Source organism: Lampris incognitus, chromosome 19, assembly GCF_029633865.1.
Source record: "Lampris incognitus isolate fLamInc1 chromosome 19, fLamInc1.hap2, whole genome shotgun sequence".
NCBI classification, from domain to species: domain Eukaryota; kingdom Metazoa; phylum Chordata; class Actinopteri; order Lampriformes; family Lampridae; genus Lampris; species Lampris incognitus.
This window is the reverse complement of record NC_079229.1, coordinates 18,855,236-18,999,414: the sequence shown is the minus strand read 5'-3', so window position 1 is coordinate 18,999,414 and position 144,179 is coordinate 18,855,236. Positions and strand designations below refer to the sequence as shown.

Below are 144,179 nucleotides of genomic sequence, written 5' to 3'. Positions count from 1 at the left end.
CAGCCAGCAGACAAGGAGGCTAAAATGGGAGGTGACGGTACAAAAAGGGCCACGTTTTGGGAATCAAACCCATATGCACAAATTAAGTCAGTGTTGGCCAGGTCCCGAGTTATTCTCTTTGGGAATCCCCCCCCCTCCTCCTCCTCTCTCTCGCTCTCTCTCTCTCTCTGTGCCCTTGTACTCACACACAGTTTAAGTTTTCTGCTGGTTGCCAGGTTGGGCTGGGAAAGTTGCGAAGGAACAACCGAGTCATTGGAGGATTGACTAAGCAACATTTCATAACTGCGAGGCCTGTTATTTCCGTCAATGCTCAACCCACGAATGTCTTCAAGTCTCCACCTCTCCAGAGACACGCCAGGCTTTATAAATCTTTGGTTTTCTGCAGTCGTTGGAAAATGGTTATAATTGAAGTCCAGAGAGAGTTGGCATGGGGATGCTTTTAGGCCATTAAGTTAATTGGCCAGTTTATTATTTATTCATAACACTGTGTAGTGCTTTATGGCCTTTAAGAGTATTCATTATGATGTCTTGTATAAATCCAGGTATATTAAGTTATCTTATTTAATATGTGGACCTCTTTCAGTGTATTTGTTTTTACACAAGTTAAGTGCTGAAAGTTGTCAAAGTGTTCGCCCTTTTAAAAGCTTTATTCCGACCACTTAATGCTGAATTTGGCAAATAACTGTAATATTATTTTCCGGGCTCATTTTGCAGCGCAGATTTGTGTCACTGTGGCCGTCCTTTAGGTCCTGTTATTTTTTTCCTTTTGCCATCTTCTAGTAAATTAAACCATACAGAGGCCAAGGTGTTTTGTTTTTGGTTTCACCTTTCACTATCCCTGTTGGTACCGTGCCATCTCTGCAATTTGACACCGATCTGGCATTACTGAAATCTCACCTTGTGCATTTCTCAACTTTCACTCGTGTCTGAGGATACACACACTTATTTGTCTGGCTGATCCCGGGGGAGTGCCAGGCCAGCCGTACAAGCCGCCTTGTGTGTTTTGGTCATAGACCTCCATTCATTCTCAATTGACTGCTGATATTATTACAGAGGCTCAGCAGGATCGTGTTTCGACTGGCGAGTGTCGGGGTGTGTGTGTGTGTGTGTGTGCACGCGCGCACAGGGTGTGGAGTGTGTGTGTGCGTGTGTCTGCACAGGGTGTGGAGTGTGTGTGTGTGCGGGCCCAGTTAATGCCACTGATATCTGTGTGTGTGTGTGTGTGTGTATGTCTGCACAGGGTGTGGAGTGTGTGTGTGTGCAGGCGCAGTTAATGCCACTGATATCTGTGTGTGTGTGTGTGTGTGTGTGTGTGTGAGCGTGTGCAGAGTTATTAATGCAGCTGATATCTAATCTGTGTTTTCCTGCCCAGGGTTGACAAGGACAGGAGTGGAGTGATATCAGACACAGAGCTTCAGCAGGCCTTATCGAACGGTACGTACCTATCTTCCTCTCTCTGTATGCCTACCTCTCCTTTTCTTTCTCCATGTCTCTCTCTTTTCTGCTCTCTCACTCTCGCTCTAACACTCTCTTTTTTTCCTTTTTTTTTTTTTACTCTTTTGGTTGCTTTACCACTGACCTTGTCTACCATCTTTGTGTCTTCTTTTTCTGTTTTGGCCCTCTGTTCCTTCTCCCTATTGGTTTCTCTTCTCTCCCTCTTACACACACACTCTCTCTCTCTCTCTCTCTCTCTCTCTCTCTCTCTCTCTCTCTCTCTCTCTCTCTCTCTCTCTCTCTCTCTCTCTCTCATACTCCTTCTCTATTTCTTTCAGTAGCTTGATTACAAAATGGATTGGGTTTTTATTTTTGTCCCAGAATGGCAGAGAAAACCAGAAGGAGCGTAATCGTATTTTTGCCCCCGTAAGTCAAGTCGATGAAAAGTTGATTAAGGTAGCTTCAGAGAGAATGCTGCCTGCTGTCTGTGTGAAGCAGGATGTGGGATTCGTTGTCGCTGTCGTCCGGCAGCCAATTCAACACTGCGACGTCCAGTTACGTCTGGATCTAGCCCGGTTTACTTAAAGGGTATCGGTGGGGGTTGTGGGCATTGCAGTAGTGGGTAACAGCGTGAAATTCGACCGTCCCCTCGATGAGATAAGAAAGTTGAAATGCCGCATTGATTAATGGGACGCATTCTTTAGAGCGTGGTTTACCAACCCTATTCATTGCAGTACATTTGGAGTTTGTCTTCACATCAAAATGTGATTTGTTCCCCAATCAATTTCATGGACGAATTGCTCTCAGAAATTCAGGCTCCACTCAAAAGACTTTTGGGCAGATATCCAGAGACCCATTTTTCTGTACACTCGGAGGGTAACGAGAAGTGTTGAAAGCGGCAGCAAAAGAAGCTGTCAGTCTACCCTGTCGCTCTGGCTCAGCATACTGATTAGCCTGTGTGTATGCCTGAGAGAATAAGCCTTTTTGTTCATTTCAACGTGGCGTTTGTGCGTGTGCGTGTGTGTGTGTGTGTGTGTGTGTGTGTGTTTTTGTACATCATGGTACGCCTCTTTGCGCATGAATATGTGTGTGTGTGTGTGTGTGTGCACGTACTGTGTTGGTGTTGCTGGTGCAGCCTCCTCCAGTTCATTAGCCCTATCTGTGATGTGAACCGTGGCCAATGAAGCTGAGCACCAGCTGTGTGCTGTCCCGTGGTTTGCCGGCCAGCCAAAGCCACCAACCAACGCTGTTGTCTGAATGCTCTCTACCAACCCTCCCGCTGTGCTCTTGCAGACACAAGATGGCCAAAAAAGACGTGCACAACATCCAGGGCCGTGTGTTGGCAAGAATTTGGTTATATGACTCATGTCACGATACAAGTGTCATGATTCAGTATATTGTAATAAACACTGGTCAGCCAAAACATTAAAACCACCTGCCTAATTTTGGGTAGATCTTCCTCTTGCCGCCAAAACAGTTCTGACTTGTCAAGGCATGGACTCCATAAGACCTCTGAAGGTGTCCTCTGGTATCTGGCACCGAGACATAAGCAGCAGATTCTTTAAGTCCTGTAAGTTGCCAGGTGAAGCCTCCGTGGATTGGACTTGTTTTTCCAGCACATCCCAAAGATGCTCGATCGGATTGAGATCTGGAGAATTTGGAGGCCAAGGCAACATCTTGAACTTTATTCATGTTCCTCAAACCATTCCTGAACAATGTGTGCAGTATGGTTGGGTACATTATCCTGCTGAAAGAGGCCACTGCCATCAGGGAATACCATTGCTATGAAGGGGTGTACTTGGTCTGCAACAACATTTAGGTAGGTGGTATGTGTCTAACATCCACATTAACGCCAGGACCCAAGGTTTCCCAGCAGACCATTGCCCAGAGCATCACACTGCCTCCACTGGCTTGCCTTCTTCCCATAGTGCATCCTGGTGCCATCTCTTCCCCAAGTAAATGACACACACACACCCAGACATCCACATGAAGTAAAAGAGAATGTGATTCATCAGACCAGCCCGCCTTCTTCCATTGCTCCATGGTCCAGATCTGACGCTCCCGTGCCCATTGTAGGAGCTTTTGACAGTGGACACAGTGGTCATTATGGGCACTCTGACCGGTCTGTGGCTACACAGCCCAATATGCAGCAAGCCGTGGTGTCAGATGTCATAAAGCACCTCAATTTGCATCAAAGCAGGGTAATCGGATAGCTAGTGTGGCGCTAGCAGTGCCTGCTTCTGTGGGTTCTGTGCAGCCCTGTCCCAATACAGCACCCGCCTCCTGCTGTCCGGAGATGTAAACCGCATAAGGAAGTAATCTCTTCCTGTGTAATCCGAATCCATGCAGCGTTTTTGAAAATTGATACAATATTGTGAGAGACAATATCGCGATGCTCAAGTGTATTGAGATTTTGCTACACCCCTATCATCCATCAAGCCAGCGCCGTCCTTTTTGACCTCATCCCCCATCGTCATCCCTCACTACTTGTCTCAGCCTGTTTATTCGTCACCATTTTCCCTCTTATTCTGTTTGAAAACCTCTGGATTTATCTCTGTCTTCTCCTTCCCTATCTGGTTCCCTCTCGCTCTTTATCAGTCTGTGCCCTTTCCTGTCCTCCTCTCCTCTTCTCTCCTTCTCCAAGAGCATGAGTAGAGAGCACTGAAGACCTGGAGGTGGAGACTTGCTGTGTGTGTGTGGGTGCGTTGCATGCATGTGTGGAGGGCCCGGGCCCTACCTACTTTTGAATAGCCATCCATTATCCAAGCCACTTATCCCAATCGGGGTCACGGGATGCTGGAGCCTATCCCAGCAGTCGTTGGGCGGCAGGCAGGTAGACACCCTGGACAGGCTGCCAGTCCATCCCAGGGCCGACACATTCACACCTAGGGACAGTTTAGTGTGACCAGTTCACCTGACCTACATGTTTTTGGACTGTGGGAGGAAACCGGAGCACCCAGAGGAAACCCACGTAGACATGGGGAGAACTTGCAAGCTCCACACAGGATGACCCGGGATGAGCCCCAAGGTTGGACAACCCTGGGGTTCGGACCCAGGACCTTCTTGCTGTGAGGTGACAGTGCTAACCACTGTGCCACCGTGCCGCCCCTTTTGAACATCAAACATGTAAAAAAATTCAAATCCATCGGTAGCCACATATATCATACACTGCTCCCCTGTTTGCCCCCCCCCCACAGCTTATCAGAAAGAAAATAAATTCTGTTATCCAAAAATGTATTGGCTAACTGTGTTATGTGACGTTCACACACCAACGCTGCTCCCTTCATACAGGTAATGTTAAAATGATACTGATATCAAAATCTGAAAATTGCTATTGATAGGCTATGTTCCGAGTTGGAATTTGACCACGGAGAAATTCAGTGGCCAAAACAGCATGTCTGCAGCCACTCGAGAGAGAGATCTGTGATTGACTGTATATGGTGTCCAATGACAAATCGTGCCGGTGGATATGTAGAACCAGTCAATTTGCATATAGAGTGTGTCCGTAGCGAGACACTATAAAACCATGGAGAAGCCGTTCCTTCACCCCCTCCTGCTAGCTACTTGGCTCAAATTTGTGCTATTTTGCTGAGACTTTATTATCGATCTTGCTACGATATATTGCTGTCTATCTAGCTATCCATCTATCTATCTATCTATCTATCTATCTATCTATCTATCTATCTATCTATCTATCTATCTATCTATCTATCTATCTATCTATCTATCTATCTATCTATCTATCTATCTATCTATCTATCTATCTATCTATCTATCTATCTATCTATCTATCTATCTAACAGTTATTTGTATCACCGAATCCTCCTCCTCGAAACTGTAATCCTTGCAGAGGATCTCCCTCTCGCTCTCGCTATGCGACATTTTTTGTAAATAACAAGTGACGAGCGGTACCGAGCCCCACCCACCCAGGAAGACAGTAGCCAATAGCTTTGAATTCATACAACCACACCTATTTTCAGTTATGATTCAAACTCCCAATGTTAAAAAATGTGTTCAGAAAGGGCGTGTCAGTCTGTCTTTAAACTGCCCCATCATTCTTTGGTAATCTAGTTAGCTTTTACCGAATAATGAAACGCCGAAAAAGAACAGATTTTTTTTGGGGCAGTGCAACAAAAGTTGGAAAGGGGACTGCTGTCACTCCAGTCAACCATGAGGAGTCTTCCTGTGACAAAAGCTGTATTGCCAGAGGTGCACAAGCTGTTGAAGCTGATCTACACCACCCCTCTGTCAACAGCCAGTGCTGAGAGGTCTTTCTCATCCCTCTGTTATTTAAAAGCGTCTGAGATCAACAATGTCTCAAAAAAGACTAAATAGTTTGATGCTTGCCCCCCCCCCCGTGCCCCCCACACACTCACACACACACATACACATACACACACATTTTTTGGCAACAGTGGATGTTTTGGGGATTGCCAGGGACTTCATGCAGCACAACAACAGATGGAGACTGTTCATCAGCAATATTCAAAGAGCGGAGGAGAGTCTGACGTTTCTTTTTAAATTCGGTACGATAGGACTTATTCTTTAGTCTCTTAATAATATGTTAGTTGTAATATCGTAACGATTGTAAAAGTGGCTCGGAGGCAGGTTGGTTCAAAGTTGGGGAGCAGGGGTGTGTGTGTGTTTTGAAGTTGTTTACACTCTTCTTTCTCCCCAGATATTCTCTTTTCCACCTGTCTCTCCATTTTTTTTTGTCTCGTCATTGAGAGTAAGATCATTAACAGGGACTATTTTTGCAGATTGCCAGTTCTGTTTGACCTCTGTCCTTCTCTTCCCTTTCCTGCTGCTATTTTCATCTCCCCAGCACTGCAAACTTCCTTTCTAGCATGTTATTTATGCTAATCTGATACTACAATCACATTGCCCTAAAACAAATGGAAAATTAGTCCACGGGGGTGGTGATATTCATTCATACTTAGTTGTATTTGTACCGTACTGTTTCCTATACATCCATCCATGCATCCATTATCCAAGCCACTTATCCTGCTCTCAGGGTCGCGGGATGCTGGAGCCTATCCCAGCAGTCATTGGGCGGTAGGCGGGGAGACACCCTGGACAGGCAGCTGCCAGGCCATCGCAGGGCTCACACACACACATTCACACGTAGGGACAATTTAGTATGGCCGAGTCACCTGATACATGTCTTTGGACTGTGGGAGGAAACCGGAGCACCCAGCAGACAGCCACACAGACATGTGAAGAACATGCAAACTCCACACAGAGGACGACCCGGGACATCCCCCAAGGTTGGACAACCCTGGGGCTCGAACCCAGGACCTTCTTGCTGTGAGGTGACCGCGCTAACTAACCACTGCGCCACCATGCTGCCCATTTCCTATACAGTGTTGTCATTTTCAGCGTTTCCTTTTTTCAACCAAGTTATACGTATTTTACATAATAGTGGCGTTGACCTCCTGATGTCAGTGACACTTGTTTCCTGGAAATTCTTTGAATAAATGAGGTTGCATTAGGAACAATTGAAATGATATTCTCCCACCAGCAGATTTTAAAAAGGAAAAAAAAAATGAAGCGCAAGATTTTAGATTTAAACCGACACTATTTCTGATGTTTGACTCATGTTGTAGGACAGGACACAGCAGGCACCAAGCTGGTGTTGGTGCCTGCTGTGTCCTGTCCTCTCTCTCACCATGTCTGTTGGTCCCCTTTCACTTCCTCTCTCGCCCGTGCTCTCATTAATCTTCTTTTTTCTTCATTTGTCCTCCCACTCTGTCCCTTTCCCTCTCAGTTTGTCCGCTCGCCTATCTTCCTCATACCCTCCATTCTTTATTTTCATTATTTATCCTCCCTCGTCTCCCTCACCTTCCCGTCTCTCCGGTGTGACGACGCCCCGTTGCCGGATGAGAAACTGACTGGCTCGGTGCAGCAGGCTTTGTGTGTCCCTTTGCATGTGCCTTTCAGGTTCGCCGCTTTCCATAAATATGTAAGATTTTAATTATTTGTTTAGGCTGCCTCACTGTCGGCTGCCATCGTACTGCATAGTCGTCACCCCCCACCCCCGACCCCCTGCACACAGCCTTATGCTCTTGGAGTTATTCATTGCAGTGTGTAGGGGCAGTAATAGTCATTAGAATAGCTGAGAGGAAAAGAGCACATGCTTACTTTGCAGACTGCGAAGTTGGCTGAATGGCTGTGCACAAGGAGCTAGTCCAAACAACCCTTACCCCCACAGTGCTACATCCGCAGTGTTTTTATGGTAAAACAAATACACGGAAAAGGATTGAATGAGGCAATGGCCGTAAGCAGTGCTTCTTCTTTTTTTTTCATTTCCCCCCCCCCCTTTCTCCCCAATTGTATCCGGCCAATTACCCCACTCTTCCGAGCTGTCCCAGTTGCTGCTCCACCCCCTCTGCCGATCCACGGAGGGCTCCAGAGCAGACTACCGTATGTCTCCTCCGATACACGTGGAGTCGCCAGCTGCTTCTTTTCACCTGACAGTGAGTAGTTTCGCCAGGGAGACGTAGCGCATGGGAGGATCACACTATTCCCCCCAGTTCTCCCTCCCCCTCGAACAGGCGTCCCGACCGACCAGAGGAGGCGCTAGTGCAGTGACCAGGACACATACCCACATCCGGCTTCCCACCCACAGACACAGCTAATTGTGTCTGTAGGGATGCCCAACCAAGCTGGAGGTAACATTGGGATTCGAACCGGTGATCCCCGTGTTGGTAGGCGACGGAATAGACTGCCACGCCACCCTTGCATTGCTTCTTCTTTTTTTTTCTTTTTTTTTTGTTATAAATTTATTTCTGATTTTTCCCTTTTTCTCCCAATTTAGTGGCCAATCGATCCCTATTCTAGTTCAAACACCCACCCTCGTACTGCATGCGTTCGCCAACTGCATCTCTCCGGCCGGCAGTCTCGAAGGAGACGCCTCCCCACTTTCGTGACAAGGCGAATCCAGGCCGAACCACTGCCTTTTCCGACACACACAGACGCATTCATGTGACGAACACAAGCCGACTCTGCCCCCCTCCCGAAGACAGTGCTGCCAATTATTGCTGCTTCATCGAGTCTGGCCATAGTCGGATCTGACGAGACCGGGGCGCGAACCCTGGTCCCCAGTGGGCACCTGCATCGACACAAAGCCGATGCTTAGACCGCTACACCACCGCGGACGCATTGCTTCTTTTTAACGAGAGCACCGAGTCTTACTTTATCCTCTCGTGCTGCTCATTTTGTCAAATTTCAATCCTGCCCGTGTCTGAGGCCGACTAGAGGAGCGGTTATTTTCTGGGGCTGGCGTGCTTTTTGCTCCCCCTCGGTTAGACACAATCATTTTAAGTCAACGGTCTGTGCAAAGTGTAAGGGAGGAGGACTTGTCATGTCTTTGATTAAGTCAGTTCTCTGTGCATGGCCCACTGGTCTGCATCATAGGAGTCAATGTTGTGTTTGAGAATTCATTCATGCATCCTCCATCCATACCTGTTTAATCCAGTCCAGGATCTCAGGGGCTGGAGCCTATCCCAGACACCCTGGACAGGGGGTTAGTCCATCGCAGGACACTCACACTTATTCCCACACCGATTATACTTTTAGGCAATGTAGAGTCTCCAACTCACCTACTCAGCTTACATGCATGTCTTGGGACCGTGGGAAGACATAGGAGTTCCCAGAGGAAAGCTACATGAACCCTGGGAGAACATGCAAACTGCACATAGGAAGGCTGGGATTGGAAACAGGACCCTTTTGGCCTTGAAGCAACAGTGCTAACCACTAAGCCCCCATGTCATCCCTTTGATACATCATGGAACCCGACAGACATATTTTACAAGGTGTTGATGATTTGGCACATACCCAGTGTTACGAAGCTTTTCCTGCTCATGGAAGGAAGTCATGGCTGTAAATTACATTAGCGAAAAGCTTGTGAAACTTGAAAGATACGGTTTCAGCAGCATACCAGGGGTAGATTTAGAGTGATCATGATGATGTTGTGGACAATGATGATGATTTTTACCCGGCTCTCCTGCCTGAGTTTTATCAAGTCCATTTTATGGTTGGTTTGAAATGTCAAGGTCAAACCATTAGCTTGGTGCTGTGCGCGCGCATGCGTGTGTGTGTGTGTGTGTGTGTGTGTGTGTGTGTGTCTGTGTCTGTGTCTGTGTGTATACATACTGAAATGTGAGACTGCCTGATTGAGGTTTATGTTTGTGTTAGAAAGTGTGTGCATTCTATATGCTTGAAAGCTTGTTTATGACTTGGGTAATTGCAAGTGCAGCGTGTGTGTGAGTGTGTGTGTGTGTGCGCGTGCGTGCGTGTGTGCATTTCTTAAATGTGTGACTGAGTGTGTGTGACCACAGGGGTCTCACTGGGCTCCACCAGTGGGCTGGTGCTGGTACCGCAGTCAGTCACCCTGTTTTTCCACATGCCTGCCTCCCCCGTTCACCTCCTTGGCTCCATCATTCTTTCCTTTCCCCAGCCCTCCTTCTCTCCCTCTGCCTCACCACTGGCAGAGAGAGAGCCCAGTGTGTGCTGCACAGAGGGTGCCTTGTCCCATTTGGTCATCAGACACACACACACACACACACACACACACACACACACACACACACACACACACACACACACACACACACACACACACACACTGGCCACCTCGTTATGGGCAACCACAGTCTGCCTGACATACATTGATGACCTCACACCTAGCTGCTGGTGTGAAGAGGTGTGTGTGTGTGTGTGTGTGTGTGTGTGTGTGTGAAGGATAGAGAAAGTAGTGGAAAAGAAAGAAGCGGTGTAGAGGGGGTCGTTGTGGCTGGAGAGCTGGCTAACCATCCTCTCCTGTTTTCTCCACCTTCCTTTGGCTATTTTACTAACACCTTTGCTGCTGGACCTGTATTTATAAACCTCCTAGGATCCGACTTCTGATCTGGGATCACAAGAAATACCACAAACTGCTGCTGTTATGCAAAAATAGTAATGTTTTCAAATAACTATATCTGTTTGTCTATCTTTCAGTCTGTTTTTTTTTTTTTTTTAGGCCTATTAAGGCCTACCTAACATAGTTGGTGTAAAAGCTGATGTTGTCCTCTATGTCCAAAGCGAGGTCCATGACCTTGGGGAACATGTAACCCATTTGAGTGCCACTGCTTACTTTCAGAAGTGCATTAAAGGCTGACTTCAAGGAGAGCTGAGGTTTGCATCAAGCTTCAGGGGGGAAAATAATTCACATTATTCATAAATATGCTATGACTTGGTCTCACAAACACTCGTACGAAGCCTTGAGGAAGCGTAGGCCGGCGCATCAATTCCTAAACACTATGAATATAGATTCTGGCCCCGATCCATGACTCCGGTCACAGGCCCAGACAGCCACACCCATATCCCCGTATAACGCTGAAAAAATCTGGCCCTGGTGTCCCAAAAGGATTGCAGACCTCATCCAATACCCAAACTTATTTTTTTTATACCATTAGGCCTATGAGTTGAACAAACATTTGATTTGGAGTGTTTTTTCTCTGCTCAAGAAGAAAACTAATTCCTGCTCGTCTGGTACATTACTATCACCTCACTCCACATTTCAGAAAGTTACGTCTTCTAAATTGCAGCCTTGCCTTATGGTTGATGTGGTTTAAAATGTTCAAAGTGAGCAAAGAACAAATTCCTGGGTTCATCCATCCATTATCCAAACCGCTTATCCTGCTCTCAGGGTCGCGGGGATGCTGGAGCCTATCCCAGCAGTCACTGGGCGGCAGGCAGGGAGACACCCTGGACAGGCCGCCAGTCCATCACAGGTTAAGATAAAGACATGAAGGCTGTATTTCCCTAATATTGCAGTAAAATCATTTCGTTAGAACCTGCCTGGGTTCAGCTCAGTAGAAACATGGCTCATATTATGACAGAGAGGTGTTAAAGGGGTCTGCGGGGGCATTAGCAGAGGAGGAGCTCAGGTCAGTGACAACAGGCTGCCTGTACCTCCATCAAGTTACTGCTGCAAAACTACACCGCAGACCCCTCTACTTGATTCTGATTTTCCTCTGTATTGTGTCCCCCCCCCCCCTCCTTTTTTTCTGTCTCTCTTACGCGCAAATAAAGCTGAGTGGTGAGTCAGCAGGGTTTCCAAGTCTCCCTGTAAATCCTTGTGACTTTCAGAGCAGGTAATGCATCCTGTAAAGTCGAACCCGGCAAACTTAAATAATATCTGAGCTCAAAGCTCACAGAGATAAAAACAACAAAGTCACCGCTTTTTTTTTTCCAGGCCAGTTTTTTTTTTTAAAACTCTACCCTCAGCTGATTTGTTAATTAATTCCTGTTCTACTACTAGGATGCTGGAATATTCCTTTTTTTTTTTTTTTTTTTTTTGCTTCTTACATTGTGTCTTCAGTGTTGATGGCTTTAGTGAAAATGGCTCCACTAACCTTTAACCCCAAACTCAAATACAATTGTCCACACAGAACCTCACTAGTTTGAGAGACACAAAAGACCAAACACAATGGCAGGAAGCGTTGGGAAAGAAACCAGCATTTCAAATCTTCCATGAATTCCATTCATGTCTTAGCAGATAGAAAACAAAGATGGTGTCTGAAAGTTGTTGTACATTTAATTTGTACTTAAGTGACAGTAACATAATGACTGTCATAACAACACAGCTGTTGTGATAACATAATGACTGTTGTAACATGACTGTCATGATAACATAATGACTGTCAGCATAATGACGGTCGTAACATAATGACTGTCATAACAAATAACAACAGCTGTTGTGATAACATAATGACTGTCGTAACATAATGAACGTCGTAACATAATGACTGTCGTGATAACATAATGACTGTCATGATAACATAATTACTGTCATGATAACATAATTACTGTCATAACATAATGGCTGTCGTAACTTAATGGCTGTCACGATAACATAATGACCGTCATAACATAATGGCCGTCATAACATAATGACTTTCATGATAACATAATTACTGTCATAACATAATGGCTGTCTTAACTTAATGGCTGTCACGATAACATAATGACTGTCATGATAACATAATGACTGTCATAACTTAATGGCTGTCGTAACTTAATGGCTGTCACGATAACATAATGACTGTCATGATAACATAATGACTGTCGTAACTTAATGGCTGTCACGATAACATAATGACTGTCATGATAACATAATGACTGTCATAACATAATGGCTGTCGTAACTTAATGGCTGTCACGATAACATAATGACTGTCGTGATAACATAATGGCAGTTACCGTCTGCGTTTCCCCATTGCATTTATGTTTTTCACTTTTGGCTATTTTCAAATGATCCTCACTTCAGGATGGAGTCTGAACCCACCAGTGGAGCCAAATAGTCCATCACTGTTATGTTTTAACCAAACTAATATCCTTTCTTACAGGCACATGGACTCCTTTCAACCCGGTGACAGTCCGATCCATCATCTGTGAGTAGCTGCTGACTTCCACACTCCTTCACATTTAACTTGCCCTCTCCCAATTCCCACCAGCCGCTGTTTGTTTTTTCCGCTCCGTGGTAACGTATGCATATAACTTATTTAGCAATCGGGTTTATTTCAGACTCTGGTAGCTCCCCGTTAAGTGGAAACCGACTGCTCTCAATAAAAGGAAAAAGAACATTTGGTGTGAAATGGGAGCGCTTGTCTCAAAAGGCAGCTCTCGTTTTCTGTAGACTGTGAGACATATTGATCCATCTACAATCTAGAGACAGCTGCTTCGAACTGCTCCTGGTATGCTTTAAAGTGTTGTGGCTCGGCTGCTGCCTGTACGTTGAGTAAATTCACAAATTTAATGAGCCTACCAGTCTGTCTTTTTAGCATTTTGCATGACTGAATTCATTCCCCCTGTGGAACCACTTGGTGTGTCACATGTTTATAGGTTCACTTATGAAGCACCTCTAAATCCTGACAGGTTGTCAGCCATAACAATTTTCTTTTTCAAGCCACATCGAATCGTCAAATATATCTCCATGGGTCTTGTATGTACTTACGTGGTGTCTCGTGGCACTAGTCAAATAAATCCCTTGAATCCCATCACCTCCTCCTCTCAGTTTTCTGTACAGGGTAAATTCCATTGTTTGATGATCGGCTGCACTAAGCATATCTTCTGGTAACGCTCTGATAATTGGGAGATAATTGGATTGGACCACGGTGGGATGATCAGGCAGTTTCTCACCAATCGTAACAACCCAGTGTTATCAAGTGTAGTCAAGTGAGAGCAATCGCATGCTCCTCACTTCAATATACTGTTAGCCCTCTTAAAGCGGATATGCTATTTCACATCGGCTCTCATCCAGTAGGATTACACCCAAGTGCGTGATAAGTGCAGCACTTCTATCGTACAATCAAGTGTTGTGTGTTTGTGCGTGCGTGCATGTTTGTATGCTTGCCTGTGTGTGTCCAGGTGTTAAAGAGTAGGGCGAGTGAACAATATGAAAAGTCTCAACAGATACATGTCCTCGTATCTTGATCCCCCCCCCCCTTTTCCCCCCGATTGTATCCGGCAAATTACCCTACTCTTCCGGTCGCTGCTCCATCCCCTCTGTCAATCCCTGGAGGGCTGCAGACTACCACATGTCTCCTCTGATACACGTGGAATCGCCAGCCGCTTCTTTTCACCTGACAGTGAGGAGTTTCACCAGGGCAACGTAGTGCATGGGAGGATCACACTATCCCCCCCCCCCACCGACCAGAGGAGGCGCTAGTGCAGCAATCAGGACACATACCCACATGCGGCTTCCCACCCATAGATGCAGTCAATTGTGTCCGTAGGACGCCCGACCAAGCCGGATGTAACACGGGGATTCGATCCCGCGATCCTCGTGTTGGTAGGCAATGGAATAGACCGCCACACTACCCCGGACGCCCCTCATATCTTGATCTTAATCCCAGCCCTGTTTGTCTCCCTCTGTCGCAGCCATGTTCGACCGGGAGAACAAAGGGGGGGTGAACTTCAACGAGTTCGCCGGCGTGTGGAAGTATATCACAGACTGGCAGAACATCTTCAGGACCTACGACAGGGACAACTCTGGCTTCATCGACAAGAACGAGCTCAAACAGGCGCTGACTGGGTTCGGTGAGCAGCAAAGTATGCTTTGATATTTAAATCGGATCACAGTGGTGAAGGGGCTAATCTAAATGGATTCCTGGGACTGTCTTTTTCTCTGGGTCAGAGGTCAGGTGTATTATTTCCTGTAGTGTATCTCAATAGAGCAGCATGCCGCGAGTGTCCGCCGCTGTCGGTTGCAGTGAGAACCATTTCTGAATTTTTTTGATCTGCAACTTTTCTCCAGTGTGAATGACGGCATGCTGACTTAGGCTGTTGGAGAAATACCTTCAAGGCCTTGGTTGTAATTCAATAAATGGTTTAAACTAAAACAATTGAATGCTTCCATCTCTAAGCATGGCATGCAGCAGTTTTCATCCTATGGTCCCACTAGTTGGTTGGTGGTTATATTAAAGTAATCAGCGGCCACCATTTTACCAACTCTCTAAACAATAACTGATAAGCTGTTAAAATGACTGGTAGCCAACTGAACGCCCTAGTTTCAGCATTTCAACTTGCATTATGCTGTGTCGCACATTCCGACCCGGATATCTGGGAAAAGATTAAGGCAAATCTCTCCGAAACAATGGTTTCAAAGCAGGTATAAAAAGTCTGAAATGCGGATATGAATACGATTATTTCCCATTTTTGAGAAAGTAAGGAATGGTAAAAAAAACCTGGAAAAGTATGGCGTGTTTAACTTGAGCATATGATAGTATGGGGGTCACCTTTTATCCCTGTGGCAAAACATTTTATTAAAGTAGCTGCAGATGAAGAGTTATCTTCAGCTATTCACTGATATCACTGAGTTCATAGTCATGTCAGTCGTATCATACCAGCTGCTCTCGGCATACACCGGAGTGAAATCAGTAAAAATGTTGAGAAATTGATATGGCGGGTTGGTAGAATATTTTTAATGGAAAATGTGTAGAGGCCCACTGAGAAGTGAAGATATGCTGATGGTCTCTTTTCCCATCCAGGATATCGCCTGTCAGACCAGTTCTATGGCACGCTGATAGAGAAGTTTGACCGCCAGAGGAAGGGACAGGTGGCCTTTGATGACTTCATCCAGTGTTGTATTGTACTACAGGTTAGGGATGCACACGGACTCTACACACACTCAGGGTCTGTTTATTAATGTGGAAATCAGTGTGTCACCAAGGACCTTAATGTGAACTCCACACGAAACCCGATGCACTGATTTGGCAGTCATAGGATTTGCAAGCTAATTTTCCGATGAAGCAATCAATAAAACCATCATATAGGTATGATGATGTCCGCAATGTCGCATCCATCCTTTTATTTTCCCAATGTGAGCTGAATAGCAATATCACTGCCAATGTCACTCTATCAATAGCCCTGTCAATATCAGTATCAATATTGCTGCACTATCTGTCACCATCAATATCATTGTTCTTGGAAATACAGTAGGCTGACTTCCAAGATGGTTGCACTTGTCAAAATTTTGCACCTCGAGAAGCACCTCAGTTTCTTGTCTTTACAGGCTGTGGAAAAATGCTGTTTACCCCAAACATGCATCATTTAGTGTTGTTATTTTTTGCTCAACACTTTTTTGCCGATTTTAAAATCTCCCGTCCCTTCTTCCCACAGAGATTGACCGATGTATTCAGGCGATATGACACAGACCAGGACGGCTGGATCCAGGTGTCATATGAACAGTATCTATCCATGGTCTTCAATGTCGTATAGCGCACACGGACCAACACAGAATAGCACAACTGGACACAACTGTGCCAATGCCCCCGGCACCTCCCCAGATGTCCCCCATGGCGGACACTACAAGATTTTTAGACCAGATTTCTAGTCTCTGTTGGTTAGGCTGCCGTGCACAAATTTGTGAAATTGATATACTGAGTCCTGTGGGGTCCCTGGTTTTGTTTCTCCTTTGAGGTGTTCTCTGCTTGGGTTTCATGGTACCCAGTTGACAACACTTGCCCGAGTTAGCTAAGGGGGATGCTTGATTTGTTTAAAAAAAAAAAATCTTGTAGTGTTTATAAGACGACCAGTTGGAACAATGTCAACGTGGAGGGAAGTCTGGGTTGGGATGTATGTGGGATATCACAGACATTACCCTCTTGTCTGTCTTGTCAGTCTGTCTGTTGATGTCCATAGAGTTTGTTTGATGTCTTACTTAATGTTATTACAAAAAGACCTGAGTATCTGTGCTTGAGACAAACTTATGACATTGTGAATATCATTTGGGACACACTGCATGCTTTTCAGGGAAATTCAACCCCATGTTGAAGCATGCGTTCTCTTTTTCTCTTTTCTTTCCCAAGACCTGTTTTGCTCAAAGCCATGTTTACAAAAACTGTGAAAGCAGGCGAGGATCTGCTTTTGAGGTTCACTGACATGCCAGCTTACATGCCATATTTGTATAAACTTATTTTTAACCAGCCAATCTATAATTGTGGAAGCGCATAACTTTAGGTAGTGAGTAAGCATAAGCCTCAAGTTTGGCTTATTTTTTTTGTGCATGATGCCTTAAGAGCTGTAAAAACACAAAAGAGGAATCTCTTTTATTAAAAACAAACAAACAAAACATTTTAAAACCAAGGGTTTTTACTGTGATTATTTTCAGCCACAGAGGATCACGATGCATGTAAAGAAACAAAGAAAGCCAAATGGCTCAATGGTGCCCTCTGCTGAGTTTTCCGAGTACTACACCGGCGCAATGCACCAGTGAGGTACTGCAGAACCCTTTATTCGAGGATTTGTTTCTCAAGGGGCTGGAAAACGTGTCGCACATTCACGACACAGTTTTTTTCAGGAAATTGGTCACGTTTTAACGTTTACATTTTACCGATAGTACTCATTGTCTAATAATGTTGGAAGATTATATTTTTGAAACACGATTGATCACAGGCTGCATCTGGTGAGAATGTTTTAAAATTGGAAGAAGTCCCGGTCTTGGTCTGATGAGGGATGTGTTAAAATTGCTTGGAAGTTTGTTCGACATGTTAGGGAATCATATTTGGACGGCCAGGGCTAGTTCAGTGCAGAGAGAGAGAGGAAGGGGAAAAACTACTGCAATCCCGCAAGAGGCGATGTTTTACGTATAAATACAAGATGTTAAAGTTGACCAGTTCCCTGCGTGTCAAGTTGACTGATGTATTTATTTCTCTGTATAATATTTTGTAATTCTTGAAATGTGTTTAGAAAAAAAGAAAAAAGCAAGAGAGGCGGCAACCGTAAGGCAAAGGTGTGTGGGAGAGTCCCCTGCAGTAACAAGACTCGGACTGTAGATGGCAGCACATCTCTGTCGCTGAGGCACAGTAAAGAGTAGCCCCGTTTGGGACTAGCGCAAACCACTGGGTGGGTGCAATTCGAAATGAACTGGCAAGTTGCGGCACTTCTGACTCGGGTCGGGTATTTTCAGATCTCACCTTTATGTGGCTCGTTCAAGTCTAGCTTCAAATGTGTCAGTATGAACGCTTCTGTTCCTCCTCGTTTCCTTCGACTCCAATCTATGTAAGACCACCGAATACCTTCTCCCCCTTAGTCTTTTATTTTAAATTATTATTTCATCTTGTTTATTTTATAGTTTCTATTTATGAACCACGTGATAATGAACAAGCATGCTCAAGTGAAGGTTTTCCCGGTGTACGGTAAAGAGGCGTAGAAGAACAGTAGCGTCCATATTGACGGATGCGTTTGAAAGTAGACCTGGACAAGCCATCCGTCAGCCAAGCCACTTAGCCCAACCGGAGCCCACTTTGTTTTTTTTAATACTTTATCACACAGAAAAGTGTTCCACGGTTTCAAAAAGGGTTATTAGATTGGTGGTTTTCAGTTGGGGAAACATTTCACAACCCAAGTCAAAGATGCCGCAAAAGGCGCAAAATGAAATTGGAAATTGCCAACGAGTTTCCGAGGTCCTCGCAAACGGTAAAGTAAAGTGGGTTAATTGTGGGCAATGAAATGGATTTCAAAAATACATGTGCTGACAGCAGCTCGGCGAAGACGTCTGACGATTGTCTTCCACTGCGATGCTAAAGAGCCTAGCGGTTCCACGTCGAGCTCATGTGCTTGATTCTTGTAAACAATTTCCACCAACAAAATCCCTCTTCAGTCTCTGTCTCAGCTGCTACTTCAGTACTATTTGAATTATGCTTGATAATACCTCAACCTGCTCATATTTAACTCCCTCCCAGAGTGTGGCAGTCAGCAGCTTGTATTTTGTCCCACCATGATGATGATGATGATGATGATGTTGTCCCACCGGATATGGGGGCCCCGAAGACCTAAAATATCTTGTCAAGTTTTATTGTGAACTAAGTTAAGTATGTACATACAATTAATTTGATTTGTTGGATAACATAAAAAGCGTAAAGGAGATGATGTTATTTTAAAAAAGTAGAGTAAAGTAGTAGAGTATCTAAAACGAGAATATCTTAAGTATTTTGGGACATCAAAATGGTCAAGAGAATAAGGGACATTAGGAAATACCAAGTGTCTTTGTGTGCCATGTAAAAGTGGCAAGGCACGATAGCTGGCTTCATAACATTTTGTTTATTCTTCCTTCCTGCTTTTCACTGAGTATTGTTCATGAAAGTCTTTACTCCGATGTGAGCGAGGTAGAGCTGTGTCATAGCTTGTTTTTGTGCCGTTCTCATTTGGATGTCGCTCCTCTCTGGGATGCCTCTAGCTGCGGGTTGGGATTTGATTACTTGGGGTGACCCTAAACAATGTCAGGTCAGCTGCCTTCTGCAACCTCAAGCCACAGCAACACACACACACCCACAAACACACACACACACACACACTGACTGACTGAACAAGCCAGGGCCCTCACCTCAGCCCAACTGAATTCTAGCCAGACCACCGTCTGTCTGACTCTCTCTCTCTTTCTCCTATCACTTGCTTCTATCTCTTGCTCTGTCTCCCACTGTCAACAAGCCATTCACACAAGGCCACCTACATTCCATTTCCATCCCTCCTACTGCATGCGTAGCATTTAATGTTTTTGGGTTGGTTGCTTTCTAAGTGCTGTGGTCCATATCTGTTCCTGGTGTTCCATACCTCTGTGTCTCTTAACTCTCTCGCTCTGCTTCTGTCTTTGTGTCTCTGTTTCTTTCACTTTCTTTTTCTTTAATCCACTTTTTCTCACCCAGTCTCTGCACCCACTCTTGTCCCTTTTTTACAATCAGGATGTCTGCTAGTCACCCCATCCCTTCTGTCTGTCCATCTCTCTTCTTTTCTTGGTAGCAGCAGGCCAGACTATGGTCTCACTGTGAAGGGGGGTGTCAGTGATTACCACAGCCATAAACCATCCAGGGGTGCCAAATGCATTGAACCAAGAGATGTCAGGGCACCTCCTAGAGGAGCTGACAGCCTTCGATAGAGGCTCAGCCCTGAGTGTGGCTGTTCTCCATGCCAAAGTTGAGAGAATAAGAAATTTGGACATTAGCCATTCTATAAGATACCAGTAATCTCCCTGTCCACAACCATCGCTACCACGATGCTGCTTAGCCAGTATTGCTCAAATTTATGAATCTTTCATCTGTTTTACAGTACCTTGTCTGCCTTCCACTCCTTCCATTTTCTTTACCTCATTCCTTTGTCTCGTCTTCTGCCTCACCTCTCCTCCACCTCCTCCTCCTCATCATTTCTCCATTACTCCCTCTGTCAACTTAAGCCTTAGCTTTGAGTCAGGCACACAGAGCTGTGGCTTTCTACACACCTGCGAAGAGGCCTGCACTTTGTCAACCGCTTAGAATCAGAATCACACCGTGGCTCCTAATACCTCTAAAAATAATCACCTCACACACACACACACACACACATACACACAGATGCATGTCGAATGAACTCCTTCCCTCCGTGGAAATTATGTCTCCAACCTGGATCAACTAGCACTGCCTGTCTGCCTTGTAAAGTGCTCCCTGGCCCCTAGGAGACTTCGGTACAAGCTTACTTTGAATGCTCCAGCACTTCAGAGCTTGCCAAATGAAGGTTGGTGAGCGCCACTGGGTTTTGCCGTTGAACTGAAAACAGTGTGTTGTTTGAGGGTAATTAGCTCATGTTTAATGGGTTCGCATTGAGCAGCCCAAAGGGTTGTTCTGGCAAAGGAGGCTGTTCTGCAATTCCCGCCATGTCCATTATGTGCAGTTAATAGTCCCATTACACATTCATTTATGTAGATTCCCTCCTAGCATTGCTGTAGCGTGATGGCAGGCCTTGATGGTGATTAGCAATCCCTCTATGTTTCGAGATGACATGTAGGAGATTCCAGTTTGGAAAACGTTTTCTCCAAACATAAGGAAGCCATTTTGTTCAAATTAGCGCTAAACATGATCACTCTCCTTGCTCTCATTTTTCAGAGAGTTTGAATACATTTTTTCCCCCATCCTAAAATTAAAACTAATTGCCCCAAGTTTTGAATACGTTTGCACATATTTGGAGTGTTTTGGCATCATATTACTTGTAGGTTTCAGTGGTCAGGTAGAATCTGGATACCTACCAGCCTTGTGGTAAGCCATCTAGGTCACTACGGGGGCACGATTAACTAAAATGTTAATGCCACTTCTTATTAGATGAAATGCACATTTTTATGCACAAGATGAATGAGCATATTATTTTTCATTGTGGCGTTTGCATTTGTCCATTAGTTAAACATGTAAATGAAGGTACTTTCATTATTGTTGTGTAAAGTTGTTTCGATTTGCACCTGAAGAAATCCTTCCGAAAGCCAGAAACAGAACACCTCGTTTTTCTTTTGTGCAGCATCATAATGGGACTGTAATGGAGACTGTTGATATTTTGGCTTGTTGGCTTTCGTCTGAGCATACTTATGATATGGACTCGGTGACCACATGTGTGCTGCCTTTATAAGGATATGCACTCATCTCCAGGCTCAGAATTGATATTGTTTTGTCGAAATGAGTCTTTGGTGGCAAAACCTCAAACAACTGAACTATAATCAAAGTCAAGCTCCCATTCAGTTTAAGTACAGTATCTCCAGGCTTACTGCCATGACCTCAGTGATTAGAGTCGACGCTTCATTCTTTGGGATAGGGTTGTTCGTTCTTGCCATTGGTTATTTTGATTTTAATTGGAGCTTTGTTAACCATGCTGGCACAGATATGTAAAACCCAAAAGGGTGATGTCTCTTTCAATACCGCTATGAGGTAAGTGATGAAATCATCTCTTAATCTGTCTACAAAATATCTTGGTTATCCCCGAAACCCTTTTGTGAAGAAAGCATCTTTCCAAAGATGCTTTTCTTGATTCAGGAATGTTTGGTTTAGGGAGCAGTGTAGATCTGCTTCTCCCATAAACAGCATGACACACTGTTTTTATGGAATTGCTCTGCGTTGACCCATAGCTGTAATCAACGCTCCCAGTCTATGGGTGTTTCTGCTGCTTGCCCTCATTAGAATCATTTTCATTACACACACACACAGAGGGAAAGAGAGAGAGATTTTACGAGTCCCTGCCTCAGAGCCTGTGACATAGTGTTTGTAGGCCTCTTGGGTAATGTTGTAATTACCGCACGAATCCAATGGAAGGGGCTTTAGTTTGAGTGTGTTAGTCTTATATTAATGAGAACATTGTGCTCCCTGCGTATGTATGCATGTGTGTGTGTAAGGGTAAGTGCATATCTGTGCGCATAGTCATGTTGGTGTGCACGTGCATGTGCGTTTGTTCATGTGCTTTTACATTAGTGCACTTGTGTGTTTTGGATATGTGTCTATGTAGTGTCTATGTCTTGGGCCTTGGCTGTTTAAGGCAGAAGATCATTTGTGCGCCTGCCAGCCAGCCAGCCAATGAACCAGCCAGTCATCATACCAACCAGGCAGCGGTCTTCCTCATGCAAGCCACTATCCAAATTGTAGCCCTCGGACTCCAGCTCAACTTGTTGTTTTTTTCATCCTCATCATTTTCCCTTCCTCTCTGACTTTCCAGATGCCATACTTTGTAATTTTGTGGTCTCCTCCAGGAGGGAATTTCTGCGCTGGTTATGATCTGAAAGAGCGGGCCAATCACACAGCCTCCCTCAAATTGGAGCAAGATGTCACCAAGAGTCCCAGTCCAATGGTAAGTGCTGCTCAGACTGTGTGTGTTTGTATGTGTGTGTGTGTGTGTGTGTGTTTGCGTGCATGCATGTGCGAGCACATACATATTGCATCTTTGTGCATATGATTGAGTATGAGATCTATACTTTTAGTCTTATTAGGTCCAAATGTGCCCGGAAAAATATAAAACCTGAAAAAGTGTTCACTTGCAGACTTCATCAAAATGTTCTCGGGGTTGTGAAAATCGATGGTGAGGTGGAGAGGGATAAGGGTAGAGTTTGGGGTTAGGGATGGAGGGGAAGTCAGTGGAATGCCCTGACTAGTGAAGTGTGTGTGTGTGTGTGTGTGTGTGTGTGTGTGTGTGTGTGTGTGTGTGTGTGTGTGTGTGTGTGTGTGTGTGTGTGTGTCAGTCAGAGAAGGTAGTGCTTGTGCAGAAACATTGACACAGTTGCACAATATCAGTTGCCGCAAAGAATGGAGATATATATAGCACAGATAATGCACTGATAAAGTTTTAACAGTAACACTGAAACTTCCAGGGAGTGAAGTATTGTGTTGGAGTGGGTCTTAAGGAATGGATTTTGAATGAAACTGACCCTTGACAACCTCCGCACACTTATCAGTATACATAGAAGATACAGAATTATTTAATTATGTTGAAAAGTTTTATTTTCTAGCTTGGTGAAAGCTGGTATGTGGTTAATTTTACTCTACAACATTCCTTTGAAACATGAACCAGGAGACCTGCAGTTTTGGAATGCTTTAGTTGATCAACCTTATGTAATAAATAATAATATAATAAAAATGGAAAGCATGAAAACATATTTCTTATTCCTGTTCGATTTGACCCTGTGTTCCTCTTTGCTCTGGTAAGGGTTTTATTTTCTACCGTAAATCTTAAAAGTTTAGTTTACCCCCTCTGCCGATCCGGGGAGGGCTGCAGACTACCACATGCCTCCTCCGATACATATGGAGTCGCCAGCCGCTTCTTTTCACCTGACAGCGAGGAGTTTCGCCAGGGGGGCGTAGTTGTGTGGAAGGATCACGCTATTCCCCCCAGTTCCCCCTCCCCCCTGAACAGTTCCCCTGACTGACCAGAGGAGGTGCTAGTGCAGCGACCAGGACACGTACCCACATCCGGCTTCCCACCTGCAGACACGGCCAATCGTGTCTGTAGGGACGCCCGACCAAGCCGGAGGTAACACAGGTGTTCAAACCGCCGATGGAATAGACTGCCATGCCACCCGGACGCCGTACCATTTCCTCTTTTTTCCCCAACTACTGCTTCCGGTGTTACAACTAGACAAATCCCACTTGTGGAGTAAATTTTTTAGCAACTACAGCTGGCGTGAACACTGTTAGTACTTGTGCTTCTCCTACAATTACTAATGGAACTACTTATTGCCTCAATAACTAAAACTACTACTGCATTGTCATTTTCTAGTGCTGCTAATTTTACACACACACACACACACACACACACCACACGCGCACACGCTCAAAACAACACACACAGACTCTATGTCGTTCTCTGTCCTTCTCTTGCTTTGTATATTGTTGTTTTGTCTGTCTCATCTAATTATAACTGTCTGTGAAAGTTTGTTTTTTTTGTTGTTGTATCCAAACATACATCATCTTAGTGCCAGGAAGTCAACGCGGTAGCTATTTTTCAACTCTTGATACACTCAACTCTGTTATCACCCCAGCCTCCTCCTGTTTGTGTGTGAGGAGGGAGTCATAGAGCGATAACACGAGTGACCATGACCTTTTGGCATCATGGCCAGAGTCTGCTGGGCAGCCTTGATAAGTAGAAGAGGAAGCGACCAACAGCCCGCTTTCCACTGCGAGGTCAAACAGGGCTTCCACTGCATAAAATGTCAGTTTTAACAAGTCATTAATAAAACATTCAGTCATGGTTTCCAGTTTATTTGTTAAAATAAATGAAAATGTCATGACAGAGTGGGGAAGTTCCACTTTGATTGTGATTTTGGTGTTAAGTGTCATGCGGTTTCGCTTCACTGAAACAGTGCCGAACAAAGCAGGTCACTCCACCGCTCCTATTAAGAAAATAATGCCTCATGTAGATTCCTGAAAAAAAAATTGATTTGCATGGCAAGCAAGTTGATTTTTCTTATCCCATCCCCTATTTTTTCCTTGCTTTAAGAGAAATAGGGCTTTAAGACTCAATACTCGATAGATGACTTGTTAGGGCGGATATTTTTTGCAGCGTAGTTATTGTTGTCACTTGTTTCTATGTTACACAAGTTCCCTATAAACAGCATTTCCTGTCTTTTTTGGCATCATGTAACCAGCTGGGAGCTGGCCCACAGCTCTGCAGTTTCAAATCAACAAATAGTACTTTAGCTTTTCAGTCATGAGCATTTGAGCTAACTCAGGTTCTGGTAAATCCATATTGGTCTTACAATGTACAATAGGCTAATGTTGGAACATCATAGTGTCTCATATTGCTGGCACTGCCACTGCCATTCTTTGTAATGGCTTAAAATGCAGCTTATAAATACAACTGTTGCTCTATAATTTACTGGCAGTGGTAGATTTGGACTGTAAACATGTAGGGCTTATCATCGTGGGCCTGTAATTTAATAGCAGAGCATCCTGGCAGTGAGTATCTGACCGTGGCTGTCTCTAGGTGAATCTGTCTGTCTGCCTGTCTGTCAGTCAGTGTGTCTGTCTGTCCGCGTTTCCATCTTCCCAGACTTTATGATGGCAAGGGCAAATCCTCTGTGCCCGCCCACTATGTATTGCCAGGCGACATTCCCTATCATGTATATTTTTCTTTTAAATCGTAGATGTGGGGAATGGTGGTGAGAGCCTTACAGACGATGGGAGACGCTGGAAAAATAAATCACAGCATGTTGGCGTGGAGATGTTTGATTCCATGAGCACAACATATGATTATCAACATGTCCCTGGACTCAACTTCTTTCAGTAGGAAACGCTGTCTCAGCCTGTGTCCTGTGTGTCACGTTTGGGATGTAACTCATTTCATGTGCACCTAAAAAAAAAAAAAAAACTTCATAGGATCCAAAGCTGTTCAGGAGGTATAATGGACATTGCTGTGGTTTTGACACCCCAAGCAGTAATGCATTTCCTCCCAGTAACTACTTGCAAGCCTCTCCATTGCCACAAACCTCCATGACTTGTTTGTCAACACATTTGAGTCGTTTCCTTCAGTTTTAAGTTTAAACCACTGTGGGGGTTTTTTTTTAATCTGATACAATCAGAGTTTAGCCTGGTAATTATCATTTTGACTGCAGTTTTATCCACCATTTTTTACACCCTAGTAGCATGCAGTGTAAACAGCGTGTGCCCCCACCCGTAAGCCTGTATTTACTGTAGCTCAAAAGCTGGCTTAGTTCAACACTAAGACTGAGTCTAGTTTTTTTTGTTCTGGTGGGTCTCCACAAGAGAAGAACGCTAGCATGATCCTGCATGACGATGAGTGTGCATCCGAGGGGATAGACTTAATTTCTCCACAGGGTCCTTGGCCAGAGAACAAAACCAGAGAGAACAAAACCAGAGAGAGAGAGAGACTTTGTTAGGTTTTATTTTACCACCATTAAACAACTGAAACGTCTACTTCATTCTCTGGTGACATCAAAAGTAGAAGGGCTCAGTGGAGGGCACAGTTTATTTAAGGAACCCGTTTTGGGGTTTTTGTAGGTTTGCTGAATATTTTTATTTAATGGTTGAATTCTGTAACCGTTTTTAGGGTCGGGCACAGATGGGAATAGCCCGAGGGAATCCCTGGTGGCTTTGGAATCAAAAACCCTCAGTCCCACTGTTTCCTCTGTGATGTGGGCCAATGGCAACCACAAGGAACTGACGGCTTCCTGGCACATGACTGGCCGCCGAACCTGTGGCTTCCTGTCTGGGGCCCCTCCGTCCCACCTAGGAGGAAATGAAAAGGAGGAGACACTGACATCACGGGATTCTGTTATTCTTGTAAAACGACTGTTTCGGAGAAATTCTTTTTTTTCTTTCTTTTTTTAGCAACGCGAACAAGGAAAAAGAGAACCATCCACATTCCCTTTTTCTATTTTGTTTTTTTATAACCAAAGTAACATCGCGGTACATTCATACTAAGAATCCACGTTGTAAAAGGAAGCCGAAGTTAAAGGTACAGTCCTTCATTTAAATGTAATCGAAAAGTTAACTCCCACTTCCAAAATACAAAATACAGGATTGGAGCCTGTTATCACTGCCAAATTGATTGACAGTTTGCTTAACAGAGGGGCTAACAATAAAATTTTTAAAAAAAAATCAAATCCAAGTTTCTAAATGTTTTCAGATACTGTAAATGTTTGAATGCTTGTAAACATTGAAGTAAAACGGGTCCGTATTTTCAATTATGATTGGTTTAGAAAGACACAAATTGCTTATTTTCTATCTGTAAACTCAAACTCCTCAGTTCTGTAAGTAGAGGTGCCTCAGTTTTATATGGTCAGATAAACCATAGATTGGCCTTTAACTCATTCTGAAATGTTTCTTTCTTTTTTTTTTAATTGAGAAATATACAAGCAAAGTGTGTATGTTGGTTATGAATAGTTTTAGGTTTTCCTCGTGAAAACATTGCGGCCACCTACCTAAGCAGAGATTCTCGTTTTTTTCCTCGCCAAGACGAATGTTGATGCAGAATTCCTAGAGCACATGTGCTAGACCCCAAGAGCACATTCCTGCTATGTCCATGTCTCCTCCTTTTCTTCTCTACCCGGTTGAAGTCCTCTATCCCCACCTGGAAGTTGGCGAGATGAAAAGGGCCAAAGCACAAGCCACATGTTGCATGGAAGCTGCACCCCTGTCCAAAGATGACATAGCATCAGCCAAATCAAACAGCTGCTTGATGAGTTTGAATCGGGGGGGAAAGCATAGTCCAGTGATTACATCATCCCGATACAAAACCATCACTCTGGTTGAAGGGTAGGCTCTCTTTTGTGAAGTATCGATGGCTATAGAGGTTGAGTACAGAATCTGATAAGTCAGTGCAATAAATACTTAAATTGACATTAAAATGTGGACAGTTTGGATTAGTGTCATTCACTACTACGGCAGTTTAATTTTACCCTTAAAACCCCCTTTTTAAAAGAAGTGAGCTGGTCATGGGCCTGCATTTCATTATCATATTTCTTCAGTATTTAATTTTTTTCCAGTTGACAGATGCATGAGGCTTATCCAGATACTTGCGGGACAGTTTGTTACTGTTGCTGCGATGGCGTAAGAAAATTGCTAGGTCTCATCTTGTAATGTGCTGGCAACGGTGACAACATGACAAATGTGCCCTCTGGTTCGACCCATTCCACAATGCAAGAGCGTCCAAACTCAGCATGCTCTTGCCAGCTTGGAGATGCTGATTTGAGACCGCCACCTTTGCACACTTAAGTCAACTTTTTCAGCCTCTGTTTAAGGCTGCAGAACAGCTTGTAGGTCTCGGGAGTTGGCTGCTGTTTCACAGGCCATTAAACCATGCCTGTCACATTAAGTAAGGCCAACAATTTTATTTATTTAGGCTGAGAAAATTGTTGACTTTTTTAATCTACCATTGCTAATTCAGGACACCAAGATTAGAGTAACATCAGTTTATGTGTAAAGTAAGTTTTCCACCTACTAGGAACTGACTTCGTGGCTTGCTTATGTGGGACACTTGAGCATAACATGAAATTATAGAAGGTGATATATACATGTATAAGTTTAGATTTCCACATGTATAGAAATGGATGTGAATTTTAGGTCATGTCAAAAGGCTTGTGAAAGATAGTGGGGGCCACTGTACATGTGAATCACACAATTTTTAAAACTGTTTAAAACAATATCATAATAATGAGAATCACAATTGTTTTCCTACTTGTAAATCTGAGTGGTTGTTGAAGGACTTTCCTTGGAGAAAGTGATCCAATGATCCAAATGCAGGAGAATGAGGCAGGTTGAAGAAGACTTTGAAGAAGACATGTTTTTTTGTGGCTAACGTGCCAATATGGCAGATTAAGCTAAAAGAAGACCTTTATTAACAGGTAATACAATAGATTTGCTGTGGCGACCCCTAACGGGAGCAGCCGAAAGTAATAGTAGTAGACAATACGACATGGTGGCATGGCTCAGGAGGTAGAGCGGGTCGTCTAGTAATTGGAAGGTCGCTGGTTCGATCCCCGGCTCCTCCAGAGAGTGTGTCAAAGTGTCCTTGAGCAAGACACCGAACCCCTAACTGCTCCTGATGAGCAGGTTAGCTAGCACCTTGCATGGCAGCCTACACCATCAGTGTATGAATGTGTGTATGAATGGGTGAATGAATGGGTGAATGTGAGGCATGCACTGTAAAGCGCTTTGAGTGGTCGGTAGACTAGAAAAGCGCTATATAAATGCAGTCCATTGGCCATTTTAGATGGCTTAAAACCCCAAGGTTCAGTCAAATGTTTTGTGGTGACTTTAATTTTTAATGGATCTCTGGGATTTGGAGAGGTCAAACACCAAGGCAATTACCTTGGTGTCCATAGGTGTCAGTGAGCTAAACACAAATGATGCTGCTGGGAAAGCTTTTTGGACTTGTTTCAGACATTTCAAAAATAATTTTCTTTGTGAGAACTAACTTCTATTTTTTAAGAACCTCTTAAGTTGTAATCTGCTCACAGAGAGCTCACTCAAACCAATTTGATGGAAGGGCTCTGTGTGTGTGTGTGTGTGTGTGTGTGTGTGTGTGTGTGTGTGTGTGTGTGTGTGTGTGTGTGTGTGTGATATTGACCGAATGATGCCCAGTCTAATGCTATTGCCCTCTCTCCTCATCCTGAGTGAGTGAGCGAGAGAGAGAGCTTGTGAGAACCACACCCTGGTTCTCACAGTGGGTGATCTGGACCCAAAAATTATATGTGTGTGTGTGTGGCCAGAGATTGTCCCTATTCGGTTCCGGTCGTGATGAAGCCCTTGTGTGATTTTGGCTCACTCTATAGTATTTCTACACATCATCGGCTATTTTAATACCCAGTCTGCTATTTTCATACACACGCTGCTATTTTCAGGCTTGGTGGCCATGTATAACGGACAGAGGTGGAAAAAGTACAAAAATATTGTACTCAAGTAAAAGTACCAATACTTTGATGAAATATTACTCAAGTAGAAGTAAAAGTACTCATCTGAAAATGTACTCAAGTAAAAGTAAAAAGTAGTTCATTTGAAATGTACTTTAAGTAAAAGTTACTTAGTTACTTTCTTTGTGTGGGGTGTGAGGGTAGTAAAAATAGGACAAGGGGTCAGAAATCCATAACTATTTTGTTTTTAATTAAAGAACAAGTGTAACAAATGTAAGCGCAATAACAACAACTTCACAACAACTGAACTTCTTGTTCAGTTTAAGTAGCATCTTAAAGTTAGTTGAGCTCATCCATTTAGTGGTACAACATTAAACATGCTTACTCTCACGTTTTCTCTCTCTCACTCTCTCACACGCACACACTCTCTCTCTCTCTCCCTCTCACCCTCTCTCTCTCTCACACACACAGGTAAAAAGTACAAAGTAATGCCCACACGATGACGCTCATAAGTATTGCTACAAAGTCAAACTGACGTAAAGGAGCAGCAATATTCCAGAGGAGACATGCTTGTGTGTGTGTGTGTGTGTGTGTGTGTGTGTGTGTGTGTGTGTGTGTGTGTGTGTGTGTGTGTGTGTGTGTGTGTGTGTGTGTGTGTGTGATATTGACCGAATGATGCCCAGTCTAATGCTATTGCCCTCTCTCCTCATCCTGAGTGAGTGAGCGAGAGAGAGAGCTTGTGAGAACCACACCCTGGTTCTCACAGTGGGTGATCTGGACCCAAAAATTATATGTGTGTGTGTGTGGCCAGAGATTGTCCCTATTCGGTTCCGGTCGTGATGAAGCCCTTGTGTGATTTTGGCTCACTCTATAGTATTTCTACACATCATCGGCTATTTTAATACCCAGTCTGCTATTTTCATACACACGCTGCTATTTTCAGGCTTGGTGGCCATGTATAACGGACAGAGGTGGAAAAAGTACAAAAATATTGTACTCAAGTAAAAGTACCAATACTTTGATGAAATATTACTCAAGTAGAAGTAAAAGTACTCATCTGAAAATGTACTCAAGTAAAAGTAAAAAGTAGTTCATTTGAAATGTACTTTAAGTAAAAGTTACTTAGTTACTTTCTTTGTGTGGGGTGTGAGGGTAGTAAAAATAGGACAAGGGGTCAGAAATCCATAACTATTTTGTTTTTAATTAAAGAACAAGTGTAACAAATGTAAGCGCAATAACAACAACTTCACAACAACTGAACTTCTTGTTCAGTTTAAGTAGCATCTTAAAGTTAGTTGAGCTCATCCATTTAGTGGTACAACATTAAACATGCTTACTCTCACGTTTTCTCTCTCTCACTCTCTCACACGCACACACTCTCTCTCTCTCTCCCTCTCACCCTCTCTCTCTCTCACACACACAGGTAAAAAGTACAAAGTAATGCCCACACGATGACGCTCATAAGTATTGCTACAAAGTCAAACTGACGTAAAGGAGCAGCAATATTCCAGAGGAGACATGCTTGTGTGTGTGTGTGTGTGTGTGTGTGTGTGTGTGTGTGTGTGTGTGTGTGTGTGTGTGTGTGTGTGTGTGTGTGTGTGTGTGTTTGTTAACCGTCAGAGAATGAGAATGTGTTAATGCCATCTCCACAGCTGCAAGAGCGCTATAGAGGGCATGTGTGTGTAAGTGCGATAACAACAAAGAATACCTACACAAATGTAAGTGTAATTACAACAACATACATGTCAACACCAACAGCAACAGCTGTTATACTGCAAATCAAGGCCGCTAGTTTTGTGACACCCTGAATCACCTGTAACCTAGTCTACAAACTTCTTGTTCAGTTTAAGCAGCTGCTGATTTTCAAAGTTAATTGAGCTCATCCATTTAGTGGTAAAAAACATTAAACAGGCTTGTTCACGCCTACTTTCTCTCTGTCTCTCTCTCTCTCAGAGAGGTACAAACTACAAAGTAATGTCCACATGATGACGCTCACAAGTGTTACAAAATTAAAGGAACTAACATAAAAGAGCAGCAATATTCCAGAGAGGAATATTGCAAATCAAGGCCACTAGTTTTGTGACACCCTAAATCATCTATAACCTAGTCTACAAACTTCTTGTTCAGTTTAAGCAGCAGCTGATTTTGAAAGTTAGTTGAGCTCATCCTTGCTCGCTTTGCAGTGAACAGTAATCCAGCACAACTGAAAAGCCGCTCGCAGGCAGCTGAAGCAGGCAGGCCAGTGTTGAGTTTCAGAGAGAGTTTTTTTAAATTTGGAAAGGAGTTTAGCAGATCCATATCGTTTGGGATACAGGCTAGGTACCCTTCCATCTCCCCTGTACCTTCTGACCTTCTGGACTTCATTGAGGTGAAGAAATCATCTTCATCTGAGGAATGTTGTCCAACTTGCTCCACTTCCACCTCTGCCATCTGGTCAAGGTGTTGTCTGACATAAGCCAGACCTGTCGAGTGACAAACAACACATTTCTGACAATTAAGACTTGATTAATTTACCAAGAGTGCACCATAATGCATAATGCCTTATAGCACTGACCACATTGTATTGAGTATAAAACAAAGTAGATCTCCAATAAACTGTTGAAAAGCAGTTTATTGTAAGATGCAATCATACCTGTTTCTATGACATCCGGCCTCTCTGTCCAGGTGGTCTTGAACTTCGGTAGAAGTATTGCTGCCGCAATCAGTTCTGGGTCCATCATCATCTCACCAAAACGCTTTTGGACACCATCCTGAATGGCTTTGATGAGTGGTAGACACATCTTGGATGAGGTCTCCTGCCTTTTGAGTTTTGCTTGTAGCTGACATATCACTGGAAGAAGCCACCCTAAGTGTGTGTTGGTCTCTGACTGAAGTATGTTCAAGGCCTTTACCAGAGGTTTCATCACCGAGCAGTAATCAGTCAGGAAAGCAATTTCTGCTTGAGTCAGCCTGGCATAAATAGAATACAAAGAATTGACAGGAAATCAAGCAGGAAAAGTTAAGTTTCAAGTATGTAAACACACATTCACACTTTCATACTGTTGAAATGCAAATTAAAACTTACGTTTTCAATTTGAATTCTTCACAAATATTCCTGATTGCCTCCTCCCCTTTCTCTTGTATGATCCGTATGATTCTCTCCACAGCCAAGAATGTTGAATTCCACCGCGTTTGATTTGGTCGGATGAGCTGGAGTCGGCAATGATCTTCCACAACTTCTGCTGCCATGTATGAACGACCCGTCTTGTTCCACATGGCTTGACATTTCCCAAAGGCTGCACGTGATAGTCTCTTGTATGTGTCCATCTTCTTTTCTGCTATCTCAGCATCTGTTGTGGTAACTAAGTTGAGAAGATGGCATGCACACCTTTGGTGTGTAGGAAGTTGGTACTCCAGGCCATTATCTTGCTCCAGGATGCTGAATGTGTCCAGGTAGTTGGCTGTGGGCTCATCATCAATTGAATCTCTGTCCGACTCAGCATCTGATTCTGCATCCTCAGACTGGCTCTGTTCTCCGAAGACACTAAAAGCTTTAACGAAGTTTGAGCCACTATCTGTTGTGGTTCTCACCACTTTGCCCCTAATTCTATACTTAACCTCTTACATGCAAGCGCAGCTGATCTCCTCTCAAAGGTTTCTTCATCCACCCAATGACCCGTCACCCCAATAAAACTTTGCTGGTGTGCAGTCCAACAATCTGTAGTGGTGGCAATGTAGCTCACTTTACTGAGATGGGACATGACATTCTTCTTCATCTGAATGGCAGATGCCTCTAATCTTGTCCGGACAGTGGGCCTGGAAATGACCTTGCATTGTGGATTTAGCGTTGTCAAAAGTTCTTTGAACGCAGGTTGTTCAACCAAACTAAATGTATGAAGACCCTCACATATTAGCCTAATGATGATCTTGTCGATCTTGCCTTGTGGCACACGGCGGTTGCCTCCCACTGTCATGGCATCTTTTATATTTGTTTGCTTGCTTGGACTTGGTGGATTTGCTTGGTGGGTTCGCTTCCCTGGCTTTGCTCGGCTAAAAGCCAACTGTTTCGATGGATGTTTCCTCTGTGAAAAAACAGAAAAGGGTATTATCAGTAGAGGAATCAATGTGGTGCTTATTAAACACACTGAAATTAAAACTTTGATAAATAAAAGTTTTCTATTTCTTTAGTCATCACATTTTGTCTATTACATTGTATTAAGCACAATATGCCACAATCCAGAGGGCATTACAATGCTGCACCCTTCCCAACAAAATCAATGATTTGGATTTGAATGCTAAAATTGAGATTTCAAATCAACATCAAAAGCCAATGTGTTTCTATAGCCTACCAGTATTATGATACAGAGGAAGGAGACATATCAATGCATGTGTAATCATCATAGCTGCTTGCATGCACACAGAGCAACAATCGCCTACTAGTGATCTAATCCCTTGTCGTCGATATGAAGGAGTCAAAACAATCTTTTCTGGGTCTGCCTAGTAGGCGGGGAGCTACGAGGCCTTACCGTGCAGTCGTGCACCCTCCTTACAATCGAACGAAACCAACTTTTTTTGAAAGGTCTGACCATGCTGAACATGTTAACAAATGTTAACATTGAAAATTTTGGGTTGCACGTCATGTTTCAGGTACTCAATGCATTTCAATGTATTTCCCTCCATTGGCTCTCCACGAGCAAGGGGAAGGTGTGACATCTGTCACTGCATGTTTAATCACATCTAGAGGACACAAGCTTTTGGAAAATGTATGGTTTCAGTGGTATTATTGGCTTTCCATAATAGTAGAGACCAAAATTTAAAGTCTTTCTACTTGATTTGCCTTGTAAATCGAGTAGAAAGACTTTACATTTTGGCCTTTATTATTAAGAGAAAGCCAATAATACCACTGAAACCATACATTTATCACTAGATGTGATTAAACTTGCAAAGACAGATGTCACACTTTCCCCTTGCTCATGGAGAGTCATGTTCCTGTAATTGTAACGCATTTCCAGTGGAGGGAATTACATTGAAATGCATTGAGTACCTGAAACATGAAAAGCAACCCAAAATTTTAAATGTTAACATTTGTTAACATGTTCAGCATGGTCAGACGGTAAGGCCCCTTAGCTCCCCGCCTATTGTGGAGGAGCGCTGAGTGCCCTGTAATGTTGGTTAGGCAAAGTGCCTCACACTACAACCCTCTCTGTTAACACAGTTGATACATTTGATTTGACTGTAAATTCAAAGACACAATCACATTGAAACCCGTGGCAATTTCGACGGGGTAACACCGACTATTCATAGCAGCTAAATTTAACCAAGGCTAATTTCCCCGAGTCCACTCAAGACTACTGGCAACTAACAGCTAGCCTTTACACATTCAAGTACCAGGGGCTAGCTGTTATGCAAATTTAGCCAATGTCCTAAAGACTTAAACAGACTGCAAATATACATTACGCGTTTTGTATCTGTTTGAAGTACAATAAACATGCGGATTGTCGGCTGGAGCGAGTTCATTTGGTACTTAATGATGTGTCACGTTTGATTATGTTAGCATAGCAGCTAATTAGAATGTGCTGGCTAGCTGTGGGTTTCTTCTACTGTCAATGGTTGCAGGTGCTAGCACAAAAATGCCCACGAAATGGGGTGAGCCTGGGTTGGCTATATTAAATAAAACTACTAATGAGACAGCAGAAATACTTACCAACACATGCTTCTGCAGATTTGAAGTGGAGTTGTTGAAAGCAGACAGGTACTTCACTGCTGGGAGGCACATCTTGCACTGCATGATGATGCTGTTGCCTTTCCTACGCTTGAACAAAAAGAAATCTTCCAAATGTGGCCAAGGATTTTTTCTGCATCTAGTTCTACAGACTTCGATGTTTCTGCTTTAGCTTCATCTATTATTTCTAGGTCCGGGTCTTCTGGACCGCGACCGCTGGCCGTGCCTGCTTTGTCGACCTCCATTCTAGCACTAGAAACTAAAAACTTCGCGCCCCACTAACCTAGCTTGTCCGCGCGCGCCCTCTATGTTCACGCGCCAGTGCTAATCACATCATCATTTGTCACTGTTGGTTCTGGCCATTGGTTTACTGTCTATGGTTCTGGCGCGTATTTTTCCCCTGTAGGTTGAATTGTTATTTTTACTCAGTAACGGATAGGATTTATAAAGTAACTAAGTACAATACTTGAGTCAAAACGTACTCAAGTAAAATACAAAATACCGATTTTAAATTGTACTTAAAAAATACAAAATACACAAAAAAAGTATTCAATACAGTAACGTGAGTAAATGTATTTCGTTACTTTCCACCTCTGATAACGGAACTCCTAAAACTAAAGAACACATACTTGTATTTACTCAGTAGGCTGAAGGCATGAAATCAAGTTAATTGCGGTGGTCATCTTTGAACCTTCCCAATCCAGCTGAGCTACTTAACCAAGATTTCTCAGAAGGTATTTCCTCTTGAGCTTCTGATCGAAGGTCTACCCTCAGCTCTGAATCCGTTCAGTCCGGAGTTTTCTTTAGAAATCTCTAATCTGCATCGAACATAATCGCATTACCCTCATGGCAGTCCATCGTGGTGTTTTTTTTTTTTTTGCTTTCATGTGGTGGCGGGGGAATGACAGCACCACCACCAGCAGGCCAGCAACACTTCAGTCTGTCCTGTTTCACACTGAATTCACTAGCTTCCTGACTGTTCTGTGTGTGTGTGTGTGTGTGTGTGTGTGTGTGTGTGTGTGTGTGTGTGTGTGTGTGTGTGTGTGTGTGTGTCTAGTATGCTTGTGATTGGAAGTAGGGAAGGGTCTGGTACCATAATTAGGTACCAATAACAGTATCATTTACTTCCAATGTTGATTTTACAGATAAACATGCATGGTCACGTCAAATTTTCAAGTTTCTTTTATTACTACACGGCTAGGCTGGTGGAATTAATCTCAGTACAGATGGAATGTCTGTAACAATATACCACATACAACACCAGTGCAACATAAAGGATATATACATGCAAAAAGAAAAAAAAAGTACACGGAGTACAGAGCTCCACATACCATACATACAATACAGTTATCAGTGTTGTAGTCGAGTCACTAAACTTCGAGTCCGAGTCAAGTCTCGAGTCCCCAGTGTTCGAGTCCGAGTCCGAGTTCCCAAAGAAGAGTCCGAGTCAAGTCCCCATTACCTGAGTCCGAGTTATCAAGGTTGAGTCTGAGTCGAGTTCCAATACGGGCTCCAGTGTGCCACTCTGGCACCGTAAAAAAGCTGACATGCAAATAAAAAAGGTCGACATTAAACAATAATGACACAGCTGCGACCATTTCAAAGGGAGTTTATTTACTTTGTGACACAATAGCCAAACAAATGCACTCGCAAGCATGTGCACACACACCAGTGTTGCAGTCGAGTCACTAAACCACGACTCCAAGTCTGAGTCATCAGTGCTCAAGTCCAAGTCGAGTCACAAGTCCTGAAAATCAGGACTCGAGTCCGAGTCCTGGACTCGAGTACTACAACGCTGACAGGCCAACTTTTTTGTATTTCTCAACAGTACAGCTTTGGGGAAGAGGCTCCGGTTAAGGCGTCCTGTCCTGCCTCCTAGTGACCTGCACCTTCTGCCAGAGGGGAGACACTGAAAATGATGGTAAGCTGGATGGAGACGGTTATCCGTTATCTTGATTGCTCGTGAGATGATGTGTTGTGTGTATATGGATTCCAGTGTGGGGAGTTTGCCGCCCATGATCGTTGATGCTCTGGTGATCATTCTGTCCATTTTCTTTATTGTGCGATGTGTTTCTGTACTAGGCAGTAATTGATAGTGACAGGATACTCTGGGTTATTATGGCAGTTTAAAATTGGACCGGTAGACCTTACCTGACTCGCACACACACACACACGTACACGTACACACACACACACGTACACGTACACACACACACACACACACACACACACACACACACACACACACACACACACACACACACACACACAAAGGTTCCCTAGCATTGATGCATTTGGACAGTGATTAAACAGAGGCAGACCGATGACAAATTACACCAGCAGAATACAATTGTTAACAGACATAATCACTCATTTGTGCAGCTGATATAACAAACTCAAAGGGGCAGAGGAAAACATCTTAAACTACTGATTTCTGCAGATGACAATTTGAGCTGTCGTTCCATTGAAACGAGTGTGGTTTTATCATAAGCCATAGTGTGTCTACTTCCACAGTGTTTTCTGTATACACTGTTACCATGGTCAAGGTTTCATTGGCCAAGTTTGATTTTTTTTTTAAAAGACACAGTTCAGGATTCTCACATATTTGTCTGGGTTACATTGAACTTGGAGTCTCTTGACATCATCCAAAAAAGCACTTACAGTCCACTATTATCAGAAGAAGAAATTAAAACAATTTGTGTGGAATTTTTGTTGTTTTGTTGATGCTGTCAAAGTCAAATGTGACTGAAACCAGTTTCAATGAAAGAAAATGGTTATGCATTTATATTTTGTAAACCATGCAGCGTAAATTGCAAATTAATTTACTGGAAGTGATTTTTTTTCAAGAAGTTGCACCGTTTCAATTTGCTAACACGTGCCAGTCAATTTGACCTTCAATATTCCAATAACCAAACGTCTGTGGTAGTTTTATATGTTTTAACAGGACTTATGACTCATGATTCAGTATAAACCAAAAGGCATTTGGATGGGAAGCTGTCCTGTTAAGATACTCGGTGGTTAACAAAATATATCTGTCCTACTCACTTTTCCTATGTAAGAGGGAGACGATAAGCCCCGACAGCCCGAAGTCACAGGAAAAGGACCACCTCTTATATCTAACAGACTTTGCTGACACACTCAAAACTGAACTAAAACTGAACCTTAGTCTTGACAACAGGTTTATTTTACATTGAAGGAGAAGGAAGTATGAACAGTTTGTACTCCATAATGAAATGTCCACCATTTAAACAAAAGGTAGGACCTATTCTCACAACATGATGACTTGTAAATGGTAAGCCTGATGTAAAAAGGCAACTTATAATGAGAACTTAAGCCCTTGGTTGAATTATTATTCATCCTTTTACAGGTTTCTGTATCTTAGAAATATTGAATGATGAGCAACAGGTATTTAGATTGTTCTAGAAGGATATAAAATGGCTTGAAACCTACCTAGCATGTTTGATCATGCGACACATGTCTGAGCCATCATATTGCCGTTCATATAGGCGTTCCTTAACCCCACACGTGCTCTTTCAAGTTAAATGTGCACTCTGATTTAAAACAACTTCAAGGAGATGCTACGTATCCTTCAGGTGCCATTCATGTTGGACAAAGGACAGCTCCTTGTGTGTTCCTGCAAAGTAGGGGGTTTTGTGTGTGTGTGTGTGTGTGTGTGTGTGTGTGTGTGTGTGTGTTTGGGGTAGGGGTGCTGGAGACACGGGCTCAGGATAAGAGGGGAGATTCTTCCGGTAACTGATAGCAGCGGTGCCAACAGTAGCACCAAAGACAGACAGACAGACTGTTAGCTAACCTTGCCTCTTGTTCTTCCTGTCTTTTCCTTCCTCTGACTTTCTCTCTCTGTCTGTTAGTCTCTCTGTCTGTCTGTCTGTCTCCCTTCACACTATCTTTTATCTATTGCTTTCAGTCTCTTTCTCTGTCTTGTTCTGTGTGCCACTTGCCTGGTGTGGTCTCACTCTCTCTCTCTCTCTTTCTCTCTCGCTCCCTCTCTTCCCCCCCCCCCCTTTTCCATTCTATCCTCTTCCTCTCCTTTGCTGTAATCAACAGTGATAACGCTGGACAGGACCTAAAGAGACTGTCTGCACCACTATCTAATCTCTCCTGCGTCCCTGAGGAGCACTGGAGGATGGTGAGGTGTGTGTGTGTGTGTGTGTGTGTGTGTGTGTGTGTGTGTGTGTGTGTGTGTGTGTGTGCGTGCGTGCGTGCGTGCGTGCGTGCGTGCGTGCGTGCGTGCGTGCGTGCGTGCGTGCATATATGTGGTCATTTAGGGTGAAAGACTGTCCCATTGAGTAAAACGGTATCATTCTTTGTCAGTCATTGTCTCACTAAAAAGACTTTTGCTGATTTTTGTCATCATTTTGCTCTCACAAGGAATTTTATACATAGTTTATATTAAACTTCATCAGATCCGGGTGCTCAGCCATGAACACTCAGAATTGCCATTTCAATTTAACACACTACACAAGCAGGGAATGACAGAAATAATTGAGTAAAATCTAGTATTCACTGACAATACCCCCCCCCCCTCCGCTGTTGAATCACAGCCTTGTGTCTGTCATATTGCCATATGTGCTGACTGTCTGGACTCCTAGTAGGCCCCTGGATTGGTTGCAGATGTATTAACACCGGTATTCCATATATTCCAGTTTGATTTATTTGAAAGACATGGAGAAAGAGCGTTGCCTGCGGAGTATGAATAGAATCACAGTGTTTCCACAATGGAGCTCTGCGGAACTCCCCGCAGATGAAGAAAAAAGAAACTTTGCATGATGATTTGAGGTTATGAAAACATGTCTGACACATGTGCTCTCAATAACAGGCGGTCAAGTAGAATCAGGGACTTGGAGGAATTGGGGAGGTAGGACGGTGGCATGAAACCAGGGAGCGGAGAATCGGCAGGAGCTGATCCAGTTCCAGCTGTTGCTCTTTAGCAATTAGGACATGGGCCAGCAGCTTAGCGTCGCCCCCATTACGCTCTCTCCCTCTTTTGTCTGTTTTCCTCTTTTCGCTTGTCTGTCCTCTCTCATTCGCTCGCTCTCTGTCTCTGTGTTTCTCCTTCCTCTTTCTCTCTGGCGGACACAGCAATGTAGAAACGTGTCCAGGGAGGCTGAGGGTAAGCTTGGATATAGATTATTGTGTATCTTAAGTTTGCATACTGTTAGGTGATTTATGGTAAATGCGTATCAGGCTCTCATGTTGTTTTAAAACTTTGCTCCCCTGATACCAGTAGCCAACATAAATGCTGAGCGCATAAAATGTATTTCTTAAAGTGTTTGTTTGGCTGATTTCCCTCCGCTGGACTGACTGGCACTTTAAAATGTATTTGGTTAAAATTTATGTTCTTACAGCTGTTATTTAAGAGTGTTTGTGAAAAATTGAATCATCTTTATAACAGCCTTTTTATGAAATTTTTCAGAGTTCATTAAGATTGTTTTATGGGATTTTTACAGGATGTGCTGGTAAAAGCAATGGAGAAGCAATGTCTGAAATATAATATATAGACCTAATGAGGGCTGGGCAGTATTTCAATAGTGTTTAATCATCTGTCAGTGGTATTATATTGGGATGAAATTTGGATATTATCATATCTGTGTATCATATCGCTCACTGTGGTCAGTCATTAAAGATCCCATGGCACTTATCGCAAAGAGTAGGGGGTTCCCCGGTGTCCTGGCAAAATGCCCAAACCTGGCTGTCTCCATCTGACTACCTAATCATCCCCCCATGTAATTTGCTCAGTGATTCCTCCCTGTCCACCTCAAGCTGATGTGTGGTGAGCGTTCTGGCGCAAAATGGCTGCTGTGCATCACCCAGGTGGGTGCTACACATTGGTGGTGGCTGAAGTGAGTTACCCCCTTCAATGTGATGTGCTTTGCGTGTTTAAAAAAGCACTTTAAACATGTAATGATGATGATTATTATTGCATGTTCTCCCCATGTCTGCGTGGGTTTCCCCTGGGTGCTCCGGTTTCCTCCTCCCACAGTCCAAAGACATGTAGGTCAGATGAATCGGCCATACTAAATTGTCCCTAGGTGTGAATGTGTGTGTGTGTGTGTGTGTGTGTGTGTGTGTGTGTGTGTGTGTGTGTGTGTGTGTGTGTGTGTGTGTGTGTGTGTGTGTGTGTGTGTTGGCCCTGTGATGGTCTGGCAGCCTGTCCAGGGTGTCTCCCCGCCTGTTGCCCAATGACTGCTGGGATAGGCTCCAGCATCCCCGCGACCCTGAGAGCAGGATAAGCGGTTTGGATAATGGATGGATGGATGGATGGATGGATGGATGGATATATATATATATATGTGTGTGTGTGTGTGTGTGTATCTCCTCAAGATATATCCACAGGATACCCTTGGCTGTCCCTGACTGAACATCTCTTTACAGGTGTTCATAGCGACACACTTTTCCGTGGTTTGTCACCTGTTGATGATGATGACATTGATGATGAGGGAAACGGGTCAATAAGATTAATAAGGGCTCAGTCGGATAGGCTAGTTAACTTTATTTCTGATGTCCGAGTTGTTGTTGCTGTCATGGGGACACCATTTATACCCAATTTTCAGGAATTTTGATGTTTTCCCTCCACTGATGGTTTTATGTTCTTACGGTAAATGGGGTTGTGGGAGTTTTATGGCCTAACATTGTGTGATGTCAAAAATATGTGGTTGTTAATCTGGAAAATTTAGCCTTTTGGGAGATGCACGGTTTAACTGTGACAGATGATTAATGTCGATGAATGGTTTCCTTTTGTCCTGTGGTTGTTTCACACATTGCCAGACTATTCTCCTCACTTCATTCTTTTGAGCGCTGTAGCAGTGCAGGAGAAAGATCTGGCTGAAGGCGTTGTCAAGTGGGAATATGGGTGGGGATGGAAACACCAAGAGAAAAGTTCTGTTTTCTTTCAGAACATGGAGGTCAGTCTGTTGTTTAGAGGGAACTTCCGCCAACATTTGTCCTTTTTTTCCTTCCACATGGCATACATAGGTTGCAATGCAAGAACTAAGGTGGTTATGCCAAAAGAAAGAAAGCAATAAAATAAACTAATGAGAGCCCGGATGTTCAATATTGATGGAAAGGAAGCAGACTGACTCTTTAGTATCCCTGTGAAATATTGCTAATATCGGATGAACCATGTGGATGCCCACCAAATGACTGGTCTATTCTCCAGCCATAGTTTAATAAACTGTTGAAGGGTATAACGAGAAAGAACACTAGTCATACAATCCCCCCTTTTTTTCCTCCCAATTGTACCCGTCCAATTATCCCACTCTTCCCGAGCCGTCCCGGTCATTGCTCCACCCCCTCTGCCGATCCGGGGAGGGCTGCAGACTACCACATGCCTCCTCCGATACACGAGGAGTCGCCAGCCGCTTCTTTTCACCTGACAGTGAGGAGTTTCACCAGGGGGATGTAGTTGCGTGGGAGGATCATGCTATTGAACAGGCGCCCTGACCGACCAACCAGAGGAGGCACTAGTGCAGCGACTAGGACACACACCCACATCCGGCTTCCCTCCCGCAGACACTGCCAATTGTGTCTGTAGGGATGCCCGACCAAGCCAGAGGTAACACATTCGAACCGGCGATCCCTGTGTTGGTAGGCAACGGAATAGACCGCTACGCGGATACCCTTATTCATTCGATCCTAAATGAATCCTAAATTCATTCAAACAAATCTGTTTTCTGCCCCTGGCTTCAGTGCCACATCAACGCAATAACTATTAGCACCGTCGGCTCCTCATTCACACAGGCCGCAGCAGTCTGAGGATTAAGTTATGTGTGCATTTCAACATGGCATTTCCCGTGTTATATTAATGCATGAATGCCTCTGTATCCTTAAATCCCAAAAAGCCTTTCCATGTGCTCCCCGATCCCTTCCCTCCTCACACGTTAGGAGGAGATCAAGTTAATTCTTATAGGAAGTCCCTCTTCCCACTGCCACAGCCTGCCCAGGTCTAATTGGTCTCTATTAGTTTGATCACTCAGAATGAGTATAGATCTGAGGGAAATGAAGGGGCAAGGACACACACACACACACACACACACACACACACACACACACACACACACACACACACACACACACACACAAACGCATACACATCAAAAAACTCGCATGCGCAGAGGGCATCAAAGTCCGCCATCGTCAAGCCATGGCTTTTCATAGGACAGATCTGGATGTGGTCCAGCGCTTTCATGTGGCCAAGGGAACAAAGTAGCATGGCTTAAGCTCACAGACAGGCACAGCAGCGAGGATAAGGGAATGGCGAATGCCACTCACCGAGGAACTGACGCTGTGAAGTGGTCTATACCGATGTAAAAAAAGAACCGGATGGCGGAGGCTTATTTATGCTCAATCGCTTGACGTGTTCGGAAACCATCACTTGACAGCAACAAAAGTCTCAAGCGACATCTAGTATTTAAGGTTTAGCGCATAGTTTTGTCTGTAATTAAATGTAAATAACATAATAATCTCTATGAAATGCATAGTGCTGACTGTGGCCAGATGTCATTTTTTTGCATTTTGCATGCCAAGTCGGTCAATCAAATTGTGTGGAAAATCTATGAGGACGTCTACAACCTAACAAAATGCTGCACCTGTGAGACGATGACAAAAAGTGCCAGGTGACCTGTTTTTTTCTGTGAGAAAAAAAAATACCCTAGCTATCTGCAAAACTTTTGTGTGACCATGCATAAAGTTAACCTTATTTCACCAAGTGTGTGATTGTGCATACATGCACATACATACATAAATGCATACATGTGATTTACACCATTCCTGTTCATATTTCTACAAGTTGCATCTTTTTTTTAAAATTATTTTTCCCCCTTTTTCTCCCTAATTGTATCCAGCCAATCACCCCACTCTTTCAAGCCATCCTCATTGCTGCTCCACCCCCTCTGCTGATACGGGGAGGGCTGCAGACTACCACATACCTCCTCCAATACATGTGGAGTCGCCAGCCGCTTCTTTTCACCGGACAGTGAGAAGTTTCGCCAGGGGGATGTAGCGCGTGGGAGGATCACGCCATTCCCCCCAGTTCCCCCTCCCCCCCGAACAGGCGCCCCGACCGACCAGAGGAGGCACTAGTGCAGCAACCAGGACACATACTCACATCCAGCTGCCCACCCACATCATAATGGGATTTGAACGGCGATCCCTTCTTGGTAGGCAATGGAATAGACTGCTATGCTACCCGGACGCCCCTGCCTGATTTTTTTTTTATACGATACGATACAACTTTATTGTTCATTCATTTTGCATCCATTTTGCAACACACAAATTAAACATACAGCTACGCATATGACACTTATCATAGATGTACACAACACTACCAGCAGTTATGACAAACATACATATCACATTATATCCTCTGGATTCAGATCTCAGCTAGCAGCACACTGATTTTGGGTTAGCAACAGGATAGACTGATGTGTAAAAGACTTCTTCAGCCTGTTGTGTTTAAACTGAGGGACTCTTAAGTCGCTTGTGAGAGGGAAAGAGTTGGTAATTTCTGTCTAAAACATGCGAGGAGTCAGAAGAGATACTGTTAGCAAGTCTGAGCATGCTCTTGTCGTGAGTTACTTGAAAGGAGTGTGCCACGGGTTGACCAATAGTCTTCACACAGATTTGGATTTGATTATACAGTTAAGTTTCAAGTTTCACAGATAGGCTGCTGAGCCAGGCTGTACTGCAGTGCAGCATGACAATCTGAGTAACCGATTTAAAAAACAGAAAAATAATCTGGCTACTGGCTCCAGAAGATCTGAGTCTATCAAGAAAGTAAATGCGCTGCTCTATCTTACGAATAGATTCTATATGAGAAGTCCATGATAAGGTGGCATCTGTCATAACACCCGGGTATTTTTATGAAGAGACTTATTTAATTTCTATGTTGTGAATTGGAGGAGGGCCAAAATAATTTCCCCTGTCTTACTGTTGGTAATAAGATGATTTTTTTTATCACACCATTCAATCAACATTACACCGGTACAGGGCATCTGGGTAGCGTGGCAATCTATTCTGTTGCATACCAACACGGGGATTGCCCGTTTGAATCCCTGTGTTGCCTCTGGCTTAGTCGGGCGTCCCTACAGACACAATTGGCCGTGTCTGCGGCTGGGAAGCCGGATGTGGGTATGTGTCCTGGTCACTGCACTAGTTCCTCCTCTGGTCGGTTGGGGCGCCTGTTTGGGGGGTAGGGGAAACTGGGGGGGGTAGCGTGATCCTCCCACGCGCTACGTCCCCCTGGTGAAACTCCTCACTGTCAGGTGAAAAGAAGCGGCTGGCGACACCACATATATCAGAGGAGGCATGTGGTAGTCTGCAGCCCTCCCCGGATCGGCAGAGGGGGTGGAGCAGCGACCGGGATGGCTCAGAAGAGCAGGGTAATTGACCGAATACAACTGGGGAGAAAAAAGGGGAACCCCCCCCCCCAAAAAAAACAAAAAAACAAAAACATTACACTGGTACAGTCTGGGGTCATTGCTGTCAGTCAGCAGACTGTAAGGTGGCGCAATCTGCAGCATACAATGTGAACAACACAGGTGAGCTAGTACAGCCTTATGATATGTAGTGATTGTGTATGTCTATTTCCTCTATGTCAACACTAGACACTGTTTGCCCTCTGTGTGAAGGTCTTTGCGTGTATGTTTCCCCTGCATGTATGTATGTATGTATGTATGTATGTTTATGTATGTGTGTGTGTATGTATATATATGTATGTACGTATGCGTGTGTGTATGTGTGTATGTATGCATGCATGTGTGTGTTTCTTTGTGTAGGTACATGATTGGTCTCAATGCTGATGTCCTCTCTCAAAAGGTCAGCAAAAAAAGAAAGAAAAAGCTTCATGAAAAAAACTCACTGGAAAATCTGGGTAATTTGTTTTTTCATCCACTGAATACACATTTTCGTCATAATTACAGTGCACTATTTGTAGTGTCCCCTGTGTAACGGTTGTGAAACATTTCCTACACGTGAGAAACAATGCTCGCTGTCAGCTGCTGTTAAATAAAACGGGGAAAGTATTGAGACACAACGACCAAAGCTTATAATAATCAGCCAACTCAAACGGTTTTTACTAACTGGCAAATTGTTCAAAGTTGACAAGGATGTTATCGGACTGGTTAATTCTTTCTTGCAACTTTTGATCGCCATTAATCATTAACACGTTGAATACTCGCCTTTTAAAGTGCCAGCTGGTTTTGTTTTATGCAGTTAAAAATAAAAATCTTTGCAGTTGGAGGGAACGGCATGTTGATTCTGTTCGTTTCATGTTCTCTAATCCAGGCCGGCCAGGCTTTACACTGTTGCCCATCATAACCAATACTTTGGAGGGACATTATTCACATCTGGTTGTCAAGTAGCACCTGAATCTCAGTGTGTTTGGTCTGACCTGCTGTTGTAATTGTGTTTTATGGAGGACGGGCCGGTACTATTATGAGAATCCTAGACTTAACATCCCTGGGTACATGTAAATAACTATCTCGGTGCTGTCGAGAGCCACGTGTATACGGGTTTTCCATTCGAACCAACTGCTCCACTAGCTGATTTTCCTCTGCGGGTTTCTCTTCCTCTGGCTGATGGTGTGTTAAAACAGTGAAATCGGTTGGTGCAGTCGATCAGAAGGGATAAACAAGCCTCTCAATGGCACGCGGTTGATGACCGGTGCGCTTGTTGCTTCGCTTTAATTTTACTTGTGTGCGCACAGTGCACAAATGTACAACAGAAATAAAATGCCACGGTTAAACCCAGTTGGAGGCTGGGAAACTTCATCTAGTGTACATCCTAACGTTGGCAGTTTTCTCAGTATGACATTTGTTAAGATGAGTTTATGGTCTTAGTACTTTGTAAAAGTCCTCTATTGCATAACTGCACAAGACTCGCCACACGTTGACGTGTGGCTTTTTTTCTTCTTTTTTTTTTTAAATTAACGCATTACTGTTGAGTGTTTTAAAATATCCTGGATGCCGAAATGTGCTGGGCATCCTGGCGTGTACAAAGACCCTGGATGCTAAACTACTTCAAGATGTTTGATGTCCTTTCTAAGAGTAGAGAGGCATCAAACGCTGAATACCAGCAGCATCACACCATTGTTCCTTTGCCGTGGACAGGAAAAGCTGATAAATCTGATAAGGTGTGTGTGTGTGTGTGTGTGTGTGTGTGTGTGTGTGTGTGTGTGTGTGTGTGTGTGTGTGTGTGTGTGTGTCCATAACTGTATAATTAGTGTGGGAGATTCGGCATATCCAGTCTGCTCTGTGCTAGGTATAAGCGTTCCTTTGGCTTTGGAGCGCAACTCCCCTTCATTTGGTGTGTTGTCTGTCTAGCAGATTCAAGCTATGTGTGTGTGTGTGCTGTGTTGTGTGTCTGTGTGTGTTTGTGTGCATGAGAGAAAGATGTATAGAATTGTGGTACATTATTCAACAGTTCAGAATAATTCTAAGAGAGCGACTGAAACTGAAGTATAATGTGTGTGTGTGTGTGTGTGTGTGTGTGTGTGCGTGTGCGCGTGTGTGTCTGTGTGTGTGTGCGCGTGTGTGTTTGAGAGAGAGAGAAAGAGCTGCTCATTAGGTTGAGGAGGTGTCCTGTCTAGACAGTGTGATGACAGGACGCGAAGCTTCTGTTTAGTGTTTCCTCCTACTCCTGCCTGGAGTCCACCCAGCCAACACACATCACCTGCCTCTTGGGATGCGTACACACACATCACACACACACACACACACACACACACACACACACACACACACACACAAATGTGTGCGCCACATTCTTCTATCCTCTCGTATGCACACACGCATGATCGCTCACTCATTCATTCGAGCAGTCACAAAGCCAAGGTGGACTCGATGTGTCCCACATGCAGGAAGAGGCTGAAAATGTTTTGTTGCCGTGGCTTGTGTAAGTGTAATATGAAGCACACCCAAGCTCAGTGGGCTGTGAACAGCTGGAGAGACCGCTCCACATAGTCTGTCACCATGCATTGACTCACAGGAGTCAATAAAAATGACCCATTTCCGCTCGTGGTTCAGGACCAAATCTGATAATAGAAGGACTAGACAATAACGTCATTACCTCGGGGAGATTTATTATTTGTCGCATGAGTGTGGGGATGAGAGCTGTTTTTCATGGGTGTCTTTAAACTTTTTGCAATTTATATGGAACAAAACAGACTGACATATAGTTGAACCTGATGCCAAGAGGAGAGCTGTGATAGCTGCAAGAGTTTAGGAGTGAGGAATATGGCTAGGAACAAACTCTCATTAACGGTCATCTCCTGGGGATTTGACTCACCCTTGAAATCCTCAGGTCTAGCTCAGTCATTTGAGAATCAACTTGCTCGAAGTCAGACTGGACCTCTGACTATTGGTGAGTGGTTGATTGGGGATCCACACAAACACACACGCCTACATACAAATACACCACTTACATCTTCAAGCAGGTGAGGTAGACATTAATATGCTGCACTTTCACGGTGTATAAAGTAATGGATTTCTATGACTCAGGGGTGAGGTGTAATAAAGTTGATTTCATAGTTGTTTTTTTAGCCGTATGAGAGTCAACTAATCTAACCAGTCTGGAAGCCAGACATAGATAGTGTGGAGTCTCGTGTGTGTGTGTGTGTGTGTGTGTGTGTGTGTGTGTGTGTGTGTGTGTGTGTGTGTGTGTGTGTGTGTGTGTGTGTGTGTGTGTGTGTGTGTGTGTGTGTGTGTGTGTGTGTGTGTGTGTGATTAGCTGTAGCTTTGATGCTGCTTCTCACTCCTCACTTCCAGATAAGATGGGCTCCGGCAGCAGTAGCAGAGGGAGAGAGAGAGAGATATGGACACCCTTTGCCTTTATCGTCAGAGCCATCTCAAATTTGAGTTCAGGGAGACAAAACAAAGGTTAGGTTGAAAGTGAAGGAGGGAAGGGGGGGTGCTGCTTCTTCTATGACATTGAAAGAAGAATGAAATGGGTTTCATCACACCGACTGACATTGCAGTGGCTTTACCCCGTCGTTGATTAGGATTTTTTAATATGTTTGGGTTTTATAACTAGGCTGTTACACGTGGATCTATGAATGGGTTCCGTTGAGACCCTTAGATTTAAAGCTGAGCCAGGGAGAGTCGTAAGATGTTCACGAACGAGATGAAAACAGATTGTCCCCCAGGTCGACCACACTGGTCGCACTGTGGTCGCTTGCTGTTTTCCTTCCTACCGCCAGGGGTCGTGCGATAACTGGATAACGTTTCTCCAAATTAGCGCACGTTTACAAGAACCCCCCCCCCCGCCGCGCAATAATCTCTCTAATCTTTATGTAAAGAATAAGTCGTTGACGCATTTTCAAACATTTCATAACTCAGAATAACAACTCAGTCAGAGACTATGTCCACCACATACACATTTGAGGCATACATGAAGTGGGCTCTGTTTATTACAGGCTTAATACCCGTTATAGCGGAATCGTTCAAGTACCGCGTTTGTAAATGAGCTTTTTTTATTATGATTACTATCATTTGGAGAGAGCAGTCCTTAAACAGTACGGTCAAGAGAATATGACATCGACTTTATGATGATAGACTTGTCCCGATGGCCTGAAAAGCTCCACCTCTGCCTCATACGCGCACTCACTGGGCGGTGTAAGAGCCTACACAGACACACATGCACACACACACACGCACACACCCGTATTAGACTGCAACCTGTTAATGCCCGTTATTCAGACTGACGGCAGCAGGACGGGGACAGTCGATTAAACAAGTGGGGAAACTTCAACACCAAAGGGTCACTTTTTCTCTGCCTCTCTCTCTCTCTCTCTCTCTCTTTCTCTCTCCCCGCGCGTGAGAGTTGGAAAATGATATATTTCGGAAAGCAAATATGTCAGCTAAAGTAAAATGGCCTCTTTCAGGGGAGCTGTTATTCTTGTGCCAGTGAACTTGGCGTCAAACCTCGCCTCTTAACCGTGTCGGATTTAGCCTTCGCCGGAGCTTTTTTATGTCCGCGGTGCCATTTGAAGCGGGACAGCGCGCCGCCGAGTCACAGAGATGAGAGCAGGGCCAGTGATATTCTACCAGTTTCGTATTGGAAAGCACCTCCGATGGCTTGACACATCGCTCCTCGACTCTCAACTCGGACTGTGATAGTGTAAAAAACCGCGTGTGATCGGGGGCTGCGTTGCACTTTGCGCCCATTTAACGTTGGATCGAAGCGTCCAGCCAGAGACGCGCGCACACACACACACACACACACACACACGCGTGCGCGCACTCCGGAGAGCACAGCGGACACACACCATGACAAGCTGCTGGTTTGCCTTCGTTGGATTGTGGTGGAGCGCTTATTGCATGTTCCTCGTTGCAGGTAGCAATTATTTATTCGATGGAAACAACGAAGTGCACCAGAGTTTCATCCACCGGCGGCTGCGGACCCACGAGAAGAGAGAGATGCAGAAGGAGATCCTGTCCATTCTTGGACTGCCGCACAGACCGAGACCGCATCCGTCGCACGGAAAATACAACTCCGCTCCCCTTTTCATGCTGGACTTATACAATACCATATCGAACGAGGAGAAGAATGAGGTGGAAGGCATGCTGGACCAATATCAGTCCATGCTGACGACCCAGAGCCCTCATCTGGCCACGTATCAAGAGAATGCCTTTCTAAACGACGCCGATATGGTGATGAGCTTTGTCAACTTGGGTAAGCCCAATTTTGAATTACACATCGGTTGGTTAGGTGATTGTTTAAAAATGCTTTTATTTAGTTGAAAATACTTGTATTGAGGTATTTATTTGGTTGTTTGAATGAAGAGTCTATATCGGGGAAAAAAAACTTCTAAAGTTCAGACAAAATGTGAACAGGTGTTCGCGGCGCACCGTCTCGCGCTGCGGGCGCACCGTGCGTATCAATTTCCGTTAACTTACCATTAACCGTCCATTAAGTTACCATTAACCAGTTCCCGTGACTTACCTTTAACCATTTCCATTAACTTACCATTAACCATCCATTAACTTACCATTAACCATTTCCATTAACTCACCATTAACCATTAACTTACCATTAATCATTTCCATTAACTTACTATTAACCATTTCCCTTGACTTACTATTAACCATTTCCATGAACTTACCATTAACAGTTTCCCTTAACTTACCATTAACCATTTCCTTTAACTAACCATTAACCATGTCCATTAACATGCCATTCACTCTCGGCTATGGCTATACAAAGACGAAATCCCCCCCCCCCCCCCCCACCGTACTGTTCTCATGCGTTTTGTGCTGTAGATAGAGATCAGAGGTTAAAATAGCCAAAGACTAACTTATTGTTCCTTTCAATTTTAGGAGTGGCCCCCCTGGGCTCATTTCTAGGCTTGAAATGCATGTGGTCAGATTGTTGTTGTGCAATCTGGACCATGATTTATATGTTGGCGGTGGGGTGGGGTGGGTGGGGGAAACTCGTATCCTTACCAAACTATCAACCACTACCACTGGTATTTGTATATAAAGGGCTATTCCTGGCGTTGACCTCCTGGGCTCCCAGTTGTGGTTTCGTGCGTAAATTGCGTTGCGTTGTTTGTGTTATTCGGCCAGATTGTCTTTAATTAGAGCCGATGACGATAAAGAGGGAAACTTTAATCATAAAAGCCTGCAGCCCTCCCTTCCATTAGCAGCGCCATTGTTTGGAGTGAGATTGTAAACAGAGTGTGTAAAGATAAACAACGCCTCAGCCAGAGCCAGGCGCATCGGACAAGGCGGCTTAAAGCTAGATGGATAGTCATGCTTAAGGAGAACCAGGGACATTGCCATTATCTGGTCTGGGAAAAGTAGGAATATAACTTAACTCCTCACCCCTTTTCGTGTTTTAAATGTCATGGGAGAAGAATCGGAGTTGATGCGCCTTTTATAGGCCAGTTTCTGGGTGGCTGCTTGAAAACTACAGGGACCATCACATAATTTGTGTGTATTGATAATAAAGACCCTATAAGATGATGTGTTTTTAACCTGTGCCTCTATAAATTCATCTCTAACAGACACAGAATATACACAGCACACTATAAAGAGAAAAGAAATGAAATTTAATTTATTGTAGGAACTGTGTTGGTAATTTAAAGCAAATGCTCCTCTCCTTATGGGTCCTTTGAGCTTTCATGTTGCAACATGCGGTGATGAAAACCAGATATTCTGACAAAAGGAGGTCGTCGTTGAGCTCTCAAATAACCAATATTTTCTGTTGGCTTCTGTGTGGGGGTGTGATGGTGGTGGTGTTTGTGCGTCTGTGGTCTTGGTGTTCTTGAACTGCTTGAGTTTAGGCTCGTACTCCCGTGTTGTTGAACATCTGGCCATCCACTTTGATTAATCACGTCCTGTGCATCTTTTGACGATTCCCTCAGATTTCTTTGGTGTCCAGGGGATTAAGTTGCCATCTCTTCCAGTCGTGTGTGGAGTCCTAACTGCCCTGGAGGAGGGACAGCTTCCTCCCTGAATGTGATTGTAATTAATGTCGGGCAGGCCAAGGCTCTCCATCTGCTTTACAAATAAGACCCCTCACGACTACCGTGTGTCATCGCCATCCAATTAGTTTTTAATGCGTCCATTTGTCGATTGGAGCGCTTTGTGCGGAGTGACTTAGAAAGATACAGTAGAAAGAGGCCAGCAATGCTTCTGGGTGGTCTTGCTTGTTTCAAACCGGCCTAAAATCTGGATATCATGTGTGGCCGAACTGAAATTGCAAAATAAAACCAAGACAAATGAAAGCAAGAAAAGTCCAAACAATCACAAACAGTCTGTCTTAAAAGTTTTGGAAAATTGGTGGTCTCACCGACAGACGTGGATTACACTGAGCCCCACTTTGGACAAAGAGTTTTCATTGAAAGACATTTTATGGTCGCAGTCCAAGTTTTATCCATGTCTGTATACATTATGTGCAATCGACCCACGGTGAAAAAGCTGGAGGCAGCTCTATGAACACCAATGAAAAGTATATCTGTTCACGTCTGTTTTGAACCCACCTGTTTACACTCCCAAAACGTCTCTCTTAAGTCAGATGGTAAAACGGGGTGTTTTGTGCTACTTTTCGGCAGTGCAAGCCAGCCCGCATAGCAAAGAGAGCGATGACAGTGATTTAGGCTCAGGTCTAAACTGATGTCTTTCACAGCCAGCTGCTGCAGTAGCCCAGATAGAGAGCTCATTTTCAGAGGGTATTCTCCTGGGGGACGGATAGATTTAAGAGCCCCTGCGTTACATCCAGTCTCAAGTGTGCTTGCTGCGGACCAGATGCCTCTTTTCCCCCACTCAGCATGATTCATGTAGACCTCTTGTTCAGTCATCCGTTCTTTTTAGCTTTCATCACTGGTTCCGAATGACCCATTGACTCATCGGAGAGACAGAGAGACAGACAGAGAGACAGACAGAGAGAGAGAGAAGTTGGTGGAAAACTTTAAAATTGGGTGACCAGAAGCATATTTTCCAAGCCCCCTTTTCATCTTCATTCCTAGAATAGCGTGTTCATCACTGTTTGCCTTGTGGACGACCTGCTTTCCACTGAGGTCCAGAGTAGTGACATTGTGCGCCGTATGACTCAGCGTGGTGTGACACACTCCAGCGCCTGACTTGTCCCAACACATCACCCGGTGCTCTGTAACGGTGGTGGTCGATTCATCGGTCAACCGGAGCCTATGCTGCAGGGCCTGTTCTCACTCTTTTCATGTAGATTTTAAGAGATCTTATGTTTGAATAACGTTTTTTTCCCAGGTAATTCACAATCTAGCTGTTCACCTGGAGTTAACATGCCAACAAACAAGGATTTTTATAACATGGATATTTTAGACTGAAAGCAATCAGGAATGTGATTAAAGCGTGGCGTAAAGGAATGTGATTGGCAGCATGGTGGCACAGTGGTTAGCGCGGTCGCCTCACAGCAAGAAGGTCCTGGGTTCGAATCTCGGGGTTGTCCAACCTTGGGGGTCATCCCAGGTCGTCCTCTGTGTGGAGTTTCCATGTTCTCCCCGTGTCTGCGGTGGGTTTGCTCCGGTTCCCCCCACCATCAAAAAAGACATGCATGTTAGGGTTAGTACTGCTCTCTTTGTCCCTGACCGACGCATGGCAAGATGAACTGGAGTTGGTCCCTGGGTGCTGCACGGCGGCTTCCCACTGCTCCTAGCTACACAGCTAGGATGGGTTAAATGCAGAGCGTAATTTCCCTACGGGGATCAAAAAGTATATAAAAATTTAAAAAAAAATGTTTTAAAGTAGCGGAATGGTAATCCACAATTTGAAATGAGCAGAGGATATGTGACAAGAAATCCTAATACTCTGAATAAATGGTGAACAATGTATTGTTGAGTGAAAGACGGAAACACGGTCCAAGAATTGGCGAGACTGATGTTCACAGAGTGAACAAGGGCGGATGTATTGCTGAATCATCCTCAATAAAGCCACAGTGATAGAAATGTTAGTCAAATGTAGTCTTATTTGGCATTTGTTCCGGGTTTGGTTGACGTGACAGTGACTCCAGTGAGGCTGTTACTGTTTGGGTACAGTGACTCAGGGATGTACAGACGTGGCTTTGGTTTCAAGGTTCACAGAGCAGGAATGCCAAATGTTTTCCCGTGTCACCTGCGTTTAGCTGTGATGGGTTTGCTGTGCTGTATCCACACCAAGTCTGACAAACAGACAGGTGAAGCTCCCCCCCCTCCCCCCTCCTCCTTTAGCTTGGCTTGGCACAGTTTTCTCCCCAAACTTCCATCCCTTGTTTGCTCTCCCATCCTGTCCAGTTTGTTTGCTGGGTATTAGGAGAAGGAAGGACTCGTAATAATCCAGGAAAATCCACCCTTGGTTTCATGGCCCGGCTCGTTTTAACTTCACCCGCGGTTCCAAATGTCCCAATTTATTCTGTGGTGTTTCATGCCAATTTGTCTTTACCTGCCTTTTTATGTTTTGCTGTTGCTAGTGTAAAACGATAGATGAATATTTCTCAGATTCAGGGGCAGTCGATCTTTCTATAGTTTTGCAAGTTAGGCATCCCCCCTTTTTTTTGGGCTGTCTCCGTGACTGGCAGAATAAATCAAGTATACCTCAACAATTTCAAATTGTTTTCAGAAATGGATGCTGGTTTTGCACAAGTCTGTTGACACATCTACCCTTATCCCTTTTTTCTTTTCTCTCCCTTGACTCCCCTCCCATCTGCTTTTCTGCACACCCCATTGCATTGTTATAGCTGAGCTGTCACTGGCCCTCTTAGTTAAATCAATAGCCACCCGCGTAGGGCGCTAGCTTTCGACCAGCTTACCTCCCATACTTTAAAGGCAAACAAGGGAGGGGAGCCTTAAGAAGGGGGTATTTCAAAAGATTAGCTCGGTCTAGACAACCCTAGGCTTATTCTGAAATGTTGTGCCTTAAACAGAAAGCTTTTTTTCCCCTTCCTCGTCTTATGATGCCGGGCTGCATTTCTGAGTCCCTAAGCCCAGGTAAGCTACTTCCTTTGCACCAAAACGTGTCTCAAAGCCCCAGCATGATCAAATAATTTGTTTGGTGCGATCAAAGAGTTAATTGTTTGATGCATGAGGGAGCTTTGGAAAATCCTCACCGAACCCTCTTGAAATGCTTCCTGCAAACCCGCACAGAAAAGAAAGTCATCCATCACTCCACGCCGACTTTTGAGTGTACGCTAAACACTATTAGCTGGATATTGAATGAGGAATTCCGCATATGTGAAATGAAACGAGGGATCTTTACTTATATACATAAATCTGGCAGCGTATACCTTCCAACAATGGTTGGGAAGAGTTACCTTAGCAAACTATATAAACTCTGTTTGTTTTCATATGTTTAAAGAATCAAACATGTAGCTGGTGCTACAAGTTCCCTTGAACTTCCAGTGAAGTCCTGATATGGCCCAAGATATACAAATAATTCTGCCTATTAAGTTACAGCATTTTAAAGTGTTTCCTTTTTCTCCTGTTTGGATTGTATTGGTTGTCAAGCTCTTTGGCAAAACACACGGGCTGCCTCAGAGAAACAAACATGGTGAATGAGGGAAACATCTCTGCTTGACTGGATTATGTCTTTTCCATTCGGCCAATATTTCTGTGATAAAACATAAGGTGTTACAGGACAACTTCATTGCTAGTGAGGTTTTTGTTCTTTTTTTTTTACAAGTTTTGCCTCGATGTCCGCACTGGCTCATGGGGTATGCCTTTATTGTCCTCAGATATGCCTGAAAGAACACATTTTCTTTGAGTGTCAACATACACAAGGATGTTGGCTCACACACTAAAACTCAAGCGCAGATACACCAGGAAACATATAGAAATACTGTGTCACACAGTCACATACATGTATACATACACACACACACACACGTGCACACACACGTGCACACACTTGCAGGAACACATGCACACACACTTGCAGGAGCACATGCACACACACTTGCAGGAGCACACACACACTTGCAGGAACACACACACAGTTGGTTAACCTTGGGGTCAGCCGATAGCCATTTTTAAGAGAGCATTCCATTTGCACTTTAAATCGTCTCTGTCACGCACCCCGCTCTCAACCTACACACACAGACATACACACCACTCCTCCAATCCCTCCTCCCTTCACACAAGCTGATGATATCGTTTCCCTCTCACGCCATAACTCTCCGACTTGACAAGATGGCTGCCATGATTAGGGCCAAGTACAGAGATTATCATTCCTGCCACATTTTTTCCCTTCTCTCTCTCCCTAAGTCTCATCTCCCTCCTTGGACATTCCACCTCCACCCCCCCATCCCCATCCCCATCCCACCCCACTGCCTGTCATAGTGATAGTAATGTGGGATGGAGGAGTGTGAAGAGATAAGAACGTGAGGCACGGCACACTCCCGGCCGTTAACGATCTGTCGGGGAGAGCCGATAACCCCGATTGAACATATGATATGGGCCCACTGGTCCCATTTATCAACAGGTTCACAGGCATGCAGGAATTCGGTCTGTTTGTTCTACCCTGCCTTAAGAAAGACAGGAAGACAGGACGACAAACTTGACCCCCCCCCCCCACAGCCACCACCTCCATTTCTCATTTCTTTTCTGTCTCAGTGTTTCTCACTCCCTTTATTTATTTCTCCCACTGCCTCTTTTCCCTCTCAATCATTCCATCTTTCTTTTCAGTTCTCCATTCCTGTCTCTCACTCCTTCACACACTCTCTCTCTCTTTCTCATTTCTCTCCATACTGGCCAGAACACTGATAGTGATACCTGTGTTGCAGTTGTAGAGTTTTAGAAAGCATTTTGCAATTAAATGGAGGCGTTATCAGTCTCACGTGACACGATTCCTTTGACTAAGATGAGACTTAGACTCTTGCGGTACCTTCCCACTCACTGTGTCGTCATTGAGATTTCCGGCTACAGGTGGTTTACTTTGCCCAAGCATAAAGAAGCAGCAACACTGTGCTGCATGCGTTGTGTCTTCGCCGGAGGAGGTTTACAAACTGCAGAACAGACTTGTTATACCGTGAGTCGAAATCATCATTGCGATCTAATTTTTATTGTGTTTTCTCGAAACTGTTGCCCCACCTTAGAGAGGAATTGATCATTAAATCCTACTGCACAAGTGCATGATACAGTAGATCCAGGTTGGGTGTATTTCTGCAGTGACTGCTGCTGTACGTGTCAGTGGCACTATGCAATTTTTACATTAACCTCAATAAATGGCAGTGAATTTAAACCTATGATGTTGGTTTCCTGATTTCTAGATAATAAATTGTTCAGCAGCTTTGTGTTTCATTTCAATGTCAGCATTGCCGTTCAGGTGATCGATGGACCAATTTCATATTCATTGAAGTACATCCACTCGTGTATCCGTGAATACGCCTCAGCAAGGTTTCTTGGCGGGACTATAGACCTATCAAATCTCCGCTGGGACAGGGAATACAATAGAAACCTTTTGAGTACAACTGCAAATATATTTCATTTAATGTGTTTAAAAACAGCCTTTATTTGGGGCAAGTGTATTTGTGTGCCTGTGTGCATGAGTAAAAAGAGAGTCTGTTTGTGTGTATTTACTCCTGTTTTGCTGTCCCACTAAAAGTGCTGTAAACCTGTCAGCCTTTGTCTTCTGCCTTAACTGTGTTGTAGGAGGTCATACTGAGCACTCGAGAGGAGATCATTAACCAGGAATTGTGTTTGTGTGTTTGTGTGTGTGTGTGCGTGCGTGCGTGTGTGAGAGAGAGAGAAAGAATAAGAAAAACCATAGAACAGATAGGCAAAGAGAGAGTGACTGCAAGCAAGCAAATGCGTGCAAGTCAGTGAAGTTAGATCTGATTTGTTTCTTTTGTATTGCTGGCCTGTATTCATTTCTAGTCTATAGTTCTTTTTTTTTCTTTTTTTTTTTCCTTTTTCTTGAGTAGCTCCTGGGGCTACTCAAGAAAATACCAACTGAGAGATGTGTTTAGTAACAGCCCTGGGTTGATATTTGGTATCGCTTAAGTGGAGTGTAGGGAGGATTTGGGGGACCAGGGGTGTGACTGAGAGAATGGAATGGAACCACAAAACATTCTTACACACACACACACATACACACACACACACACACTTAGGAGGTATTAATACAATAATGCCATAGGTGGCGCTGCTGCACACTTTCTCAATACCTAGCTAGTGTAAGGATGCAAAATAGGTGAGTTGTATATAGACGTATGCACACCCATATCAGAAGATAGCATCCATTGTCAACATTTTCCTCTACTCATAAAACACAACATAGACAATTCACATTGAGTTAAAACTTCCCCCTTTTTAACCATCAACAATTTGAGAACTGAGTTTCTGCACGACGGCACTTCAGTGGTGGCTTTTGTGGGAGCATTGAGCATCTTTCCCCACTCAAGCCAGACTCGAACTGGTGAGAAAACTATAAGCATGCTTCTCTTCACTGAAGGGTTGGTCCATTTATTGGTATTTTCACTCTGTTGAGAATAATTTATTAAGTCTTATTCTAAACAGCTTTGAAAAAAAAAGCTTCAGCAAAATGGGTTCGAATGGGTCACATTGAATGATCTAACCAAGACAGTAGTCCTCAGCTGAAGGTGTACTAGGGGGTATGATTTTCCGTTAACCTCAGTGAAAGCCAGTTAATTTGAGCCTGTAGTCATTCTTTACCCATTCAAAGATACGTTGTTCAGCAGTTCTGTATTCTCCTTGAACATTGATAGCTGGGTTGTGACATGTAAAAACAACTGCTAATCAGGTCTGCCTTGGAATATTGTGTGCAAAGGCATTTAAGAGGGTTGGACGTCGAGCTCTAGGACACGGTGTGTCCCTGTGTGACCAAGAAAAGTACCTTGCATTATCATGATGACCTCATCGTTTGCTCCGTGAAAACAGCTAGTTCTGTAAATGGTGATGACCACAGCGCACAGGAATGGCATAAATGTCAAGGCAAACATACCCACTGTTATATTCTTCTGTCGAGCCACCAGGAAGCCTTCTGGGATTTATCTCCAGCCAATAAAAAGAAAGAAAGGAGGGACGATGGGAATGAAAAGGCACACCCAGATGCTGCTTGAGGGGTGGGAGATCCGGGACAGGCCAGAGGTGATTTAATGCGTTCACTGACCTTGAAGGGCCAGAGGAAGGGGGTGTTTGTGTATATGAGAGAGAGAGAGAGAGAGAGAGAGAGAGAGAGAGAGAGAGAGAGAGAGAGAGAGAGAGAGAGAGAGAGAGAGAGAGAACGCCTGCACAACATGGAAATGAATCTGGGCAACTGTGTGTGCACCCTGGGCTTGTAGTGTGTATTGGTGTATGTGTAAACACATGGACATATGAGACCGTCTAGTCGTCTAAGATGTCCTTTGACACTGGAGTACCCTGGAAAGCTGCACCCCTTAGTCCCCGTATGTGTTCCCAGGCTGGTCCTCCCTGAAGAGGACGTGCCTGAAACAACAACAGCGGGACCACAGTAAGAAAAAAAATACCCCCCCACACACACACGCTCTGATGCTCCCGACACTCCCTAGCAAGTTGCCTCCCTTTCAACCTCGCTGCCGCTGACAAATTTACGAGCTCCAAGCTGACCCAGAGACTGACTTTCCAAACACGGTACTGACAGGAAAACGGTTGGAGACCGGCGGGAAAGCGGGAAAGATGTGGGGAGCGAGAAGAGAGAGCGGGACTGAGATCAAGGGCAGAAAGCAGAGAAACACGTAGAAAAAGGAACATAAAGCGGAAAAAGAGTCGAAGAGTTACTACAGGCCCATAACAGAGACATCAACTATTGCGCTAGATAGACAGACAGAGTGTCAGGGTTGAGAGTAAGAAGAGAGGACTGGATTACATCCAGACCGGCAGAGAAGGAACAGCTATCCAGAGGAGAGCGAGATAGAGAGCGAGAGGGGGTTCGTATCAGGGAGAGAGAGCAGGTGGAAGTGAAACTGTGATCTTATGTAAATCAGTTGTGTAGACCTTTGACCCTGGCACTGCTAAGGTTTGAATGCAATGTGTCATGGGTGTTTGTCATGTCTGACTTAAATATATATTCTGTTTGACTGCCCACTCGTTTCCCCTGGGTTACACAGTGTACTAAATAACCATTAAATGATCATTTACTACACTGTGTTCTTCACAACTGTTTCTCTGAGTTATATTTGAGAAATGACTTAAAATGGTAAATTGGCATATCAGATGTTTGTGGCTTTCCTAAGATGTGTCTGTGGGATGCGACAACCAGACCTGGGCAATATATCGATATAATATCAATATCACGATATGAAATTATGTGTGGGATTTTGGTTATCGTAGCGTTGTGATATATCTGAAGTATTGTCATTCCCTGGTGTTAAAGGCGGCATTACAGTAACATGATAGACTTTTCTGAATTTATCAGACCGTTTTAGCTGAGTGAAACGAACAATGAATGCATATATGTTATGAAAGCATCAGTATATATTGTAATATTTGATTTTGTCAATATTGCCCAGCCCCTGCGACATCCTTCTAAAGTGGACCGCAGAGGGAGCATTGCCTGTTAAATGTTGGTGTGAGTTAATCCCGTCCACTGTTTTTTTTTTAAATCATTTAGCTGCCTGGGTGTCAAAAGGCCAAAGTGTCTCTTGATGTTGATGGGTGATTTGAATGGGGATGAAGTGGGATGGTGTTGCCAGCCCTCCTGGCTTGGACCAACATGCTGACTTGCTGGTACAGGTGGCAAATATGGGTCTGTTGTCTGATTTTGAAACATCAGATTATTTGAGACAATAACGTGGTGCATCAAAAGCATCAGGTCTGTATGTAAGAGCTGAAGTTTTAAAATTTGCAGATGACTTCCTCACTTATTCTCATGTCCGTTTGTTGGGTCTGGTCATAACAGCAGCATTCCCACATTTGTCTTTTTTTTTAAAAATGTTTTTTCCCCCTTTTTCTCCGCAATCGTACTTGGCCAGTTACCCTATTTTCTGAACTGGTCCCGGTTGCTGCTGCACCCCCTGTGCCGATCAGGGGAGGGCTGCAGTCTACCACATGCCTCCTCCAATACACGTGGAGTCGCCAGCCGCTTCTTTTCACCTGACAGTGAGGAGTTTCACCAGGGGGACGTAGCGCGTGGGAGGATCACGCCCCCCCCCCACCCATTCCCCCTCTCCCCTGAACAGGCACCCCGACCAACCAGAGGAGGCTCTAGTGCAGTGACCAGGACACACACCTGCATCCGGCTCCCCACCCGCAGACACGGCCAGATGCCCGACCAAGCTGGAAGTAACACGGGGATTCAATCCGCCGATCCCCCATGTTGGTAGGCAACGGAATGGACCACTACGCTGCCCGGATGCCTAGCGTTCCTACACTCTGTTGTGAGTTGCACGTTTGGCTTCAAAGAGTGGCTCCCTTTTTCTGAACCTGTTTAGTTCAATGGGCAAAGCATTACATTGTGATCGCAAAAGGGAAAATAATCCATCCATCCATCCATCCATTATCCGAACCGCTTATCCTGCTCTCAGGGTCGCGGGGATGCTGGAGCCTATCCCAGCAGTCACTGGGCGGCAGGCGGGGAGACACCCTGGACAGGCCGCCGGGCCAAATCCACTTACGTTATAGGTCATCAAAGACATGCGTGTTTTAAAAGGCAACTTTGGCATGTGATTTTGTTTTTTCCTGTAAACTTGAATGAGTCAAGGAGCACGTAAGGTCTCCGGCGTTGCGTCGCACCAACTTGGTGTTGACACTGTGAGCAGATGTATTATTAGCCACGCCGCATTATTTTCTGTAGATTTCATTCACGTCCACCTGCTTTTTTAATATCCAGGTGTCTGGTTACCCTCACTGTTTTGGGGCTGTGTGTGTGTGTGTAAAACAAGCAGTTGGACTTAACATGTAAGTCTGCCCAGGGGGGAGATCAAAACCAAGCTAGACTGATTTATCAGCGGATCAGATGCTCCGGCGCTGAGCCGCTGAAATGCATTGTGGTCAACGCAGACTTTCCAGAGGGAATAGCACTAAGCCTCAACTCTCCCTTTGACGGATAGAGCGCATAAAGGAAGGCCGATAGAGAAATGGGGGGAGAGATGCGCGCACAAAGGTAAAAAGGAAAACACAGTTTAAAGGGCAAATAGAGGGAGAGAGGGCTGAAGGGGCGCATTAGTGGTTTACAGAGAGGAGGAAGAAAGAAAGGGGGGGGGGAGATGTGTGCGGAAGAAGACAAACCGGGGAAGCGCTGTAGCAATGGGGGGAAAGGTGTGTGTAAAGCAGCAGGGAGAGGAGGAGGAAGGAGAGAGAGAGAGGTGTGTGTGCATTGAGACAGAAAGAATGGCGACTTAAGTGAGGGGGATACACACACACACACACACACACACACACATTTAGCAGGGTCTAACACTGCTGGCCCTCTACCTTGTAGATGTGGAATGCAAAGCCACCAATATTTTGACTTCTCCTTTAGAAACAGCTGCGTTTCCCTTTTTCAAAGATATTTTTTCCTTATTTATCGGATCCCTCAGGAGAGATCCATCTCCTGGTCCTGACACTGGCTTCCTCCTCTAAATCTGTAGAGAGCCGGCTGAAGCTGGACCAGACCAACACAGCCTAGACGCGCGTACACACACACACACACACACACACACACACAAATCAAGCATATGCACACACAACACACTTGCCTGAAAGCAGTCATACACACTAGATCGCTATAGCAGGCCTCCTCACTCCCTCTGCTGCTGCCTGTTCATAGAGGCAGATTGGGTGCGCACACACACATACACTAACACACTCACACACAGGTGTACTATCCACAAAGGTAACTGAAACAAAGACATGTCACCCTGTTCGTATCGTCATAGACACAAATCATCATGGCGGAATTATGTGGTTGTGCGTATATAATACATTTGTGCAGATTTACGGTCGCGCTCAACACACAGCAGCTACACAAGCACAGGTCTTCAAAAGACGTTTCCACAAAAACCAGTTCAGGTCGATGAAAAAGATTGTTGATGATGATTGCCCTCGATTTTTGCCACTGTATGTTGAAAATAGAGGCTTGGTAAATACGTGAGACCGTGCCATGTGGTGTTTTGTTCAAAATGGACTCCCTTCAAAACCACGGGAGTACATCTCAGATTACGGATATTTGCTTAGCGCTAAATAGCGGCCGTTCTGTAAAGCAGCCAGGGGAGCCATTTTTAAGGGGGCCTGTGGTCTTAACCCAAGAGGAAAGCAGTAGTCTTCACCATCCGTATAAATCGTGGAGGAAATGGAGCCGAACATCAAGGAGAGAAAATTGAGAAGAAGAAAAAAAACACAAGATCAGAGGGTTCTTTTTTTAAATCATTTGACCCCCTGTATGCTATGGTCATTGATTTTGCCAATAAATACTGACAGTAATGGCATCTTTGAAAGCTATTACAGGACTCAGATGCCTATTTAGGGCTTTCACTTTTTGTACCATTTCAGAATCACAAGTCACTTTGTCTCCAAAAGTTTTTTTTTCTCCACCAATTTAAGATGAGGTTTAAGTGCAAGATCGCCACTGAAGATGATTTAAGGTGAGGTTAATGGGTTAAGGTGAGCTTTGTAATCAATGTTTTGTTTGAAAACTGTGTCGTAATCTAGATTTGCGGCTTGGGTAGAAGATTAGACTCCTTATATATAAAACATCCATTCATCCATTATCCACACCGCTTATCCTGCTCTCAGGGTGGCGGGGATGCTGGAGCCTATCCCAGCAGTCATTGGGCGGCAGGTGGGGAGACACCCTGGACAGGCCGCCAGGCCATCACAGGGCCGACACACACACATTCACAGCTAGGGACAATTTAGTACGGCTGGTTCACCTGACCTACAGGTCTTTGGACTGTGGGAGGAAACCGGAGCACCCGCAGGAAACCCACGCAGACACGGGGAGAACATCCAAACTCCACACAGAGGATGACCCGGGATGACCCCTCAAGGTTGGACTACCCCGGGGCTCGCACCCAGGACCTTTTTGCTGTGAGGCAACCGCGCTAACCACTGTGCTACCATGCCGCCTATATAAAACATGATCAGGTATAATCCATTTTAAAGTTTTGGGTCTTGTCACTCCATAACCCCCCGTCACTGTTGGCAATTAGCACTTAGCGTATTTACATGCAGACAAATACAAGATCATAAACTGATAAAGGCTTTATTGCAACTTCAAACTTTCATGTAAAATCCATGTTTACCTGTGTGTTATCTTGAACCATGCTGACTATTTCATTGAAATGTTGCCTTAAACCGATTACTCTGAGTAATCTGTACTGTTTGCATTGAAACATAATCATTGTGTGTGTTTGTCTCGTGGCGGTGGAGTTGAGTGGCTGGTTACAATGAGACGATGAGCTGTAACAACAAATCCTACAGTAAGCAGAGTAGTCCAAAACAGGCTACGTATATAAATTGGGTTTGGATTGTTTGATTATATATACAGTACATTGTACAACCAAGTGTCTGGTGTCAATCATTTTGTTTATGACCAGAGCTGAGTTTATGACGGTGTTTGTGTCTCGCTGTACTAGCTAGTAGTGTAATCCTCCCAAATGGTGCCTAAAGTATCCCAGATGTTTAAAACTGCACATGAAACCTGTCCTCAACAGAAATCTTAAAAGTGCTATTTAGTGGATGTTTTTTTATTTGTACGGCTGAACAAGAACCACGAGTGCATTGATTTTTGTCAGGGGTGGCCGCAGTGGAAGATGAGCCCGAGAGTTAGTGCCACAAGCTACACGTTAAATCAAAACCTCAGCTCTGGCTGGACTACAGTTTGGCCACAGTTTTTGCCAACTGACGCTCTGATGAGTCTTAATGGCGTGGATGAATCTGACCAGCAGGTCTGGAAGTGCCTACGTATTTTTTAAAGGGTGAGGACTTAAAAGGTTGTTTACTTTGACCAATGCATGATTTGGCCCTAGTCTTGATGAGGACCTCTTTGGAGGGCATGGTCTGGTTTGAAGCAATTGAAACAGCTGGTCAACATGGGGATTGGCGGTTTGAATCCCCGTGTTACCTCCGGCTTGGTCAGGCGTCCCTACAGACACAATTGGCCGTGTCTGCGGGTGGGAAGCCCGATGTGGGTATGTTTCCTGGTCGCTGCAGTAGCGCCTCCTCTGGTCGGTCGGGGCGCCTGTTCGGGGGGGAGGGGGAACCGGGGGAAATAGCGTGATCCTCCCACACGCTACGTCCCCCTGGTGAAACTCCTCACTGTCAGGTGAAAAGCAGCCGCTGGCGACGCCACATGTATCGGAGGAGGCGTGTGGTAGTCAGCGGGTGGGTGCAGCGACCGGGACGGCTCGAAAGAGTGGGGTAATTGGCCGGATACAATTGGGGAGAAAAAGGGGGGGATCCCCCCGCCCAAAAAAAGAAACAGCTGGTCAATGAGGCATTCCTGAAAAGTATTCATTCGAATAGGCATAGGACTGCGTTACACTCTGGACTGTGTGTGTGTGTGTGTGTGTGTGTGTTGTGCGTACGTGTGGTTTAAGCTACAGTCCTAAAGCTCTCTGTTTCTGTCAAACATAGATACGGTGATATGCTATTGATTAGGATATTTGTGGACTAGCTGTCGTTTTAAAATGTGCCAGCGGTAGAGAGAATCAGAAAGGGAATTTGTCTGCATGTAAATCTCCAGGATTGTGGCTTTAGGGCTACAGTGTTTAACATATTATTGTTTATTACTCTCAAAAGAGAGGTTTCGCTAAGCGCTGGGCTTTGTTGAATGGCTCTTTGGTTGTGTCGGGACTTTGGAATTGAATTTCACACGGCATAAATTACAGATAGAAATTGCGCACCACGCACGTCGTCCTTCTGACTCCAGCTTCAGAAATTTACCCACTCTGAAAAAGTTAGTGTGCTAGGATGTAACAAATGACAGGACACCGTAAGCCCCATCAAATACTGCACCAACAGATGCTATAACCTAGGTTTATATTTTTATTCACATCTCAGCAAGTGGACGAAAAGTAGCTCGGCCGTTATATGTTTTCCAGGCCGCTCCTCCCGTGCTTTCACGGAATCTCCATTTAAATCTGAGGAAAAGATTTGCACTATGTTTTGCTGACAGGTCAGGGCTCAGTTTTACATCCAACAAAACAAACACTTGCTTTTTACGAGGACTTTTGGGGAAATCACAACAGGCTATGAATGTCAATAAGCTTCTTTTTTTTTCTGAGGCCACAGGGATTTTACAGTGTCCACAAACATGCGTATGAGGATGGATTATAGCCATGTACACGCAGAATGAATACGCTTGGTTCATTTGATTGTAATTGTTGATTTAAATGGATGCCTGCACCTACAGCCACAGGCATCCTCCTCCTCCCACAAGTAGTCTGAGCATCCCATCCGTCAAGACAGTCGGTCCCCAAAGGCGAGATAGTGGATCCATTTGTAAGTCCTGAATGAGAGCTGTTGAAGTGAAGGAATGAAATCTTCCTTTGGCTTACAGACGTGATGTCGGGCAGTCCTACCTAGAAGCGGACTCCGGCAGAGGATGAACTGAGACAATATGACCGTTGCCATTCAGCTGTCAGCTCACAGATAGAGAATAATGATGGTCTCTGTGTTGTATGTGCGTGTGTGCGTGTGTGTGTAGCTGTATTTGCGAAGAATTTGGAGTTTTAAACCATAAGAGTGAGGACATTTTTGCAAAGTGAGGATATTTTAGTCAGTCCTCATTTCTTTAAGGGTCTATGTTAGGATTAGATGTGGGTTTAGGTTGAAATAGGATTAGTTTAAGATTAAGGTAAGGATTACGTTATGCACATAGTTCTGGTGGGTTAAGGTCGGGGTTAGGGGCTAGGGAATGAATGTAGTCAACGAGGGTCCTCACAAATATAGAGAAACATACTTTTGGGGGTGTGTGTGTATGTGTATTCGAGAGCTCAAGACCTCAGTCCAACAGCCATACCTCAGATATCTATCTGTTAGTGAAGATAACAGTCAGAGGGGCAATTATGGCAAATTATCCGCCTTCTCTCTGAGTTAGACCCACACGCGCACATTTCGGTCTACCTGGGAACCTCTCGCAGACAAAAGGCAGAAGTGTGTCCAGATCCCCGATTTTCATCTATCTGCTTGTGTGGAATGCAATACGAGGGGGGACGTGGTGATTGATCTGCGACTGGTGGAAAACCCGTGTGCAGTAGTAGTATACTACGACTGTAGCGCGACTCTTTGTGTGGATGTGTGTGCACGTGTGTGCACGTGTGCGTGCATGTGTGTCTATCTTGACAGTAGCGTGACAGCACCTGTCAGGGTTTGGGAAGGGCCTGATATACTGAATGGTTTTTATAGGATTATATGGAGGATGATGGCTGTAGAAAAATGTGATTATATGGTTCAAATGGGGCTTGTGTTCTTGGAGGATTCTTGTCCGGTGAGATCATTATGTAACTGGTAGGAGGTAATGGAAGAATAGTAGGCTAGATATTCAGGTCATCAATGGATCTGTATGGTTCTGTGGCCTTTTGTACACATGCTTGCACATGTGCTTGGAGAGGATTTGTAGCTAGCAGAAACCCTGCTCCCTGACCCTCTTGGATCCATTTTTTTTACTAAATGGAGCATTTTCTTAACCCTTAATCCTGACATCATTTGCAAGTCAACCTGAACCGACTTTAAAGAAGAGGCGAGTACTACTGTGTTGGTATGAGACCAGGGTAGTTTTGTGGTTGGAGAGGCTGTCTAATGCCTAGTGGGTCACAGGTTTAATACCAGCACCAGACCATGTAGCTCTATGTTCATGAGTGCTTGGAACATAATTGTCTTTTGCTTAACTTGAAATACTTCTAAACTTCACTGCTAAAATCATCTTAGGTCTCAGGAGTGCACCAAGGAGTCATTAACACACAAGAAATGATAACTGCAAAGATCCCTGTTAGATGCATAGGTTCAGAGCTCTGGGCTCGTGTCCTGTGTTTACTTACAGCGCTAAACCATCAAATTCGCAGGTCTCCTTCCCTCATCCCTTCTCCTTGGAGAAAAGTGATGCTTCCTGGTTGTCCCCTCCCCACCCAGTCAATGACCTGCTGTGTCTGAATACCGTGTACGAGACGGTGTGTATCCGAGTGTGTCTTCAGGCTGTCTCATATTTTTGTAAATGTTTTTTTCCTTCACTTTTGTGTGTGTGTGTGTGTGTGTGTGTGTGTGTGTGTGTGTGTGTGTGTGTGTGTGTATGTGTAAGTGTTTCCGGGAGGGAATGATACCCTAATTGGATAAAATGGCTAATTCCAACTGACTCATCAAGTACTGTTTAACATTATGTTTTGGGGCCAAACTTATTCCAGCCTGTAGTTATCACAGTTCTCCAGGCATTTACCGTTAACTGTGAGAAAGATGTTTCCCCGCAGTCCAGTTGTCTCACTCCCGAGAGTGGTGCTTGTCTGGGCCCGTCTTGCTCAGCTTTGTGGAGTTTGATCTGCAGAGGGTTTGCGGGCGGCCACTGATTTTTATACTATCTGGACTGTAACACGACCCGCAAGAACAGGAGTACCCCAACACAACTTTGCCTGTGTTGCACTTATGTCGTCGTTTTGTATGCTGATGTCTATGTGAGTGTGTGTAAGTAGGAGCTTGTCTGTGTATAGTTCTGTCATATGTGTGTAATTCTGTCGTGCATGTGTGTGTGTGTGTGTGTGTGTGTGTGTGTGTGTGTGTGTGTGTGTGTGTGTGTGTGTGTGTGTGCGTGTGTGTGTGTTTTGTGCCCACATGCATCGCACATAAACTCTGCCTCCTGCCAGTGGCCCATGGCTGGACCCGGGGTGCTCAGTATGTAAGGCTTTGATGCCGGGTCGAGTGAGAGGAGTCCGTGTGCACGCATGCATGCCCAGGTCAAGGGAGGAGATCAGAGCATGGAATCAGTCTCCAGAGACGTGGTGAGGATGAGTCCCAGTAGGCCCTCAGGCCTTCCGTCCCTATCACGACCCCTCTAGCTGCCCTGCCACCTGCCTGACTACAAAGAGTCAGACACGCAGCAGAATGCGGAAACAGGTCCGGAGGGCAGCCAAGCATAACGGTAGCACCTCAGCTCACACCATGATGGCTTGTGTGTGCATGTGTGTGCGTGTGTGTGTGTGTTCTGACCGTCTTTTTGTCTACCGTTGGAGGGAGGTCAGAGGTTGTTTGTGTGCATACATGAGACAAATTGAATACATGTTGCAGGAATGGAAAAGTCTCGCCACTCTCTGTGCAGTCTCGACGTCAAAGGTTATTGAGTTTGAAGTAAAGAAGCTGGCCTGAATCGTTACAGAAAGAGCAGTGTTTACACTGTCAAAATTTCCACTTAAATGCAATGTTTTCCTTTTTTAAAATGAAATAGTGGCAGTCGCCGAAGAGCTCTGTTTGTGTGAACTTCACAAGTTTACCAAGAAAGGTAATGTGCCAACCAAACCTTTGATTAGATGGGACTCAGGAGTAATTCACGCTAATGTGAAGATGTTGAAATATCTGTCTTGTCCTCAGAAACCATCAAGTCTAAGAGAAAAGCCAGACACATTATAGACTATAATTACATAAACACAGATGGATTCTTCTCATGCTTTGGACTCCAGCACACTATTTTATCGATTTAACCAGCTGAAGGTCATTAACAATCACGACGGGTTCTTGGTGTGCAGAGATTTAATTGACAGGTGTTTGTGAAAATGTCTGGGTGCATTAAAAAAAAAATCGTTCTCTCTCCCTCTCCCCGTCTCTTTCTCTGTACCTGCCTCTGATTTACCCACTTCTCTCCTCATGCATTTGGCAGCTTACTGCAGAGCAGAAAGGGAATAGATAAATCTCCGTCCCTTAATGAGAGCCTTCTTGACAAAACAGATTATTATGTTCTGCAGAGTCCAGTGTTTGCATGCTCTTGCATCATTATATCTATTTGATGTTAGTTGAACGGTATTAGGCAATGTTCACATATCAAGATAATAATACAATCTTAAAAGTATCTGAGACAAATTTTGCAAACGGCTGGCTCATATTATCTTAACGAGTCGAGAAGTTCACAGAAAGTTGATCTGGATGCAGGAACTGTGTGTTCATACAGATGACACCATGGTAGTACTTATGTACTGCATGCGTACTGTATATCGTGGCATATTCGAACACGTAGGATTTGTCCCGAGTGTTCAAATATAAGCCCAACTTTCAAAGAAATCCTCATTAAACATCAGTACTGATGAAAATGCATTCCTATGCATATAAATGTTTAAACTCTACCATCAGCCTCGTCTGATTGTTCAGCTACACAAGTAAGAAATGCAAAAGTAGTATATGTACATATATAAAAGTAATTATTTTCCATTTAGGCTACCGTGTAGCTCCGCTTGCTTATTCCTATGTTGTTCAATAAGAACAATGTTCCCTTTCATTTGTCGCACCGTAATCATTCTGTTAACTTCAGACAACTTTGACAGGAAATACTCCGCAGACTTCTACATCGACAATGGGCCAGTGTAAAAAAATATTGCGGGCTGCTTTGTAGAATACGCTCAACATACCTGTCTCAACGTGCAAAACATTCATATATTAACATCCACTCTCCCCTGTTAAGACAAAGAGGAAGAAGTAGAGTAAACCCTGGATGTGCAGTGCATCATGGGATAAGCAAGGGGACACAACCAAGCTTAATCAAGCCTAATAATTACAGCTTTAGATGCAGGTTGGATCCAGCCAAGGACATTTGTGCAGGGAAAGTGAATCAGATGGGCAACAGGTATCGGGCCTACTAAGGGCCGCTTAAGCAAGGGACTTAAAATGGTAATTTCTCCGATGAAGTTGCTCGGCTTTTAGCAGTGACGGCAGCCATAGAAGACGGTTGTAGTACCAAATGGTTTTCTCCAGGTATGACTGTCTTTCACTGAAAAGAAGGCATACATACTCAGCCCATTTATCCTGTGATGCTCTTGTAGTGAATTACCTCGTTCGCCAGTCAGTTCATACAAAGTCTTCGAATAGTATCTCCCATTTTCAATATTGCTACCTTGCAGTTTCCTTTTCAGTCGGGGATTTTGGCTCAGTATGGGACGTGTGCAGAGCAGACTAATGCTCAGGTGCAGTATTTGATAGGTGTTTGTGAAACTGAATATTTGTGCCATTGATCCAGTCTTTTCCTTTTTCTCTAAATAGGGGAAAAGAACTCAGGCGTCCTTTTTTTTTTGCCTAGTGTTTTTTTGTGACAAAGAAGTCAGGACCCATATTCCCAAAGTGTTTTTTTTAATAGGAGTGCTAATTTGAGAGATATATCCCTTCAAATGATAGTCTGTGCAGTCGTGTGACCCCAGCCTCCGATTCGAGATTAGTACTCCTTTTCTATGAAGTCTCCGACACACAACTCCCTGATCCGTTTAACATGCTGTGGCATAATAGATCGCAGAACAGGTTCAGCATATTGCTTTCTGAAACGCTGGGATTTGCGTTATGCACAGCGTATTTTAGATATCTTCAGTTTTGAGGGGGATGAAAAGCGAGTTTACACTGGCAGTTTAAACCAAGCCGTGAACTGGCAGTATAACGCCATCTCTCTCTTTGTTTAACAGTCTATCATCAAACTGGTGCTTAGTAAAATCTTACTGACAGATCTAATAAGAACTCCCCAAGGACCCTATTAACTGGGTCACAGGTGTTCCACACCGCTGTGTACGCCGCAGCCCTTGCTGCAGCGCCCCCCTTAGTTCAGGGTGGGTACTGCAGTAAAATCCATAACAGTGAAGACACAAAAGTTTCTTAACATTAAGATCAGCTTTTTTGCATTGGGGTCTCTGATGGTCTGTGTTTAGACCACAAGTGAGTTGAATGTCTCCTTTTCCGCTGTCATTGTGTAACAATATGGTAATGCAATATTGACAGCACGATGAGAAACTAGATGTCAGGCTGAAAAACCTTAAGCCCGCCTTACGAAGTGGAAAATATCCAAATGATGCTTTTACAAAAAAAAAGAAGGGGGGGGGGGACATCCATAAAGTTTCCCCTTGATTTTGCATCCATCCTCTCGTGAGGGCGGGGGGGTGGACCGTTTGAGTGAAGGAAGATGGCTGTAAGTTGTTTTCCTTTGTGGTTGTGGGATGAGTAAGAAAAAGAGAAAGTGAAGCACAAGGGATTTGATGCAGGCGGCGGTCCGCCAGCTCTCCTTGTAAGGGATTGGTTGGACAGCATCAGGAGTGTGAGACAGGACTGACCACTGACCACAGACAAGTCAGTTTGTCAACCGCCGAGCCGCCTGCCTGCCCATCTGACTCTCCTACATAGTCCTAGTTCACCACTTTAGCTCTAAGTACGTCCATATTTCGTCGCTTCCTTCCTTCCTTTCTTCCTTCTACCCTCTTTTGCCTCGACTTTCCCTCAAATCACAGCCGTATATCTGTTACGCACCTCCTTGAATTTAGATTTCGGTTGCTGTCTGATTCCTTCGCCTCTCTTTCAGCTCCCCCATTCGTTCTGCCTGTTTGTCTGCTCACTCGTCTGTCTCTCTCTTGCAGCCCTCTGGCTCAGAGTTTCAGTCACTTGTCTTTCTTTCAACACCTTATTTGTTTGCCTCTCTTTGCTTCTTAAAGGCCCAGGCCCCCCGGTATTAAAACGGTATCTGTCTCTCCGGTGTTCATTGGCGTTTATTGACTGAACTGTCTGTGGACTCGTGCCGTTTGTGTAAATTTTGTTCACGTTTCCAATCTTGCGGTGAGTTTAATCCTTTTGCAGGATCCCGGAGCATCCTGGAAAACATGCAAACTTATAGACTACTTTTCCGGTCGTAGAAAATGGCTAAAAAATTATAGCAGTGATTAAACGTCCCGGAAATATTACCGGGGGCACTGAAAATTGTAAAGTTAAGTTATAAGATTGTATATGGCATGTCTTTAGGGTGATTTTTATTCTTATTTTTATTTTTTTGGGGGTGAGATTGCTTATCAGTGCTTGAAGCAGCTAAAAGTTACACGGTCCGTTTAAAGACGAGGTTTCCACCGATGGTAAACACCGAATAATATGACCTTCCACGAGCAACAGCTGTCATATATATCCAAGTAAAAGTCATGGAAAATGTCCTTGTAATGTCCTGGAAAACGATTTTGCAAAAAGAGTGGGAACCCAATCAAACCATTGAAACATATTGAGGTGATTACACTATTGTAGTATTACTCTACCTGCCTTTGTTTTGCTTCACTTAGGAATGATAGAAAGCTCAGTTTCACTGGTTGGAGAAATACAGGAATTTACATTAACTGCATTTCTACCGTTGAGTACCAGTGTGAAAACCAACACTCTGAAACGGTGGTGGTGGTGGTGAGGATGGCGTCATGTCGACCTAGCCTACGAAACTGTCTCCTACGTATTTAGATATGTCTAGTGTTCGCATATGAATGCATACACAAACCTATGAGTGAGTATTTCCAGTGTTTGTTTATATTTACTAATACAGACCGTGATTACTAAAGCATACATGGGAAGCATGAGGTGTTTAAAACATAGGTTGTACCAAGTATGACCAAATTCATGTTGGCACCATAGGAATACATTTGTGACCAGAAAATCCAGCATTTGGGAAATTCCTAGCTTTACTAGCTCCACGCTGTGGGTCTGCATCTTCACTCTCTCTCTCTCTCTCTCTCTCTCTCTCCGTCTGTCTCTGTCTCTCTCCGTCTGTCTCTCGCTCGCTCTCTCTCTATCGCTCTCTCTCTTTTCCATTTTGGTCTGTAGAGACTATTTAGGCAGATAACGGGGAAAAAAGACTACCAGCTGAGTCGTGCATGCGTGTGTGTGTGTGTGTGTGTGTGTGTGTGTGTGTGTGTGTGTGTGTTGTGTGTGTGTGTAGTGTGTGCTGGGAGCGCTGAGAGAATGGCCTGTTCGTACTGTGTGGGTTCCTGTAATAACAATAGCACCAGGACAAGACAGCAGAGCCAGATGTTGCGCAGGTGGAAACGAGAGAACAGCTCCAATTAAAGCCAAGTCCAAGAGGATCTGCGTCTCATCCATCTCAGTCTGTCTGTCTGTCTGTCTGTCTGTCTGTCTGTCTGTCTGTCTGTCTGTCTGTCACTGGCCCCGTCCTCTTCTCCCTTTCTGTCACTGCTCTTTGGCTTGTCTCGAACCATCTGCCCCCTCCTTGCACCTCTCTGGCCTGTTGTTTTTCTTCCTTCTCTTTGTCTCTCTCTCTCTCTCTCTCTCCCTCCCTGTTTCGTTCCATCTCATCCTTCCTGCGCCCCATCTTGTTCCTGAACGACTCGGTGTAACTAATCTCCTAGCCTCTCTTCTTGTTTTCTGTCTCTTTTCATCAGGCTTTCTCTCACACTTTCTCCATCTCACCCATCTCCTTCTCCCTCTGATCTTTTCTGTCAGGCTACTCTCTCTCGCTCTCTTACGTTACCTCCACTTTCTTTCTTCAGCCCTCCTTTCCTCTCTCCTTCCTCCAGTCTTTCCCTTCCTCTCTTTCCCCAACTTTTCTCTCCCATTTGCTGCCTCTGTCATTTCTCAAACTCTCATCATCCTTCATTATGTTCTACCCCTCGCTGTCCCTTTGAATCCTGCTCCATTGCACCTTCTGTTCCTCTTATTCATCCTCCCTTTCTTTTTTCTTTTGTTTCTTTCTCTTCCTCCATCTCTATCGTTCTGTCTCTCTCTTTTCTCATTCACTAATGCGCACACGTGCACACACCTCCCTCTCTTTCTCCCTCCCCCTCTCCCTCTCTCTCTCTCTCTCTCTCTCCCTCCCTCTCCCTCTCCCTCTCTCCCTCTCTCCCTCCCTGTGTGTCTGGATACCAAACTGTCCACAAGGTTTTGGTGAATCACATCAGTACCTGTTCATTCTCAGGTTTTCTATGTATTCTCACTTGTTGGACCTTGACTGTGCCTTCAAAAGTGTGTGTGTGTGTGTGTGTGTGTGTGTGTGTGTGTGTGCGCACGCGCGCACATATGCGTGCGCATGCACCCATGGATGAAAGAGAAAATATAACAGAAAGGAAAATGGGCAACAGAGTGTGTAGGTGATTGACTTGAGGGTTGAATTGTGTTCGGTAGTTCATTCGTTAAAAAAAATACTTGTTGCTTGTGTATCCATGTTAATTGCATTTGGACGCATATCGTGTGTGTGTGTGTGTGTGTGTGTGTGTGTAAAACCCACAGTCTGTGGTGTAGCAGAGTGTCCAGACAGTACTCTGGGTTGTGCTCCCTGTCTCTGGACTTTGCATGCGCGCACACACACACACACACACACACATACATAACGTAGTGCAGGCAAAACGTGCACTTTTGCCACACTTTCCATCACCCGCTGTTTGCATCACCTTGCTAATGTAATCACTGTGTCCCATCTTTAGAATCACTCTAAATGAATTCCTCTCAGAGAAGTTGAGGTCCAAATCCTTTTTCCTTTCCAGTTTTTTCCCCTCTCAAAGCTGAAGTCATGGTAGATTAGCACGGAGGTTACGCTCCCTGGACAAATTGTGTGAAGTTATCCCTTTGATTTGAGATGTGAACCCTCTGTGGATTTCGATCGATTCTCAAGCTGAGACGGCTGAACGGCGGCTGGAATGCTACTTAGATGCGAACGGCGTGCTCCACATATGGTTTGCAGAGGATTTCCTCCGTGATGTGTTTTAACAAAACGTTTTGTAGTCTTTCTGCTTTGTCTCATACCTTTCATCTCCATGTTTGATGCTCGCAATTGTGTCTTTTTGTGCGGATGCTGTTTAAGACGCTTCCCCTCTCCGGATGAAAAAGTTGAACTTATCTCCAGCAGGCCGCCGGGTTGCTGAGTGATCTCAGGGCCGGCTTGAGGTTTTGCCCAGATATGAAACCAATAAATGTCAAACAAAAGTGTTGAACTTTGATTAAGCTCTAAAGAAATCACCCCTTTTCCCCCACCTCAGTGGAAATACAATATTCTGCTTGGCTAACACACATGCTGTCCACATGTATAATCATATTAGACCTAATGATGTTCCAAAGCAAAAGTGATAGGGTTCAGTCTTGAAGTCACTCATTTAAATCCCCTACCAGCTGCAAACATCTGGATCAGGGTTGTGAATGAGAAACATGGCCATCTCTCTCAATGACTGCTACTGAGGCACAGCGCTTTTTCAACCCTTTTCTTATTTCAGGCGAGATGTTAATTTGCCAACGATGGAGGACGGAGTGTGCTGCATCGTAGTCTGATGCTTGTGTGTACATTTATCATCTTTTGATCAACTGACTGTTGTGGAGTGAGAAAACAGACAAACGGTCGGTTTCATCTCTGTTTCGTCCGGGTTCAAGGGCAATTTGGTTTACGATGCCATCACCGCCGAGATAACGCTTGTGGCCTGTGCGATGAAATGTTAACAAGAACCTTAACGCACTAAATAAATTTATTCCAAATACAGACAGAAAAGACTCCAGGCGACCTTGTCATCACACCACAATTTGTTATCCAATGAGCTTATTTTCCAGAAAGTTAGCATGCTTTTCATACTGTAGGAAACCGAGAATATCAGGTTCAGGTCTCAGAGTCCGGGGGTGTTGGATGGAGAGTTGGAAAGTCATTTAGAGTCCCTTGACCTCTGGTTAAGGCCTCGACTAACACACATGCAGCTTAGCAGATCTATCTTCCCTTCAACACAGACCCAGGACCGACATTATCAACACCAAGCATCTGCTGCTAGTGCGTGTGTGTGTGTGTGTGTGTGTGTGTGTGTGTGTGTGTGTGTGTGTGTGTGTGTGTGTGTTTCCCTATGCATAGTGCAATACCTAATTGAGGGAAACTGACCACAGAAAAAAGTGGGGGGGTTTGTGTGTGTGTGTCCCCTTATCTTAGAGTAAATGTGTGTGACTATCTCCATATCTGTGTGTGTGTGGACACAGATCCACATGGAAGTGTGTGTGTGTGTGTGTGTGTGTGTGTGTGTGTGTGTGTGTGTGGGCAGGGCAGGGCATGGAGAAAGACGATACAACAGTCACTGTCACAAGTGATGGAAGTCACACTGACACTGATGTGAATAACATCTCGGTGCTTGGGGGCTGCCTGCCCAGGTGGTTTCCCGTTCCTCCATGGAAAGTGTTGGAGGCACAAGGAGGCAGCCCTGGCGCAATTGTCAACCGAAAACCGTTCACTTACAACAGTCATTAATTTTGAACAAGCTGCATGAAGATATGCATCAACATTGGACTTTTTATGTTTTTCCTTGGAAAAATGTCTTGAGCGGATGCTGGAAAGACATGCCCTACTACTTTGCCCCTCCTGGCTGTTCTGCTCGGTTCATTTTGCAAGTTCCCCAGTGAAGTACAATGCGAAGTCAGCGATTACAACTTGGAGCTCTGCCATGGCCATAATGCCCACTAGGTGGTTCTTCTGGATAATAGTTGATGTTTATGTAGCCCAGAAATGCCCGTAGATGAGGTGAGCTGTGACCGAGCACGGTGTGAGTGCGAGGTGGGGCTTTTACTTGTGTGACAGGCCGACTGGTTTCAGTCTGCTAGCTCAGTGTCTCTCTTAAATGTGGCCGGAGGTGTGTTTAACAAGCTCAGGTCAGGTTAAAAAAACATAGTTTGTAAAGGTATCAACAGACCCAACTTCAGGGCTATTAGGGGACACAAAAGCGGTGGATGACCTTTGGTGAACCCTGCACTCCTCCACACATGAGACCCAAACTGAGGCATACCCTCCTTGTTTGCCTCCCCCTCTTTTTCCTCTCTCCTTTTTTACTCCTCTCCAGGTGGAGGACCTCGACTGCAGAACCATGAGGTCTGCTAAACCAGTGTTTTGAGTATGTGCGTGCGAGTACTGTATTTTTGAGCGCAGTGCATTCGTGTGGGGCAATAAAGCTCTGCTAGTGTACTTTGCTGCATTGTGTCATCCATACGCATGTGTTTGTCTTCATGCAGGTGTTTGTGCAAATGTGTTGTTTGTGCATGCCAGTGGTTCCTCGGTGCTCTTTTTGCAGGAATCGGCTGCCTGAAGATAGTCAGTCAACTCGTCGATCCATCAGTTAAATTTGGGTGGGTCTAATTGGTCACCTGTCCTTAGCTATGTGTTATAAGCTAGCTACTTTTGTTCTCCACTGACTGAGCAGGGTAATTAAAGTCAAAGTTCTATAACAAATATATTTGACCCATTGGAAGGGTTCCGGGTAGCAGCCTGTACCCTTTTTATCATACTTTGACATCCATCCATCCATCCATCCATCATCAAAGCCACTTATCCCGATAGGGGTCACGGGATGCTGGAGCCTATCCCAGCAGTCATTGGGTGGCAGGCGGGGAGACACCCTGGACAGGCCGCCTGTCCATCACAGGGCCCACACACACACACATTCACAACTAGGGACAATTTAGTATGGCCAATTCGTTTGACCTACATGTCTTTGGACTGTGGGAGGAAACCGGAGCACCCGGAGGAAACCCACACAGACACGGGGAGAACATGCAAACTCCACACAGAGGACGACCTGGGATGACCCCCAAGGTTGGACAACCCCGGGGGTCGGACCCAGGACCTTCTTGCTGTGAGGCGACCGCACTAACCGCTGCGCCACCGTGACGCCCTAGGTTGGTCCAGACCAGCTAAAATCACAGAAGAACAATCTCGTGACCTAAATGGGGAAAATCTCTATAGACATTCTCTCGGAAACCACATGTATCAACGAAACCCTTGATTCCAATGGACCAATGAAACTTTGGCACCTAGCGTTTTGATTACCTCCGGTGTATACAACCCTTAAATGCAGCTAGCACTGTTCTGGCAACCATGCCACAGACCCTATCCCCCACTCTTCCTCACTCTCGTGCACGCACACACACACACACACACACACACACACACTGATAAGCACGCAAACTTGGGAAAGTGAAAGCGAGGTTTTCCACTCTGCTGTTTGAAGTCAGGAAGTTGGTAAGCCCTTATTGTCCATAGCTGTCATGTGTAATGTAGGAGTATATGCCATATACATGTGTGAGAGAGGAAAAAATGTGTGTAGAGCGGATAAAAGGAGTTCGTGCGAGAGCGTACATGTCGGTGAAAGAGGGTGTGCGAGTTTGTGCCCATGCACACACGTACACAATATCCATTTTCTGCACTTCAAAGTGCAGACCAGCTAAACTCACAGCCTTCCTCATTTCTTTTTAAGGCTGGAAGGCCGTAATGGCCAGGGACATAAAGTGTAGGCCCCAAACTCCTTCTCTCTCTCTCTCTCTCTTCATGCACACACACACACACACACACTCACACATCAACACACACCGGCGCACACGGTAATCCAATCAGTACAACAGCCCATCCTGGATCCAGGGATCAGTTTTACACTCACTGATCGGATTATATCACCTATATGACACACATCTGATCATTTCTCTCCTGCTTTGAAACGATTAAACCACATGGAATATGATTTCTTTTTTCCTTTAGTTTTGATAGTAATGAAAAGATCAGATCTGTATCGCACAGGTCAAAAACCTTGGCAAATGGAACATGGTCTCTTCTATTTGAATTCTTTGAGGTGCACTTGATCTGTCATCACACTTAAAAAGCCTTTAGTCAAGGTAACTCAGCTTAATTGTCAAACCAAATGTACTTTGTGTGCTGCGTTGTAAGATATACTGAAGTAAAGTCAAGCACACATAATAGTGACATTATGTAAACTTTGAGTCAGCACGTCGGTGACACTTTGACAGGATATATATTTTATTGACAATCACATTAGCTTCTTGAAAGGTTGAACCTCATAACCCATTTGGTTATGAGGCAGTCTTCCTAACATCTTACCCACTCACATCCCATAGCCAAACGTTAATGTGGACTTGATAAGGCTGGGACAGAACCTCCATGCCAGTTTTTGCCGTTGTTCTTCAAAGCTTTCATTTTATATACAACCACGGACAAGTCTGTTTAGACATACCTGTTGCCAAGGTCTTGGTGTTTTGCTTTAACACTGGGCTGCATCAGCTGTTGCAACACCAGGGGTGGATTCAGAGTACGTGCATGCATGATGGACAGTGATGGCCATGGCAGGTGAAAAGATGAGATTTGAAGCTGGGGTGTAAATTGAGCTCAGGTTCAAAGCAAGGCGACTGTCTGGGACTAAGATTTATGTGGTGACAAAGCCACAGCCTTTGAATCAAGCTACGCTGACTAGAAACTAGAACAGAGAAGACAATAATTTGGGTTTTTTGTGTATTCTATACCATTTGTGTCGGTGTGTGTTGTATTTGTATGCGCTTTGTGGTATGCTTAGTATATATATATATATATATATATATATATATATATATATATATATATATATATATATATATATATATGATATGTAAGAAGGTATTTGTATGAACGAGTGTGACCAAGTATAAAAAGTGTCGGGGTATTTTTGCATGTGCGTTTGTGTGTGTGTGTGTGGGGGGGGTAGTGATGGGGTGCTCACAACCAGTAAAGTTTTTTTTTGTACTTTGCTTAAGTACATAGTATGGAATCCATTTTGTGTCTGCAAGTTTATGCACAAGTGTATTGGACCTCCAGACTGGGGGCCCATGTTCCCTTCCTGCGTTCATTTCCCTCTCCTTCGCCTCTGTGGACAAACCAACTCTGCAGCCCCTTTGCTGTGAGGGTGTATGTGTGTGTGTGTGTGGGGGGGGGTGCACACAAACCTCCAGCCAAGACACAGGAACCAATTCCACGGTGAACACATAATCATTACAGCGCCCGTTGCACTTAAAAGCAGAGGAGGCTTGTGGAGGGAGCACATTTGTTGGTTTTTGTCATTTTTGCACCGTCAGAAGTGGTTACGAAAACGCATATAAGTTTGCTGCTGCCAAAAAAATTGTGGGCTCCCACTTTTGGATGCTTGATAACAGAGGGGTTTATTTAAGGAAACTGTAACCCATGAAACCTATTGGTCCGTAACTATAAATCACACAAGATTGTTTTAAAAGCTCCCATGGTCGACCTCAGCACGGCGTCTGTGATTTGGATATCTGCTCATCAATCATTATCGTCATGTGGACGCTTTCATCCAGCTCATAGAGAAATTTTTTTTTGTTGCTGTTTTCACCCTGTGACCAGGCAGGTTCACTGAGAAATTACTGTAAAAGTCAGGAATGCTTTGCTGTCAATAGGGAAAATGTAATACCTTGTGGATTGCTGTAGGGAAATTCTCCTCTTGCTTGACCATTCCAGGAAGGTCAGAAGGTCCTTGTGTCTAATCCTAAGCCTGAAAATGGGGTCAAGAAAGGTAAGAGCTCCAGAGGAGGAATCCTTGCCAACATGGCGCTTGAACCTAGCTTGAACCTAGGGCCTGGATTCACAAACCTCTTCCTAAGGTACAATTTGAAGGGATAGTTTGGATTTTTTGAAGTCTATTTTATACTCACCGCTCATGTAGCGCATGAGTACCACCTCGGAGTGGATTATCCAGCTCACTACATGGCTTTACCATACAAAAGAAGTCAATAAATCGACAGAAAATAATCATTGAATATTATTTTGACTAGACTTCTTACTGTATATTTAGCTTGCTAACATTAGCCTACAAAGGTTTCATGGAGCACATTAATTTTGAACAGAAAAGGAATGGTGACCAACCACAAGATACTTTAATTGACCGATCAGAGTTGAGTATTAAACATAGCTGTGTGATTATGTAATTTGGCTCAGAATACTATGACCTGTATATATTTTTAGTGTTTGCCAGCCTGATGGGTATCAAATCACTTAACCTTTGACCCTTGCAGTGTTGCCCCCTACTCATTAAGGACCTGTCACGAGGTCCACCGGTTCATCTAGTTCATAACCTTAGATCCCATCTCCCCAATTACCCGCAGTACTTATACCAGTCCCCTTTCACTTTCCCTCTGCCAGGTTTTCTAGTGTGTTAGGCCAGCGACCTATCCAGCGGTTTTCTTGGGAGCATTCTGCCTGACCTGCCCGTGTTTTGACTCTGCTGCCTGATTTTTGGACTCTGTTTCTTCTGCCTGCCCCTTGTCTGTTCTGGTCGCCTGTTTTGAACTGACTCCCTGGTAACCTGAACTGAACTGATCTGAATCTCTTTTCCCGCCTGCCTGCTCCTTGTCTGTTTTGGTCATGAATTGAACTGTTTACCCAGTATTCTGACCTCTGCCTGCCTTTTGACCTAAATGACCTAAACCTGCCTGTCTTTGAGTCGTACTTCTGGGGTTTTCGTCTGCCAAGCTCCCTTAAGTCATTACAGTACAATCTGACCAAACATGAACCCAGTGGACTCGGAGGTAGTACAGAAGGAAGTGATGGTGCAAGCCGCAGCATGGAGTCCATCCGAGAGCAATTGCGTTGCCGATCAGGATTCCCGTTGCCAATCAGATCCTGCCACCACTCCTCCCGCAACCCCCAGTTCCCTCTTTATTCATGTCTGAAACACGTGTGATGCTGCTGGAATGCTAGTCTGGGGCTCCTGGTTACTGTTGTCCATTCCTGGTGCGATGCTCTCTCATTTTTTGAGCTTCAGCCTTTCCCACTGAGCAGTCCTAGGTGGCGTACATCACCTCCCTTCTCTCTGGGAAAGTCAAGGACTAGGAAACCACCGGATCAGAGAAAAACTTGCCTGCCTGCTCCCCGGTAAATTCTTTCTCCCCCGAGCTCCGTAAGGTCTTCGACCATGTGACTCCCAGTAGAGCGGTGGCTCAGGAGTTGCTCAACTCTTCCAGGGGGGAAGGACAGTTGCAGAGTACTCCAAGTTTCACACCGTTGCAGCTGAAAGTGGCTGGAACGCCTCCTCCCTTCTTGATGCATTTTACCACAGGCTTTCCCATCACATCAAAGATGAGCCAGCGGTACTAGATCTGCCTTATAATCTCGATTCCCTTGTAGCCCTTGCCATCTACATCAATGGACATCTCCATGTTCCGCATTCCCAGCACAGCCACACTCTCTACCCCACTTCCAGCGATCTTCACCCTCAGAGGCCCAGAGCATCCCTAGTGGCTCTCCTCAGCCTTTGCAGTTGAGCCGGGCCCAACGCTCTATGTAGGAGACAGCGCCGACTGCGGGCTAACCGGTGCATTGTGGCCAGGACAGCCATTTTGTCTCATCTTGTCCAGTAAAAGACATGGTTCACCAGTCTTCTAGAGGGCACTGGTGAGCCGGACCATTGACTCTGATAAGCCCTCTTAACCTGTCATCCATGCTCGTCTTTGCTGTTCCAGACTGGAACACCCATTCAACATCCTTATTGACTCTGGCGCTGCCGCCCACCTTTTATACAAGATGCTGCCCACTCAGCCGGGGATCGACCGGGAGCTCCGGGAGAGACCCATCCTCATCACTGCTCTTGACAGCCATCTTCCCTGCTGGGTTACCCATCAGTCATTCCCTCTCCAATTGAGCATGCAAGATAATCACACCGGTAAACTCACCTTTCATTGCATTCATGCACCACAGCAACCCGTTGTTCTGGGCTATCCTCGGCTAAGGAAACATAATCCCCACATAGACTGCTCATCCGGAACCATCCTTTAGTGGAGCTCTCACTGTCATGCTGTCTGTCTCAAGTCTGTTCCTAGTTTGCCTACCCCCGCCGATTTCCCAGATCTTTCTGTTATTCCCAAGGAATACCTAGATATTAAAGGGGTGTTCAACAAGACCCATGCCACTGCCTTGCCATCTCATTGGCAATAAAACTGTGCCATTGACTTGCTACCTGGCACGTTCCCCAAAGGGAAGGCTCTACTCCTTTTCGGCCCCTGAAACTAAGGCTATGGAGCAATATATCAATGATGCACTGTCGGAGGGGATAATCCAGCCCTCCTCATCTCCTGCAAGTGCAGGGTTTTTCTTGGAGAAAAATAAGTCCCTGAGACCTTGCATCGACTGTAGGGGGCTCAACAACATTACTGTCAAAAACAGGTACCCTCTTCCCCTCATCTCCTCTGCTTTTCAACTTTTGCAAGAAGCTACGATCTTTTCTAAACTTGACCTCAGAAATGTGTATCACCTCATATGCATCAGAGAGGGGGATAAGTGGAAGACAGCTTTCAATACCCCCAGCGACCATTACAAATACCTGGTTATGCCATTCGGTCTCACCAATGCCCCTGCAGTGTTTCCAGGCCTGGACAACAATGTGCTTCGGGATATACTCGATGTCTGTGTATTTATATATTTAGATGACACTCTGATGACATTAATTTCTTTCTAAAACCAAGCAGAAATACGTATACTTGATGCATGTGCACCTGATGCACGTGCATCAGGTGCTCCAGAGGCTCCTGGAGAATCAACTGTTTCTTAAGGTGGAGAAAATCAATTTCACATCCCAGAGATGTCCTTCTTGGGGTCACGATCTGGCCCATTCCTTCAACCCATAAAGAGCTCCAACAATTCCTGGGGTTTGCGAAATTTTATTGTCAATTCATCCGGAACTACAGTTCAGTAGTAGCCGAACTGCTCTCACCTCCCAAAAAGCCCTCTTCCAATGGTCTTAGGTGGCTGATCGGCATTCGGCAAGTTAAAGGCACATTTCACCTCTGCCCCCATTCATATCTTCCCAGACCCAGCCCGTCAATTCATAGTGGAGATAGATGCCTCAGATACAGGTGTTGGAGCAGGTAAACTGACCTAGGTAAATTGTTTTGTGACCTTAACCTGCCTGTATTTGAGTCGTTCTTCTGGATTCTCATCTGCCAGTCTCCCTTAAATCTTTACAGGACCAAATAAAGCAGTTCTCCTCACTTCCTAACAAGGGGACGTGTGTGAGGTTTTTGCAGGCCACTGCTGATGTCACATTAACATATTACCTATCACTCCTTGTTGTGCTGTTAGAGAATCCTGAGTATTAAAAGTGCCTATGAGAGCTTGAATTTTTGAGTATAGCAGACAATATAGAAGACAAGGGCTTCCTATTTTAGTCCACCCTAGGAATGGTGGTGTCTTGAACTGAGAACCTTTTCAGACATGCTCATAGTTATTATGCTAACCTAATTACATGTTAGCAACCATCCATGTTTAAAATTTGACCCACAATACCTCTGTCTGAGATCTGTCATCTGCTGTGCACTTATACCCTCTGAAGAGAACTGCATATTAATTACTTGGGGACTTGTTGTTTCTCTGTTCATGTTTTATGTATCTTTCCTCTGTCTCCTTCACCTCATACACGCATGTTGATATGGTTGTCTGTGTGTATGTGCGTGCGTGTGTGTGTGTGTGTGTTCGTGTGTGTGTGTGTGTGTGTGTGAATACGTATGGATCTGCCCATCTCTCAGTGGAGTATGACAGGGAGCTCTCTCCACAGCGGCGTCACCACAAGGAGTTTAAGTTCAACCTGTCGCAGATCCCCGAGGGTGAGGCCGTGACCGCAGCAGAGTTCCGCCTCTACAAGGAGTGTGTGAGCCGAGCCTTTCGCAACGACACCTTCCTTCTCAAAGTCTACCAGGTGGTGAAGGAACACCCCGACAGGTGAAACACGCCGACGCATACACGGTTTATATGAACAGGCATTTCACGGATTTGCCCCAGCTGTGTAATTGTGAGTAGGAATTGAGGTATTTGTACAACACATTCACACAGACACACAATACCAAGCACACCCCTGACAGAAAGGATAAAACAAGGAAGGATCAGTTTGCCATCAGTCACACGTAAGTCTAGAAAAACATCATTTAACTGACTGCGGGATAGATGTTTTTTTTTTTTTTTGGCACAACAGTCAACCCCACTCTCTCTCACATTCTCTCTCTCTCTCTGTGTTAAACAAACTTTGGGATCCTGCTGTCTTCTGGGTAATATAGAATCACGCTTAACCACAACATTACAGAAATAGCAAAGCAACAATACCCCCCCACCCCCACCCCGCCGCCGCCCACCAAGAGAGCAAGGCTAACACACACCAGACATTTACGTTGCAGATGCAGGGTAGATAAATATCCAATAAGACTGCCTAGTGATGTTCGTGTTTTGTTAAACCTCGACCACTAAGTGCCAATATTTTGAGGGTCTCTCATGCTGTATCCCAGTTTATTATGGTTAACTATAGTAAACGCAGGATTGTCGAATGCATTGCTTTGTAGTCTCGTACTATAGGCTTACTTAATTCAGTCATTGTGTGCCCATATGTCCAGCGCACCATAGGTTCAAAATGAAGTTTGCAAAACCCCAAGGGCTTTGGAAAGATGCATTTTAGAATGAAGAATTTATTAACAGAAGCAAAAAAATAGGACGAATTTGTCACCTACCTGATAGGTTTCAATCTCTACTGAATAAAAAAATGATCAATTTCCTTTTTTCATTTTATTTTGTTTTTTTATTTTTTTTAACCTGGGGTTGCGTCCCTGGCTGAAGTTGATCCAATTTGAGGTTCAAGGATTTAAAACATCTCAGCTCTTCCGCACTAAATGTCGGTGAAGTGTATTTTTCTGTACGTCAAAGGGTTTCCATGGGTATCAAGAGCTACTTATTTGCTGCATTCCTTTATCCCTACAATGGGCGGTTTATGTTCTGCAGCCTGAAGGCGAAGCCCTTTATTTTTGGAGATATTTGGAGATTAAAGGGCCCATATAGAGTATCTCCAATTTCTGTATTATTGTAGGACAGGTTTTTTTTTTTTACCTTGAAGAAAATTACAGCCCGGACAGTTGGCTATCAGATGGAGAAGCATTGCTCCTGCATTGCTTTGCGCTTTGAGGGTGGGTGGGTGGGGGGGTATTCAAAGCACGGGATATAAAAGATATTTTCTGACAAATTTATTTACAATCTCCTCGGCTTTGCAGTTGTAACAGCTTTGGGTGTACATCCTAATCTTTATTAAGCGCATTTAGTTAGTGAAAGCTTCTTAAGCAACAAGGGGTTGAACGTTGGTATGACAAGCAACCGCTGCTAAAGGCACACTTACGCTGCATTGTAGTTGCAAGATGAATAAGAATAAAAGCCCGTGGAAGGTGTTATTGGTCTTGGGTAAGGTCTTTTGTTTCGCTGTGTGAGAAACTGTACTTTTGCAAACTTTGATCAGCAGGGAGCCTATTATCTTTCTCTACCTCCTCCCTCCTCCGAAGGCCCGACTCCTTTATAACTGCAAGCCATAATAACAGAGTGGTTAATTCATCTGACACTCTCTGTAGATTTAATTTGATTGGGGCGGTTTCTCTCGCAGCAGGCGAGGAATGTGAGAGATTTTGATGTTGGAAATGCAGCGCGGCTGAAATGGTACGAGAAAGGACAGGTTTTTTGTTTTGTTTGTTTTTTTGCGAATGCTGTTTTCTGCATGTTTTGTCATTCAGCAAAACACCATTTTCGGCCAAATTATTCTGCCCTCTTCTTAGGGACGTTGGCAAGCAAGATATTGTTTCTTGTTTATTTTACTACACTTGCCTCCTTTCTCGGTTTTGCCACCCAAATTAACTTCTGCCTAATATCAATTCTGACCGAAATGCATATGGGAAACATCAGTCTTTATATCACAATCTTGACTTGGTATTGGCATTTGGATCCAAATCATGTTCATCTTGCTCTTGAATGGACATTTACAGCAAACCTGTCATGATCTTAAAACAGTCCTAACAATAACACGGGTACTTTTCACTGAAAGGTGAATCAGTTCATCTGGACACAATGTTTGTAGAGATAAATGTTGTGTCCAGATGAACTGATTCACCTTTCTGTGATCTCCTTACCTGGATTATTGAGCATGCATAAAGACGACGTTTCTATCGTGACATAGCAGTCGTCAGTGTTTCAGGACCTTTCACCAGTTTGAATGATGAAAGCACGTAGAATAACCACATTGAATAACACTCTCCCACATTGTATTTTTTTAACAGTCATCGACAAGCTCCATAAAGAACATTTATTGAAACAAGAACCACAGTTTTGACCCTTGACCTTATTATTCCACTTCATTTAAGTAGTCAGTCAATAAGAAGTTTTACAGTAGGGTTTTAGTACTCCGTAACCCACAGGCACCTCTGTGACGGACCTCCTGCCGTTCTTCATCAGCCAAACGGCGGCTCTGATGATGAGGCGGAAACTTTGGCGTACCGGCCCATGCTGTGTCAAATGGGTTAACTTACCAGTAGGGTGGCAAAAGGGGGTGGGGTGGGGGGGCGGTGTGTGTGTACATGCATGTGTGTGTTTTTGTACGTGTATGTGTATGGGGTAGTGCATAAGTGATAGGTGGAGGGGAATAGGGAATGGAGCCTCATATGGAAACCGTCAGAGAGACTCTCATTAATGAACAATAAAGAGAAGCTGCCGGCGCATGACTGCAGGGGCATTCCCAGAACACCTGGGTGATTGTGGGGCTTTGATGTCGGGGTGGGACAAGGGTTCGACTGCCTCGGTGCTGTGTCATTACTACTGTTATGGACAGGCCCTCTCATCACCGACAACCTGTCCTTCTGTCCATTTTTATGTTTTTTTTTGTTTCCATCTTTTCTCTTTACAATAAAACCAAAGTCACTTTTAAGACATAGAAATATATTTCATTCCTTCCTCTCCCACGTTTTATGCATTTTTGCAATAATATTGATAGCATGACTTCCTCCCTATAAAATATTCTTAATGATATTAACACACTGACAACCTGATACCACAGCCTGAATTCCTTTCTCTTTCCTGTTCCTCAGAGATGGACCATATGGTCAATGCTACAGTCGATTACAATATAAACCAACATTTTACTGTAACACTTATAGTATTCTCATTACTGCTATGTTGTTATGTTACCCTTATACAAACCCAGAATTCCTTCCTGTCCCCCCATTCCCCAAAGAGGTAGCTCTGCTCTGTGTCCTACACTATATATAGTACAATACACTATTGTTACTCAACTCTACGCCACTATATACCACTGCACTCCATACCTATAATAAAATTACCTTACATTTTACAACCAAGCATACAGCAGTACATTCAAAGTCTATATATACAGTCACATGCACTTTGGGTCAGCATGTATTAAACAGTATGTAAATGTGAGATATAAATGCATTTTTCTTCATGTTGTGGATTTGAGAGACGCCTGCTGTTATCCGAGACCAAACCTCATATTTTTCCTTCCTTCCTTTTTCCTCGCTTGCCCAGGGAGGCAGATCTGTTCCTACTGGAGACTCGCAGGCTGTGGGCGGCAGAGGAGGGCTGGCTGGAGTTTGACATCACCGCCACCAGCAACCTGTGGGTGATGAGTCCCACACACAACCTGGGCCTGCAGATCAGTGTGGAGACCAGTGGTGGTAAGGGTTGAGGGCATTTAAAGCGAATGGACCCTTCTTTAACACTCCCAGCCCTCGCAGATTCAGTGTCACCCTGAGCAGATGCGCTGTGGGAGTAAATGGCAACACTTTATTTGAAGGAGTGTGCATAAGACTGACATGACATGACACCTGTCATGAACATGACGGAGGCTTTATGAATGTTTGACTGTTGTCATTAAGTGTCATTCGGTCAAATATGTCATTTTTAATATGAAGTTGACATCATTTGAGATGTCTGTTTTCAGTTTGGTCGAGCAGTTCGGTCCCACTCGGGTTGCTACAACAAAGACATCTCAAACAATTTCAACGTTGCATTAAAAAGGATATAATTGACCGAATGATAGTCAGTGACAACAGTCATAAACATTCATAAAGATTCCTTTATGTTCACGACAGGTGTCATGCCATGGTTATGATGGTGTCATGTCAGTCTTATGCACACCCCTTCAAATAAAGTGCAAGACAAGGTTGAGATTGTTTGAGATGTCTGTTTTCAAGCTACAGATTGGTGATGGTGTTGTGAACAGGTAGTAACCATCTCCATTTTTTTAGCTCTGCATAATTACAGAATCAGAATAATATTTATTTCCAAGTACAAGAACATGCAAACTTTACATCTTAAGTTTTAACTGCATTATGATAGCAAATAAAATTTAAGTTTAAAAAAAAGTTAATGATGAAATAAGACATGTTTCAGAACTTTTACAGTTAAGGTGCTCTAGTTCTTATTTTGCACTTGATATTCAACATAGCGGTATTTAGAAAAATCTGTGTTTGATCATAGGCTGACTACTCAGTCCTCATGCCTTAATATGGCTAAATTGGCAGTAAAAACAAAGTTTGCAAGAACGTATGGAGCTTTATAGGGAGCCTTTTGTTAAGAGTTTCACAAGGGTGGTGTTTGCTAGTAAAAAGTCTGGTTTTTCCCTTCCATTTCAGGATGAAGTTCACAACTTGTACTATAGTGGGTGATACCATTTCCTTTTATGTACTCTTACTCCGCTAATGGGTTTTTGTATTCATCCGACAACAAATTACAAATATACCTCCAACAAATGTGCCATATTCTCCAAAACAGGGCAGAGCATCAGCTCCAAGGAGGCAGGGCTGGTGGGTCGGGACGGTGCGCTTGAGAAACAGCCTTTCATGGTGGCCTTCTTCAAGGTAAGCGAGGTGCACATCCGCACCGCGCGTGCTACGGGCAGCAAACGGCGCCAGCAGAACCGTAACCGATCAACACAACCGCAGGAGGGTTCAAGAGGGCCCAGCCCGGCAGGTGGGTCTTACTTTTGCTATACAAACACTCAATGCAAGCTGACTTCATTGCACAGCACAAGACTGCCAGACTTACATCAGTAGTGGACTGCAAACCTGTTGAGGTCAGCGGACGGGCGGCACGTGTTTGAAGTATCCAGTCTGAGGGGTTGGATGAATTGGAGCCGACTACGGTCGGATTTCTCTCTAATCAGCCCATGCACATCAGATGAAAATCCGAGGCTGGGCATGATGTCTAAAATCTGGTTTTACTATAGATACTCTTTACTGATTAAGGGTACTGAAACCAGACGTAGACGTATGGCCACAACGACCTATGCATGAATATAGTAGTAGCCATTGTTGTCCCTCTACTCTGTAGTAATGCTGCCTTAGAGCTGGGTATTCCACTTGACGTTGTTTATAATGAAATACAGCTAACCTATAAAAAGTGAGACTCTGTACATCCAAATATCACATCTAATGTTTAAAATCCTAAATCCTGCCTCTTGATCATGGACACTGGTATCCTGTAAAGAAGTTCTCAGAGGCGTTTGTATGATGTGCTATCACTAATGTGAAGGTCTGCGGAAGTTCTCCTAACAGTGAGAGAGAACTGATGGGTTTGTTTTAGTCAAAAGGCTAAATATTTCTGAGTGTGAGCTGAAGAGATGGCGTTAAAGTGGCAGTAGACAACTTTTTTGCTTTAACTTGTCCTTATAAAGTAAATGTTGATTGCACAGTGTAATGGCTATTGAATAATGAGACCTTTGGCGCATAGCTTGGTTCCCTATAAGCCTCACTTTCAGCCTTATAGGGAACCAAATTCTGTCTGCCACTGGTATGATCTTGTGGGAAAATGAAGGCCCGAATTACAGCACAAAAGAAGTGAGTCAACCATTGTGCAACCAAAATAGGGAGAGGATAGTACTTTTGTTTTTCCTGATAGCTATTGGTAGCTATCCCCGGTAGTGGAAATGGCAGACGGTGGAACAACCGAAGTGACAGTGGAAACTCTACCCGGCAAAAGTAAAAGAACTCTGTTGATGGAGGAGGTAAAGAAGGTGGAGAGGGAGAGTGATAGAAACGGAGGTAAAACAAGAATGAACCTCAGATGGGCATTCACTCGCTGGAGTGAGCTGTGGTGTTGAATCGAACTCTTTTTTCCCCCCCTCGAGATCTGTTTCCCCCTGGCCAGACAAAAGCGTTTGCATGGAAACAGGTTAGCTATCAGTTACGATTAGGTTAAGGTAAGAGTCAGGGTTAGGTTGAAGTTAGGTCAAGGTTAGGTTGAGGTTAGGTTAAGGTTAATTAAGCACCCCGATGTTGTATTGAACTCTGGTTAGGGGGAAACAGATCTCAACAGGAAAACAGAGTTTGGTACAACACCCGGGACTTGAAAGGGTTCCAAACCAACATTCAGTTGGCATTCTTTCACAGCCTGCCTACTTATTAATTCTACCGGATTTTTTACTCTGCCTTTATAATAGAACTGCAATCGGGTTTCTAGTTCAAATTGGGATTCTTACGGCTGCTTTAAATGAATTGTGGTAAAGAGGGAGAATGAATTTGAGACTGGAAGGTGAAAGTGAGGAAGGTAAATATAACGTGTGTGAGCCAGATTAAAAGATGAAGACAGACTAAGAAAGGTTTGTGAAGAGAGCGAGAGATGCAGGTCACAGTGGTAAATTCTGACATTGAGAGAGACATGAAAAGAGAATCACTCTCGATGAGTGACCTTATCCCTCGATCCCTGTTCATCGACCCTGTCTCCCACCCTCATGCTCGGCAGAAGATATAATGAGCAGCCCTTCAAATTAAATCAAGCCCCTATCCTCCCACCTTTCAGCCGCTGCTTATTTATTGCCAGCCTTTCTATCATTTAAAACCAGGCTTATCTTGTGTTGCTTCAGCGAGTAATTAACAGGTAAAACCAGCGCTCAGCGATGCTGTTATTAATATCTCTCCGATCCTTGGCTAACTTGACAGATGAAGCATAATACTAACACACTAAGCCCTTAAGACTCTGGATCAGAAAAGAAACTGCTGAGTTTACAGAGAAAGAGGAGTGATTTACCTCTGCCTTGCTGCTTCTGTAACCTCACTTAATGGCTATACCATCCTTACGCTATATAGATGCGTTTGTTGGGGGGAACTTGAGTTTGTCTTGACTGTTTCTATGAAAACCCATTGCTGAACATTTTTGGCTCCAATTTCTGTTTGTGTAGCGCTTCTGCAGCTCCAGCTCAGTGAGTTACAGTGCACTCCAGCTTGCACAATAGGTTGTAGGTTAAATTACTGTTGGGTTTCTGCTCAGTTGTTGCATTAGATGAAAGCTACAACAGTCATAACAGAGAACAAAGATTCATCATCGATTATTGTACAGGACGGCTAAAAGTTTCATCGTGTTCTTGGATGTAGCCTCACTCATCTTCCCAGCTGTCGCCTTTGGCTTGAGGCATCTTTAAATGTCTTAAGACATTAAGTTAGGATGTCTTGAAAACATAATGATACGAGGGCGTCTCAGTGGCCAGTTGGGCTCAGGTGCACACAATGCACTCTCAATATAAATAAAATTGTCGATGTCTCAATCATGTCTCCTCGCTCCCTCCTGACCCTCTCTATTTGGTAGTGTCTGGAATTATTTAAAGGGAAACGTCACAGTTTTTAACATGATCTCTTCCTCTGTGGTGTGTGTGTGTGTGTATGTGTTTCTATATCTATATATCTATATCTATCTATCTGTCTGTCTATCTATCTATCTATCTATCTATCTATCTATCTATCCATCTATCCATCTATCTATCTATCTATCTATCTATCTATCTATCTATCTATCTATCTATCTATCTATCTATCTATCTATCTATCTATCTATCTATCTATCTATCTATCTATCTATCTATCTATCTATCTATCTATCTATATATAGTAGGGATAACACTCCATTAGCAATTATAATACTGAGCAGTCTTCTGTGTGTCCCTGAAATGCTGCCAAAATTGTGCAGAAATGTCCGTCAGTGATGTCACTGGTGGGCAATCCGTGAACGTGAAAACTACAACCCTTACTTCCTGGTTTGCCTCTGCCTTTGGTAGGCCACATTGAAATAGGCTGCATTGTTTAGGAAAATGTGACTAACAAGTGCTACATACAGCTGTTGTAGCGGATGCCACCAAATGCCATGCAAAGACACCGAATCACAGATTTTCATCTGTGAAAATATTTAGAGATAACGCTGAAATGACTGATCATTTCCCTTTAAGTTAACCTTTAAAGAGCAGGTTACACTTCATTGATTTTTGAAGCTATACAGAATTATAATAGTCTAACAGGAAAATAACGGGTAACTCAATAATGTTTAGTCTATTCACAAAGAACAGTAAAAATATCCTTACCACGGCAGTCATATAGTCCGGTCATTGATTGGGGGGATTAGTTAGAGGCATAACGTGTCAACCGTATAAATAATGCATTATGATTAGTTGTGATGCTCCTCAAAATACCTAAATTAATCGAGTGCTACCAAAGAGTGCTGATAGTTGGTTGGGCTTTGGTGGACTTCTGTAGGTCAGGTTGCATTTTGAAAGATGAGAAAACCTTCTCTGATGTAAACCTCCTTGAAAATGTGCTCGGAGACTGTAACAAGGACAATCTGTTAAATATGTGTCCTGGCGGGTTGGACTTTACATAACCCAAAACATCAAGACCTCTCCGCCTCGCCGCTCGGGACGACAGGGAGTGTAAATATTTAGATCCTACACAGGAAGCGAGGAGGCCCCCCTCGCGACAGCCGAGTGTCCGCAGCCAGCACAGAACTGCTGGGATCGGAGGGGAATGGGAGGATCCGTGAGGAATTCAGGAGGGCATATGGTTCCAATACCGCATCACTCACTCCAGAGGAGGGGAGGAGGACAGGATGGATGGGGAGAGCATCCGTCTTGTGGAGCACTCGGAGGGAGAAACAAAATGTGGACGTTGTACCCCCATCCCCGCTATGTAAAACGCTACACCAGCTCAGGCCACGACAACTTTGTGGTTCACCTGTAGTTCAATAAACATTCATAATATTTGCTCAAAACATCTGAAATAACATCTGTTGAAGGCCATCAGGCGACAGCAGATTTTCAAATGTTCTAGCACGAACTAGTGTTTCAATAAAGGCCTTAAAATGTTATTTTCTAGATGGATGGATGGATAGATAGATTCTTTATTGTCCTGCAATAGAACATTTGTTGCCACAAACTGTCCATTAAAATACAATGCCGCCATACATTCACAGATATACATATATACATCCATACACTCACACGCGAGTACACACATGCAGCTCCATACTACAAACATATGTACATTACATTCAGTGGTACATGGGGAGACATTGCCTCAGTTTATATATCCATCCGTCCATTATCCAAGCCGCTTAGCCTACTCAGGATCGTGGGGATGCTGGAGCCTATCCCAGCAGTCATTGGGTGGCAGGTGGGGAGACACCCGGGAGAGGCCGCCGGGCCATCACAGGGCCGACACACACATTCACACACCTAGGGACAATTTAGTACGGCCAATTCACCTGACCTACATGTCTTTGGAATGTGGGAGGAAACCGGAGCACCCGCAGGAAACCCACGCAGACATGGGAGAACATGCAAACTCCACACAGAGGACGACCCGGGATGACCCCCAAGGTTGGACTACCCCGGGGCTCAAACACAGGACCTTCTTGCTGTGAGGCAACTGCGCTAACCACTGCGCCACCAGGCTGCCCCTAATTCATTTTAAAAAAAGAAATATATGTATATTATATATATATATATAAACACACACACATATATCAACATGGATACAGGGAAAAAAGTTTTAATGCATTGCAGTTAATGCACTGCACTGCACTGCAATGCAATAAAACTTTTTTTTCCTGTATCCGTGTTGATATTCCACTCCTCATTAGTTGAGCACTTACAGCACCATTGATGGTTTTGGAAAAAAATGCCATTTATTTATTTACTACATTGCATCTCCTGGTGCCCTTAATGCTACAGCAGTTTTAAAGAATCTTTTTATCTCTTAGTGAGTATTTTGTCCTCATCTTACATTTACTACTACTACTAAAACAGACATTTTTGCAGACTTTTTTTTTGTCCAGTTCTTATGTCATTATCCAGTTTGTTGCAATACTTTATTTTGATTGAAGGTCTTAGAAATTTTAACAACTTAATGACAAAGAAACTATTTTTCCAACAATATTTTCTGCGAGGCCCTTGGGGGCCATCGTGTTTTTCCCAATTTTCCCATAAGCTGTGTTTAACAGGACGTGTGATCTCTAGTGTTTGTCAGGTGACACCAGTCAGAGGAGCAAGAGATACGGGTGAGAGCCAGCCCCAACCAGCTTAAAAAAAAAAGATAATTATATCTCCTACAATTAGCAAATTCAAACCAGGGTACATTTTAAAGTGTAGGTATGCCTGGTCTGTGTTAAGTGGAAAATGCCTCACTGTGTCTTACTCAAAGAACAATACAACACCTTTTAAGGTAATTTGGGGGTTTGTGGGTGAGTTGGGATGGGGGGGTAATGGGAGTCGGGTTGGGCCTCGGCCGGGGGGGGGTTAACAACCGCCCGGGGAAGGAGTATCACGTCCCGGCACAGCACCACTGGCCTGTAATTAGGCCTAGCCAGTCATTAGCTGCCAGCTAAAAGACGGACCACGCTAACAGTATTGTTTAAAGAATTATAATAACACGGCACTCGGCCAGCTGTGTTTTTTCATCTGCCTCTCCTCTCCTCCCTCCTCCCCCTAATTCACCCCCCCCCCGACCTTTTGTTTACCATCTGAATAATTAGACATGGCGGAGCTCCCTCACAGGGTTTAATAACCCCTGTGATGAAAGACAGGAAGAAAGATAAACTTAAGAGGAAGCGCTTGGTGGGAGTGAGACGGGAAAGGCGGGAAAAGAAGGAGAGCAAATAACGGCACGGATGACAATCACATTTTCCTTTCATGTCTTGATGGCAGCTGGGAGATTCTTCTTCTGTCCTCCACACGAGGTAGCCTTTCGTTTTTAGTCATTATCATAATTTTGCAATTATTCTGCCACTTCTTCTATGGTTAAGGGAGTTTGTGTACTCGATGCGCTTTTGTTCAAAAGGGGTCTTTAGTTGAGAAAGTTCCAAAGCAAACTGTGGAATTACACACACACACACAGTTTTTCAGGTGAACAGCCAGGCTATAACTTCTAAATTAGCACCAAGTCATTCCTGTATTTGGGAAATGAATCACGGTTGACGCCGCCTCTCGCCTGTGGTGCCAGTGAAACTGTTTTTAGACCCGGCGGGTATTTCAGGGTTAATGTTAGCTAAGTGTTCATAACCTGTATCCAAACTGTTAATGCGAAAAAGCTAATCTCCGATCAGTAAGGAGAGGTATTTCCCCTGCCATTGAATAGACAGGGTAGGAAATTGGAAGTCTCCGCCCCGCCTAAAAGAATTTATCTTGGTTTCAACACAGAGTGGAGTCACATTGTCCAAAATCTTTCCAGCAAAGAAAGTAAACAGCCTGCTGCTGACTCCTTCCCAATGACCATCTCATTAAATTAATTGCTCATTTCTTTTTATTTGATATCCAAAATGATTATATTTTTCCAGACAGAAGTATAAGAATCAGCCGAAACTGGAAATAATGGTTTAGCTGTTTAGCTATTTCTGATGCCAGTGCTTCTTGGTCAATGCATTTTGACAAAGGTTAATGCAATTTGTCGAATTCTTTGACCACTTAGAATGACACCGAGCATGAGTAATCCTTTCTTAAGTGCATGTGCTCCTTTCACGAGCTTGACTCGGTATGTGACCGTGAATTTCAGGTAAGAAAAACATGGAAGTTGTGATGCCCTGCAGGTTCGGTCATTCGTGCAAAGTACGCGCCTCTTTCTGTCCTTACCGGTTATTTCCACCACAGCAACTAAAAGCATGAAAAAAAATTACTGAAGGACGGAGGCCCCTTTTGCACTCTTTCTGACACTGCCTACACTAATTTGCAAACCACCTTTCTCACATCAACCTTGTCTCCGTTCCCACTGCACCAAGAACAAAATACAATCAGATGCTGAAGCAGGGTGGACGGACTGCTGTGCTTCTTTCTGATATGGAAAATGACTGATATTTCACTCAGCGAGAAGCTCTGTTACTTCAATTAAATTTGACTTAAGTTAAAATATGAGCTGCTTGTGAGAACTCAAGTACTTAGTTACTTGCAAGCAGAAATCCTTATTGCATGTTCTGCTCCCGTACACCCCCCCAGCGTCCACCCCCACCCCCACCACCGCCACTCTGGCCTCACACAAACAAACAAAAAAGATAAATAACATTTGTAAAATAATCTATTTTCCCTTTTTGTAAATAACTGAATGGGTCATTATCAGCCCGAGGTTGGGGGATGATTGCTTTCTGCCTTGCTGCAACAAACCTACAGCGTGTCTTCCGGAGGGGCAATATCCAAACAGACAGCTTCACTGTAAATACCACATTTCCTCTCAAATACAACTTGCTAAAAGAGCTGTAAATGGAAAAAAAAAAAATTCAAAACCAACTCTAGTCGTAATACAGGCTAAAAATACTAGTAGCCGTACCCTGCTAAAGTTGCATTGCTTTAGCAAATCCATAAGTACAGTAAATAGAGTAATTGTTGCTTGTTACCTCCCAGCTCTGCTCTCTTTCATGGAGGGAAGAAAAAAGGGACCGTATGGAAACCTCTCGGGACAGGAGCCCACGCTCAGCGGTAGCTGTGTGGCATTAAATTTTTACAGGCAGGAAAGGGGGATGTGGTTTATGGACACCACAAATCTGGGCCTTTACACTCAATGAAAGCCCACAGTAAATATCAGCTTTATTCCTCTTAAAGAACCCCACAGACTGTAAATTGTGATGGCTGTAAAGGCCAAGAGGTGTGAGGAAAACGAGCTGTGTGGATATGCCTGTAGGAGAGAGGGAGAGAATATTTTCTACTCATGCTGTACACCTTTTAAGTTGTGTGTATGTGTGCATGTGTTGAGTGTGTGTCTGTGCGTGTGTGTGTGTGTGCGCGCGCGCGTGCGTGCGTGCGTGCTAGGGAGAGCAAAAAGAGACAGAGATGAAACATGAAAAAAAAAAGAAGCAGGATTCCAAGAAAGTGATATAGATATATATGAACGGATGGACTGACAGGCACACATGCATGCAGACCAGCAGAGAGACAGGACGGCATAAAATTTGTTTAGGACCCGCCTCATAATTCGTCATGTATAAATCACCAGGCCTCATGTTAAATCGGAACTAAAAACAGAATTTAACAGGAATAACACGTGCAAATACAGCTTTAAAACTGTACAAAAACAACTTTCAAAAAAAAAAAAGGTACAGGAAAAAACATGAAATTTCCATGTGATTACATGAGGTTCACCGGTCTACCACATTATACCATATGTAGTTACACCGATCAGCCAAAACATTAAAACCACTGACAGATAAGTGAATAACATTGATTATCTCACTACAATGGCGCCTGTCAAGGGGTGGGATATATTAGGCAGAAAGTGATCAGTCAGTTCTCGAAGTTGAAGTGTCGGAAGCAGGAAACATGGGCAGGTGTAAGGATCTCAGTGACTTTGACAAGGGCCAAATTGTGATGACTGGGTCAGAGCATCTCCAAAACGGCAGGTCTTGTGGGGTGTCCCCAGTTTGCAGTGGTCAGTACCTACTAAAAGTGGTCTAAGGAAGGACAACCAGTGAACCGGCGACAGGATCATGGGTACCCAAGGCTCATTGATGTGCATGGGGAGCGAAGGCTAGCCCATGTGGTCTTATCACACGGAAGAGCTACTGCAGCTCAAATTGCTGAAAAAGTTCATGCTGGCTATGGTAGACAGGTGTCAGAACACACAGTGCATCACAGCTTGCTGCCTGTGGGGCTGCATAGCTGCAGACCAGTCAGAGTGCCCATGAGGACCCCTGTCCACTGCCAAAAGCTCCTACAATGTGTACGTGAGTATCAGAACTGGACCATGGCGCGATGGAAGAAGGTGGTCTGGTCTGATGAATCACATTTTCTTTTGCATCATATGGACGACCAGGTGTGTGTGCTTCGTTTACCTGGGGAAGCGATGGCACCAGGATGCACTATGAGAAGAGGGCAAGCCGGCAGAGGCAGTGTGATACTCTGGGCAGTGTTCTGCTGGGAAATCTTGGGTCCTGGCATTCATGGACTTCACATTGTTGCAGACCAGGTACACCCCTTCATAGCAACAGTATTCCCTGATGGCAGTGTTCTCTTTTAGCAGAATAATGCTCCCTGCCACTCTGCAAAAATTGTTCAGGAATGGTTTGAGGAACATGACAAAGAGTTCAAGGTGTTGCGTTGGCCTCCAAATTCTCCAAATCTCAATCCAGTTGAGCATCTGTTTTTCCAGCACATCCCACAGATGTGCTGGAAAAACAAGTCTGATCCATGGAGGCCCCACCTCGCAACTTACAGGACTTAAAAGATCTGCTGCTAACGTCTTGGTACCAGATACCAGAGGACACCTTCAGAGTTCTTGTGGAATCCATGCCTCGATGGGTCAGAGCTGTTTTGGCAGCACGAGGGGGACCTACACAATATTAGGCAGGTGGTTTTAATGTTTGGGCTGATTGGTGTATGTTATCACATGTGGAGCACATGCTCTGTGCACATTGATATGAAAGTGTTATGTGTCGCACATGTTATTTTACATGAAATTACATGAAAACGTTCCAAAACCACTCACTCATTTCCCACGTGCAAAGCACATTTCCCCACATAATGCCCATGTGATTTTATCATGTTAAATTGTGCATATGGGGCTTTCCACGTGGGATTTTCCACATTTGAAACTCGTGGTTTTTCTGTATGGGGGCAAAAAAAATATACAAAATGTTACCTATTAAAATTTGTTTTAGAAATTTTAAAAATATGGTTTTGCCAAGCCCCTGAAATGGAAATCTCTAAAGACTACCAAGAATGTCATTTATTCTGAACATGAACCCGCCACAGCAGGCAAAAAGGTGAATTAAGTCTGTGCAACTGTTCACTGTAATCCATTTTTGATTACATATGATTGTGAAAAACAATTCAATTACTATTTGTTTTAATGTTAATTGTGCTTTGAAAATGTGCCTGGTATAATCTGAATTGCCCTGCGGTGACAAACCCTTCCCAGCTGGCGCTTCCAGCAGGTTATATCAAATGCATTTACCAAGAAGCATTGGCATTAGGATCATTCACGGTCACGCTGTAAATGAGATCATTTGGCCTAGGTCTCACTTATGAGACGAGAGGTATATCACCTGTAAACTAGACCGTAGAGTGCAGTTAACAGCAACATACGGACACCCTTGTATCCACCCAGCAATATTATCTCATAGACAGTCATGCGAATTACAATCTTCATTGTGTGTGTGGTATTGAAAATGGAGACACTTGGGCATCCAGGTGACATGGCGGTCTATTCCATTGCCTACCAACAAGGGGATCGTGGGTTTGAATCCCCGTGTTACCTCCGGCTTTGTCAGGCGTCCCTACAGACACAATTGGCCATGTCTGTGAGTGGGAAGCCGGGCATGGGTATGTGTCCTGGTCGCTGCACTAGCGCCTCCTCTGGTCAGTTGGGGCACCTGTTGGGGGGGGGGGCTGGGGGGAATAGCGTGATCCTCCCACACGCTACATCCCCCTGATGAAACTCCTCACTGTCAGGTGAAAATAAGTGGCTAGTGACTCCACATGTATAGGAGGAGGCATGTGGTAGTCAGCAGCCCTCCCCTGATCGGCAGAGGTGGGTGGAGTTGCAACTGGGACGGCTCGGAAGAGTGGGGTAATTGGCCAAGTACAATTGGGGAGAAAAAGGGGAGGAAAAAAAAGAAAAGAAAATGGAGACAGTTAGGTGTAACTGACCCTAAATGTTAGTCACTGTCGACATTTGCTATTAGTCCAGGTTTGTTCTATGTGATAATTGTACTCACAGATTTCCATATGGTATTACAGGAAGGAGTGAACAACTAACATGTGGAAGTATGGAGGAAAGCAGGTGTCCCTAAAATGACTTGCTTAGACAGGTGATGTCGGTTTCTGGCTCGCCACAGGAGAGTTTCACATATTAGCGTGTATGTTAAACTTTAGGGATTAAGCAACCCTATGTTAGTCTGATGTTAGTTGGATGTTATGAACCAATCGTTGTAAGTTGTGTAGGTTTAGCGTGACAAATCGCTACTTAACCATCGAATTTGCTCATTTGATTACAGTCAGATGTGAAAGGCATGTGGTCTTACGACTGTAACCCCGCGTGGTGTCCACGTTTTAATAAAGAACAGATTCGGTTGGTATGTCCAGAGGTGGAGGGTTGGGAGTGTTAGCTCCCTAGACCTAGACTTGTTTTTCCGTCATGGCTTTTCTTTTGACAAGAGACAAAAGTTGTTGATTGGCAACAGTCACACTGGAAAAGTGTCTCCAGTCAATGGGAACACCCTTCATCCATCAATGACCCACCACCTAAGCCAGAACTCATTTTCCTGGAAAAAGGAGTTATGACCAGCTAGCTGGTGCTGACACATTACTAGACAGTCACACAATACAAGACTGAGACACTGGATGGGAGACAAAAAATAACCTCACATATATACAGATTAGATGCTCTGTGTCAGAATAGACCACACACACCAATGCACTACGTCCTAAGAGCTGCACGTCACAACAGTGGCATTGTTGGTAACAGCAATGACGGGGTGGTCGGTACTGTTGGGAGTCCGGTTTTAGGGATTTATACATTTATACGAGACTTTAATAAGACCGTATGTATTAAATAACTGTAATGCTGATTTTAAGAAGAATGCAGTCTATTTCACTTGTTTTTCTTTCCGAGTTAAGGTTAACTTGACATGCCATGATGTCAAGCGGTCATTGGCGTGTTTGTCTCAGTACCTTGTACAAATATGTGCAGACAGTCATTAAAGGTAATGTAAATGTTTTCAGAGGGAAGGATTTTGTCACCCTGCCCATGGTTCAAATGCAGGCATGCATAAAGGATGATAGGTGAATGCGTGACTGATGAATGATGAGGGGCTTAAAGGATGGAGGAGCTGATGAAATCAGCCAGTAAGGGCAGCAGCAGCAGCAGCAGTACCTCCGTCACAGTCTCTGTTCTGAGATTTGGCCAACAGTTGGATGTCATGCACTGTAAACTGTGCCTGTATTTGGGAGCAGGGGACTCTGATGATGATGATGGTGTGTGTGTGTGTGTGTGTGTGTGTGTGTGTGTGTGTGTGTGGGTGTGTGAGCACGCTTGGTCTTTAAGTGTATACAAGTACAAAAGCATATTAATAAACAGGCGGCACAGTGGCGCAGTGGTTAGCGCACTTGCCTCACAGCAAGAAGGTCCTGGGTTCGAACCCCGGTGTTGTCCAACCTTGGGGGTCATCCCGGGTCATCCTCTGTGTGGAGTTTGCATGTTCTCCCCGTGTCTGTGTGGGTTTCCTCCAAGTGCTCTGGTTTCCTCCCACAGTCCAAAGACATGTAGGTCAGGTGAATCAGCTATACTAAATTGTCCGTAGGTGTGAATATGTGTGTGTGTGTGTGTGTGTGTGTGTGTGTGTGTGTGTGTGGGCCCTGTGATGACCTAGCGGCCTGTCCAGGGTGTCTCCCCGCCTGCTGCTCAATAACCGCTGGGATAGGCTCCCGCATCCCGCGACCCTAAGAGCAGGGGTGCGGGATGCCGGTTTGGATAGTGGATGGATATTGATAAACACACACACACACATACATACAGTCACATACACACACCTCTAGCCAGCTTTGCAGTAGCATGCTAAACTAAAGATGCTTAAAAGGCTCTAATGCAACATCTGCAGCGCTGTCTCGCAGCAAGATACTTTGAATAGGGAGCAAACTTATGAATCACCGAATATTTATTATTTGCATAAAATTATTAACCTTTTGAAAATATGTCGAAAACGACACATTTTTACCTACACGTTGTCTTTTTGCTCAGTTAAAATTCTGGAATATTTACTAACTGGATAAACAACTCTACTTCCAGTCCTCTGAATGGCAGTTTTCCTCTAAATAAACACAGTAAACACGGCGAATCACCTCGTCACTTGTGAAACTGCAGTAAATCAGAATCAGAAATACTTTATTCATCCCTGAGGGGAAACTGGAGAACGGCCTCCCTGGGTGGGCATTATCCAGTTATCCACAAGTGTTTTTGGTTGTAATTATTATAGGAAAACCATAGAATCCTGCAACAACTGGTCTAGGACCAGGCTTTCCCCACATTCAATAGACTTCTCCTGTGTAAAGCGAACGATTTCTGCTGTTGAAGACTTTGGCAGGTAGCTGACAGGCCAGCCAATCCAGAGGGAGGCTCAAGCTGAAGCATGATGGGAAGGACAGCCTGTTGTCTACACACAAGCGGGCTCACAGACACACACACACACACACACACACACATATTCATATACACACAGATAGATAGATACACACGCACAAAGACTGACATGAATTTGCATGCACACATTCCCTGCATACTTAGGCACATGCATGCTGCTTACACGTGCTCCCATCTACACACACACACACACACACACACACACGCACACATACACAACTTTCATACCTCCACATCAGCAGACGCCATACAAACTGCCCTCCCTATTGGACAGGAAGGAACACTGAACCTCGGGAAACACCTTAGTCTGCCCAACGGTTACGGATGATCTTTCGACCTTCTCGCTGCGAGTAGTCTCACCTTTCATTTCCTGCCTCCAAAAGAATTAGCCCCGTAATCAGATGCATGTTTTTATGTCCTTCTCCAAGAGGAAGGAACTGTTTTATTTCTATTGTTCTGGCTCAGGGAAAATTGGGTTACATGGGATTTTTGTATATAATTTGGGTAATAAAATCTGTCAGAGCAAAGCTGTAAACCATTAATTTTCTCAGGAAATTTGAGACTCGGCTGACTTCGGACCTTGCCGTTTATTCAAAGTGCCTCCGAGTGTGTTCATTCTCCGTACGGCCCAACCAGGGAGGACTCAACCCTCACCATGGCAGGATTATGACTGTGTCCTACACTCGAGGAAACCCCTCACCCTGGATATGTCCATCCCATACACCGCTCATCACCACTGTCCTTCTTGTAAGCTCCAGGTTGTAGTCCTTCCTGTTCTCTGTCGCATCAATCTCACCATCCTTTTTGTCTCTCTCTATTTTGCTCTCCTCATTTTCCACCAGATGAGATGAATTCAAGTGACAAATCCAGTTTCCTCTCTCTCCCTCCCTCTATCTCTCTCTCTGTCTCGCTCTTACTCATACGCTCACACATTCTTTCTCACCCTCGCTCGTCCCAGTTGCATCCAGTTGAGACGCGTCCAGCTGACATACAAAACACATGGGTATGGGCAGTTCGGCTTGTGCGCCTTTGCAAAATAAATTAAATTCGATGGTGAAATCATAACATAATTAGTGCTGGGGAATTCCAATTACATCTCCCCCATGTTAATGATGAGCTCAGTTAATTGCCTGACAAATAGCGATCCTTAAAAATGTGTTTGCTTTATTAGATTAGCTTCTAACTCACTCACTGACTCATCCATTCACTCACAAACTTTTATTCTCATGCTTCGCTGTTTGTGAGTGTGTGTGGGTGTGGGTGGGTGTGGGTGGTCCGGTCCCAGCTGACTTAACAGCTGCTGCTGCTGCTGCAGGTGACTTATTGAGGTGTGTTTAAGGTTTGGGTGGGTGCAGGGGCATCCAGATGGTTGGGCGTCCCTACAGACACAATTGCCCATGTCTGCGGGAGGGAAGCCGGATGTGGGTATGTGCCCTGGGCACTGCCCTAGCGCCTCCTCTGGTCAGTCGGGGCATCTATTCAGGGGGGAGGGGGAACTGGAGGGATTAGCTTGATCCGCCCACGCGCTACGTCCCCCTGGTGAAACTCCTCACTCTCAGATGAAGAGAAGCAGCTGGCGACTCCACGTGTATCGGAGGAGGCATGTGGTAGTCTGCAGCCCTCCCCGGATCGGTAGAGGGGGTGGAGCAGCGACCGGGACGGCTTGGAAGAGTGGGGTAATTGGCCAGATAAAATTGGGGAGAAAAGGGGGGTGGGTTTGAGTGGGTGCTGTAACTGAGAGACAACCATCACCCCATAGCATAGTATAGGCTAGGACAGGACAGTAAACTGCAGAGGAGAAGAGAGGAGAGGACTTGCTGGAGATTGCATGCAAACCCCCCCCCCCCCCACACACACACACACACACACTGTATATACTGACATGGTGAAACACATCAAAAACCTACACAGATATGTGTATGGGCACACACATCCTTTATCATCATGAAGCCCTCTAACCTTAACATTCCCTTACGGTCGATCCTAGACCCCAAGACCTGCTTGGCAGCATCATTGCTTCTGTTTAAGCTCACTTATCCTCTACACGCGTGTTGAGTAGATGGACTAGCGGTGAGTCCTGGAGCCCTGTGGATGTAATTGTGAGAATCAAGTAGAAATCTGTATGTGTTGGCATAGTATAGCATTTTATTTTCTCTTTCCACTTTACCCGTTGTACTGAAGAGTGTCATGGCATGACACGATACACAACAGCAGGGTTGACTGCAAATATAGTGACTTGCAGAGCCTGCAGCAGAGGAAATCCCACGGACAGCTCAGTGTCAGTCTTTAAATATGTTCGTTAATGCCAGGCGAGCGTTCTGATGTTTTGACATGAGGGCATCTTCAGCGATGTGGTCTTTTCGTGGTCATATCTTGGCTTCGAGGGCCGCTACACCACACGGGTCTCAAGGCAAGGGGTATATGAAAGCGAGAGATTCAAGCTGTTCTGTGGCTCACGCCTCCCATCTTTCATCATCTCATTGTGTGAGGTTTGTGGCCAGAGCAAAATAACGACAACAACCAAATCAATGAGGCAAGAGCGAGTGAGAGAAAGTTGCTGAAACGTCAGTGGAAAGTTGGTGTCACCCTCTTGACTTCAGCCTGGCGTCCGATGCCAGCAATGACCTTCTTGACTCCGAAAACCAAAACCCGTACCTGGGAGAGTCTCTCGCTCTCTAGCTGAGCTGCAGGGCGGCTCCAGACTGGAACAGATAATTAAGAACAAACTGCTGGGCGAGGGGAACCATAAACATGGCTGTCACTGTGTCACTACTTGCGTTCGTGCCAATTTGCAGAGGCTGATGAATTCAATTAGGCATGCGTTCACATGCATTAGTGGCCAGATGAATGTGAAGCACGTACAGTAGACTCGCCCACTACAGTGACTGCATGATCATTTGGGCCTCTGCTTACGTCTATGCCCTTAGGTGCATCTCCACCCAGTGTATTACACGAGGCGTGTTGTGTTACTCCTCTGGTCGCAGATTCAAAATATGATGGCAGCTCACGTATACAGTATTTCTTTTTTTTGGTGGGGGGGATCCCCCCTTTTTTCTACCCAATTGTATCCGGCCAATTACCCCACTCTTCCGAGCCATCCCGGTCGCTGCTCCACCCACCTCTGTTGATCCGGGGAGGGCTGCAGACTACCACATGCCTCCTCCGATACATGTGGAGTCGCCACCCACTTCTTTTCACCTGACAGTGAGGCGTTTCACCAGGGGGACGTAGCGCGTGGGAGGATCACGCTATTCCCCCCAGTTCCCCCTCCCCCCAAACAGGTGCCCCGACCAACCAGAGGAGGCGCTAGTGCAGCAACCAGGACACATACCCACATCCGGCTTCCCATCTACAGACACGGACAATTGTGTCTGTAGGGACGCCCGACCAAGCCAGAGGTTGCACGGGGATTCGAACTAGCGATCCCCGTGTTGGTAGGCAACAGAATAGACCGCCACACTACCCAGATGCCATGTATACAGTATTTCAATGAGGGCAATGAGGATGGATATCAATGTGGAGACCGAATTGGTTGAGCACACAATGTCTTTTCCAGCATCATGATGAACTCTACTGATTCTCGAGGGGCACCTAAATGGTCAGCAGTCTACAAATACCCCAATGAAGTGTAAAAAAAAAAAAGTGTAAGGGAGAGTCTAAGAGTCTGACGGATCAAGGACAAACGTGGCTCCCTGTCTTACAGTTTTTGCACTCTGGATGCCTACCAAAGGGCAGCCATTCAAAGTCTGATTGTAGTATGTGTGTTGGATCGTCCAGGATGGAGCGGGCTTTATTTATGGTTTGCTGTTGTTAGGAAAGGCTGAGACTTTGAAGGGAGACGCCCACGAGGATTTGAAACGGAAATCATCAGGGCCACAGGCCTGTTTCTCTGATCTGTACAATGTCTAGAGAGGAATAGAACAAGAGAGATTTGTTGACTGATCTTGGCTTGGCAACCAGCTTTGTAGCCTACGGTTTATAAATACGCAACTCCGCTTGGAGAGAAGAGACCACTCTCTGTTTTGCAGTGTTGACACTGAAAGTCGTTGCATGGAGGCCGTAAGACAGTAGGCACTAACTTTGACTGACATTTGTGCATACAGAAAATTTGTACCCACATGGAATCTAATAATTTTATTCACAGAGACTAACCCGGCGGACTTATAGATTGATAGATGTGTGTCCAAACCTGTTTTGTGTTGTGTTTTTCTATTGTAGATTACAACAGCAGCGATCAGAAGACGGCTTGCAGGAGACATGAGCTGTACGTCAGCTTCCGCGAGTTAGGTTGGCAGGTAAGGAACATCTTTCTCATACGTCTGCCCCACCAGAGCCCTTTTAGTTTGACCATTGTTGTAGTTATTTGCCATGTTGCAGTCTGCTGATGGACAGACACGTAGACACTCCGAGCTGTTACCACGACGGTCTGAAGGACTCAACTAAACCTTTTCTCTCCGACAGTGTTAAAATAAATGAGCCTTTTGTTTTTTTTTTCTCCCCAATCGTATCCGGCCAATTACCCCACTCTTCCGAGCCATCCCGGTCGCTGCTCCACCCCCCTCTGCCGATCCGGGGAGGGCTGCAGGCTACCACATGCCTCCTCCGATACATGTGGAGTCACCAGCCGCTTCTTTTCACCTGACAGTGAGGAGTTTCACCGGGGAGACGTAGTGCGTGGGAGGATCATGCTATTCCCCCCAGTTCCCCCTCCCCCCTGAACAGGTGCCCTGACCGACCAGAGGAGGCGCTAGTGCAGTGCCCGGGGCACATACCCACATCCGGCTTCCCACCCGCAGACACGGCCAACTGTGTCTGTAGGGACGCCTGGCCAAGCAGGAGTTTGTTTGTTTTTTTTATGGGAATCTACATGCAATGACAGATTGTGGTAACTATGTTTATTTTCTCTTATTAGTTCAGCCTCTGTTGCTCACAGATGGCATTTTAATTTTGTCTCTGTCTGTCGAGATTTAATGTAAATCGAAACAGTAAATAAAATATTGAAAGTAAGTTAAACGAAAAAGGAAGAGGAAAAAGCGAACAGCACCACTAGATGTAATAAGTAAGAGCAGCAGTTATGTAAACGCTGTGCCAGTGGTCGAATGTTTGCTAGTTCTGTTACGCACAGAGTGCAAGTGCCTCTGAGCAAGGGTGGAGAACAGCGCTCATCAAGGAGATGTTATCTGGTAAAAAGACGAGAACAGAACGCCTCTTGGACTGCTCGGAAAGGGTAGTCTTGTTTGAATCTCAGTCAGATAGCTGGTGGTATGTTTGTAGCTGTACGTGCACGTGTGTGTGTGTGTGTGTGTGTGTGTGTGTGTGTGTGTGTGTGTGTGTGTGTGTGTGTGTGTGTTTTAGTAGACAAACAGAGGAACTAATGGTACAAAGGCTGGGAGCCACGTACATCCAAGCAACCTACTAACACAGCACTGACATCTAGAGGGAGACTGCCAGCATTCACACACACACATGCATACATGCATGCGCACGTGCACACACACACACACACAATATATTTAGATATACATAAACATGCACACACACACACACACACACAGAAGATGAGAGAGAAAGTGGTCGAGACAAACTGAAAGGGAAAGAGAGGTAAACAAACAAATAGGGAAACCCGCTCAACAAGTGGGAGATATGTGCAGATGGAGGAAACACACAGCGACAGAGAGCAACACAGACAGAGGAGAAGAAGAAGACCGGGGGGGGGGGGGGGGGATGGTAGCGGGTCTGCTCCACTGAGCGATTCTACAGACAGGCGTGTGCTTCAGCAGAAGAGAGGTTATGACTGCATTCCCCAACAGGAATCAAGTGGGCTTCTGTGGCCCTGAACGCCTCGGAAGACAAAGGAGAATCTAATATCTACCTCTTCTTTTTTTCTTAATCCCTGTCCAACCACACACAATGTAATAGTACTTTAACCAGTGTTGACGCTGACGTACCAAACAGCCTCCCTGGTCGATGGCCTTGCTCATTATTGTTATTATCACAACATTTGTACTCTGCAGTGTCAGAGGAGCAGCTATGCTCTCTTAAATATTCTTTACTATGCTACCAAATATGGGGCCATGCATTGCCACGGTCCTTTCACCAATTGCAAAGATGTCTGCCCCCCCTTTTTTTTTTCTCCCCAATTGTATCCGGCCAATTACCCCACTCTTCCAAGCCGTCCCGGTCGCTGCTCCACCCCCTCTGCCGATCCGGGGAGGGCTGCAGACTACCACATGCCTCCTCCAATACATGTGGAGTCGCCAGCCGCTTTTCACCTAACAGTGAGGAGTTTCACCAGGGGGGCGTAGCATGTGGGAGGATCACGCTATTCCTCCTAGTTCCCCCTCCCCCCCAAACAAGCCGCCCCGACCGACCAGGGGAGGCGCTAGTGCAGTGACCAGGACACATACCCACCTCCGGCTTCCCACCCACAAACACGGCCAATTGTGTCTGTAAGGACGCCCAGCTGTAATAGTTTTAAGAGACTAGCTTGACCATCAGCACTTACCGGACGTGCAGATAATTAGCGGTGAAATTCCCTTTAAAAGCATGTACCTTAGGCTAGTGGAAGCAACTGGCATTTCCACAGCCAACCAGAGTACTCAAAACCACCGGCTGACTGCTCACGAGTGAGATATTTTAAGGGTCGAACTGGTCTCAGATCTGCATTCTGTCCTTAAGCTATTCTTGTGTTGGATCTCGACCTACTCACTATTGACCTACTACTCTTTTCCTCTCCCAGGATTGGATCATTGCTCCAGAGGGCTATGCAGCCAACTACTGTGATGGAGAGTGCTCCTTTCCCCTCAACGCCCACATGAACGCCACCAACCACGCCATCGTACAGACACTGGTGAGTCCTTTACCCTTTATTAGTGGGCTAGCTGGAAGCTAGCACACCTATGTTCTTCCCACTATTTATTATCTTCTTTGTTATTCTCCACGTTTTTTGTATGCTGTCTACTTCAGAAAGTTCATCTTATTTGTGCGATGCATGCTTCTATACAACTTTTTTTGAAATTCCTTTTATTGGATAGTGGAGGCAGACAGGAAATGGGGAGAGCGAGCGAGAGAGGGGTAAGACATACAGCAAAGCTGGCTGGCTGGAATCGAACCAGCAACAGTTGCGACCATGTGGTACATACTCTTAACTGTTCAGCTACAGAGGCATCCCTCTATACAACTTTTTGATATCTTTTATACTGTTTGATTTATTCAACTACACTTTTTTGCCTTTGGAATGAATGGAATGATTCTTAAAAATTCAGCATTTTTCAACCTGTTCTACGCTTTCACACTTTCCGCTTTTTATTTTTTTAAAAATTGACATTTTTACATCCATAGACTTAAAATGGAAGTCAATGGATGAGTTAGGGTTAGCTCTCACTAGCCCATGCAGTTTCCCCAGAAATTGCACTTTCCTTCTTCTTTAAAAGTCGTTTGTAAAATGGAAATTATTTGAGACCCTCCATTGCATCTTTTACATCTCTTTTTGTTCTACTAGTATGGCACATTGCTATAAACACAGTTGATTTATTATACTATGTACTGTGCCATGTCAGTCAGGCACGCCGGAATCATTTCAGAAGTGTGGGGGGGGGGCAACAATGATATATATGCGTGTGCAGGGGTGTACTGTATAGTGCTGTAAGAGCACACCGGAGCACAGCTCCATATGCTTGTATTTGCGGTTTTAATACAATAAAGCACGTTATTGAAGACACGTGTCCGCCCCATCTTTTTACTTTGTTGCAGTTAGGCAAAATCTCAATGTAGTGTTCTGTTTAGCTTGAGCGCTGAAGTGATACATTGTATCCAGTTTTGAAATCCCACTCTTTCTGCTGCCTGCCCACGGGGTCGCGGTATAATTCAAACATGAGCCAGCTGGCGCATGTGGGATTAGATACAAACATTTCTTGTTCAATTAGCCTAAACTACGAGTTTACAAGACAGTAACACTGTAGTAGCAAGCAAGCAATAGCAACGGTAATGTTGCCGTGTGTTCAGCAGAATTAAAAAATTAAAAGCCAAGCAATGCCGTGCACCATGCACTTTCAGCAGGGTGGGAAAAGCCAGGGCCGGCGCTCAGTAGTAGTCCTGAGTGTTGGCCAGGAAGGCAGGCTGCTGTTTATTCAGGACACCATCTCCGGCCGGCGGTTTCTAGTTGATTCGGGCGCGCAGCGGAGCATCATGCCTGCGACACCAGTGGACGTGATAACTGGCGGATTCGGCCCCCCTATGGATGCTGCTAATGGCACCCCCGTATGCACCTATGGCACGAGGTATGTGGAGGTGGTTTTTGGAGGTCGGCGATTCGGCTGGGACTTTGTAATGGGGAAAGTGTCCATTGCCCTCCTGGGTGCAGATTTCCTGTGCGCTTATGGACTATTGGTAGACTTTAAAAACCGCCGCTCGATTGACGCCGTCTCCTTCTGCTCCTACCCATGTACGCTGGGGGAGGCGGGTCCCATCGGCTTGTCCAACATGATTGCCACCGGGGATGAAGTTCAGCGTCTGCTCGCTGAGTTTCCGGACCTCACAACGCCCATCTTCTAATCAGCAGTCACCAAGCACGGAGTGGAACACTACATCACCACCACGGGCCCCCCAGTCTTCCCCGTGCACGGCGCCTCGACCCAGCCAAGCTCGCCATCGCCAAGGAGGAGTTTGCCAACATGGAGCACCTCGGCATTGTGCACCGCTCCGACAGTCCATGGGCCTCCCCCAGCATATGGTCACGAAGGCTAACGGTGGCTGGCGCCCGTGTGGTGATTACCCCTGCCTCACGACGCCAGACCGCTACCCCGTCCTGCACATCCAGGACTTCTCCGTGCACTTGGCCGGGGGCGGTCATCTTCTCCAAGGTGAACCTCATGCGCGGATACCACCAGGTGCCGATCCGCCCACAGGATGTGCCGAAGACGGCAGTAATCACGCCATTCGGCCTGTTCGAGTTCCTGAGGATGCTGTTTAGGCTCAAGGGGGCTGCACAGACCTTTCAGCGGCTCATGGACTCTGTAGTGCGAGATATGCCATTCCTGCTTGTTTACCTGGACGACATTCTCGTGACCAGTACGTCCACAGCAGAGCACCTGGTCCACCTCCAGCAGCTGTTCAAACGGCTCAGCCAGCATGGGCTCATCGTCAACTAGGCAAAGTGCCAGTTGAGCCTGCCAGCAATTGATTTCCTCAGGCACCGGGTTACAAAGGACGGAGCAACCCCCCTCCCCAACAAGGTGGACGCCATCGCCAGATTCCCATGCCCGAACACGATGAAGTCCTTGCAGGAGTTCCTGGGCATGGTGAACTTTTACAACCGGTTCATTCCCCGGGTGGCTTATCTCATGCACCCCTTGTATGAGGTTCTGAAGGGTAAGGACCCCAAAGGCCCAGCGGACTGGTTGGAAGAGAGAAACCAGGCGTTTGAGGACGCTAAGGCTGCGCTGGCTGACGCCGCCTTGTTGGTGCACCCATCACCAACTGCCCCAGTAGCACTCAGCACGGATACCTCAGATTACGCCCTGGGGGCAGTGTATGAGCAGTGGGTGGGCGGAGCCTGGTAGCCACTTGGCCTGTTTCTCGCCATCCGCTGTTTTTGGTTCCTGCCGGAAGGGCGCCAGTTCTCTGTGTTTGTGGACAAGCTGCTAACATTCGTCATGGCCAAAGCCACCGAGCCGTGGTCTGGGCGCCAGCAGCGCCAGCTCTCTTACATCTCAGAGTTCACCACTGACATCCGGCACATCGCCAGCAAGGACAACTTCGTCGCTGACTGCCTCTCCCGGGCGATGTTGGGGGTCGTCCACTTGGGACTCAACTACGCAGCCATGGCTGCAGACCAGGCTGCTGACACAGAAGTGCAGGCCTACCAGACTGCTGACACCGGGCTGCAGTTGAAGGATGTGGTGTTCGACGACACCGGGGCCACGCTTCTCTGTGACATCTCCACGGGTGAGCCCCAGCCCATGGTGCCCAGGAGGGGGCTGGCAGCGACGGATTTTTGACGCCATCCATGGCCTTTCACAGCCAGGCGTGAAGGCGTCAACGAAGTTGATGGGGGCCAAGTTCGTGTGGCATGGCCTCAAGAAGGACGTCAAGGACTGGGCAGGTACTTGCGTGGCATGTCAGTGCTCCAAGGTTCACCGCCACACCAAGGCACCCCTGGTGCTGTTCCCAGTGCCTGGGAGGCGTTTCGACCATGTCAATGTGGACCTAGTAGGACCGCTTCCCTCCTCCCGTGGTTTCACTCATCATCTCCTTACCATAGAGGACAGGACCACTGGGTGGCCAGAGGCTATTCCATAGTCAACGACCACATCTGCTGAGGTGGCCCGGGCGTTCATCGGGTCCTGGGTAGCCCGGTTTGGCACGCCATCTGACCTCATTTCTGACCGGGGCCCGCAGTTCACATCCGAGCTCTGGACTGCAGTCGCTGAAAGCCTAGGGGTGAAGGTGCACCACACCACGGCGTACAACCCGCAGGGCAACGGTTTATGTGAGCGGTTTCATCCTTCTATGAAGGCCGCTCTTCGGGCCAGCCTCACAGACAGTAGCTGGGTTGACCGGCTCCCATAGGCCATGCTTGGCCTGCGGACCGTCCCTAAGACCTCCAGTCCTCGTCGGCCGAGCTGGTTTACGGCCAGCCACTGCGGGTCCCGGGGGAATTTCTTCCAGACAGCGCAGCACCCTGGTCTGCTGCCCGCCAAAGGGCTGTGTTCCAGGACGTTGCCGGCATTTACACTCGAGTCCCAACTTCGCGGCACGGACTCCCTCAGTCTTATATCCCCACGGACCTGCAGTCGGCCGGGTACGTCTTCAAGATTCAAGAGTTTTATTTGTCACGTACACACAAGTACAAGTCCCGAATGCAGTGTAATGAAAAAATGATTGAAATTAATGATTGAAACGTCTTTTTACCGTAAGCGTTGCAATGTAGGGGCATTAGCGGGGAAACAGGGATTCCTGGCTTTTAAAAAATGTGGAAAGAGGGTAACCTGCCCCCACCCCCCATTCCGGCGCCGCTGATGTCAATTCGCTATAACAATTATCCCTTCTTCAAATTGAACTGCCTATTTGTTTCCACACCAGTGTGGCTGTGGTAGGCTAATACGTGTTATGTGGTAATATCTGAGCATTCAACTTCTTTCCATGACTGAATCCCCACTAAGAAGCAAACGTAGTAGTTGATGCTTAATTTTAAGATTCTCACATAAACATATCACACACTTCTGCTTTGTAGACAAAGCGTCTCTGGACCCAGGTGATATATCTATACTGGATCCTCTTTACACTAACATTAGACTTTGGTACATTGAGCCTTGCATCAAAGAACATACCGTGGTATACGCACCTATTCAAGATGCTCTTTAAGGGTCTTTATTAGCCATGAAATTCAGATGCAAGTTTGACTTCATCGTGAACTCTTCAACAGCTTCAGATGTTCTGTCAACAGTTTTCAAAATGCCGTTTTACATCTCTTATAACCCCTTCAGAAAATGTGACTCTTCCCCAACCTTTATCTCTCTTCTCTGCTGCTGCATCGACCCAATTTTCCCATTAGAACTCAAAACAGGTCATCCTATTTTCTTGTCTGAGTGGTTTTAAATCTCGGCCATTGTGATTGTCATCCTGCCTTTAGGTGCACCTGATGAACCCCGAGAACGTACCGAAGCCCTGCTGCGCCCCGACCAAGCTCCACGCTATATCGGTGCTCTACTTTGACGACAACTCCAATGTCATCCTGAAGAAATACAAGAACATGGTGGTGCGGGCTTGTGGCTGCCACTGACACCATGTGTGCAGCTGCATGGCTGACGGTGGTTGGCTGAGAGTCTGTCAGCCAGTACCAATCACAAATAGACCAATGTTGGGACGTGCAGGTGAGGTCACCCTTGACCGGTCATGAAATTTCCCCACCCGATTTGATAGCTTGAATGGAATTTCCAAGCCGCAACCGAATTCATGTGTCATTCCAATGATCTCGGACCATTCTGTCAATTCCTCTATTAAGATGAACATTTGTGTCCCAAAGTAGAAAAACAAAAGACAGGGCATCCAATCTTCAACCATTGTGGGGAAATTGCAAAAGTGACGTTATATGAGTTTTGTGTATGGGCAACTTCACCCTGCTCCACAAAGTTGGCCATCCACCCTCCTCCTATTGGCTGTGGAGTGGAGCCTTCACTTCCTGGGTCTTCGAGTGAGTGAACGATCGCGTATCTGTTTGTGTGGCGCTGAGTGTTTATGTTTGTATATTATGTGTTTCTGTAAGTGTGTGTGTGCCTTATAGGCTACCGTCCCTTTTCCCTAACAGAAAAGGGGCGAGGGGGAAACTGAACTGTCGTGGGACCAGTCAGTGTGCTGCTTTAAACTTCCCTTTTCCACTCCAAACAAAATGGTGGATTAGTTCTCAGAAGACCCTTTCATAAGTGCAGGGGAACAAGTCCTCTAATGTGCATGGCCCTGGGGAATCGACTCAATGGTATCACAACACAAAAAAAAAAAAACCAACAGTAGTGAAAGACGCCACCAGGTCAAAGCCCAAATTCTGGTCAGTACAGACGTGTGGTGTACGTTACCTGATAATTCAAATCCTATTGATAACCCTGAACAATCTGGCAGGAATAAATTACTTCCACGTCATGACAAACAATGCGTTGCAGTAAGTAGAGATCCATATTTTCTTTCCCCCCCTCCTGATGTATTTTCTTAAGCCATATTTACCTTCCTAAAATATAATATGGACTGAACCAAAGTGACCACAGGCTATTTTAGTTGTGAACTGCTCCAAATATCCCCCCTCCCATGTCAATATTTGCCGGGCTAACGTTGAGCCCCGCTTCACCAAGCTGGTTCAGCGTGATGCATGTCGTGGCTAAACTGATGTTTTCTCTCCAAAGAGCCGAAGAATACAGCCTTATCCCTCCGACATACCGCAAATAGCCATTTCCATGTTGCTGAACTCAAAAGCTGACAACCGAGTCCACCCTGACAGAGTCGAAGAGACTGAGGAGCTTGTTGAAAAACATTTAGCAACATCCAGCTCTCTGAAATGAACCGTTTTGTGTTTTCAACATTGACGGTAAAACTGTTTGTGAGATTGGTGTCAAGTGGCAACACATTTGAACATCCAACTGTGAGCTTGGTCTTAAAAGTTAAAACGTCTTTGGATGACATGGAATTTTCACAGAACATATTCTAATATAAAAAAAAACTAATACCAATAAAAATCAAAATACCTTACGTGCCTAACCGATCAGAAATTACAGATATACCTCTGGTAAGCTGCTGTTTACATTCGTGATCATGTTTAGACTGTTGTATGTAAATACTTGTACATTCTCAGCTTATTTATTGCACCTTTTATTAAAACGAAAATCACATACCATATTAACAGAGAAAGATGCGAAGAACAAAATGAAAAATACAAACTTATTTTTGGAAAAAGAAATTTTATTACGAAATCTCATGTTACAACTTGCCATTATTCTCTCTTTTGTACAAAATTCATGGGTAGTGTACAACCCCATGACTCACAAGAAAAAGAAAAAAAAATACTGCTTTCTGTCACTGGAGTTGCCTAGACCATGTGCTATCCATAAAAACCTTTACTGACAAAAACTACACTGTGACTGAGTTTGTGTACCTTTCTTCCTGCTTCATACCACACATCAACAGATCAGATCTGGGTCAGAGTACTTGCAAGAAATTCTCAGTGTTTTTACTGACATGGCAAACCAGATGGTTGGGGTTTACTACATAAAGTCCAGATAGTAGCTGAAAAGCACAGAAATACACCAATTAAGTTGACTTTCTTGTGACAGTGTCGGTTCTCTGGCGCTTTTTGTATTATCCTTATCCATCTGTCACCCGATAAGGAAATGCTATTCTAAGCAAACACAAATACTACTTGACCCACATCTGTTGTAAGTACAACACTCCCTCCCAACTGTGTTCGATCACCCAGAGGACCGAAACCATCGACACTCAATGAAATCCACGTCGATAATGGATTTCATTGTACTGCTGATAAACAGAAGAAATGGTTTTGAGGTAAGGACATTTCAGTTTGGTTAGTCATGATCAGATAAAATAGATGTGTCAAATAGATGGGATGGAGACAAAGGTTATACATGGGGGAGGACATTAAAAGTAGCCCTCAGCCAAATTTAGGGGAGATGTTGGATGGGATAAGTTTGTCTACTATAACTGCTACTTTGGAAGAAACGTTGACAGTGGGTTGAAAGTTCTTTACATGTGGAATATCGATTCAAATTCAACTGACATCGAGAAATCGTTGGCTGGATTTTGAAAACTCCCCAATGTTAACACAATAGCAAACCATGCCATCATGTTGAGATCAGCTATCAGTCTTAAATTCGAGTTCATGATGGAGAGTCAAAAAGGAAAAGGATTATACATAAGGAGTGACGTATAGGCCTTTCCACAGATATGTCTGCATTTTTCCATGTGTGACATGGGTACAAAATTACTTAAAAAGTCCTTGCCTATAGGGCCATAGTTAGCCTCCCTTAACCACTCTGTCCAGCAGACAAGGTACTTGCAGATGAAGGCCTCATGGTATTATCAGTAACTCTAGCAAGCTAAATGTCAGCCTCAGCCAGTTTAGAAAAGACGGACGTGTGCATTGTGGTGTTAGATGGATCAGGTGCATTAAATGAACTCACTCAGGTAGGCCACCATTTTTACATACGCAGTTCGAACATAAGGCAACACCGGACCCGATAGTCACAATCAGTCAGAGGATTGCTGCTGGAGTGAACTTTCAATGCAAAACCGCTGGACCCTACCCCTTACTTAAAAAGAAGACAAGACCATGACATAGAGCCGAGCTGAGGGAGCTGTACCAGTGAAAAGGGGGAGTGTGTTTAGTATTCAAGACATCAGTAAATTGTACTGCATATTGTACCCCTAATACTAGCTCCCAGTGGTCAAACTGCTCTCCAACCACTTTTCTTTGACTGGAATCATCTCTGGAGCCCAGCAGGCCCTAATAAGAAAAACAAACACTACCATACTTTACATTCAGGTTTTTGTACCTTTATGACTATCATGTTGGACCACACACTGAGTCAAAGTGCAGTTCTAAGGAACAGCTTTCCAAGCTGGGCAGCAGCTCATCCAGATGGGCCGGCTGCGTTTGGGACAGAGGACAGAAGCAGTGGTAGCTCTAACAGTAGTCAATAATGGAAATTCGGGGTAACAAAATGCAGGCCTGGGGCTCTGGATGTTAGGAGGGGCGGTGAGGAATGAATGGGTAAAATTACAGGAGTCAGAGAAAAGGAAGGGATGCACAGTTTACCAGGACTTACCAATTTTGTAAACAATTTTTGCATCAACAATCAGGGAAAATAAGGGAATCTCATCTTTCAGGAAAAAAAAAAAAGTCACATCTGATTCCCAGGACAATACTCCCCTTTTACTACACCTATCAGTCTGCATGGGTATTTCCCTGAGAGTTAAGTGTATTAACCTGTCACTAGCATGGATAAAAATTACCTTCGACTTAACACTCAACTTCACAATGGGAGGATGCAGCAAATATTTTCAGCTTTCTGGGCAACAATACTGTTACATTAATGGCTCATTAACAATAGATCCCATACATAAAATGTTCCTTTAAAAAAAAATTTAAACAGGTGCAGAAATTTGGTCAGACACAGTGATCTGATTTGGTTTTAAATATAGACAAACCCTGATGTTTGTCAATGAGTGCTACCCTCATTAGTACGAAAATTAATATACATTTCAGTTTGCACCAAGAGCTGAGGTTCTGACTGATTAAGTAACGTTTTTAAAGTGGTTCTCAGACATAACTTCATTGCAGAGCCAACAAAGCATCCTATTCTCAGTAGAAAAGTTATGCTTGGGCAACAGCAATGAAATACATTCACATTGCAAACAAACTACTGAATCATACCATCTCTGCTCATACAAATGAGCCGTGGAGACAGAACAGACTGGAGCAGCCCATATTTGACTGATGTCAGTCCTACTCTTGAAGAGAAACTGATTAGACAGAGAGAGAGAAATATTGAGAGACAGGAGAGTAGGCCACCAGAGTGAGCGGGATCCTACTGGCCCTATGTTCAGTGTGGGTGGTGCAGGAAGGTGAAATATGAGTACTTTTCAGGCTGATTGAGCCGTTTTACAGCTCATCTCTTGCCTGCTTCATCACAAAGCTGTGCAGGCTCTCCAGGTCCCGTCCACCGTGATGTTCGTCTCCCTGCTCCCCTGCCCGGAAGATGATTAAGGTGGGGTAACCGCGCACCTGGAAGACAAAGGAAAGGACAGAAATAGTTTAATTCTCTTTCAAAGCTATTTTATGCAAATGTAAAAAATGATTGTAAAAATACAGTCCACAGTTGATTTTACTGTATTAGAAGATAAAGAAAATGGGCAAGTAGCAATAAAGGTTGGATCCCCCCCCCCTTTTTTTTCTCCCCAATTGCATCCGGCCAATTACCCCAATTTTCCGAGCCGTCCCAGTCGCTGATCCGCCCCCTCTGCCGATCCGGGGAGGGCTGCAGACTACCACATGCCTCCTCTGATACATGTGGAGTCGCCAGCCGCTTCTTTTCACCTGACTGAGGAGTTTCACCAGGGGGAAATAGTACACGGGAGGCTCACACTATTCCCCCCAGTCCCCCCCCCAAACATGCGCCCAAACTGACCAGTGGAGGCGCTAGTGCAGTGACCAGGACACACACCCACATTTGGCTTCCCACCCACAGACATGGCCAATTGTGTCTGTTAGATGCCGACCAAGCCAGAGGTAACACGGGGATTCGATCCAGCGATCCCTGTCTTGGTAGGCAATGGAATAGACCACTACCCTACCTGGACGCCACTAAAAGTCGGATTTTTAATGTTGCAGTGAAATTTTTAGCATCAAAAAAATCATTAATATGAAATAGCTTTTCCAAAAAAAGGTTGTGTGTGGATGGTAACCCTAGATTTGTGAAACTCATGCGCTAACTTATCCTCAACCTAACCCTAACTCAACACTTACCTTAACCAAACCTTAACTGATATCTAACCTTAATGTAACCAATAGCTAACCCACAACCTAATCTCGACCTTAACCTCATGCTTACTTTATTCTAACCCTCCATTATTTGCCATTGTCAAGCCAAGTGTGCATGTGCGGGAGTGTTTGAGTTTCGCAAATCGAGGGTTACCATCTAGACAGGACCTCAAAAAAAAGTGCCAAACATTTATCATGGTAATATACCACTCAGTCAATGGCTTCTTCCACCTGCATATCTTATACTTTCACTGTTTATAGCTACTAATAAGTGGCTTAATGACTTACAGGCAATAAGGACAAGGTAAAGGATGCAAGGCAGTAACAGAAAATTTCAGAAATCTCAGCAACAGGGAAAAATTACTTAATAGTGAACCGAGCAAAGATAAGAACATTTCTGAGTGCTTGGTTATACTGAGTTGTAGGCAAGTTTGAGTTTCATGCAGGGGGTAAGGGGGAGGCAACATTAGACTAAAGTCATCGAAACCCAAGCTGTGCAAAGACACCACTGCCTTTTAATCAGAAATCAACTTGACGGATCACCAAACTAGAGAAGAGAGGAAGGTGGTGGGATGCGAGCAAACAGCTGGTACCTGGAAGAGTCTCTGAAACAGTAAATGTTGCAGAAGATGAGGCATGAGATGGGACAATAGGAGGGGTCAAATCTGGGGGTTATTTGAAGGCTTTGTATGTGCGGCGCATGTCAAAATAAAAGCATTTTGGTATCTGAATGCAAATGTTTAGAGTCAATGTATTAAATGTAACTAGCTGAGTGTGATATTCTTCTATCTCTAAAAGCATGCTTTGCAGTTACAGTGGTATCTAATTACAGTATGAATGGTGTTGTTTTATGACTCTATAATGAAACTACCAAATTGGTTTTATTACGTTCTGCGTGACGCACTTCATCCGAAAGAAACGTCAAAGCTTACTGAAGGGTTCACAGAAGAGAGAAAAGGGTAGTAATAAACATGTTTCCACAGCCCTTCAATAAAAAAAGGAGTGCAACATGTTCAGTTTAGATGGGGTCTCGTTACATTAATGATGCTCTGCTGTCACTTACAGAGAATCTGTTACAGAGTGTACGCTCCACAGTGCAGTCAACTTTGGCGATCTTGACATCAGTGAGAACTGGGAACTCCTTCTTAGACAGGTCATCCCAGGCTGGAGCAAGGTTTTTACAGTGGCCGCACCTGTAAATACGGGATCATGGTTAACATGTCATATGCAAAGTGTAACATGCCTTGTGGCACCAGTATTTTGTTAAAGGACAGTGGGCAGCCCATTCAAAACGTAGGCTAAGTATTTTTATTCTTTGTGTTAACAGTGATAAAGAAGCAAAAGCCCTACTGAGACTCGAGTGCTGTCAGAGGCTATGGACTTAAACAGTCAACTATCTCTGAGCATGTTTCTGATTTTGTTTGTTTGTTTTTTTAAGTGCACCAGGAACAGAATTTTGAAATACAAAAGCATTACTTGAGATCACTTAGAAAAGTCTTCATAAAAGTGTTTGTTCAAGATGGTAATACAACAGAATCAAAAGCTAGATAGTACATGCCATCCATCTGTTAGTTCGCCTCACATTCTGACTACATGAAACACTCCAAATATTTCCCTTAGGGTAACAGGAGTAAACTAAAAAGAAAAAAGCGGTCCTACAAATTAGTCTATCAAACTGCATCGTAACACTGAAGGTGTACAACATCAAGCTAAACTGACAAATACTTATCCATGAAATAGGTAATTCCATGTGAAAAGCTGTGAATCCGTATTAATTCAAATGATCAAATTCACTTTATCCATGAAAGGGCAGATAGATGGAGGGAAGAGAAAAGACAAAGAAGGATTTCAAACTTTGAGAGACATTGTGCAGAGATGTCAAAGTAGTAAACAATATATCAACAACTTTATTCTTTATTTGCCTTGGGGTTGTGAGGGTCGATAGTTTCAAAGTTATGTGCTCACCATGGTGCGTAAAATTTGATGAAAGTCAGGCCCTTGGCTACGGTCTCATCAAAGTTGCTCTCCGTCAGTACCAATACACCGGACTGTAGGGAGGACAGGAACATTATATAAATTACACCATTATGAATAGTTTCCATCATATCTATGAGCACAAGAGCTATTGAGCTGAGTCTGCTCTCCTCTATCCCCACATCACCTCATAAAAAGCTTTTTTTTTTGTATTTGAATTATCCTTTATGTGCCAATATAAGCAGAAAATATAAAGCCACAAAATAAGTAGTAGCACTTGAAAATATATGCTATGTCCTTTATATTCTAGACCCCTTCCTTTACATGCATTACACAGTATAACAAGCTGTAAGGGAAACTGGAGCACAGGAGCAGCCAATGCTGGCACTCCTGGAGTAAAAAGCAATTCAGTGTTTTGCTCTGGAACATTTCGAAAGAGATAGACCCACTGGCTGTGGTGGAAATCAGCCCCAAATGGAAGGGTAATTTGGTTGAAGAACTGCAGCACACTGGTTCATAGGTGTGAATGAATGACTATAAATAAATAGTAACTATGTCAAATAGGATGTGGGGTGGTCTTATTCTCCTTCTTGTGATCCTCATAACACTGTCATTAGGATGGGTGCGAGTAGATCTTAAATCTGCAATCCCAAAGAAAATAATATCCATTCGAGTACTATTGATCTTATATCACAAATGGGCTTTCCCCATTGCCAACCTCTCTGTTAAATGTGTTAAGGATGATGTCATTGCCCATGCTCAGATTCCCATCTGAAATTTTGGCGTCTAGTGGAAGGAAATGGCTAACCTCACCATAATTGCTAGTGGGAGCCACTCCACTGCCTGTTAGAGTACCTAAGCTAAGAGGTCTCGAAATCATCAAGGTAAAGATACCCTCCATTTGGTTATTTTCTAGAAATTGCTGCGCGCGCGCGCGCACACACACACACACACACCTCTTCCTCCTCTTTGGCTGGCTCATCTGTGGGAATTTCATTTGCTGCTGGTTCCTCAGGTTTAGGCTCCTCTGCCTCCACAGCGGCCTTCAATTGACTGTCCACAAAGTCTTTGAATGAGTCTAGGTCTCTCTTCCCTCTGTACTGGTCTGTCTGCAAAAAGCCCATATAGCACAAGAAATTGAAATGGCTGCAATCAATGTAATTGTTGTTCTATGCCAAATTGTTTTTAAAAACAAGATTTTGGGTTTGCTGGTTTAGCAGTAGTTGGCTTTGTTACTCATTTGTAACCGAGAGAGTAGTTTTAGTAGTAGTAGGGGGAAAGCAACACGGTATAACCTGGTCAGATTAAGGTAGCTTTGAACAATGACTGAGCCAGATCATTAGGTAAATGTTAAAAGTCAGACTTCCTCCATACCTTCTTTCCATTGTAGAAGAATAGCAGAGTGGGATATCCACGCACAGCGTTTTCCGAACACACCTCGTAGTGCTGTGTGCAGTCCACCTAGCCAATCAGAATCAACACCTTGGTCACGAAACAGCAAATCAGGATTATCAATGCAATACAAAGGAAAAGCAACTGAAACTGCTTTACATATCATTCTGAGGATCATTTCCTCTGTGAAATCAAGTCACTGAAACTGAGAATACAAAGGTTACTTCGTATTCATTTCAATGTATTCCCCAAAAGCAAGTGTAAAAAGTCACCTAATCACATACTTACACATGTATTACTCTTTACAGAGTTCTTTAGGGCCAACCGCGCTCTTCAAAAGTACATTTAGTTGAAATAAGATGACTATGCCAACGCAAACACTAAATCATTAGAATTTGCTCAGTAGGTGTTCACTCCTTCATATACAAGTCCAATTTGAAAACAGACAGCTGATATGATAAAACTTCACCAATTTACTAACTAAAAGAGCAATTGCAGCAATGTTTCAAATCAATAAGACAAACATTTTTGTATCAAACAGTGCTCAGATCTTCAGAAAGACAACAGCCAGGGAAACTTATTTTGCAGAGGAAACCTAAGAAGGCCTTTGTGGCAAACTCTTGTGGTTCTGCTGATTTTAATCCATGCTAAAAATGTTACCCTCTCTTTGAAGACAAATTTGAGAACATGAGTATCAAATGCTGAACATACTCTTTTTATTGTCTGCTCAGTGCCTGTGGTTTAATATCAGACTGATTATTTTTGCAGCTGTAACTTTAAAAAGAAAGTTTATTTACATTGTATGATACTGTTCTGACATATCTGAAATCTTATTCTTCTGCGTACATCCCAAGGGAGGCCAATGCAGTTGAAACATCCGTTACTGGGTGATAAACATGATGTCCTTGAATTATATTTTTTGAAAGTGTTCAGACTTGACTCGTTATGAGAAAGTCTATTTTGGGCCTAATCTCTTTTTACTCTTTCTTTTCCCCTACTACCCACCTTGGCGATCTTTACATCATCTGAGTGCTCAAAGATGGTGGCCAGCTGCTCCCATGTCGGTGCCATGGCTTTACAGTGGCCACACCAAGGGGCAAAGAACTTGACAAAGTGAGCACCTAAAGAAAAAGAAAGGTGAACAGATGGATGCAAGAGAGAAGTGGGAAACATTTAAATACACAAACACATATACACATACATTTTTATAGACATAAAAAAATGTACAGCATTACAAAATAAACTGAACAAAACTCATGGTAACATTTATTGATGATCACACGATATCACCCGCTCACACAGCACTACGATAAATGGGGGGGGGGTGAAGATCAGAGGTTTAGGTTTTTCATTTGATGCAACAAAAGCCAAATCTACTTCAACTAAATGTTGCTGGCCTTGAAGGTAAATATACAACTCTTACACAGAGGTTGTATACAGCCATGTAACATTTATTGTAGCACTGTTGCCAATATTTGATGGTTGGAACCAATAAACAGTGCTTTAAGAATGTCTGTGTTACATCCTGCCTTTTCCCCCAACCCCAAACAAGAAACCTTTTATTTTTCTTCTAAACCAAAACATTTAAATTCACAGGGCTTAAGAGCTGTAATTTCAACAAGACCATTATCGTGACCACCATTTATTTTTGCAGTCATGGACTGAAAATATGAAGTTTCAGTATACAAATGTTAGGAGTGACTTTGTTTTGACTGATGTTGTGTATTGTGGCACAGGTGCTAGTACGGAAGGGAAATGTTCTGCATGTCAGTTATGTAAAACAAGGGAATGAACAGTTTCTATTTTGTCACAAAGCACAAGCCCCCAGAACCACTGCTCTGTGGAAATGGAAAACAGAAAATCTTTTTCAAAAGACAATAAAAGGAAAAAAATTGTTACCGGTCAAAGGAAAGAGTTTACTTGCATTAATTAACTCCTTGCACAAATTATTGATCTCCCCACCAACACTAACAAGCTTTCTGAACAGCTCTGTCTTTAAAAATGTCTAAATACAATAGTATAGCTAATAGCCAAATGCTCCTTACCTTTGGAAATATGGGCCTTAAAGCTGGGAGCAGTAAGCTCATACATGCCCTGTTTGGGCTCTGGGGCTTTGGGAGGCTCCAGCTCACTCTCTGGCTCCTGAATGGACACCATAAAAATACATCAATCCCTTCAAAACAATATCACAATTCTATCAAACACTTTGTTTAGGTAAGTCTGACAAATTGCACATTGATTGGAGGCTCTTCCCATAAGGGCAATTATATCCATACTAGTACATATACCAATGGTGGGTTTGTAGGTTTAAGGATGTCATCACACATGTGACTTGAGAAAACAGGGGACATGGGATTTTTTTGTTTTTGTTTTATTAAGTCTATCAATTTGTATATTCAGAGCTTTGAAGCTGTATATTCATAGGTGCTGTGGCCACTTAATAATTCTGAGTTTTGTGTATACACTTACACACATGCAAGCACACACACAATCAAATTTACCGATGGCTCCTCTTGGAGAGTCTTGAGCATCCACGTTTCCAGAGATTGTAGATCCCTGGGCCCCTGATACTTCACTGCCTCATGATCTGGTCTGAACAGTTTCAGCCTAGAGACACAAACATGCACACACATACACACACAGAAAACAGAGAAATTTAGTACAGTAGACTTAACATTCAAATGGGTCGTTTTGTCAGAGAAATGCAAACTTATATATTATAGCTTGTAAAACAGTATTTCAGTCAATCATTATCTGCTAACTGCTGATTTTACAGGTATTCAGTGTATGACCTTTGGTCATACATTGAATAAAAGAAGGCACAGGTGAAAGAAGGCAATGTTAACACTGATGTAAGATTCAACTAAATGTCTTTATGCATGCTCAATAATCTGGGTTTTCTCCGGGTACTCCAGTTTCCTCCACCATCAAGAGAAACATGCATGTTAGGGTTTATACTCCTGTCTGTGCCCCAGACCAAGGCAATGGGAAAAGAACTGGAGTTAGTCCCTGGGTGCAGCAGCAAGGCGGCAACCCACTGCTCCTAGCTACACAGATCACAGCTAGGATGTGATCTGTAGGATGTTAATTTGCAGTAACTGAATTTCCCCACAGGAATTAATAAAGGAGACTTAATACAATTTAAATTTTTTTTTAAATCAAAGAAAGTTGAATCTGTTCATCTGGACACAACGTTTATTGACAGAAACGTTTCATCACTCATCTAAGTGACCTCTTCAGTCTAAGCTGACTGCAGGTATCCCCACCCTTATAAACAATACAGTGGCGTAACGACTGAAACCAACGATCAATTTCACATGCAAACAGGCGTGAACATTAACTAGAGTTTCAATGGCCATGTGTACTATTCAGAGTATTTGGGAATGCTTGAAATCACAGCATTGTAGTACGGCGACAGATGTACTCTCCCCCCCCCCCCTCTCAGTTCAGGGATGGTCGTTACCTACTCACATAGATGGCCTCTTTGACTCCCTGTTCAAACCAGTGTCATCATCCATCCATCTACATCCATCATCATCATCCATCTACAGGCCTGTGGCCACTCTCTCAAGGATGAGGATGTACACATCCTTGATAGGGAGGAACGCTAGTTTGAATGGGGAGTCAAAGAGGCCATCTATGTGAAAAGGGAACGGCCATCCCTGAACCGGCGGGGGGGGGGGGGGTATTAAGCGTACATCTGTCGCCATTTTACAATGCTGTGATTGTCACTATTCTCCAATCCTCTGTGAACAGTACACATGGCCATTGAAACTCTAGTTAATGGTCATGCCTATTTGCATATGAAACTGATCGTTGGTTTCGGTCGTTATGCCACTGTAAGGTTTATAAGGGTGGGGACACCTGCAGTCAGTTTAGACTGAAGAGGTCACTTAGATGAGTGATGAAACGTTTCTGTCAATAAACGTTGTGTCCAGGTGAACTGATTCAACTTTCTTTAATTCAACTAAATGCTTTGTAATAAGTCAATGTTATCTGTCAATCAGTGATGAAGAACAAGGACTGTTTGCCTCTATGCTTAATTATTCTTCATTATTTTGCTGTGCTTTTCCATCAGTGGTAAAAAAAGAGGAAACGTGTTGCATTACATAGGCAACTCTCAGTTGAGACCTTGGTTTCTGTTAGTTCAACTACAAAAACAAAAACTAAAAACAAGTGATCGCATGCTGCCATATAGCATTACCAGTTAAATTGAATCCAATGCTTATTAAACTGAGACAGTATTGCAGTTTAGGGGAGTTTTGAGAGCAAATGGATGCTAAGAACTGCTCATTCTCATGCAAAATTACAACAGCTAGTCTATGCATGAAAGAAGGCTTGCGAGAATGCAGAAATAAAGGTGCATATCACGCCAAGTAATATAGGAGTTCATGTCGAGCTGTACTTACGTGGGGTAACCTCTGACTCCGTGGGCGTTGGAGCAGAACTTGGTATCTTGGACACAATCTACCTTTACAACATATACTGGGGGATTGTCCATGCTGTTGTATTTGTCTGCCAGTTCATTCCATGTTGGTTGGAGCTTCTGGCAGTGGCCGCACCTAGACACAGCAGATAGAACACAAACTTTGTCAGTGTGCTAATGAAATCAGCTACATAGGGATTTAGTCTGAATTTTTTTTTACTCCAATTTGATATTGGTTCATTAGATTTGGCAATAGTCTGAGTTATAGTCAAGCTCTGTTGGTGTAAGGGACAATGGCAGAGGAAGAAATAGAAAAATTAAAAACCTGTTTATTGCTCAATTTTTCTCATGAGAAATATCTGTGAATGTGTTTCTATATTGAACCTTGGTGTTTCATATCATTTATTACAACTAGGAAAGACACGGGACATACAACCTAGTCACTAATGGCAAGCAGTGAAAACAAGTAACCAGAGTCCTACATTTTATAACAATGGGATAGTTCCATGACAACTGCTGGTGCTGGTTTATTTCTGGCACACTGTGTCTTAGTCATATGACCTGCTCTGATCAGGTTTAGTATTTAGCAATTAGCAAAATGATAGCAACCCCTGAGTGAAGTCAATCGGAATAAAGGGGAGATTCGGCTGGCTTGTGCAGCTACAAGTAAAGCACATGCCCTGATACACACTCCATTCAGGTCCAATTCTGAATTAACTGTTTGGAGTCCACATCCATTAATCAATTCAGATGTAGTCATAATTTGACAGCTTTTTTTTTTGACAGCCTTCTCCATAAAGCCAACTGAAAAATGTAACTTCTTGCCTTCTCAGAGCAAAACCTTTCTAGATCTGCACTTTCTCGGCGATGCTTAAAACGGTTTAAGCTAAACCAACCATGCACACATCAAGTGTAATAACTTCATATTCATGTTACTACCTTGCAGAACAGATAAGCAGCACTGCTGGTGCCTAAGGACCGGATAGAGGACTTATTCAATCGGTGCTTGCCACGTCAGCGGCCACAGCAACAACCTCTCCAGACTGCAGACAAGCTGTGGCAGATCCTGTTATTACCTCAATAACAGTTTTATAAGTTTATGAAACAGATGAAGGAAACAACGAATATATTCTTTACTGATTACTATAAACCTCTCAAATTCATTTGAAAGCTTGCGCATAAAGTCAGCCAAATCAGTAAGGCTCTGAGAATATGATAAAGATTCTTGACAACACCTGGCTCACAAATCAGCTAGCTAGCTAGCAAGCTAAGCTAACCGGGACACCCAAGGCTAACCACGCCAGTCAAAGCGAAGGGAGGTTTGCTCGCTAGCTAACCTCCTTTAGCTTGCTCACTGGCTACCCAGTTTGCTCGTGCCATGCTTTAAAACGCCACATTAATTTTCAATGCACGTCGGGGTTTCAAACGAGTGTGACGCGACAGTGGTCGCTGATAAATTTATCAATTTAGTGTCGTTTAGGAAAACTTGACAATTGTTGGCTTACCAGGGAGCGTAGAACATGACAAAGTGAGGCGCGGTAGGTATTGCGTCGTTAAACATCTCCACCGTGTACGCGTGCTTTGCATGTTCATCTTCCTCTTCATCGACGTCGCAAAATACTGTACCAACAAGTAGCAGATAATAAATAAAACATGGCACGAAAGGTGTGCAGTTCAACGCCGAGGCCATGGTGATCGCTCTCGCTGTGAGAACCGGTCTCTGCTGGCGTCCACAACTTGTACCCCGCCCACCGGTGCTGCGTTTAAACAAATGTGGACACGGCTGAAGTCGTGGTTGGGGCGCTCCTGTCCTGGCGGGTCGTGTTACAGTCCAGATAGCATACAAATCAGTGGCCGCCCGCGCACCCTCCGCAGAGCAAACTCCGTAAAGCTGAACAAGAAGCCCCCCAGTTGTCCCACTCGGAAGCGGGGCAATTGGATTGCATGGAAACCTCTTTCACACAGTTAACGGTAAATGTCCTGAGAACTGTGATAACTACAGGCTGGAATAAGTTTGGCCCCAAAACAATGTTAAACACTACTTTACGAGTCCGTTTGAATCAGCCATTTTATCCAGTTAGGGTATTATTCCCTCCAGGCAATACCCCAAAACATACATACATACTCACTCACTCTCACTCACTCTCACTCACTCTCTCACACACTCTCTCTCTCTCTCTCTCTCTCTCTCTCTCTCTCTCTCTCTCTCTCTCTCTCTCTCTCTCTCTCTCTCTCTCTCTCTCTCTCTCACACACACACACACACACACACGCACACACCTACCTATACTTCAGGATCCCCACTGACTACATTCATTCCCTAGCCCGGAACCCTGACCTGAACCATGGCCACTCCATGTGTAACCTTTTAACGAACCTTCACTTTATCCTAACTCTGACTCTAACCCTAAACACAAGTCCTAGCCCTAAAACAGACCCTAGTGAGGACCAGCTAAAATTTTCGGACTTTGTGAAAATGTCCAAATATAGCTGAATAAGAATACACACACACACACACACACACACACACACACACACACACACACACACACACACACACACACACACACACACACACACACACACACACACTATAGTAAAGAGACTGGGGCCATCTTCTTAAATTAGGGCTACTTTATAACATAGCAATCATAATTACACAGATACACAACAGAGCAAGACTTGGCCTGCAGTGTGTCTTTCTCGAGTCATGAAGAGTATTCCCATTACCAGGTTAATGTCCTCAAGGGGCAATATAGCTTACAACAGCAATCGGGAATAGTAAGATGGTATCTGTACAATATAGACATGTATACACACATAAAAACACACATAAAAACAAGTACACTGCATCAGAAGAAGCAATATTCAGTCACAGTCCCATCAGAGGAGATAGAGAGCCACAGTCTCATTTTGTTTAAAAAGCCAATAACTGATGGAATAAAATACCTCCTATAGCTGTTGGTGGTAAAACCTCCGCCTGGAGGGGAGCAAATTAAACTCAATGTATAAAGGGTGCTGGGAGTCCAATAAGATGGCTCACACTTTCTGTGTGGCTCTGACTTGGTACGGATGGAAAAGATCATTTAAATTTACATCAGGAATTTCACCAGCACCCTTACCCAGAGCATATTGTAATGAATGTGATAGTAGACTAATCTCCACCTACTAGATACCACCATATCACCATACTCAACAGCACGGTGTCTACGGTGAAAACCTACAGATGTCTGGGTTCCACAATCTCCCAGGACATAGACACAATCATCACAAAGGCCCAGCAGAGGATGTACTTTCTCCGTTAGCTCAGGAAGTTCAACCTGCCTCCAGAACTGCTGATTCAGCTCTACACTGCAATAATCCAGTCTGTCCTCTGCACATTCATCCCTGTGTGGTTTGGATCGGCCACCAAACAGGACAGGGACAAACTACAACAGACAGTTGTCTGCAAAGAAAATCATTGGTGCCAACCTGCCCTCCATTCAGGACTTACATACCTCCAGAGTAAGGAAATGGGCTGGCGACATCACTGCTGACCCATCACATCCTGATCACAATCTGTCCCAACTCCTCCCCTCTGGTAGGCACTACAGAGCACTGTACCCCAAAACAGCTAGATATAAAAACAGTTTCTTTCTGCAGGCCATCATTCACATGAACACACAGTCAAATGAATCCAACCATTCTGTACATACTATACTGTACACTGTAAGTATACTGGTACGTTCTGTCATGTCCATCTACCTCAGGTATGTATGTAAGTAACCTGCTAACATCTATTTCAGCATCTCTGCACCATTGCACTGTATCACCTCTTATTTTGCCTGTATGTTGTCAATCCTTGTGTATATATCTGAAGATTGTTGTGTTGTACTGTTGTTATTTTATGTTAAGCAAACTGAGAGAGCCATGAAACCGGAATCAAATTCCAAGTATGTGCCAATAAACTTGATTCTGATGATTATACATGGCCAATAAACTTGTTTCTGATTTTGATCCTAGATCATCACTACTTGACACATGGGTTGTATTGGATTGTGTCAGGTCACCCATATGAATGGGTTCTCACAGCAGATGAGTTACTTGCTAAAAATGATCAATTAAGGGAAATCTTGCAGCCACCTCTGGTTTTCTAAATACAGATTTCGAGGACAATTTCATAGAAGTGATGTCACTTCCATGAAATTGAATTTGAAATAACGTGTACATGTGTGAATTGTATCATGTGTTCAAGGCAAACTAAGCGGAGTCACACCAGAAAGCTCTGCGAGAAACTGTCTTTAGGATATAATCTAGCAGACAGTTCTTTTAAGATCAAGCAGGATTAAGGCAAAAGCCAAATTGGTTACTTATAAATGGTCCTTGTCAAGTTCTGGTTCACAGACAGCACAATTTTCCCTTACACCTATGGGGACTGTCTATCTTGAGGGCTTTACTTTAAGACATCCATGAAAGAATGAAATATTGTGAAAATGAACCCAAGGTTCTGAGAATACAATGTTACTGTTTTGCTTAAGCTGAAATAATAAATGTGGGACCACAACTCAGATGTCACTCACCGGTGTTTAGGGTGATAGATGGACTGTTGGTTTTGTAAACCGATGGTCAGATATGAGTCAGAGTTGCCTCTTGCTCTTTCATTGCTGCTGGAAATGATGCTTGAGAATGAGAACATTCGAGGCTATAATAATTAATCCTATTTATTACAGTGGATAAATGGTGCCTCCTGTGGGGGCTCTAGCTTTGCGTAATGGCAACAATCTGTGTGTAGTAAATCATGCATCCATTTCAAGGGACTGTGTGTGTGTGTGTGTGTGTGTGTGTGTGCGTGCGTGCATGTGTGTGTGTGTGCGTGCATTTCTGCATACAATCCCAAAGTAGTTAGTACCTGCCTCCCAGGTCCAACTGGCAAGTCCTCTCCTCTACTACACTATTATACAGTTTACTGTCCTATCCTAATCTCTTCTATACAATACTATACTATACTATACTATACTATACTATACACTCAAAGTAATTAAAAATATACGGTCATAAGCTTTTACACTTTGATAGTAGTTTTGTATAAAGCTTTTAGATTCTAGTAATTGTTTTCTCTTCAGTATTGTTTTGGAATGATTCTTTCTTTCATCCAGACAGGGGCATGGAGAGACGTAGGCATTGCCCAGAGCAGCACTACAACAGTGTGCAGCCCTGCTCCACACTCAGCAGCTCTTCCTTCAACAGCACCCACTGAATGTCTACATGCTGAAGTGGGCAAAATGATCCTACCACACACTGTCAGAGTATTAAGTTGGCTATACAGTAGTGTATGTTACAGACCGAGGTGTTTATGAAGTGCGTGTGTGTGTTTCTATGCGTATGTGTGGTGTGGCTCAGTACTTCTTTGATGGCCTTTTCAGCAGATTGACTTTGCCCTGTTGTTGTCTAAATGACCGTTAAAATTCCTCTGTCACACAAACAGACACATTCTCTCTCTCTCTCTCTCTCTGTCTCGGTCGCACACAGACAGTCTCTCTCTCGCTCACACACACATACAGTCTCTCTCTCTCTCTCTCTCTCTCTCTCTCTCTCTCTCTCTCTCTCGCTTACACACACAGACAGTCTCTCTCTCGCTCACACACACAGACAGTCTCTCTCTCTCTCTCTCTCTCGCTTACACACACAGACAGTCTCTCTCTCGCTCTCTGTCTCGCTCACACACACACAGACAGTCTCTCTCTCTCGCTCACACATAGACAGTCTCTCTCTCTCGCTCACACACACACAGACAGTCTCTCTCTCTCGCTCACACACACAGACAGTCTCTCTCTCTCGCTCACACACACACAGACAGTCTCTCTCTCTCGCTCACACATAGACAGTCTCTCTCTCTCGCTCACACACACACAGACAGTCTCTCTCTCTCGCTCACACACACATAGACAGTCTCTCTCTCTCGCTCACACACACAGACAGTCTCTCTCTCTCGCTCACACATAGACAGTCTCTCTCTCTCGCTCACACACACACAGACAGTCTCTCTCTCTCGCTCACACACACAGACAGTCTCTCTCTCTCGCTCACACACACAGACAGTCTCTCTCTCTCGCTCACACACACACAGACAGTCTCTCTCTCTCGCTCACACATAGACAGTCTCTCTCTCTCGCTCACACACACACAGACAGTCTCTCTCTCTCGCTCACACACACATAGACAGTCTCTCTCTCTCGCTCACACACACAGACAGTCTCTCTCTCTCGCTCACACACACACAGACAGTCTCTCTCTCTCGCTCACACAGACACATTCTCGCTCTCTCTCTCTCTGTCTCGCTTACACACACAGTCTCTCTCTCACACACAGACAGTCTCTCTCTCGCTCAAACACAAACACATTCTATCTCTCTCTGTCTCGCTCACACACACAGACAGTCTCTCTCTCACACACAGACAGACACATTCTCTCGCTCACACAGACACATTCTCTCTCTCTCTCTCTCTCTCTCTGTCTCGCTCACACACACACACACACACACACACACACACACACACACACACACACACACACACACACACACACACACAGACAGTCTCTCTCTCGCTCAAACACAAACACATTCTATCTCTCTCTGTCTCGCTCACACACACAGACAGTCTCTCGCTCACACACACAGACACATTCTCTCGCTCACACAGACACATTCTCTCTCTCTCTCTCTCTCTCTCTCTCTCTCTCTCTGTCTCGCTCACACACACACACACACACACACACACACACACACACACACACACACACACACACACACACACACACACAGACAGTCTCTCTCTCTCTGTCTCGCTCACACACACACACACACACACACACACACACACACACACACACACACACACAGACAGTCTCTCTCTCTCTCTCTGTCTCGCTCACACACACACACACACACACACACACACACACACACACACACAGACAGTCTCTCTCTCTCTCTCTCTCTCTCTCTGTCTCGCTCACACACACACACACACACACACACACACACACACACACACACACACACACACACACACACAGACAGTCTCTCTCTCGCTCAAACACAAACACATTCTATCTCTCTCTGTCTCGCTCACACACACAGACAGTCTCTCTCGCTCACACACACAGACAGTCTCTCGCTCACACAGACACATTCTCTCTCTCTCTCTCTCTCTCTCTCTCTCTCTCTCTCTCTCTCTCTCTGTCTCGCTCACACACACACACACACACACACACACACACACACACACACACACACACACACAGACAGTCTCTCTCTCTCTCTCTGTCTCGCTCACACACACACCGACATTCTCTCTCTCTCTCTCGCTCAAACACAGACACATTCTCTCTCTCTCTCTCTCTCTCGCTCAAACACAGACACATTCTCTCTCTCTCTCTCTCGCTCAAACACAGACACATTCTCTCTCTCTCTCTCGCTCACACACATTCTCTTTCTCTCTCTCTCGCTCAAACAGACACATTCTCTCTCTCTCTCTCTCTCGCTCTAACACAGACACATTCTCTCTCTCTCTCGCTCAAACACAGACACATTCTCTCTCTCTCTCTCGCTCAAACACAGACACATTCTCTCTCTCTCTCTCTCGCTCAAACACAGACACATTCTCTTTCTCTCTCTCTCGCTCAAACACAGACACATTCTCTCTCTCTCTCTCTCGCTCAAACAGACACATTCTCTCTCTCTCTCTCTCTCGCTCTAACACAGACACATTCTCTCTCTCTCTCGCTCAAACACAGACATTCTCTCTCTCTCTCTTGCTCAAACACAGACACATTCTCTCTCTCTCTCTCTCTCTCTCTCTCTCTCTCTCTCTCTGTCTCGCTCACACACAGTCTCTCTCGCTCACACACACAGACACATTCTCTCGCTCACACACAGACACATTCTCTCTCTCTCTCTCTCTCTCTCTCTCTCTGTCTCGCTCACACACAGTCTCTCTCGCTCACACACACAGACACATTCTCTCGCTCACACACAGACACATTCTCTCTCTCTCTCTCTCTGTCTCTCTCTCTCTCTCTCTCTCTCTCTGTCTCGCTCACACACAGTCTCTCTCGCTCACACACACAGACACATTCTCTCGCTCACACACAGACACATTCTCTCTCTCTCTCTCTCTCTCTCTCTCTCTCTCTCTCTCTCTCTCTCTCTCTCTCTCTCTCTCTCTCTCTCTCTGTCTCGCTCACACACAGTCTCTCTCGCTCACACACAGACACATTCTCTCTCTCTCGCTCACACACACACACACCCACTCGCATGCGCGCGCGCGCACACACACACACACACACACACACACACACACACACACACACACACACACGTCACCCTATACTTGTGGGGACCCCTCATTGACTACATTCATTCCCTAGCCCTTATCCCTAACCTTAACCATCATAACTACATGCCTAACCTTAACCCTAACTCTAATCTAACCTAATCCTAATTCTAACCTTAACCGTAAAACCAAGTCTTAATGCTAAAATACACCCTTTTCCCCATGGGGACCCATAAAATGTCTCCACAGCGTAGGTGGTTTCCCCATTAGGATAGAAAAACCTAGTGTACACACACACACACACACACACACACACACACACACACACACACACACACACACACACACACACACACACACACAGTCTTGTTTCACTATCCTTGTGCGGACCCCTCATTGACTACACTCATTACGTAGCCCTTAACCCTAACGTTACCCACGCAAACTACATGCCTAGCCCTAACCCTTACCTTACCCTTACCCTAATTCTAACCGTAACCCTAAAACCAACTCCTAACCCTAAAATAGACCCTTTTCCTTGTGTGGACCTCTGAAAGGTCCGCACAAGGTACGTGCTGTCAGGTTTAGCTATCACACAAGGATAGCTAAACACGTACACACACACACACACACACACACACACACACACACACACACAGATAATGTTGTCTGCTGGGACTGAGGCCATTTCATGACGAGATAACCTGTAACACACTTGTAAGGGACTTTCTTCACTGAGGCGAATGTGGACATGCACATTGGCTAGGGATGAGCTTTACCCTTTGGCTGTCAAAACCCAAACATCCTTTCACTTTTAACAGCTTTGTGATATATCAGATCACCTTTTGGCCTTGTCTCCCCCTGTAGAGAGGCGATTAGAAAAAACAACAACAGCAACAAAACAGCAAATCTAAGTGGTGGATGTGCTGTTTTCACAGGCATATTGAACCTCCGTGTTGTGACAGACCGATGAAATAACTTGATGGCAAATTAATCTAATGCTTGGTTTCTCAATGCCAGCTTTGGAATGAAAATGTCAGCACATTCAACACCAGAAGTGACTTGTAGGCCTTCTTCCAGTGGGTCCAAGCATGAAAATGCACTAGCATGCTTCCATGAACGTACCTGGGCCCTGGCATGAGAGACTGCATGTCTTATGGGCGCCCTTGGCTGAAAAGGTTTGACAAACTCTGGTGTGATGTTCATCGCGGTGTGCCACAGAACGCATGCACACACTTACTGACAGCTCTCAACTTTATAATCCATATCAGAGACATTTTGTCTCGTGGAATCTGAGCGCCGATTTATTCCGTTGTGCTGACACTTCCCCTGTGAAGTCGAAAGGGCTCTTAGTGTTTATTTGAGCTATTACTGTATATCACAACCTCGTCTTAATACACACCCTGACCCGGAGTTCCTGCCACCCTGCCACATTCCTGCAGCTTCTTACTCGAAGAAACGCGTATGCCCTCATGCCTCTACAGTTAACTGGAGATGAAAAATAACAGACCCGATTATTTTCTTTGCCTTTTTGCACATGATAAATAACATCTGCACACAGAACAGACTCTCCCGAGGGGGCTGTATTGTTACCCTGGGAAGCCAATAACCACACATCACAATGTAATCTCAGCATGTCATATAGCTGTGGTAAATATGACTAAATGGCGGCTGACACATTTTATACTTGCCTCACAAAGAGGAGGCCGCATAGTTGTGGGTGTCTACTGGTTACCCATTGTTGATGTCCAGGCATCTTGCCAGGCAAGCTATAGTATGGCCCAATATTAAAAAAGAAGATTAATGGATGCTGGGGACCTGGGGGTATTCTGTTTATTTTCTCAATTGCCTGAAGTTAGTGGCCTCCAGTTGGCAGGTGGCATACAGGGGGTGAGAGTGAGAACTGAGAGTGGAAGTGGTGTGTGTGTGTGTGTGTGTGTTCAGGAAGAGAATGCATGCCGTAAGTTAGATTTCTCCCCAGCCCAGCCTACTAAGTTGGGAAAGCATGCAATAACTCAAGGCAAGGCACTAAGACTTTCTTTATGAGGTGCTTCCGTGGTCCGCCCTAAAATTAAATTTCCCAAGTGAAGAAATGTAATCACCAGAAAGTTACATTGTTTTGGTTTGTTACATTGTAAGTGGGTCTGAGTCAGGGTTTATAATGGAGAATAATTCTTACATTTGGTTTTTTAAAAAGTATGGAAAATTTCAGCTGGTGTCAGGTAAATGTCTTGCAAAGAGGACTTTTAATTGCTTCGCTGTGAGTGTCAGGGAGGTATTGTATGGTCCAAACCTCACAAATCTGGTAGTCTAAGTAGTTTAAACATACGTAATGAAGGTCTGTTTAGTGATATGATGAAACTCTCATGTCCTTGGCAGATGTACCAACAGATAAATCAAAACCTACAGTCTGTGTCCACCAGTGAATGATGTAGAGTTTCATAAAGCATTTTTAATTTGATCGCCATAATATAAAATCATAAACTGGAAAAAATGGCGGGTTCCCTCCCTGACTGCCAGATTAAAAAAAAATAAAATAAAATATATATATATATATATATATATATATATATATATATATATATATATTTCAACCTGGGATCTGAATTCTGAGACTGACGAGGTGCACTTAAGGATTTTTGTTTACATCTCTGCAGGTATTTCAAACCATCTAAAATACTATTATGTTAACATAATGGAAATGACCAAGTTGGGACCTTGCATCAACATGTGCCTCCTTCCCACAGCTGAACATCATGCAAACCAAAAGCCAGACACATGTTTGCTCAGAACACCAAAACTCATCATAGTATCATATCCGGGACACGGATGTGACCAGCGGAGGGGAACCAATGTCATTTGCAGACAGCCGACTCTAGCTGCCACAACAGGCACCTGCCTTGGGAAAAAGCAGCGGGAAAAGGGCTCACCCACATTATCGGAATACTTGCAGAAGGGGAGAAAAAAAAGGAAATGAAAATCCAGCACATCTTTTCATCTGGGCGAGAGAGAGAGAGAGAGAGAGAGAGAGAGAGAGAGAGAGAAAGATGGGAGAGATGAGAGAGAGGAGTAAGGGATTAGAGAAGAGCGGAAAGAGAGGGAGTGCGAGGGAGATTGATATAAAGAGAGAGAGAGGAATGGAGAAAAGGGAGGGAGACAAGAAAACGGCAAATGAGAGATGGTGCAAAAGGCAAGAGAGTGAGCATGGGAGAAAGCACACGAGAGCAAATAACAGAAAGAGACAGACAGACAGAATAATGATTTATTTAGAAAATGATAGAAAGAAAGAATGGAGTAGAGAAAGAGAAGGCGCGGCCAAGGAGGGGAGGGGTATGAGAGATGGTTATGGTAGGGATACATACTGTTACCATGGCAATCCACGCTGTATCCCAACTGTTTTTTTATGTAGTCCCGTTCTCTGCTGACTCCAGACGGATGACTAAAGCAGCACCGGGTCTCCTGAGGGATCTATTGGAATTATCATCATTTTCCACGATGCCTGTTTAGTTGCACGGTCAGCTGTATTCTACGTGGAAACTCCACGTAGAAGCAGTAAACAGGTTGGACATTGACAGGTGCTCCTGAAGATTGCAGTTGCCAGACAAAAACCATGTATCTGCTGAAAATACCGTCTTCAGAAAGGAAGTTAAAAAAAATTTGCTGCATTTGAGAGAAACTTCTCAAGACATGTAGTTGTGCGGCCTTGTGGTCCTGTGGTTACTTTACTGGATAACAATATAGAATAAAGGCATAGCCCGATACTGCCTCCCCCCAATGTGAAAGTAACAGTTGTCAATCCACAGTACTTGTATAGTGTTAGTCATTAAAAAAAAGGCTAAATGGACATAAACACAAAGGAGAATAGCTGGAGAGGGCCAACCAAAAGGGGCCAAATGCTGCTTAGGAAAGACGTCAACCGATCATATTTCAGGCACCAACTTTGGGGTACAGATTAGTTTATCGGGATGATTTCCTGTTTCGACTGTCACGCGAACACATTTGTGCATCCATATAACCACATATGACAGGGAACTTAAGTTTTATCTCTTGGCCACGCTTGCTTCTGAGTGGACCCCCATAGGAATACGCCTAAAGAAGGCAGACCAGACCGAAGGATGGGCCGCTGTTTAAAACGCACAATGACCCAAAGAAAGGTGCAGAAATCTTTTCCTCAATCCCTCTGTGAGTGAGTTTGGCTTTTAGTAACTCAACAGGTTAAGCTCGCACATAATATCTAACGGATCTTCTATATTATGTTAGAAACTTAAAAAAAAATTCCTCTCAAGTGTATGTATATTTGTATTGCTTTTCTGTTTGTGTGTAAACGCAGCAAATGATGCTCACTGAAAACAACACAGCTGTAATCAACGGTGACATAAAGCTCGAGTGCTGCAGTTAGAAGCACACTTCTCTACTCTCTCTGAGTGTGCTTTCCCTGGCCTTTGGGCTTTTCCACGTATGTCAAATGTCTACGAAATACAAGAAATATGGCCACCACACCTTGTCAAACCTGTCACCTGAGGCGAGACATCAAATGTGGTGACAGGACCCACCTTGACCTGGAGGCTACCTTTGACAGACGCTGCTTGGTCAGCAGCCCTTACCATTAAACCCTTTCTTCCTGCCGGTAAAGCCATCAGGATGAGGATGTGTGGGCCAAAAGGGTCGGAGAGAGGGAGAGAGAGAGAGGAGAGAGAGCGAGAGAGAAAGAGAGAGAGAGAGAGAGAGAGAGAGAGAGAGAGAGAGAGAGAGAGAGAGAGAGAGAGAGAGAGAGAGAGAGAGAGAAAGAGAGAGAGTTAGTCCTCAGGTTTTCAGAGTCAAGTCAATTTTACTTGTATAGCCCAATATCACAAATTTGCCTCAGTGGGCTTTACAGCAATAAAACATCCTGTCCTTAGACCCTCGCACTGGATAAGGAAAAACCCTTTAACAGGGAGAAAAAATAGGAAGAAACCTCAAGGAGAGCAACAGAGAAGGGATCTCTCTCCCAAGACGGACAGACGTGCAATGGAAGTTGTGTGTACAGAATAAAATACAATTTACAGAATACAACACTGAAAGAAGTTAACAGAATTATAATGGAATTTTAAGATATATGAAGAATATGATGAGGAGGATGACAAGCAGTGTTCAGATTCCACCGGAACAGTCTAGGTCTAGGACCTGAGCCATAGGTCTACATGGTGATGGTGGTCAGTCCATGTAGAGGTGGGTGCCACAGTCGGACAGCCAAGGACTATGAATTCCACCCCTGGACACAGCTGCCCAAATAAAACGTCAAACCTATTTTGAACCATTGGACCATGAAGAATTACCAAAATACTCAAGACATTCCGATGTTTGCTCTAACTTGATATGAACCAGAAACCAAAGTCATACGAAACGACTTCAGCAGATAGCTAGTATTTCATAAGAGAGAGGACAGGTACAGAGTACAACCTGTAATGTTCTTATTGTATAATAAATGAGAAAGTCTGTAACTCCCTCGCCGTGCTAGCTCTTTAATTGGCCGTGTCTGCGGGTGGGAAGCCGGATGTGGGTATTTGTCCTGGTCGCTGCACTAGCGCCTCCTCTGGTCGGTCGGGGCGGCCCCCAAATCGGCAGAGAGGAGGTGGAGCATCGACCGGGACGGCTCAAAAAGAGCGGGGTAATTGGCCAGATACAATTGAGGAGAAAAGGGGGGTAAAATTGGAAAAAAAGAAGAAAAAAAAGGCTCTTTAATTCCTGTCCACTCTCTTCTCTCTCGATTACCCAGGTGTACTATAGCTCATAAACCACAGCGACACCTACAGGTCGATGATATATACTTACAAACCCACGCCTGGGCTGGTTCTCATTGCGCATGCGCACTGCTACTTACGGAGGTACCTTGTTTATTGATGCCATTTATTTTACAAAGGGTGAACGCAAGAAACGTGCATGCAGTTACCATACACTCTTTCTCCAGAAAATGCACATTCTAGTTTGCATTAGATGATGTACAAATACGTCTCTATGTATATCACCATTCAAAAGATATCAAAACTGTCGCGGATAACGCGCGATTATTTTCGAAATCTGGTTGCCAAGCAGTGGGTGCCAAACATCTTCAAAATTCGCTTAAATCTTGAAAACCAAGAAATCACTGGTCATTCGCCAAAAAAAATCGGGAGAGCTAACTACACGATACGAGAGAGAGCGAGAGCGAGAGAGAGAGAGAGACACTTATTGGTGTAGAAATTGCAGGAAAGTAGAGACGGACAATTTCTCTAATTGACTCACGAACGCGTGTCTTTTATTTTATCCAACCACCCGAGCAACATGGCGTTGCTCTAACCAACCATCGCCGTAGCTCCCCACTGTCAACCCGGAAACACTTGTCTCGATGAACACCCGGGCTACGTCGGTGGACGTCGTAGATGAAAGTGGGACGGCTTCTGGCCATCGAGTGGTCCTGTCCACCGTGGTGAGGAGATAAG

At 44.5% G+C, this 144,179-nt stretch overlaps 4 protein-coding genes across 6 annotated transcripts in view; 2 read left to right on the top strand and 2 right to left on the bottom strand.

Annotated features, from left to right (window-relative positions):
• pdcd6 (programmed cell death 6) overlaps nt 1–17,058 on the top strand; it is a 19,739-nt gene extending 2,681 nt beyond the window's left edge. The window contains exons 2-6 of one of the 2 annotated variants that reach the window (XM_056299495.1): nt 1,373–1,434; nt 12,825–12,869; nt 14,359–14,517; nt 15,468–15,577; nt 16,099–17,058. In XM_056299495.1, the coding sequence (XP_056155470.1) occupies nt 1,373–1,434; nt 12,825–12,869; nt 14,359–14,517; nt 15,468–15,577; nt 16,099–16,197 (475 nt within the window). In that variant the 3' untranslated portion in view covers nt 16,198–17,058. Of the gene's footprint in view, nt 1–1,372; nt 1,435–12,824; nt 12,870–14,358; nt 14,530–15,467; nt 15,578–16,098 lie in introns of both variants that reach the window. The other variant, XM_056299494.1, reaches the window with a different exon arrangement.
• Nucleotides 17,059–27,272: 10,214 nt separating this feature from the next.
• Nucleotides 27,273–35,329, bottom strand: LOC130129610 (E3 SUMO-protein ligase ZBED1-like). The gene is made up of 3 exons (XM_056299203.1): nt 35,247–35,329; nt 33,302–33,624; nt 27,273–27,282 (listed from the first exon to the last, which is right to left on the bottom strand). Exons 1-3 carry the CDS (start codon nt 35,316–35,318, stop codon nt 27,273–27,275), a joined length of 405 nt encoding a protein of 134 aa, XP_056155178.1. The 5' UTR covers nt 35,319–35,329.
• Nucleotides 35,330–49,997: 14,668 nt separating this feature from the next.
• Nucleotides 49,998–116,747, top strand: bmp6 (bone morphogenetic protein 6). 2 transcript variants are annotated; one of them, XM_056299181.1, is made up of 7 exons: nt 49,998–50,951; nt 85,915–86,107; nt 89,726–89,874; nt 90,974–91,171; nt 108,793–108,869; nt 111,314–111,424; nt 116,207–116,747. In XM_056299181.1, exons 1-7 carry the CDS (start codon nt 50,546–50,548, stop codon nt 116,354–116,356), a joined length of 1,284 nt encoding a protein of 427 aa, XP_056155156.1. In that variant the 5' UTR covers nt 49,998–50,545; the 3' UTR covers nt 116,357–116,747. The 2 variants fall into 2 exon arrangements, with proteins under 2 accessions (XP_056155156.1, XP_056155157.1); XM_056299182.1 differs by lacking the exon at nt 111,314–111,424.
• Nucleotides 116,748–117,999: 1,252 nt separating this feature from the next.
• On the bottom strand, nt 118,000–131,148 carry txndc5 (thioredoxin domain containing 5). The gene is made up of 10 exons (XM_056299183.1): nt 130,913–131,148; nt 129,391–129,543; nt 127,483–127,588; nt 127,027–127,123; nt 125,987–126,102; nt 124,964–125,050; nt 124,546–124,698; nt 123,581–123,663; nt 122,679–122,808; nt 118,000–120,859 (listed from the first exon to the last, which is right to left on the bottom strand). Exons 1-10 carry the CDS (start codon nt 131,095–131,097, stop codon nt 120,737–120,739), a joined length of 1,233 nt encoding a protein of 410 aa, XP_056155158.1. The 5' UTR covers nt 131,098–131,148; the 3' UTR covers nt 118,000–120,736.
• Between the last annotated feature and the right edge of the window lie 13,031 nt (nt 131,149–144,179).

Bases quoted from the DNA above. Each gene is read 5' to 3' on its own strand.
- LOC130129610 (XM_056299203.1), bottom strand. From the start codon at position 35,318: ATGTGCCTCCCAGCAGTGAAGTACCTGTCTGCTTTCAACAACTCCACT. The intron at 33,625-35,246 runs GTAAGTATTTCT...GTTTTTTCACAG, and splicing joins ATCTGCAGAAGCATGTGTTG to AGGAAACATCCATCGAAACA.
- bmp6 (XM_056299181.1), top strand. From the start codon at position 50,546: ATGACAAGCTGCTGGTTTGCCTTCGTTGGATTGTGGTGGAGCGCTTAT. The intron at 86,108-89,725 runs GTGAAACACGCC...TCGCTTGCCCAG, and splicing joins GTGAAGGAACACCCCGACAG to GGAGGCAGATCTGTTCCTAC. The intron at 111,425-116,206 runs GTGAGTCCTTTA...TCCTGCCTTTAG, and splicing joins ACGCCATCGTACAGACACTG to GTGCACCTGATGAACCCCGA.
- txndc5 (XM_056299183.1), bottom strand. From the start codon at position 131,097: ATGGCCTCGGCGTTGAACTGCACACCTTTCGTGCCATGTTTTATTTAT. The intron at 127,589-129,390 runs GTAAGTACAGCT...TTGTGTCTCTAG, and splicing joins GGAGTCAGAGGTTACCCCAC to GCTGAAACTGTTCAGACCAG. The intron at 127,124-127,482 runs GTAAATTTGATT...GTGTCCATTCAG, and splicing joins CTCTCCAAGAGGAGCCATCG to GAGCCAGAGAGTGAGCTGGA.